The sequence below is a fragment of the Nymphaea colorata genome, chromosome 7 (assembly GCF_008831285.2).
Source record: "Nymphaea colorata isolate Beijing-Zhang1983 chromosome 7, ASM883128v2, whole genome shotgun sequence".
Lineage (NCBI taxonomy): Eukaryota > Viridiplantae > Streptophyta > Magnoliopsida > Nymphaeales > Nymphaeaceae > Nymphaea > Nymphaea colorata.
Window position 1 is genome coordinate 12,184,164 of NC_045144.1, and position 144,179 is coordinate 12,328,342.

Genomic DNA, 144,179 nt, shown 5'->3' on the forward strand with positions numbered 1-144,179 from the left:
TCTGATTTACAGTCGAGAATGGGTTTTATTGAAGAAGAAAGGCCTAGTGGATGATGGCTGCTGCCCATGCTGTGCATCAGAAATCCACACTGCCTTCAGGTGGTGGTCTGCTGCTGCTTGCCAGTCTCTCATGCCCTCTAGTGGAAATCTCCAAAGCCACCTGCTACTGCACACTTGAGGCTTGACCTGTTACTGAAGCGTTGGAGGTTGGAGATTGACGCACGCCATCTGCTCCTTTTCTGTAGCATTAGTACCTTGCCCATCAGCGGTGGTCGGCCACACCAACCATGATTCAGACCATGCCCGTCGGGAATCTCATGCTACCGCCTGCTGGTCTCCCACGAGGTGCGTTGGAATCTTCTGCCGCTGCCTGAAGCAACATTGTCGGTGGTCGGCAGCTGCCCCCCCCCCCCCCCCTCCTGTGCGTGGGAGTCGAACAGTCGACCGGTTTGGTCGACCGTTTCTCATTGCTGAACCGGTCGCTTGCCTGAATCTATGCATAGGAATTCCGATATGCAAATGATAGAGAAGGGATGTTGAATTCTATGCACAGGGGTCCTGGTCGTGAAAGATGAATGACAGAGAATGGTAATTAGGATCTAATAAGCAGATTTTGGATTTGAATCTCGCATCTAAGGTTGGGTTTTGAATTTGGATTTTGTGTATGGGTTTGGACAATGGTTTAGAAATTCATTTTGAATCAAATAGTCACAAATTTTTTATGGGTCTAAAATTTAAATCTAAATAATAAAATATAGTTTTTTTTTAAAAAATTGAGGTGACAACAGATAACAACAAAGCTCTCTTTATTTGCTTGCCTAAGAGCTTAGAAGGAAGCTGCTCAGTGTCATTTAGAAACTATTAAGACTTTGATAAAGTGGTCAATGCTTTCATTGAAAAAAATTTTGAGGTGAACCTTTCAATAGTTCCCACATTGGATACTCTCATGGATTTTCACCAAAAATTAGAAAAATCAGTTCAAGAGCACTTTCAAAGGTGGAAACAACTAGTTTGAAGCTCTGAACCCCTATGCCTGAAGTTCACGCACTCACCATGATAAGCAAAGGAATTCAAGAAGACATAAGGCAACACCGTTAGAACAATGGAAGATAGACACGTGGTGACTTTCATTCACAATAACATTCTATATAAATTCAAAATATCTCATGATATTGTGCTGGACAATGGAACACATATAAAAAATGAACACATATGAGATTTCTAAGTAAAATTTAGGATCAAATAACACTTTTCGGTAGCATATTAGCATAAGGTAATGGCCACTCAGAAGTCACGAGATCTTGGTTAGAATTTTATAACGGATGGTTGAGTCAGGCTAAGAATAGCATGAAAAGCTTCATGGGAAAAGAATTTTCAAATTTTTGGAGCTTTCTGAACAAACATATGTTTTCAAATTTGAAATTTTGAAAATGATCTCACAAGGATTTTAAGCACTAACAAGCACATCAATTTAAAACACATTTTCCAAGTACTACAGAGATTTCATGTCTCAATGTGTGAATATTGAACATTTGCACGTATAGAATTTTTGCACCCCTAAACACTCACACATGTTGCATGAATTTTTTCATGCCTTGGTGCACCTTTTTTTGCAAATTAAAATTTCCGCAAAGCATTGAACTCATATCTATGTGCATGGAGCCCCACATGGATACACATTGTTCTATGACTGTACGCATGGAGAAACATGCAGCCACAAGTGAGACTATGTTGTTGGTAGGAACCCAACCAACACATGCATCTATATCTTGTACTCATGTGCATTGAGCAACACTTGAGCACACCTCTTTCATGTTTAAGTGTATCAGAGCAACACTTAAGCACATGGAACTTGCACATTATGACTTTAACAACCTTTGCAATACACCAAACAAATACACAAAAGTTTTGGCACCAAAGGTGCACATTCCTATGCTTTTAAATACCTTATCTTTTGAAATCGTATTGCATAGGCCAAAACTCCCATTTTAGGAACCTTATGTGTTTCACACACCATAGCTTCACTTTTTCAACATGCCCCTAGAACTTGCCTACAATGAACTTATAATTTTCAGAACTAAACTTGTGTCTAGGTGCATTGGAGCATCTGTTTGACATTTAGCGACACCTCAACTTGTGCTTAGGTGCAGTAGAGCATCAAGCTCACACTTCTGCACACTAGACCTCATACATGTGTGCATACAGAGCATTGAGCTTAGACTTGGATGCAACCTTATTCAATGATTGTATGCATTGAGCAACATACAAGCACAAGAGAGAACATGTTGTTGGCATCAATGCTACACGTGAACACACCCATATTTAAGCACACATCCTTCATGCACTTTTTTTTCACGATTGTATGCATTGAACAACATACAAACACATCTCCCATTCATGTGAAACACGTGAGCACACCTATACTTAATAGCATATCCTTCATGACTGTATCCATTGAACAACATACATGCACAAAATAACTCATGTTGTTGGCAAGAACCCAACAAGCACAACTTTTTGGATCTTGTACTCTCATGCATTGAGCAAAATGTGAGTGCATCTACACTTTAGTATGCTTTTTGGTGCTTAGGCATGCACCAGCATTCAAAAAGTAAAATGTGAATTTTGAAACTGAACATCCCAAAAAGACTTGTTTATCAAATTTTATTACTATTTGAGAGGGAACAATCTCTCATTATTGGTTAAAGAAGATTCGAGAAACAAGAGTCTCAACAAAGTCGCGATATGAACAAAAGGAATAAACTTAATGATATTGAGAGAATTAAAATATAGAAAATATTATTGGTTCAAATGATCCAAAGGTACCATGGGAACCTATTGAAATTCATACAAGAATGAATATTCAAATTGTTTTGAGTCAATCAAGGATGAGCAGTATAAAATAAGTTTCGAAAGATGGGCTTACAGCTAATATTTGAGAGTACTAGGTAAGCATAAAGCCCGATTTACATCTATTATGTGAAATCACAAAGCTCATGCACTTCTATCATCGTGTCTTCCAAAGCCTTGTGAACTCAAGCAAGTAAGTCTAAAGGGTGTTTCACATTTGCCACCTTAAGCGTAACTAGTCTCAGAGCTACTATTTACATGTAAAATTTTTCAATCTTACATGCAGATTGTAATAAATTGGACTTGTTCACTTGTACTTGTGTTCGTTCATTGTGTGGAATTTTGAAAGACACGACCTGACTTATTGGTATGAGGTCTAACTATTCCTAGTACCTTTACCAAGGGTAATTAGATCAAGGACTAGACTAAATGTTCAAATTTCTAAGTTAAATATCATTCAAAACCTAAGAAATCAAATGTATGCTAATTTTGAAATCATGCATGTTTAAAATCTAAATAGATTTTAAACATAGGCTGATGAACAAAGAAAACATAACATATGTCTGTTCATGTCTAGATCAGTATAGATCAATGTAAATCGATGTCCTAAGTCCAATACGATCATGAAAACTAGGTCATATAGATCTGGAGTCTGATCTCTTCTAGGACTTAGGTATAGGACATGGACCTATTAGGGCCAAAATGGATCTAAATCCAAGAATTAAAATCGTGATCTAAAAGATTTATCTAATTCTTATTATCAATTTGAAACAGAAGATGTTATAGAAGTCTAAAATATCATGTCATATTATGGAGATTCATGATCCAAGGTTTAATGACCAAAGATCCAATAAATATTGATCTTATGTTATGATTGGGTCTGTAAAAATTCAAATTTTAAGACAATAAATCCAAGTTTGATTGTTACATGATTCAAATTTCTTGTTTGTAGTCTAATCCAAAGATTCATAATACAAAGTTCATTGTGTAAAATCTGAAATCCAAATCTAAGACCTAAAATCCAAGATCCATATTTTGAAGTTTGAAAAATGAGATCCATGATCTTATATTCATATTCTGAAATCTATAAAGAAAACTAAAACATGCATAGAGAAGAGAAAACAAAGAAAGAAAGCAGTAAGTTGTAAATAAGAAAAGAAAGTAGAAAAGGAAATTACCTGACCCTAGAGTCATGCATGAGCCTACTCCCATGACCTCTATTGAGCCTAGTTGGGTCTTGGTTGAGTGCTAATTCAGCCTGAACCAAGACTTAGACTAAGACTCTAAAAATTTAATTTATTTTGAGATAAAAACTTACGAGTACCCAGTTGAAATTTTACCAAGAATGTTGGGCTTCTCTAGGAAAGCTCATTTGTGAAGAGAGAGGAGGGGGAAGAGCACTGTTTATAGGAATGGAAAGGGTTAAACGCCTTTCTCCTCATCGATTCGTGGGTAAACTTTTCACACACTCTCTCCTCTCTCAAATCAAAACATTATGCTAAAATCATGTTTTCAATCAAATTTCATTCACTGCATTCATGTCTAGATGCTGAAATCAATTTTGCAAAATGTAACACATGCATAGCGAAGTGCAGATTGATTCAGATTTACATTGAGTGTGGATAATGAACGATGCGAGAATATAAAGAGGAGAAAATGCACATTTAAAACCATATTGTAAAACTTGATAAAAATTAGAAAAAATCTTCATTCTGACCACATACGGACACCAATTTTGATTTTGTCTATGTCAGAGTGTTCAATAAAGAAGTCTGCATGTTTCAAGTCCAATTGTGTGAATTGATATTGAAGTTGGAGTGAGAAAATTATGATGCACTTTTTAAACATAACGTGCATTAAGCTCACATGTGAGACTTGGACTAGAATTGGGATATAGTCCAGTTCAGATACAAGCAAAATTGAGAAGGTGGATCTAGATATGATATCAAAACTTGTATCAACATTTGGTATACAAGATTTGAAATGGGAATAATGGATCCAGATCTATAAGGATAGATCTCATATCAAAACTCGGATAGGAGATCCAGATATGAAAATAAGACTTGGATGTATAATATGGATGAGGAATATGAAATAGAGATCTAAAAATAGCATAGACTGGTAGTTGTTTTTTAAAATCCCTAGTTTAATGAGAAATGAAGGTCATATTAGCCCAGGCTCAAGCCTATCAGATTTATGTGAATGTAGAAAAAAGATTAACTTAGGTTCATGTGGCTTCTAAGCTTCTAAGTTAGGGTTTCTAAAAAATACATTTACAGTGGGAAATGTTCAAAATACCCTTGTTGGTGATTTTGGGTTGTAATGGGTTCAAATAAGGGGATTGGCTTGGACTAAGGTTCTAAGAATTAAAGAAAATCATAAATCAAGGTATATATGACCTATATCCTACATTCATTCAGAAGAATATGACTCGAAAGAAAATGATCATTTTTCCCTTGTCCGTATTTTTGAAATTTTGGATGAGTATTCTCGATCTCATTGAACAGCCTGTGCGCAGACTCCAAAATAAGCTCTGCTTAAAATCATATTGAATAATTCCTTCCAAGTAGCTCTAAAATAATTTTTTTTCAAGTCGTACATGTTGCCTATATAAAGAGAACTCAAGGAGGGCCATAAAAAATCAATGTTTATTAAATTTTTTGCAGGAAAAGCTGATGGTGTTACAAGCTACTTACTTGTGAGGATACGTGAAAAGATAAAAAAAATTTGACTTATTTTTGCAAAATTGAGCTCGACAATAGTTTATAGAGCGTAGCAAGAATTACGAATGAACTCCAAGGCCTTCAAAACTGAATTGGACTCCAACCAAAATGAATGAACTATAATTGAACTAAGAGAATATTGGTTTATACATGGTAAATATAATACAATCTAGGTTTTAGTTTACTCTACAGGGTTGATCTGAAAATCAACTCAAACCACTAAAAACATGATAGAGAGCTCATAACTGAATTGAACTCAGACCATGATGAATGAATTCAAATCAAACCAAGGGAAGCTCGATTTATACATGATAAACATGATCATTTTTAGCTCATTCTATCAGGTTGAGCTGAAATTCCGCTCAACCCCTGAAAGCATGACAAAAAAAGAGCTTGAAACTGAATTAAATTGAAACCATGATGAATAAACTCAATCCAAACTAAGAAAAATATGATTTATACATGATAAACATGATCCTGTCTTAGTTTAGCTTATTCTATTAGTTTGAGCTCAAATTCAGCTCAAACCCTTGAAAACAAGAGAGAAGGAACTAGGACATCTTTTTAATATAATGATAAGAACTATAAATTTTCACAGATTTCAAATTGAGTTATTTTTTATTCTCACAATGTTTGGAACAATGAAATTTCATAATTACTACCCAATATTCATATTGGGGAAACTTTATTTTTTTAAGAGGACTTCCTTACACATTTGCAAAACAGATCTCAACAACTGAGAACTTTTTCCAACACTTTTAAATTTGTTTTCAAAATTTGGTGTGTTATATATTTGTCACTAACCACGGCTTGACACCACCGGCATAGTAGCAAAGAAGAGCATCTATAGACATTCCAAATTGTTTGTTGCCAAAATGACCAATTTGCCCATTTTAATGAAAGTTTTGTGTTGATTTTCTCATGTATTTTTTCAAATACAAAGGCCAAAGGTCACACAAGTATGAATTATATAATCTAAATGTTAGGTAGGTGGGTCCACAGGACCCAGCCTGCCGCCAATCAAACAAATGATTGTTTTGCCTCTAATCACCATCAATTTGCCCAAAATTTTGTCTAATTTCATGAAATAACTATAGAATTCCAAACAATTATGTTTTACCAATCTTATTATGAAAATACTCAGTTTTGCCATCACTTGGGGCTTCCACAACCCATTCTCTAACACATATTTGGTCAAATTTGGCTTAAAATAGTCCATTTCCATTGTTTTTCAGCAATTTCTTCAAACAAGGATGTATGTCGATCTCGCCAACTTGTCTTCAATTTTTTCCAGTGTCAATAGACTATTTTCAGTGATACCCCTAATTTTCAAAGCCAAATTCCCATTATAAACCTTTCATTTCCCTTCATTTCAGCAAGAATGAGCTCATTTAGTTAGTGATTTAGAAAATTCTCAGTAATGGCACTTTGTCAATTTCCACAAAGCTCATATTAAAGTTTTTTTAATGATAAAAGAGTATTTTCAGAGTTGTTTTCTACTCACTCATCCTAAATTGAGTTTTAGGGAGATGTCCTAACATTAGTGTCACTCTCTATTCTCCATTTTGAGTCATGTAAAGTTATGTTTGTCCCCAATTCTTGTGTATTTTAGGACTTACAAACTAGGAAGATGATTGGTAGAGGCCTTGAGCAAGGGGGAGTCTAAATATTGTCCACGTCTATGAATTTTGTAGCTAATTTTATGTCTCAAAAACCTACTCCATATCAATGGCACGTGCGGTTGGGTCATCCTTCTCCATTGAAGCTGCATCATATTCTTCCTAATATTTCTGTGTCAGAGTACTTTGAGCTTGCCAACTTGGCAAACACACTCGAACTAGTTTTCCTTCCAATTTGAGTCCATCCAGTCAAAGTCTTTTTTTTATCTTCTTCATGTTGATGTGTGGGGTCCCAGTCGAGTTGCTAGTAGGTCTAAGTTTTGTTACTATCTAATTATTATTGATGATTATTTTAGAGTTAGTTAGGTGTTTTTGTTGAAAGAAAGTTTTGATGTCATATGTGTTCTCAAAAATTTTATTCTAGAAATAAAGACTCAATTTTCTTCTAATGCCAAGTGCATTCACACTAATAATGCTTTAGAATCCAAAACCTCCAATTTAATACAGTTTTACAACAATAATCATGGTCCTCGACAATAGTTTACATGTCAACACACATTTCAACAAAATAGGGTTGCTGAGAGAAAACATTACCAACTTCTAGACATGGCTTGCACCCTTATGTTGTACACTCATCTCTCTGTAGATTTTTGGGAAGATGCAATACTTACTGCTTGTTATATGATCAATTGTTTACCATCATTAGCTATTCAAAATGAAATCCCCATCCAACTAATGTTTCCAAATTGACCTTTATTTCAGATTCCTCCAAAGGTATTTGGTTGTACCTATTTTGTTCATGTTCTTGGTCCAAACAGGGATAAACTTGCTGCTCAGATAATCAAAAGTGTTTTCATTGGCTATCCTTCACATAAAAAAGGTTACAAGTATTTTGATTTTTTAACTCATAAGGAATTTATCAATGTGGATGTTTCTCTTCCTATTCCTCTCTTCCCATTGGAGTCAGTTCCTTCTCACTTTGAGTTTGTTTTTCCTTCCAATAGTTGCCTTAAGGATCCTCCATAGGTTTATATCCATCAACATAAGGATCCCACTGCCACTCCACCAATGTCTCCTGAGGAGGTAGGTTCTCATGGAAACCTGGATTATGGCACTCATGGCTCTGATGGGGCTGATGACCTTCCCATAGCTCTTTGCAAAGGAAAATAACATTGTACTTTGCATCCTATCTCACATGTAGTATGTACGGACCATGTGAGTACTAGTCTCAATCAATTCATTCATGCTATGGCTGCTCATTCTATTCATCCAAATTATCAATAGGCTTTTATGGGCCCAAAGTGGAAACAAGCGATGCAAGTAAAGATGGATGCATTGATGTCCAAAGCCACATGAGAGTTGGTGGATCTACCACCTAATTGTGATGTTGTCGGGTCCAAGTGGGTATTCACTATCAAGTATCATTTAGACGGGACTATTGAGTGGTATAAGGCATGCTTAGTTGCAAAACAGTTTACTCAAACATATGTAGTTGTCTTCTTTGAAACATTTTCTCATGTGGCTAGGGTTGGGACCATCATGCTTATCATCTCTGCAGTGTGAATGGCCTATGTATCAACTCAGTGTGACAAATGCATTTCTTTATAGAGATCTACTGAGACAGTGTATATGCAGCAACCACCTGGCTTTGAAAGTCAAGGGGAGTGTTCAAAGGTGGCAAAAGGCTACATATGGACTCAAACAGAGTCTTCGTGCTTGGTTTCATAAACTATTTGAGGTTCTATTGACATGTGGATTTCAGAGGTCTCCATTGGATCATTCACTTTTTATCAAAAAAAGGGCTTCATGTATGGTTATTCTAGTTGTGTATGTGGATGATATTATTCTTACAGGAGATAATGACCAGGATATTTCTGCTACAAAGAAGTTTCTTCAATAATACTTTGTAGCGAAAAATCTTGGTCAGTTGAGATACTTCCTAGGCATTGAGGTTGCTAAAAACAATAAAGAAATAATCCTATGTTAGAGGAAGTATATGCTCGACTTATTCTTGGAGACTAAGATGGTTGGAGCAAAAGCTGCTAATTAGCCTATGAATCCTTGCTTACACCTGCATGAAGATCAATTTGAAGTTGTAGACTCACATTGATATAGATCCATCATTGGAAACTGTTATATTCACTTGTCCAGATATAAGTTTTGTAGTGGGACATCTGAGCCAATTTATGGAGAAACTGAGGAAGGTACATTGGGAAGCTGCCATGAAGCATTCAGTGAAGTCTCTTCTTTTAGAAGTTACATATATCTTATTTGTTAACTTTTACATTTCTTGAGGACTCACATGTAATTTTTGTATTAGTTGCCCCTCCCTAATCTCTTTTAGTAAGAGATTAGGGTTAATAGTTACAAAGGTCTTGCTCTCTCTCTCTCTCTCTCTCTCTCTCTCTCTCTTCTCCATTGGTCTCACACAACATACTCGAACACGATCATGCTACTCATTGAAAATTTGAAAAATTGTATCAACCCTATGTACTTCATCAGATTCTCCCTCGGGTTTTTGATCCATTATTTATTTTAGTTGGGCCTACAATCAATTTATTATGAATGCATATTAATGCAAGAAGTAAAATTTACCATTATTTGATGAGAAAAGCCAAGAGATAATGATACTCACAATGACTTTACTTGCTTTTTCTACTATTTTTATGTGTCTTCATGAAAATGTCAGTTCTTGATGGTTCTCTTCCATTCTCAATTGCCTATTCATATATCAAAAATCAATATTTTATAAAAAAAGGATGGACAAGTACAATAGATTGAGCTACATAAAACATTACTCACCGCATCTGTAGCTATGTATGCATGCTAAGCTTTCAGTACCTGCAATGTGAGTGAAGCTTCGTCATGCACAATTTTCTACATTTTTTTTTACTTTGTTTAAGCATTTGAACATTGACTCAATTATTTACGTAATTATACATTTGTTTCCTATGTAATGTTAATAAGAAAACATATTTTAGCAATAATATCAAATAAATGTACAAAGCTCAGACTCCCAATAGTAAACTATAGCATGCCATTGGTCAGGAAGAACTCGTGGAGGGACATCCTTCATACACATATAAAGTGTCCAATGTACCTTGTAATGATCTTTTTTAATGTTACATTTCCATTTTTTCAAATAACTAGCATGTGAATCCATCGGTTATGCAACTCATCAACCTCAAAGATTTGTTACAACTACAAAAATTCCATACCAGTTATGCAACACAGAAAGCTATTCACTTTTTAACATGGACAATATCAACCTCCAATAAAATGTATGAAAATGTTTCACTTGTCTGTATTTGAGGGCACATATCATCTTTATAGGTATGATGCATCTTTTTCCAATTCATGTAAGTGATGGGTGCAGTCTTTCCATCTCATGCCAAACCTCCCAAACAAGTTTTCAAATCTTTAGTATATTTTCCTATGAGTTTCCCAGCCTATTGAACTCTAATAGTATTTTTTTATCATGTTCTCCCTGTGCTATACACAAATCTGGAGTGGGCCCTTGCCTATTCACTTTCTCTATCATTCAATTGGAATAAATTAAGTAAAAGAAATGCAACTATTTCATGGTAAATATTAAATTTTGTCTAAATACTTGATGTAAATCGCTCTGTTTGTATAGACATGATCGTGTCACTCAAACTATGAGACATCTACAAAACAATTAATTAGTGTAAGAAATTTAATGTATGAAAAAATGTTTTTCTGATTAGTATGGAAAAACTTCAAATTGAGATTTATATGGCACGAACTACCATGTTCAAGTTCATCTACTTCCTTGTAATTGTACTTGATGCATGTCAATTATTACTCTAATCATATATGTTCTATTCCAACTTGTATTATCACTATGGTCATCTAAGATATTGGTTTTGTTTGCAACATTATCCCAACATGACTCAATATCAGCAGCAACATAAATAGATTCAAACCAGTCTTACTTAATAGGATCATGCACATAAAACACTTGTTGTGCTTGACTTGCTAATATGAAAGGTTCATCTTTCATCAATGTACAGCAATAATTGACAAGTGTAATTTCATATTCATTTACTTTCAAACCTCTTTCATGTTGACTAAGAACGTCAAGAAAAACACATTTGAATAATACAAACTTGAGATCACTATAGTACATCACTTTAGTTATGTCTGTCAAAACACCAGAATATGTTATATTTGTTTCAACTGGATTTCTGTCCTTTCCCCTTGAGAAACATGATGTTATAGCATTTATTGTAACACCACTATTTTGGGTTTTTACACTTTCCTCTTTGTCCTTTGTATGAAAATGAAATCTATCTATAATGTATCATTTACACTTTCTCGCTAAGGGTTGGTGCCCTTGAGAAAGCCATTTAATTTCTTCTACTACTATTTGACCACCTTGATGTAATTATTCAACCTATAACATGAAACTTGATGGAAAATTCAATTACTATCTGTGATAGAACAGTTGATAAATTTTTTTAAAAATGCATGTGACTTACATGCTTTCTAAACAAATCTTGAAAATCTTTTTGGTGTAGACGTTTAATTTCAAGAGGAGATTTTTTATGTTGCATACTTAATATTTGAAGATGTAATATACATATTCAATTAATATATGTCACCAAAATGTAAAAATACAATAATAGTAAAATATACTTGAAAAATAAATATCTTACTGAAGATATCATGAAATAGATGGCCTATTTAACAACACATATTGATGTACTTGTTGTTAGGTATTGTCATCCAATGAAAATACTTCAATCTTCCCAAGGATTTGACCATCTTCATTCCTTCATGGACAGTTGTATCTAGTTTCAACTCCATGTAAATATTGTGAACAAAATGTAATACATTCTTCTGATAAATAAACTTTTGTAATCGAAGCTTCGGGATGACATTTATTTTGTACATATGCTTTCAGTTTGCACAAATACCTACAAAATATTGAACATGAATTAAAAAAACCACAAAACATAATAACATAGTCTCATGTTATAAGATGAAAAATGCACCTTTCAATGGGATATATCCACTTATACTAAACTGGACTGCCTAAGGCTGCTTTTTCTGCTAAATGAATAGGCAAATTCATACTAACTTCAAAGAACAATTGTGGAAAAATCATCTCCAAATGACATAGTGTTAGAATAATATTTTTTTTCTAACCTTTCAATTCTTCTTCTCGCAAAACTTTAGAACACAATTCTCTAAAGAAACCACAAAACTAAACAATTATTAGGCTGACTTTTCTTGGCAATGTTCTACATACCGCTAATGGAAGAATTTAATGCATCAAGGTATGGGAATGATGACTTTTGAGTCCAATCAATTTATTTTCTTTCATCTGAACAGATCGTGCAATGTTTGCTGCATAACCATCAGGGACCTTTACATATTTTATGACTTTACAGAAGATATGTTTCTGCTTCTTATATAACCAAAAGTATGCAGAAGGAAGACATACTTACTGGAAGAAGAGGTTGTCTTGTAGACATAGCTCGTAAATGTAGACGAGCATTTAAAATGTCCTTCTTTTTTCTATCTGTTAACATATCATGTATAGGGAACCGGGTCTGGATATAGACCCGGTCCCATGGGCACGGGTACCGAGAGTGACTCGGTACCCTAGGCGGGTCTCCCTCTTATTTAATCCCACTTATGGTGTAATTGTTGATTAAGTGGAATAACATTTTCTCTCTCCTAGGGTTGCGGTTGTGCACCTAGGTTAGAGCTTCTCCGTGGTTTTTCACCTCTCTTTGAGGTTTTCCACGTATATTGTGTGTTCCTTCTCTTTCTCTCCATCTTGGTGTGTGTTTCTACATGGTATCAGAGCCAACGCGTGAGAGATCGTTGGTGTGCTAGTCGTGTTTCCACCGTTTTCCTCCGCTGCTGTTTCCGCCGTTTTTTCGCCGCCGCCGCCGTCCAGCGCTATCGCCGTCCAGTGCGCCGCCATCCAGCGCCGTCGCTCTCTGCTGCGTTGCCGCCCTCCAGTGCCGCCGCAGTCCAGCGTCGTTGCCCTCTTCAGCACCGCCGCCGTCCAGCGCCGCCGCTGCCCACCGCCGTCCAGCGCCGCCGCTGCCCACCGCCGTCGTTCTCACCAGCACCGCCGCCGTCCAGCGCCGCCGTTGTCTAGCGCCGCTGCCTCTTGTTTGTCGTCTCTGGTGCTGGGTATTCCTTCTCCTTGGTGATTGTGATGGCCGAGGAGATGTCCCTCAAGATCGATGATGCCCTAGACTCGGGCAGCAATACCAAGAGCTAGATCTTGCCTGTTCAAGTCACCTCCATCCGGCTGAACAAGGATAACTATCTCTCTTGGTCGGCTGCCCTAGAAATTGGGATAACCAGTCGTGGTCGCCTGTCCTACATTACTGGGGAGAAGCCCGCACCTTCTAAAACCGATCCGCGATGGGCTACTTGGGCGTTGGAAGACAGTCAAGTTAAAGTATGGATTATTAGTTCTGTTTCCGCAGATATTCAGCCTTTGATCTTGCGTAAATCGACTGCCTACGACATGTGGACGGTGCTTGCACGGATGTATGGCCGTAAGAAGAGAGTATTGCGTACGTACCAAATCAAACGTAGCATATACTCTCTTAAACAGGGTGACTTGTCTGTAGCCGCTTTCTTTGCAGCCCTGAAGACTAAGTGGGAGGAACTTGACTACCATGTGAATGATGACTGGCACTGTGGTCTGATCATGCCTTGTACTGGGACAAAGAATGGATGGATCGGACGTTTATTTTCCTTGGAGGCTTACGCGATGAATTTGAATCCATTAGGAGCCAAATTCTCAATTGTGATGAGGTCCCCGGAATTGAAGAGGTGTATGCCCGTGTGGAATCTGAGGAACAGCGTCGCCAGGTGATGCATATTGACACCAGTCAGGGGAGTTCACCTTCAGCCTTTGTTAGTCGTGCTTCTGGGATTGGACAGCGTCCTGCTCGGCGGTGTAGCCATTGCAACAAATCGGGACATTCTGTTGATTTTTGTTGGGACTTTCATCCTGAGAGGCGGCTTATCCGGGGTCGTCCTCCTTCTAGCCGCCGGAGTCCTTCTGTGCCTGAGCCTAGTCAGAGTGGTCCTTCAAATGTTGCCAAATCTAAGCTTTCCTCCGATCAAATCAAAGAACTGCAAGCGTATATCAGCCGACTGTCTACTACTCAGGAGGATGCTTCCACGTCTGAGGGGGCTAAGTTAGCCCAAGCTCTCGTGGCCACTAGTGACCAAGGTAATTCCTCACATGGTGATTGGATTGTTGACAGTGGCGCTACGCATCATATGACAGGGGACCCTAAGATGTTCCAAGAATACAAATTGTCTTATGGGCAGCAACGTGTGTCTATGGCTGATGGTTCTTCTATCTCCGTGGCTGGAAAAGGGAGTTTGTCCTTGTTAAATAAATACTGTCTTCATAATGCTCTTCATGTTCCCAATATTCCTGTGAATTTATTATCTGTCAGCAGTATTACTAAAGAACTCAACTGTAATCTGATCTTTTCTGCTGATCGGTGTTTTCTGCAGGACTTGGTGACGGGGCAGAAGATTGGGATTGGTTCGGCTATTGATAGACTCTACAGACTGCCTATGCAGGTTGCGTCTGCTCTTATTTCAGCCACTAGCGGACAGTTGTCAGGCATGGAAGATAGATCTACTATTATGCGATGGCACGAGCGGCTTGGTCATCTTCCGTTTCCGTTGATTAATAAGTTGTTTCCTAGTTTGTTTCATTCTGTTTTCATGGACTCATTCACCTGTGAAGTGTGTCAGTTGGTTAAACATGTTAGGGCCTCGTACCCTATTTCATTCAATAAAACCACTCGTCCATTTGCTTTGGTTCACTCTGATGTTTGGGGTCCTTCGGGAGTACCCACTTGTCGTGGTTTTCATTACTTTATGACCCTTATTGATGATTACTCTCGTTGTACGTTCGTGTATATGTTGAGAGAACGTAGTGAAGTTCCCGTTATTGTCAAAAATTTTGTGGCCTTTGTGGAGACTCAGTTTCAGATGTCTGTCCAAGCTTTTCGCACCGATAATGCTAGAGAGTATGTCTCTCAATCCCTAGATGATTTCTTGAAGAGCAAGGGTATTGTTCATGAAACGTCCTGTAGTTACACACCTCTCCAAAACGGCGTGGCTGAACGAAAGAATCACTATTTACATGATGTTACCCGAGCTCTTCTGTTCCATCGGTAGGTTCCCAAGCGCTACTGGGGTGATGCGCTTCTCACTAGTGCCCACCTTATCAACCGTATGCCTAATCGTGTGTTGCAGGGCCATTCCCCGTACTCTATGCTTTGGCCAACTCAGAATCCCTGGCCTCTTACTCCTCGGGTGTTCGGGTGTGTCTGTTTTGTTCATGACCATAGTCTCACCCTCAAGAAACTTGATCCTCGGTCTATTAAGGCTGTCTTCATGGGGTATTCCTCCACTCAGAAGGGATACAAATGTGTTGATCCTACCACTTCTAAAGTCTATGTTTCCCGGGACGTCACCTTCCATGAACATGAGGCATACTTTCATGGGAATCCTCTTCAGGGGGAGTATCTAGGGCACAGTAGTGAAGAGTATTCCTCAAATCAGTTGATTCAGTTTATGGATTTCTTGGATTACAAGGCTAGTGACAGTGGGGCAGACACAGTCAGAGATGATAGAGATCGTCACATGGACGAGGGCCTTGTTGACAATCAGCCTACAGCCCGTGATCACTTGTTTGGCCAGGTGTACAGACGGAAGAAGACAGATGTGATTGAAAATGTTGATGTAACCAATTTCAATCCTGTGAGTTCCTCGGATGACCCAAGTCTAATCAATGAAGAGCTTCCTATAGCCTTGCGCAAGGGCACCAGGTCTTGTACTTCTCATCCAATTCAAAGATTTGTCTCTTATGCGAAATTGAGTAAGAATTACAAATGCTTTATAACATCCTTGTCTAAGTCTATTATTCCCAGGTGTGTGGAAGATGCTGGAGAGGATCTTAAATGGCTACAGGTCATGACAGAGGAGATGAATGCCTTGGCAAGGAATGACACTTGGGAAGTTGTGGATATTCCCAAAGGGACTCATTTAGTTGGTTCAAAGTGGGTGTTCAATGTGAAGTACAAACCAGATGGTACTGTGGAAAGGTATAAGGCTCGTCTTGTTGCAAAGGGGTTCAGCCAGAAATATGGTATTGATTATCTTGAAACCTTTGACCCTGTTGCCAAACTGAAAACTGTGAGGGTCATACTAGCACTTGCCGTGAAAAGGGGGTGGAGCATGGATCAACTTGATGTTAAGAACGCATTCTTGAATGGCCATCTAGAAGAAGAGGTCTACATGAGTATACCTCCTGAATATGTTCAAAGCAAAAAATGTTGTCATCTCAAGAAAGCCTTGTATGGATTAAAGTAGTCTCCTAGAGCATGGTTTGAAAGACTGAGGATAGTGATGAAGACAAATGGATACAAACAGGGAAATGGTGATCACACCCTGTTCATTAAGCAGAGAGATGGCCTGGTGAGTCTTCTTCTTGTGTATGTTGATGATATGATAGTCACAGGTGACGATAAAGAAGAAAAAAAGAAGATGAAGGAGAGGTTAGCTGTTGAATTTGATCTTAAAGATTTGGGTAAGCTAAGGTACTTTCTGGGGATAGAGATTTCTCGGTCAGAGACAGGGCTGGTTATGAGTCAAAGGAAATACACTCTGGATCTTCTAAAGGAGACAGGAAAACTTGGATGCATGCCCTTTCTAACTCCAATAGAGTCAGGTACAAAGATAAGCATCAAAACTGGCAACATCCTAGATGAGGAAGGAAAAGGGCGGTATCAGAGGCTGGTTGGTAAGCTCATCTATCTTACTCTTACTCGCCCTGATATTACTTATGCTTTAAATATGTTGAGTCAGTTTATGCATGCTCCTACTGATTGTCACTGGAAGAGTGCAGAAAGAGTGTTGGGGTACCTAAAGAATGACCCAGGAAAAGGATTACTCTATACTCAGCAAGACCAACTTAATATTGAAGGATACTCTGACGCAGATTGGGCGGGATGTACTGATACTAGGAGGTCTACCACAGGGTACTGCATCTTTCTGGGGGGTAACCTGGTTGTATGGAGAAGTAAAAGGCAGGAAGTTTGCTGTAGATCCAGTGTTGAGGCTGAATACAGGGTTGTGGCTATGGGAGTTACAGAAATGTTATGGTTAAAGATTCTCCTAGCAGATATTGGTGTTGAAACAGAAGAGAAGATGAGAATGTACTGTGACAACAAGTCTGCAATTAACCTTGCGAATAATCTCGTTCTGCATGACAGAACCAAACATGTGGAGATAGATCGCCATTTCAGACGGGAACGCATAGATTCAAAGGAATTGATCCTGCCATATATGAAGTCTGAAGATCAAGTTGCAGATGTTTTAACCAAAGCCTTATGTACATCTCAATTTGAGAAGAATGTTAGCAAGCTTGGCATGTTCGACATGTATGCCAAGCTTGAGGGGGAGTGTTAACATATCATGTATAGGGAACCGGGTCTGGATATAGACCCGGTCCCATGGGCACGGGTACCGAGAGTGACTCGGTACCTAGGCGGGTCTCCCTCTTATTTAATCCCACTTATGGTGTAATTGTTGATTAAGTGAAATAACATTTTCTCTCTCCTAGGGTTGCGGTTGTGCACCTAGGTTAGAGCTTCTCTGTGGTTTTTCACCTCTCTTTGAGGTTTTCCACGTATATTGTGTGTTCCTTCTCTTTCTCTCCATCTTGATGTGTGTTTCTACACTATCGATGTTTAATAATGTCCCAATCAAATTGTCACAAATATTCTTTCAATATACATTATGTCAAGATTATGTCTCAACAAATTATGTTGCCAATATGTCAATTCAAAGAAAATGCTCATTTTCCTCCAATTAAGTGGTAAAGGAGAAGCACTAACTTCAGAAAGCAAATCTGATCTAGAAAGCATTTAAGGAGCATCTCTAAGTTCAAGATTACCATCATAAGAAGACTTATCATGACAAAATCTATGATTCCTTGGAAAGAAAAGATGACTCGCCATATAACAAAATTTGCGATAATTTTTTAGATGAAGAGAAAATGCTTCTTTGTGATATGAAGGACAGGTCAAATAACCTTTTGTACTCCATCTAGACGAATATGCACATCCTAAAAAATCATTGATGGTCCACAATAATGCTACAAACAACTGAAATGTTTCCTTGATGTATCATATGTTTGCATCCACAATTCTTTCAATTCCTCTATAAAAGGTTGCAAGTAAACTTCCATATCTTTACTTGAGTAACCAGAAATAAGCACTGAAACCATAATGTATGGTTGTTTCATGCACATCCATGGTGGCAAGTTCTACGATACAAGAACGATTGGTCATGTGCTATGAATATCATTGTTCCAAAGGGAAGTGAATGATGGATTTCATTCATCAAAAGAGCTCCATGCTAACGAATCTCTAGAACATCCCCTTATCATGTCATCTCATTAAAGTAGTTGTTTCAAACATGTATAACCTTTGAAGCCTTGATATCAGAGGAAAATACCATAATATTTTAGCTACAACCTTCTCCTTCATTCTTTTCACTGAATCTACACCACACTGAGTTGTTTCATCTTCATTTGCTTTCCACCTTGATCTGCACAAAAAACACAAACTTATTTTTCAACTAAATCTTTTCAATATAAGATACAATTACTAGCATTGCATCAATCTTGTCATAGCTGAGACCAAGTTGTGCAATGGTTTTCTTCATCTCATAATAAAACTTTGGCAACTTTTCACCTTTAGGTAATGCTTCCTTACGCAATTCTAGTAACATATTTAATGACTTGTTGCTCCACCCATTGAGACACTTTATATGAAACAACCATACAAGAAATGGCAATTCGCTAAATTTTGTGCAACCTGTATATAATTCTAGTGCAGCGTCTTTCAACAACTTTGAAAATGACTAGAAGTTATCATTATGTCCTTCCATAGGTTCATCTTTTTCATCAGTTACATCAAAATCAACATTAGACATTTGATATACATCATGCAACAATCCATGCATGCCATCCAAAGTTTGATATAGAATGTAGTTACATGACAAACACTAACATTTGGTCTTCAAATCAATGACAACATTTTTGGCAACGACAAACTCAATGAATTCGTTTACTCCATCCACATACTCAACACCTGTCTTATTAAATGTACATAAAGTTAGTCATATATGAACCAAGACATTTGATGTTCAACTTTTCATATGTTACCTTTGCATATGAACCCAACTTTTGTCAGCCATAAATGTAACAAATGCTAATACAAGAATTTCTTTTTAAAAAAAATCAATACAAAATAATATTAGTTTAAATATAAATTTTACATAACAAGTCTAAAGCCATGACACATAAGAAATGAATTTGAAAAATTAGAAGACAAGAGGAACTGGAAAGCTTTTTGACCCTTATAGTCATCATCGTGAAGCATGTGTGGGATAGAAATGGGATCGAGGCCGCAGGTTTTAGGGTGGAGCTTCTAACCACTACACTCATTTACAACTTCTTCTTGTAATAATTCTTGAACCCCCCAAATTTTCAAGAAAAATAGGTTTGTTGTAGGATACTTGGATCCTGAGAAAAGTACAGAAACATTATAAAATGCTTCAAGAAAAATACATATTTTTTGTACTCTCTCCCATTCATCTGCATCCAGCAACCAAGTAAAACTAGCATCTTCCATAACATATCTATCAAAAACAAGTTTGTACATAAGTGCAACTTTCAACATCAAATAAGTAGAATTCCATCGAGTTGCAACATCTAGAAACAACTTCTTTTGACCACGAATTTTAAATTCATCTACTATAACTTAAAAGTTGTGAAGTCTTGATAGAGAACATTTTATATATTTGACTATCTCTCTAATATTACCAAGTTCATCTCTAATAGCAAACAACCATCTTGCACCGTTAGATTTATAATATGTGCACAATAACATACATGAAAAAATTTACCACCTTGGTATAGATTTACATCACTTTTCTCTAAAATTTCTTTCAATGTTCTTACAAGAACATCATTAGAAGAAGCATTGTCAACCGTAATGGAGATGATCTTCTTCTTTATTTCTCATTCTTGAAGATTTTTAGCAATTACATTTGCTAGATTCTTCCCAGTATGGGGTGGTTCGACTTGGTTAAAACCAATTATACGCTTCTGAAGTGTCCAAGCATGATCTATGAAGTGAGTTGTAATGGAAATATACCCAATTTGTTGGTTATACATCCACTTATCTGTTGTCAAAGCAATGGATGTAACACCTTTAAAATATTCCTTCAACTTTTTCTTTCTACCTCATATAATTTTGTGACATCTCTTTTTACTGTTGTCCTTGAAATGAGTACCCAATTTGGAAAAGCAAGCTTCATTAAAAATCTAAACCAACAATGTTCAACCATATTGAATGCATACTCATGGCAAACTACCATCTTCGCTATTATCTCTCTTATTTTTTCGGGATCAAGTTTGGCACCCTTACTCATTGATTCCTTTGTAAGGCTTGCATCTACTTTTTTTGACATCACCCATAGTCATTCCAAACTGAAGAAGTCCTTGACCTTTGTCTTTTCGTACCACTATTAAGCATTACTTCGCCAACTTTATCCATGCTTACATCCTCATTTTCAACAGACTTCGAATAAGTAGGATCTAAACTGTCATCAGCTATAGATTGTTGTGTTGAAGTTCCTACATTAGGTGGTTCTGTTGAACCTGCTCCTGAACTGCATAGTACTTGTTTGTCTTTACTTGTAGTATTTTCTTTTGGAGAAGACATTCTTCTTTTGTAGAGAAAAGGACTAATCTGTAATACAATATTTACCTCAAGTTATATAGTGCATTTTTTTAATATACAATGCTTCTTTCTTAAAAATAAATTATACAGATAAACAGGTCCACTCTACATATAAACATGCACAATAACCAACCATTCTTTATATTGATACACAAGTACGTATTTAAGAAACAAAAAGGAAAAAAGGGATAAGTATTATTAGCTACTTTGCCAAGGTAATTTCTTATTTCTCAAACTATAGCAAATAACTCAAGAATGATATGATGTAAATGACTTCAATCAAGATAACAAAGGGTTGGTGACCAGATTTTCATAAAAAAGCACTACGTTAGAGAATGAATAAATCCAATCGTAAATGTGACCAGATTTTCAACCTCTCTCTCCCTCACACACACAGAAACAATGCTCACTGCCCTGTCCCCTTCATGTAATTTACGGAGAAGGAATAGTTGGGAAGAGGAGAGGGAGATACAACCCACTCTTGACAAGCAGTATAAAAAAAACTCCAATAAATTTCAATTATCATGGCTGGTTTTAAATACAACAAGTAGTATAAAAATAATCACTTTTCAGCTGTCAGTCTTATTTTCATTTTTAATCTTAACCTCTTACCAATTGATAGGAGGTTATAGAAACTTGTGAAATGGTCATCTCTAATTGACAAGCTACAGAAGTTACAAAATCACAACTTGCTGTAGTGTTTCACATGATAAAAAAAAGATACATAGTAAAAGGGGAATAGAAGTTACAAAATCACAACTTGTTGTAATGTTACCAATTATCAATTCAGTAGAAGGCACCCTGTTCCTCAATTGTATTTGTTGTAGCACAAAACGTCCAGGCAAGTAATAGTTATGGAGTGGACTGAAAAATAAGAAGACAAATTCAATCCAATTATTGCAAGTTTTCAATAAACATGGATTAAGGAAAACCATGACGTCCAATTTAAACAATGATGGACCTTGAGTTATACAGTCTGCCATTGGAAATGGAAGACTAAACCTGACAACCTTTCACTGAACAACATAGATGATGATCATCCCACTAAACAGAAGTTACAAATAGATTGCTAACCCAACCATGCATTATGTGATCAGAATGTCACTGCCTAGGGTGAAGACCTTATCAAGTAGCATAAGTCACAAGGTGTATCAAATTTCTTGAAGGACAGATAGTGAATCCAGGTGCAACATAATAACTTACAAAATGAAAATTTTACAATGTTTAAGAGACCAAAAAGAGTAGGCAATATGGCTCAAGGGAGTGGAGAGATGACCCCATAAATTCAAAGTTTCAAACTAGAAAAATACTTCAGATGTTGTACATATTAATACTATAGTAACCATGCATTTTTTATGCATAAGTGAAATCCATAGAAAACAATAGTTGGAATAAAGATGATAAGAAAAGTTATTGGTCACTTAAAAGATTGACCTGAGAAACAGAGACACAGGGATCCAACCAAGACTTCTAATTTACATCAACAACAACGGTTCTAAAGAAGACTAAGTGTGTGAACCAGAGAAAAAGAAAAACCAACAAAGATTAGGCAAGCATTTATTTTTATCAACAAAGAAGGCAGTCTAAAATACATAAAAAAGAAAATAAACTAATCACTTGCATGACACTTTTACATTTATTGTGCATGAAAACTTAACAGTGGTGGGGAATAAGATGTGATGATGAATAGATGGAAATTCCAGATTGAAGAACCAGAAGAACTCATAAAATTGTCAAGATATCAGTCATGGTGAAGAAAAGGGAAAGCATTAAACAGTACCAAAAAAGTGGCAGAGAGAAAGGAACCACTTCAATTAATTATAGTTGGCGCTGATATTTGGAACCTACAAATTGTGGATAGCCATACAAGCATAGCTAATAACAGTAAAAATAAAACATCATTAATAACCAACAAAGCCATCAAACTAAACCAAAAAATGAAGATGGTGAATAACCAGAAAATACAACAGATCGATAAAAACCATACTGATAGATCTGTAAGAACAGATTTCTAGAAAATGCAAAAAAGAACACAAATCACTTGCCATAAATCCATACCAATAGATCTATAGAGAAGAAGAACAACAAGGAGAAGAAGAAAGGAAGCCCGAAGGGGTACCTGGCATGAAGGCGGGAGCAAGAGCTGCAGCAAGAGCGGGAAACGAGAAGGATGACGGATGCGTCTGAGACAGCAGCGTGAGAAGGGGAAAGGCGACAGATGCGTCTGAGGCAGCAGCGGCGAGAGAAGGCAGCTGTGGCGAGAGAAGGCAGCGGCAACGGAAGAGAGAGAGCAGTTGGAAGACAGCAAGAGGTCTGGTCGTCGTGGTCGACAGAAGAGGGAAGACAGCAAGATAGAGAGTAGACGAGAAGAAGGAAGAGTGAACAGAAAGAAGGAAGACTGGTGAAGACCGACAAGAGAAAAAAGTTTTTAACCTAAACCGGTGAACTGGTTCCGCAAACCGGTTTATCCAAATTAATTGATTTAATATAACAAGTCGAGTCGAGGTCTTGCAACTCAAACTCAACTCATTTATTGATTCGAGTTTAACTTTCAGCTCGAACTCGACTCATTTATAAATGAGTCGAGCTCGAGCCGAGCTTTTTTGAGCAAGTTCGAGTCGAGCCTGAGTTGGCTCGACTCGTTGTGCAGCCCTACTCTCATTGTTCTGTGTTAGCAAAGAGCAACAGAAAATGGAAGAAGAAGCAGAGGCAGAAGTCGGTGGCGGCTGAGAGAAGAAGGCAGTGCAATGTAGGTAGCCACCCTCCCTCTTCCCGTTTTCTTTTCTTTTCCTCTGCCTCTCCCTCTCTCTGTTCTGTGTTCTTATCTACACTCTCCCGCCAGCTCTCTCCCTCTTGTCTGTTTGTCTCTCACTCTCTTTGCATTCTCACGCCAGCTCTTGCCCAAGCTCCCTCATTCTCAAATTCCCACATAGGAACTCATCTCTTTGATGCTATCCTTCCATAGTCACATTCTCTCTCCCGTATGTTCCCCCCTCATTCTTACACTCTCCTTCTCGTCTATTTTTTCCTTGCCCTTTCTCTCAGTTTCTCTCTATCGTTCTCCCTCTCTCCCATGTGTTTCCCTCAACCGAGCCCTCTCTCACTAGCTCCCCCTAGTCCCCTGCACTATCTCATATCAGATTTCTCTCTTTCTCTTTTTATCCCTCTCACGCTTGTTAGCATTTTTTAGGATTGACAGTTTGGAAGAACATGGTTTTTCCCTCTTACCAGAAAATAGGAAGGTTGGTAGCAATGGCAATAGACTTTCTTGACGTTTGGTGGCTGGAGGAACACTTGAAGGCCTGCTGTGGATTGGGCTCCATAAGATGGGTGAGTACAGCTAGACAAGCTTATTTTTGCTTAAAAGTATTGATAGTTATCTTGTTAGCATGATGGATTTATTTTGAAGCATTTAGGGAGCATGGTAGATATCTCATTGCATAGGAAAGAATTGGGACTGCTCTAAAGGGGCGTTAGCCGCCTAGATTAGGCACTTAATGAATTGATAGTGTGCATACTGTTGCATTTGGGAAGATTCATTTTTAGTGACCCCAATCGTGCAACCTCAGCATTGTTTGGTGCTAGCAAGCGAAAGATATGAATTGATGTTTATAATAATCTGAAGGTATATTTGCAATCAAAGGATTGAAGAATGTTAGATTCAATTAAGAATGGGGGAAATCTAGTGCGAATGTGTGGAATGTGAGTGAAGGCACTCCATGACCTCATAATTATAGGAAAGACTTGAAGAAAGGTTCCTCATGCTGATTCAACCTATTCATACCTACTTGAGTTGATAACCTTCAACTCAATCGTCCTGTTTCTTACTTAAATAGATTATTTAAAACAAAGTGTATAGAAAACTTAATGTTTTGAATTTTCACAAATAGACCGGGTACATCAAGCAAACCCTGAGCAACAGGATCTAGAGCTCGAGTTGATTTTGAGATTAGTGTTGATGTGTGATAGGTATGGTGACATTCCACTCAAATTCCTGCTTGATGCCAAACATGGATTGAATGTTGCATCCTTAAGTGTGAGTTTTAGCATAGTTGGATCCTATAAATCTGTTTTGTCTGACTGATGCATGATATGATGTGCTTATTGACATGTGAATGTATATGTGAGATTGATTGACTATTTTTAAAATGTTGTGTGATGACATATGCATGCTACAAATTATAACTACATAGGATAGATTAGGTAGAGTATCGAGTCGAGTACCTCTTAGACCCCGATTATGCATTAGTGAGCATCCTATCATAATATTTACTTAGGAAAGCTACAAGCCAATCATGGATCAAGATTCCTCTCTATTGTTTGACTAAGTTTCATATGATGTGATTGTTATGGTTTGATTGTTGTGATTGTTATGAGTTTTTTGTCTACATTGTTGTTGAGCAGTGATTTAGTTGAATGGACTTAACAGGAAAAAATACTCATAGAGTGTGGTTTGGCTAGCCAAGGGTATCAATTGAATGTGCGACCTTATAAAAGTAGTTTAGAGTCTGGTTGTACTCATGAAGTAAACCAACATTGTTGGTTAGCAAATCTCATTATGAATATGTTTTCATAACGACAAATTAAGAAAGAATAATTGATTGGAAGCCAGTTGATTATGACAGTAATTTAGGATACATCCTACCCTCACCATTGGTCTCACCTGTTTGGAGCATAGGTGGTACATGACCCTAGGATATCGTTGTGTGATGTATTTGAAGCGTGCTCCCACCTTCCCAACATGGGTGTCTTAGGGAAGCTTGAGTAACTTTCCTTGGAACTCACACATCCTTAGTGGATTGCTCCACCGCTATAGCATATAGATATTTGTATGGTTTCAGGCCACCAAAGGTATTACCTCTCAATTGTAGGTCGTTCGTGGTGTGCACATGCCTATGCTTTGCACGCACAGAAGCTTTCAATTTACTGAATTGAATGTGAATGAAATGAATATGCATGAATTGAAATTGAATATGACTAATAAGTGTATTGATTGTGGTCATTGAGTCATTTTTACATATTGTGGAATATGCAAGGAACTATAACAACAATTTATGTGAATGCACATATGCATCATGACATCATAATGATTATGTTTCTTTGGTTTGTTGGACTCTAGATTTGAGCCCTTACCTTAGAAAGTTGCGGATTTATCTGGCTTGTTGTCATGCTATGAAGGCTCAATCTACTGTTGTTTATCTTTTTTAGGTTTTGGTGGATGGGGCAGTAGGTAGATCAGATGGCTCAGCTCACATCTTACAAGGGACATTTGGGTGTATAGTTGTGTGAGTGCATCATTTGTTGTTTTGTTGATGTTATGTTTTTGTTTAGACATCAACGTTTTGTTTTGAGGGCATTTTTGTCATGGATATCATTGATAAATGTTAAGTCATTTTGTCTGAACTGATTTTGATATAAAAATTAATTATTCACCCTACTGCTACTTAATTTGCATAGCTCCATTTTGATTGTGGTGTCGTCGCACCTTGACGTGTTATGTTGAAAAGAAAAAAGAATTGGGTGTGAAAAGTCAGGGTGTGACAATTAATGTCGTTACGCATGAATCAGCAATGTACGTTTACTTTCTAGTAAAAGTAAATCAAGAAGAAGCAGCTAGCTCAGAGCAACTATAAGCTTTTTTATGAGAAAAGCTTTTAATAGCATCTGTCACATAGGTTATTGCCTCTTATTGCAAAATTGAATAAAATTACAAGCCTCTACTGAAATTTATCTCCATGAAATCCAGAAGTTTTTGTTCCCTCTAGGTTTGCATACAACAAAGTAGAAATATGGTACCTAAAATTGGCTTTTGGTATAAGGATGACTCTTCACTGGCATAACTTATACATCAAAAAATATTTGGCAAGATATTGATATTGAAGTACCCAAACTTAGAAAACCTTAAAGGGGTGTTTGATGGGTGTAAATTCTTTGGAAAAAAAAATCTAATGTTTATGTAATGAACAGAAAAAATTTTACATAATATATATATATATATATATATATATATATATATATATATATATATGAAGGATTCAATCTTACCCAATGTAATTGAATGGTAAAAAATCAGAAATTTGTCACTAAAAATCAGTCACTACATTAGCATGAATGAAAATTCAGGCTTAGATATAAACCTGTGGAATAAATCAAGTATACATAATCTTAAAATATCTAAGCTACAACACGCTAGAAAAGAGTTAAGAAACGTCCTCATGATATAGTGCTTCATCTATCCCAACAATAACTCCAAGCAAAAACCACAAGCTTTGGACCAAAAACTGGGTTTTGCATTGAGAAATAGGAAAGGGTACCTATGGGCTTGCAAGCTACGTAATTAGCATAAAAGAGTTTTCTTCGTCATAGAGCGTGGAATTTTATAAGGAATAAGTTCTGAGAAATGTCAGCCTTGACTAAATAATACTAGTTGAAACTCCTATGGGAGATGTATTTGAAGCTAGTTTTAGCTATAAATAGTAAGTTGGAGGGGAAGGGCAAGAACAGTAAAGGAGAGAATGCTCCAGTTTGTTATAGACCAAATTTTGTTAAACAAAATTTTTGTGAATTACACAGTAGCCATGCTGCACTGAAATAAAAACTGAATAATAAATTAATGTAGCCTTGTTGTCCCAATTAGAATTAATGTAGTTCCCTAAAAAATAAAGCTATAAATGACATGAATATGTTTAAAGGGGTTTCTTAAGGAACAATTGGAACCTAGACCTTTTTTAAATACTATAGTGAAACAGGACTTTACGTTTTCTAAAATGGAGAGATGACCTGGAAAAGAAAGTCAATGCTGACAGAAATGAACATGACAATCTTAAGTTCTCTCTCTATCAAATTCAAACATTCTATAGACACATTAAACTTTATCATTTATTCTATATTTAATTCAATTTAGAGAAGGAAAAGGAGTTGAATGGGTCATACACAAAGAAAGGGGCTTCTGGGTTGTCCTTTTTCTAATGAGGCAAGCCTCAACCACCAAGCTTTACCAGAACACCACCAAGGGAAAACTGAGGCAACAAAATGGCAGAGCTCGGGGTTCTCCACTTGAGTTGCGTGGTTTCTCACGGTCATAGTTCTTAAAATCCAGTTTCTTGAGGTGAATTATTTTAGCTTGCACTATTTCATATGCATATGACCTTGATCATCTTATGCTACTGCAACCCTAACCTATTCCTCTTTGACAATAAGCTACCGCCTCCTTCTTACTTTATGTGCCACTATTTTAAAAAAAAAAACACTCTATTTCCAAAATTCCATACTCCAAATTATATCTCTCCGAGTGTATAACGGTTATGGAAAAGGCATATCACTCGTCTCAAAATGAGTCAAGATCTGTATAGGTATCTTGATGGTTCCATTTCAATTCCACCACAATTCATTCAACGAGACATTAAGAATGAGAGAGGGGAGACAATTTTCATTCAGAAAATTTATAATCCTAAATTTGTAACATGGATGAAAACGAGATCAAAGTCTTGTTGCATATATCACATCAATGCTCTCTCAAGAAGTGTTGATTTCTCTTTTTGATGATTGTACCATAGGATGGATATGGGTCAGACTTGCCGAAACCTATTCTCAGATTTGAGAGGCACGTATTCTATATTTGAAGAAGGAATTTTAGAATCTTAGTAAAGGGTCAATGTCGGTTATAGAATATTTGGGATGTGTAAAAAGAGAGCTGATTAGTTGGGAGTTGCTGGATACCTTGTTTCCAACAACAAAAAAGTCCAACAAACTCTTTGCAGTCATGGACCAGATTTTTATGCCTTCACCACTGCTTTTGAAGTTTTGCCTAACTTGCCCACCTTCAATGAACTTCAAGGAAAGCTGCTTCAACGTGAAATGAACATGAAAAAACTAATAGAAGGAACAAAACAAGGAAATGCTCACAATGTCTTAATTATTGAAGCCTGCTACAAGTCATGGAAAAGGAAGTGGGGTTCATCAAGGAGGCATGAATCATGGGCACATTGGACAAAATGGCCAAGGTATTTAGCCAACACCGGTGACAGGAAGATTTCAAACCAATACAACAAAAAAAGTGCAAACGTGTTTCTAATGTACCAATAAGGGTCACATCAAAGTAAATTGCTGGTTCAACCCACAAAACAAAGGCAATAAACTTGAAGTTCAACAAAACGTCAAACTTTCACCAGCCAATGTGCAACAAATATTAATGACTGCTATCTCCAAGATGATGATGAAACAGAATGACTAAGATGAATGGTATTTGGATTTAGGTGCTGCTACTCATGTAACTTGAAATGATGGTAAGTTACATGATCTTTTCTCTTATTCTGGCAAAAGTAATATAGTTATAGGTGACAAAAGTTTTCATCCTATCACACATGTTGGGAATACACAAATTTTCTCTTCCAACATCACCATTTTCACTATCTTTGTCAAATGTGGTCTTTGCTCTAAATATCAAAAAGAATATTATTTCTACTTTTGAACTTGTAGATGATATAAACTCATTCGTTGAATTTACTTTTGTTTCTGTGTATGTCAAGCATCTTCTAACAAAGAAAACATTCGCTAAAGGGGAAAGACAAGGAAATATGTATGTCTTCAAGGAAAGTCCTTATTTCTCACAGTCCTCTTCAAATCTAGCTCAATTGAATACTTTCCTTCTAACGCACCTTCACAAATTCCAAGCTCTAGTTGTTACCAATCAGATGTCAGTAAGCCAGATTTATGGCATGGTCATATGTGACATTGTCGTCATGGGTTTTTGAAAAAACTTGCATCAAATAATCTCATTCCAAAATCCAGTCTACTCTTTGATTCTTATGACAAAAAATGTTCTAGTTGTGAACTATGTAAGAGTCATATACTTCCTTTTCATAATATAAATAAAAGAGCTTCTGAACTTTTTATATTGTTTATTTTGATGTATGGGGATCAGCCCCTTGTCTGGCTCCTGCTATTATGTTTTGTTCATAGATTCGTATTCTCGATATACTTGGATTCACTTCAAGAAACAAAAATCAGAAGCATTTAGTGTCTTTCGAGAATTTCCTGTCCTGGTCCTAACGTAGTTTCACCTCATGTTGTGTATTTCCAATGTGATGATGGGGGAGAATATTCTTCACATGACTTTATTAACTTTTTTACAAGAAAATAGGATAACATACTGATTTCATGTCCATACACCCCACAACAAAATGGCGTAGCTGAATGGAAACATGATCACATCATAGAAAGTGGCATAAATATAATGCATGATAGTAATAGTCCAATTACTTTATGGACTGTGGGTCTTCATCCTGCTATACACATAATAAATCATCTGCCCATGATAGTTTTGGATTCAAAATTTCCTTACTTTCACTCTTTTTGGTCGAAATCCAAAGTACAATGACCATGTTCACATTAACTCGTCATTAAGAAATAAATTTCAAAGTAAAGCAGTCCAATGCAGGGCTATTGGTTATGCAGATGAATACAAAAGTTTCAGATGTTATGACCCTGCAACGAAACACATCAAAGTATTAAGAAATGTTGTGTTTGACGAGCTACTACGAATTCTCAACCCATGGAATCATATAATCCTTGGCTAAAGTGTTGAATTATTTGCAGGAAGCAGCCTAGAATCTTATCCACATGATGAGGTAAGATCTCCACACATCACGCAAACAAAAGGAAACAAAGAACTTGTTCCAGCTATAAAAGAAGGAGAAAACAATACTTCATGTCAATTTTCAGGACAGGTTTACACTCGTCAGAAAAGAGGGATAGATGGCAATCTAACCTTTTCTCATGATGAAGTCTATGATGATCGACCTGTTAGAAGATATGAGCGAGTGTGACACCCTATTCATAGATGGGTAAGTTATGATAACTTTTCCTTAAGTTTTGGGCTCTTTTTGTCTCAAGTTATAAAACAAGATGAACCTATTTCTTTTGAGGAAGCATCCAAGTCGTCACATTGAATCAAGGCAATGAATGAAGAAATAGATGCACTACATGAATGTGGGACACGAAAATTTGTTTCTAAACTCAAAGAAAAGAATGTTGCAGGATCGAAAATGGATTTATAAAGTCAAATATAAATCTGATGGCAGTGTGGAAAGATAAAGGCAAGATTTGGGGGCACAAGGCTTCACGCAGTAATATGGACAAGATTATGATGAAACATTCAGCCTTGTATCAAGATGGAAACAATCCATGTGATTATATCGTTAGTAGTTGAATATGGATGGAGACTACATAAAATAGGTGAAGAATACTTTTCTTCACGATAATTTGAGGGAGGAAGTATATTTGGAACAATCTCCAGGATATACGAAGGGAGACTCTCATGCATGAGCTTGTAAACTAAGAAAATCTATTTATGGACTCAAACATGCTTCACACTGATGGTTTGATAGTTTCTCATGCAAGATTCAAGAATGTGGTTTTCAGGGATGTCCTTTAGATCACTCCCTTTTCATTTATCGAAAAGAAAACATATTTTCTTTACTTCTTTTATATATTGATGATATTGTTTTCACAAGAAATTTTGATAAACAGATAGGAGACATTAAAGTTTTGATGATACCACTTCAAAATGAAAGAGCTTGGGGATCTAGGATTCTTTGTTGGAGTGGAGATTGATAGGCACAATAATCGTCTCACATTGACACAACAAAAACGCATTTTGGATCAACTGAAAAAGACAGGTTTCTCTAATTGTAAGCCTGTTGGAGTATGGAATTTCCCAAAAAATATACAGGTAAATGAGTATGAAGCATTAAGGAATGCGCCACATAAAAGTTGGCGATGTTATTGCTCAACTACTCCATTTTGTTGGAAGGCATGGGGACAAGTAAACTAAGGGAAAATGTCATTAGCAAAGTAAAATTTTCAAGGTAAATGCCTTGAACTCAACTGTCTTATTAGTGCAAATGCTTTTAACAAAAATACCAAATTGGGTCTTTATTTCGATTATAAGGCTGTTGAGAGTACATATGACTTCAAATCTTTCTTTCAAAAGGACAACCCAAGTGACTTAAGAATAATCGTCAATAATAATAAGGAAATAACATAATATAGACATACTAATAACTCTGCTAGGACCCCACACATCAACATGAAGAAAATCAAATAGATTCGAAGTCACTGGTACTAATAAATGAAGAAGTAAGAGACAAAGCTTGAAGATTGATGGATGACCTAAAATATGAGATGCCACTGAACGGAGTTCAGTGGGCAATGAGGAAGTCGAGAAGGCTGCAATACCCACAGAATTAGACATAATGTAAATGCCCCCCTTCTCATAACCTCCACCAATCGTCTTCCCAATTTGTAAATTATGAAATGAACCTAAACCAAAGTCAAATGTAACACGACAATGTAATTGTATCTCAGTTTACAAGATCATGAAAATAAGTAATTGCCTGCCACTAATTTCGTTTCTCTTTCTTTATCTCCCTCGGCCATTAATTTGGTCTCTCTCTCTCTCTCTCTCTCTCTCTCTCTCTCTCTCTCTATCTCAAAGAATACCTATAAACACATAAAATATAAATACAACCATAATAAATTTCCAAGTTTTGCCAACCATTTTAAGCTGATAAAGTTCTCATCTAACTACGCAGATTTTTCTTTTAAATCGTGCATTTGGTTTTAATTCCATAGGGGTCAATATTAATAGCCACCCATAGCCTTCCCAATGCAGAACAACCAAGTTGTACTCACATTCACAACGACGGAATACATCAGCCTACCACGAGAGAGAGAGAGAGGTTTAATGACGCCTACAGATGGATGGCTCCTCCAAAAAAACGTACTCATAAGGTGAAAAATAAGCGCAGGTTCTCTTAACCAAGCGGGAAACTCCTGCTCGAGTTGGGGCCATCTATGGGCAGTTGCAGTAGCTAATGTCGAGTGCCAACAAAATGATGCAAAGATTCCCAAAACGCCCCTTCCATGTATCAGCAAAAATAGGGTTTCTATCAGGTAATTGGTCTTTTGCTGATAATTTTAATAAAATAGTATGCTGAATGCAATGCTGAGAACTCTTGACTAACTTTTAAAAAGAGTTTCACCACAAGCGTCAGAGAACCCTTTGGGTGTCCTATTGTCGAGGTCTTCAACCCTAACCTAAACTCAGTTTGTGTTATTGGTGTCATCTGATTGCGTTCTCTTTGCATAAAGCAAAACTTCCCGGTATCTGAAACAACGTTTTGAGTAGAAAATGAAGAAAAAAGAGTTTAATGTGGGTATACCAGCACATGGTCATCAAAAGGCAAAGATATAGACTGCTTTATCAAATTTTAAAAGATAAAGACCAAGAGCTAGGTTGGATTTAAGCTTCAGGGATTTGATCACCTTTACGAATTTAGGACATTGAAACCCAGTAGAAAAAAGAAATTACGGTACCTCATCTGCTAATCAAGACCAATAAACCAAACATGCAAATCGTTAACCTGACCACTATACACACATGCACGTGCATACACCGATACACTCGTCCATGAAGTGGTGTACGCACCTCCTTGCGTAATATGTGTCAACCATAATTTTGACATGGCATAAGATGTTTCATCAAAAAGGGAAAAAATTACTGCTTCATATTTACAGAAAGAAGCAGAAAGAAACAAATAGAAACTTTATGCATCAGCATTGGAACATCCATATACACAAAAGAACATAGAACATTAGCATGTACAAGATAATAATAAAATTACACTTGGTGAAAATGGTAGAAGGTCAGCTTCTACAACGTCATACCATGTCAAAAGATGGGCCTAGAGGTCAGAAAGGAATTTCCCTTTCAAATCCATGCTATGTACAACTATAGATAAACATTACCTAACAAGACTAATCTTGCTCTCTCCGGTAAGAAGATAACGAGTTCAAGAATGAGGTCCATCTCTTGGTGTACCCACGTTGCTTTCACTATTGTCACGCCGCTTTTTTGCCAAGTACTTTTTGTTGAATGCTTCAGCATTTTCTGGATATTTTTCCAATACAAAATGCTCTATACATTTCAAGTAAGAGAAATCTTCACGGGTCCCATTTGCTGACACAACATGCAGGCACCGTGTCTTTTGGTGAGCACCATGCCTGTCTACCTGATTGAATGAAAAGCAAAGATAGAACTCAGATAAAGAGGCTTCATAAATTGAATCACTTGCCCACTAAGCAAGTATATTTCTTTCTTGAACCTGAACAATAGATACAATAAAATGATAAATGCAGACTATAGTCATGGCATAATATCGGCTGCTTATGGGCTTAATGCTATCAGACAAGTTCTATGCTGTATCTAAGGCATGTTGATCATTTGACTCCACAAGCAGTTCCAAGTTAGAAGATCGTCATGGAAGCATAATGCTACAGGACGTTGAAATACTTCAGCATTTTCCCAGAGGATAACAATGTTATTCTACATTTATTAAAATGTCCAACCAGGGCCATGCCCCCAGTGCACAAAACAGCAAAAGCAAGTATCTGAAAACTAAAGAATTGGACACTGAACTATTTCTAAAGAAACATTCATTTCATCTGAAAACTATAATTCAGGGTTAACCACTTGAACATTTTTCATTGGTGACATTAACTCACATATCTTCAAGCGAATTCTATCTACAGAATTCCCATATTTGTTGTGGTCATCGCCTGATGTCCAAATTTATCGGACAAAAAGTGATAGTTTTTGTTGTTCCATGCATCTCCGTGAAACAAGTGAGTCTCCTATGAAATAGAAAAGTCCAAGGTCCACTAACAATAATTAGGATTCCCCTCCCCCCAAAAGAAACAATTTGCACCAGTATATGCAATTAATTCAAGAGAAGATGATGAAAACGAAAATAATCCTCTAAAAGTATTATTTTGATATATCAGAATGATGCAACACTCATACGCACAATTACAAGAACATGTTGAAATTGGCTGAATAAGGTAAAAGCTTCAAACCAACTCTGATAAGGAGTGGGGATTTTTCAAGGGCTATCCATCAGTATCACCAATTCTCACTTTAACACCAAGAAATTAGAGAATGCCCAGGTCTTCTCATCTATAATACCTGATATTAACAATGTCAAAATACAACTTAGTTTTTGATAACATATAGCCCTGAAAAAGATGCTTTTTGCAATGTGTTCTGTTTTTCATCTGAAATTATGTTTTTATTTTTTTTTCCTTTTGACATTCTAATATCCAATTTAATTTGTAAGAAAATTGGTAAAGAAAATCATGATTTCATAATTTTTTCTATCATTCTATGTTTTTTATTTTTGAATATTCAAAATTTCAAGGTTCAACCAATCCTATCCTCAGACTCGCTTGCTCCCATTTTTTTCTCTCATTCTCTCACCTATTTTTTCTCTCTCCCTTCTCTTTTGTTTTTCTTGTTTATAGCCATCCTCCCTATCCTACAATTGACAAATTTAGGGACGGAAGGGTGTTAAACTATAAATCCTCCACCAGCACGTTGAAAGAGGAGTCTCATAGGATTCCACATCCTTGTAAAATGTGTTAAGATATTTAATGTCCTTGTAACATGTGAAGAGTCTCTTAGGATTCTATGTTGTAGTTAATATCCTTGTAATATGTGAAGTCTCCTAGGATTCTATGTTGTAGTTAATATCCATGTAATATGTGAAGTCTCATAGGATTCTATGATGTAATTAATATCCTAGGATTCTACGATTGGAGACTCTTAGAATTCTAGAAATGGGATTATAAATAGAGGCCGTGCAAACCATTTTGGCTACGGCTTATTCTCCTCAGCTTCTTTTTGTTTTCATTCTCTTTCTCTCTCTCTCTCTCTCTCTCTCTATCTATCTATCTATCTTTCTGCGTGAGTGCTATTTTCTGGTTACAGGTGCTAAATTTCTATCAAATGGAACTTAAAAGTTCCATATTGTGAGTGTGTGTATACCCACACCCAAAAGATTTTGAAATCACTTTGCACCTGTGCCTGAACCCAATGTGATACAAATGAGAGGCATGCTTTTGTTCATCTCCCATTATCCTTTTATCCAATACCAGTTGCATCATGTAACGCTGAAAAACAACTCTCAGTATTCAAAATTAGGAATCAAGAGGTATTACAGCTCCAACTCATTTCCCTCAACACGTAATGTAAGTTGCATAATGCAATAAGTTAGCAATACTTAGATTAGTCAGACATGAGTGTGCGGATTAGAACAGACATGCTCATTTACATGAAAAATCAAAGGAGATTACAGATTCACAGAACTATGTACCAGAAATCACCTAGATAATCTGGATACACCAAGATAAAGTCTTGCAAGCAATCCATGAACATTAAATGATTGGATACAGGAAATCCCCAGATAGAGAAATGTTATTCAGCACAACAGCACACGAAATGGTGAAGGTAAGTTTGAAGGCCCTGCAGCATATACCTTCATGAAACCAATTTGACCTAATTCTTCACGTTTAACTTTAAATGAAAAATATGGACCGTACTAAATCCAAACTGGCTAGGCAGACATGGTGAATAAATGAATATGACAAGTGTTTCTTAGTCAAACTCAAATGTGGACAGCCAGCTGGCTGATTTTGAGTAATAAAGTGGTTCAAGCTTTTACCGTGGTAGATAATTAATTTTATAAGTAAAGAAATATGTACCATAAAAAAGTCAAGGCTATCACTGATTTTTGATGCTTTATTTGGATGATAATGGAAAATATTTTCCAGTACAAACTTCTGATCTTCTAATGAAAGTCGGTCACCGTCCTTATAACTGTACATTAGATACAAAAATGAATATCAATTATGCACTTAAAACAATGTAAAGATATTTCAACTTAAAGGAGCACAAATATGAATGAACATGAATGGATAAAGTGAGTAAAATGTAGAATGACAAATGCTATAAAGCGTTTTCTATCACTTTCTTGCGCTGATAATACAGTGAACTGCCCAAGTTGGAAAGAGTTGGAATATACTTACAACAGCAATAAGGAAACACCGAAAGCATCTAAACAATGAGATCTTTGTTCATTTCATTAAGGATATCAGGATCCACATACAGCTTGTCTGTTTCCTAGAAAGCTATACTCTACACATTGAACTTATAATGATCTCTCTTTCTCATCCAAATGCTTGTTTTATGTTTGTCTGGTATTGTTATGACAAAAGATGATGTATAGATGTTTAACTAGAGCCTGAGTTGGACAGCGAGAAACTTTTGGGATGGGATTCACATGAATTTTCCTCCTATGTCAAGGAACTTACAATTACCTTGGTAAAGAAACAGATATTTTAGTTAAAAACTAAAAGTACTGTTTATTATTGGGTATATGAATGCCTACATGAGTACCTGGAGGAAAACATAAATTAATCATCCTTCTTGAAATAATGGGTTTTCTCCTGTTAGGTACGTGGACATGGAAGATGGAATTTTAGATATTTGACAAATTTCATAATTACTGAGAGATACTATGCTATCTTGAATTAGGAGAAACATAAAAGTACTAGATCAGGACAACTCTGTAATTGTTTCTTATCAAGTTTCTTATCAATCTGGCAACAGGTTGTCAACTACACAAAGGATTTCTCAGTTTGGATATTCGCTATCTATTTCTTTTTGTAGGTAAAAGAGGCCTAATCATAATTTTCCTATTTTAATAGTGAAGACATTTTACTAATGCTGCCCTGACAAAATATGCATTTCCTTTTTTGGAAACAAAGATACTTTCCAGAAAATTTTGGTCCAATGTTTTAAAACCCACTGACTTGGAACTCGACCCATCCAATCCTAGTTCATGACTCAGCAAGTTAACTTGGTAACTCGGGGGCCAGGTTTTGTTAAAGACTTGAATACATATATAACTTAAAAATAAGCCAACCTAACATCAAGTAATAACTAAGTTATATTTCCTCATCTGACAACAATAAATTGGACAAGTAAGCTGCTGCTCCTACTCTATAATTGCATATTTCAAAAAAATTATAAACAAGAATCAATATATCAACAAAAAACAAGTCAATAAGAAACAAACACTAAGATCAACATATTCAACATTTACAATTATATAGTAACTAACAAACTCAACATGTAGGTTAATGTTACAAAAAATTAAAAATCCAAAAGTGAGAGGCCAATGTCCTAAGAAACAAGTACACCATACATGAAGTTATGCCTAAATAGCTTTGCCTTTTCATTTGCAATATGTAAATTTAATAAATCAACAATAATTCCAAATTCTTATATCTTAACAAGATTTGTGTCATAATTAAGAAATAGCAAACCAATCACCTCATTAATTACAAAATGGAAAGTTTCTCACCAAACTAAACTAAATGAGTTTCGGCCAAGTCAAGCTGAGTCAGCCCGAGTCACAGCCGGGTCACGTTGAGTTTCAACAAAAAGAAAATGAGTCCCCCTACTAGGTTGACCCAGTAGAGGGCCGAGTCCAGCAGAATCAACCGAGTCAATGAATTAGACACGACGAGTTTTTAAACACTGTCTTGGTCATTCACTAGTGGGTAAGACAAGCATTTTATGCTTAATGCATTCAAAGGAATTGACAATGTTTTCCCAGCTTTTTCTTGGATTCACGACCAAGAGGAGAAGTGCACCTATGCCTGTGACATTAAACAAACACATGGCCATGTCATTAACAAAAAATCCCTAGTTGATATCAAGCAAGCAGTCCCTGAATTCTCTTGAAGCCATAACTGCAATTACCACAAGCAAGTATTCTATCTAAACTCAGAAACAAGAAAGAACAAGGAGTTTAAGTATCTAACCCACAATGTAGAATTAAAAAAAAAAGGGAACCTTGAACCACGAAGAATTCTTCTCATTGACAGCAACAGTGGCTCAACATCAGCAAGAATTTTGTGTTCATCCACTGTGAACATAGACATAGGCTTCCCTGTTGCTGTAAGTGGACCAACTTTGTTGACATTTTCTGGTATTTCTGTGGATGCATCAGCATGACCTGCACCTCTATGAATCTGACCATCTGATGTGCTTGTCGCATGAGAAGATGAATTGGGCATCTTTCCAGATTTAAAGGCAAACCCTGGTGGATTTGGCCGACGTGGAGTATCTTTTTCTTTGTCAGTTTCTAAAGCTTTTGTGCTCACTTTCCACTTCAAGTCTGCATCTGAAAATCCCCAACTCTGGGACGCACATGTGGCCGTGAGTTCTTGTGATGATGTGACTTTTTCAAGGAAAGGTTGGGCATTATTAGTCTGACTTTGTTGCATTTCAGTTGTGCCCCAGCATTCCCAACTCTCTGACTTGCTAGATGTAAGTTCATCCTTCTGACTCCATTCACCCCAAGACTCTGAAACAGGAGCACCAAGACTATCAGCTTTCTGGTTCTTTGGTTCCTTTGGATCCAACGAATGCAAACCATGGCTGTCCATTAGTGAACCAGAAGGTGATATTTCTGGAGTCTGCTTCTTTGCTGACCCAGAACAGATCCAACCACTTTCTCCCAGTTGTTGGTCCATCTCAGAACTATGTCCATCTTTTGATCCCCATCCACCACATAAAGAACTAGCAGTGTGTTCATCTTTATTCCAGGAACTGGAACTTGAATCAACTGAACAAGGATCATATTCATGGTTCTGCAATTCCTTCTGATCCCATGAGCCAAAACTATGTCTAACCACTACTGCATCAATTTGATGTGGATCCGTATTTTGCTTCTTTTCTGCCCCAAAACAAGGCCAACCGCTTGCCTCTACTTGCACCACCCCTTGACTGACTTGTTTGTTCTTTGATTCCTTCCCACAACTAGGCCATGAGCCTTCTTTGGTATTCCATGCTTTTGCTGTCTCGGTTTGAACATCATCACCCCAGTCTCCCCAACCGTTAGATGCCACAGCCAATGGGGACCCATTTGACCAACATGATTTGCCTAAACTTTCCATTGCAGTAACATTATCATCTTTGGAGTCCCATATATCTTCATCAAAGGAAAGTTTCTCACCATTTAATGGGCTATTTGGAGACCCACAAAAATCCATGTCAATGTCATCGACATCTGCACCAAGACACAAGCTGCTCAATTCCCTATCATTTGGCATTTTGTTCACCAAGTGTAAAAAGTTATATAAATCCGAACACTCCATCTGACATAAGAGGACAAGCAATATGTTAGAATACCAAGAGAAGTAAAAAAATTCAATATGTTATAGATGTAAAATGCAAGAGTACTAAGAACTAACTTGATTGTCGGTCCATGTGATTTCAAATGATGCTCCTGTACCCAGAGCTACGCGCTTTCCCCAAGAACATGATGCAACGACACTGCATAAAGAATCACTATGACACCTTTCTGCTGCTCTCTCAAAACATTTCATTGGTGTCTACAGACAACGCAACTAATCAATATGCTGATACAAGTTCCAAATTTGATAGATTCAGCAATATCAGATATAAATAACTTACATATAGTGTAGATTCGGTAAATGGTACGGGCACTTCAAAGGTGCGAAACAATGCCTTATATCCAGTAGTGTTGAAGCCAAGAAGGTTACCAGTGCCAGACATGCTACTACCCACCAAAATAAGGTGCTCTTTCAGCACCCCTTTTGCAACATTTTTCATTGATGATGATAACCTCTACAAGAATAGAATATGTATTCATACCACACTTAGAAGAACAATATAACATAAAGCAGCAGGTTTAGCCAAATATGAAACCAAAACACAATACTCATGCATGACAAATGTATAGAACTTCAACTTCTTTATTTGCATAACATAAAATTGTTGTAACATATAGTAAATCTGCAAAATCTTCCCATGAAATAGAAACCGAATTGCCAAAGCAGAAGATCTGAACAAGTTCAAACTTAAATTTATTTAGGCAGTTCGGGGAGCAATCTTTGCAGCTGCCCTGTCAAAAATTGCAAAACTAGTCCTGTTTGGGAGCAACTCTTTTCCAAAGTTTGTGGTAGTGAAACGGGTTTTGCCAATCCAAATCCCTCATTACTTGCTGTTTAAACTCCACTCCAAGTTATTCACTACAACAGTGATAGGTAAATCTAACACTTCAAAGAGCATAGCACAATAAGTATAGCATTTCACTGATGCTTGAAAATGACAGGATCAATATACCATAACAGCAAGATTTATTCCATTGATTTAAATACAGATCCATATGAGAAAACATGCTATTAGACCTTTCATTGTCAAGATGATAAAACCCAAGAGGAATAATGAAGAGAGGAGATCAAAAAGATTTCTTCTGCATATGCTATAAGGAATGTCATCAGGTCTACCAACGTGAGTTGGTCAAAACACCTTTTTAAAAGGTAGCAATTAGAACAGAAGATGATCTGCATTAAAACTAAATCGGACTTGAATATAATATGATTGGACCTGTATCTGTAGTTCTGTACAGATCCCAATGAGTAAATCTGAATGGCATATAGATGAATCTTATGATATAAAATTGAGAACAAGGACTAACTTTGAATCAATTTTTCCTGCAAATTTGAACCATTTGCAACCCTACTGAGTAGATGCATGACTGTCTTAAATACACCCAATCAATCAAAGGCTAGAATCGCTAGATCTAACATAATTGGTAGTGATAGAACCATAAATTTGAGTCAGAGCAGGAATCCCAAAAAGATAGTTTTGTTTGACCCATATTTTCTCTATCAAGGTCTCATGTGTAGGAGTCAACCAAAGAATTCATTGAAATGTTAAACTACTGGAAAAAAAAAAAAAAAAAAGCTTGAACAATTGGAAATGCCAGTATGCTGAAGCAGCTTTAGCCAAGACACTGAAGCCACAACACCATCCAACAACCTTGTGCAAAGGTAAAATTAGTACCCTCCCCAGCACCAACCCCCACCCAAAAAAAAAAAAACGATGAAAATGCACACAATAACCCAAACAGAAAAGGAAAATATACATGTCACATGTTCAATGCTGAAATTTTTGCTAAGGAAAAACTAAAAAGAACTCATATAGTACTTTGATTCAGAAAAATAACAACCAGATAACAGTACCTGGATTGACTGATCAAAGGCACATGAAATTCCCAGTCTTTCCTGAATTTGCTGAATACCATATGGAATACAACGTGCCTCATCAATCAGTGGCATCACAGCCAAGCAACAGTCCATGGCAATCCTCCAAGCATCACCTTTATTTTTCAAAGCACTTCTCTGAATCACAACTTCAAGAGCCAACTCACCTCTTTCTGATTTTGTGGGATTTTCAACCCAAGATGTTGCACTGGGATTCACCCATAAAATGTTAACCATGTCTATTCGTGGATCACCTACGACAGAAAATAAAAATGAGCATCAACCTATGTACAAGAAATAGTACAACCTTGTTAAATTGCATCAAGTATCTCATGACATGCAGTCAAAATAGAATATTCCAAACTTCTGCAGAGAAACAACCCATTCAAGAACAAGATCAAATAAATGGATAATTAAAAGACATCCTATCACGCATTTTCTCTTCACAAATGTTCCGCTTCATAATCAAAATGCAAACACTCTGGTCTATGTCCATTGGTTGATATTCTGGTTTATGTCACATGGTACCATTTTGTGCTTTCTCACCAAAAAGGTACTTTTTCTCCTAATGAATAAATTTGGAAAACCTTCTCCAAGTAAAAGGTTTGCAAAAGTTCTCTGTTCCCATAATTATTCAGTGTAAATTCAACGCTTCAAGTTTTATAACTGAGCCAAAAGGAAAACCAATTACGGACATAAGTCTGTCTTCCTCAATTATGTTCCAGATCATGTGTGGCAATACGATACCAATACTAGTCGAGATAATGCAACTGCTTCCTTCTCTATCTCTGTAGTACATCTAATTATATTTTAACCTTAAATCCAAGTGTTGAGATCCTTAGCCACATAACAGTCAACAAACTTGTTCTTGCATCAAGGTGTACTTTTATTTCCTTGGCCATCAGGAAGCGGGTCTGGAATATTATCGTGGCACCATAATAGCCATCAAATACATCTAATTATTGAAAATGTCCTGGAGAGCTCAGCATTTTATGGCATCCAATAATGCTGATAAAAGCCATGATATTTCAGGACATCACATGCACTAATGCCATGTTATTTTGATGATATCAAGATCGTTTTTGAGTTGAAAAAAAAAAATATTTTTTAAGCACGTTTCTAGTACAATTTTCTGAGGAAACCAACATTCAGAAAAAAAAAATTATGAAGACCCTAAATTGTAGAAAATGATGTCAATGACGATTTTTCTGCCGATCCATCATAAAAGGTCTTTAAATATACCAACAATCAATCATTTAGTTCCTTTTTACATCTAAATATGTTGTAATTTGCTTGAATCAATTAGACCATATGCCACCTATTTTTTCCTTGCTTTCAAGAATCTCTTGTGTTCTAGGAATCTGAACTTGTAGCAAATCATGAAAGCTAGAACCTAGGTGTTGTTCCCAAGGAGACACCAACACACATAGACAGGGGTATGTGTGTGCAGGGGCATGTTGTGTGTGCATATATGCATGAGAGCACAAGTATGAGACACTGCCAGCACCAAGTGTAAAGTGTAAACTTCAGTACAGTATACATATGCCTAGGCAACTTTTTTAGCAAATAAAACCATGCCAAATTGCAAGTAGTGTCCACCTCTCAAATGGATAAAAATTCAGCTTCTAAAGCATTCTCTCAACTTTCAGCAACTACAAAGAAAACAAAATGTAGAAAAGAATGCATTGGATAATTTAATTGAATAAGGGTGTCATGAACATGAGCATTATCAGTATATATGCATTACAAAGGGGAGGAAATGCTAGGGTGACACTAACACCTAACAAGGGAAATAAAATACCTTGAACCACAGTCTGCAACAAGGTTGGGCAAATAGCATTGGACAACATCTTTAAAGTCTTCTCAATGCAGCCACCATATAATGCCCCATTTTTGTCTGCATATGAGAATTGTATGCATGGTGGCCTCAAACTGTTACCACAGCCACGCAGGCCAAGCCGACAGTGCTCACTATGGAAAAAGAGGCAAAAAGAAAATTAGGAGATAGAAGACAAACAAAAAGTCAGATTGTTCTCACAAGATAGTCAGCATCAACATTGGAATATTGCCAAAAACAAATAAAATTATTACTCATATAATAGCAGCAGTATTGCCATTTCTTCTCTTCACTTCTTTGACATAGAAATTTCATTTTCCGGCATCATACAGTCATTTCCAGATAGGAGCCAAAGTAATCAATCAGAATAGCTCAAAGCAAATCTTAGACCTCTTCTCTTTGTACCAACAAAAAGTACTGTTCTCAAGTTTGTACCAATGAACTTTTTCTCTGAAGCTTCTAAATTTTGCTTTTCATAGGAAAATCTCGGAAGTTTCTAAAATGAAAAAGAATAATAGAAAAAAATGAAATTACGAATATTTAGCTAATTGCTTACAAAAATATACTAAAAAAAGTTTGTGTTTGTCTTCAGAATTTCAAGAAAAAGGAACAAATACGCACTATGTCTGTATATTTATTTCATATTGGAAGAAAGGGACAGAGACGGAATGAAAATCCACACATATTTGCATCTCCCTGCCACCCAACTCTCTCTCTCTCTCTCCTTCTCTCTCTCTCTCTCTCTCACATACACACACACACACACAAGAAAACATTGCAAGATTTTCCCATTTTTCCATTATCACAATATTATTTCCCTAATCATAGATATCAGCAAACTTTTCAAAATATTACATAATATCATCAACCCGGTTGGGAGGTCAACCCGGTTGGGAGGGACTTCTTTATGCTTGAAGCCGATGTCACATGGACGCCAGGTGCTGGTGCTAGTGCAGATGCAGGTGCCGATGCGGCACATCCCAAGACAATTGGATGCGGAGCTGCGGCGAAGGTTTATTTATATATAAATTTATTATATATATATGATTGTCTTTGAGTTTAATTCATAGTCACAAAAAGAGCATTATTTTCGAAAAGAACATGAGAAATTCATTTCTCGAAAAAAAGGGAAAAATTCACATTTCTTTGAAAAAACGGAAAAATGAAAAAGACTCGAAAAAATGCATTTAAAATGTGTTTTTCACTTTTCATCGCTTCTTTTTTTATGCATTTATTTTTTTGGGGTTCGTGGCATAACTTGTAATGTTTGAAAATTATAATGGCTTTATAAAGTAAACAAATGTAAAGAAAAAAAAGGTCGACTTCATCGATTATACCTGAACCGAGTTCAAAAGAAGGAAATGGGCATTATAGGGTTTCTAAAAAAGACGAGTTATGCCGTGGGAGTTGGAGAAAACAACTGCTCGTTCAGTTCACTGAGGTAGGCAACACATTTCATTCTTAGTTTTCTTCCTCTTTAGGTCTTACCCAAAGTTTAAATCTCTTATTAGCCATCTCTCTCTTCCCCAGTTCTCTTTCTGTCTGTTCTCCTTCTATCTCTCTCAATTTCTGTCCATTCTTTTTCCCATCTCTCAGTTTCTGCCGTTGCTCTGCTGGGTTTCCAGTTTCTACACAACTATCATCCCTCAGTGTCTCTCGCTCCTTGTTCTGGTTCTTAATTTCTCACATTATTATGCTGATGGGTTACATGTTCGTGTGGGTTAAGGGACTCTGAATGGACCATAGTCACAAATAACGTTTTGGAGTTTTAAACAGCAAGGTTTTTCTCGGGTATAATAGGGCGAGCTTACAAAAAAGGGAAAAGTACAGTAATTTTTTTTTAATCCTAAAAATTAGAGAAAATAAAATAAATAAAAACTAATAGACAATACATGTATGATTTTACAAATATGCATATTATATGATTATTAATTATTATAACATAAACACAATAACCATGCAACATGTGTTATAACAGCTGCACCCACTGCACACCCAGTGTGCACCTGATTTCTGGTGTAGCAGCAAATTTACAGTGTGGTCAGCACCCATGTGATAAACCTAGTAATCACAGTTTTTTAATGGAAACGCTTAAACACGATGTGTGCAGTCCATTCAGAGTCCCTTAACCCACACTTAATTTGTCTTTTTTATTTTCATTACATAAATAAAGAGAGGGAGATATAATAAATAAAAAGAAAAAATTTTTTAAAGGGAATAGCATAGGGTGTGGCTGGGGTGCGAGTCAGAACCGCACCTGCATCACATTGACATGGGTGATGTACTCCTTCTAAAAGTCTGTATGACATACATTGAAGCACAGCGTGACTCCATTTACTCAGCTCGATTCAACCAGAACTCGTTTGACTCAGTTTAAAACTCATTTTGTCTCGGATCAATCTGCTCATGGACTTAAACTTTTTTAACCAATGACATGAGCAGTTATTTACTATTTAATTACTTAATTTGAGATGCATTTTCTAATCTATTGGAATATAGATTCAAACCAATGAAAATGTTTTGGTTAACCCATGAAAAGCCACACCAACGTAAACCCGAAACCCATATTTGACACAATGAACTGTCGACATATTTTGAATATATCAGCAATAACTGTTACAATACTTTCTATTCATGACAACTTGTGATTCTTGCATTACAGGTAGGCTCATAAGAGTAACAAAAGATGAAGAGGAAAGTTCAGATCATGACAAGAATGGACAGCCTATATCTACACAAATTACATGGTGATCTGATTAAACATATGGCACAATTAGCTCCATTCTTGAGTACAATATAGTAAGGTTTATCAAATGAAAAGGCATCCACCATAGAACCACTAGAACATGTCATTTTCAGGTAGTTCCTTTTATCTTCAGATGTCAATCCAAATAAACTTTGGACAAAGTCTGATAAACTTAAATAGTCTACAGTCTACACTAATGAAAAGTTTGTAAACATGCATTAGTGCTTTATACAACATAATCAGGTTCCCCAATCTAGACAAAAGTGGCTAGTTGATACAATTTTGTCAACTGTGCTCCAGAACATAGAAAAGAAATAAAATCCTCTAACAACCAGTTCAATTGTTGGCTCTTAAGTCTTAAACAACACTCAGATTAATAGAATGTGCACACTTCTATCTGAATCCTATATATGGACTAAGCTAATTTCCAAAACTAGAAAAATTAACAAAAACATGTTCAACTTTTGAAATAATAGCAAACGACAACACGTTTGAATTTCTCTGATTTGACAGCCTGCCTTACATGAAAAGAGGTGCTTATATGAAAAAATTCAAACTTAACTGTGTTTTCTTATACTCCAAGAATTTGAGTAGCTTTTTGTAAAAAATTGAAAACTTATTAAAGTTATTCATGTTTAAACTGATATCAGTTAGTGTGGCCACACCTCCTATGCATGTAACAAATCTTCACAACAGCACCAAGATTTTTCTTCTCAATGTTAAATCGCTGGGAATGTGCTATTGTAGCTTGAACTACTTTTGAGTTCAGTTAGGATGCTTATGTTGCTATTTTCTACTGTTTTGTTGAGGCTGCATTTGCTATGTTTGCTTGTTTTCCTTGTGGTATTACCAGGATTTAAAAATGAAAGAAGCAGACATACATGTCACAGTTGTAATTGATTTGGACTCAGCACACACCATCAAAAGGCTCAAGCTATGAAAGTCATATTAACTAATAATGTGCAGCAAGATTTAAAAGTTTCACCTCCTCAAAGAATTGCTAACTTTTCACTTAAACTGGCCCTGAACCACAATCATATGATTTTTAACAAGAAATTCAAGAGCTTGCACTCTAACATCCTCCATCAGAAAGGAGTTTCTCAACTATGCATAGACCATCCAAGCTCACTGTAACCTGCACCACTTGTTATATTCTTGAAGAAGAAAGTCGTGTTATTCTCAGCTGTTTATATAGTTCATTTTGCACAAATTACCTTGAGAAATTCAACCATCAACGTCAGTGTGTTGGTCATCTCATATAATTAATGTTGATTAATTTGTTTTGTGGCCAAAAAATAATATTATCATTTTTGTAGAACTTTCAGTTTGGCTGCGTGGACATACAAATATAGAAGTGATGGCTCTTATCTGCGTGGTCTGCAATCAGGTTTGAGAAAAATAACAGCTTACACAACAACCCACTGTCATTGGGACCATTGTCACAAAAAACGTGTACGGGTATTATACGGCGAGGAATTTCTAAGATCTCAACAAATTATTTAAAATTTTAAAAGATTTAATAAATCTTAAAAATTATAAAAAAATCATAAAAAATATGAAAAAACGCAAAAAACACATATAATATACGTATAACACGTGTTTTTTCACATTTTTTATTTTCTGACGTTTTTTTAAAAAAGACACATTTTTCACGTTTAATACGGCTGACTCTGTTTTGGCATATTATACGTGTTTCTTTCGAATAGGACACGCTTTTGTGACACTGATTGGGACAAACATCAATGACCAAACATCCAAAGCAATCTCCAATCGGCAATGCAATACTGAAATCTAAGTAAAGGAGGCAGCTTAAGAACAGTACCAAGCATCCAAAGCAATCTTCATATTAAAGTGATGAAGAGGATGCTTTTTCTTTTCAAACTTTTTCATAACATTCTCACATTCACGTAGAATTTCATGAATCGTACAACCAATGGTATCAAATTGCATCTGCAGAAAAGGAATGTAAGCAGGGAGACTTGTTAGCTCACAGTTGTCAGAATTTTTCAACCAAATGAAACTTTGTTTGAGTACAAAGGAATCACCTTATGAAGATGGATATGCCCAACAAGTCCTGGAACAGTACCACAACAGTGAGGTAGAGTCATCTCGTTTTGAAATCTGGAATTGATAGCAAACTTAAATGCATTAACCGACTGCTTGATAATGGAGTACTTTGCAGCGAGTGCAGGCAACGGGTGATAAACAGGTCACATCCTACATTTTATCAATTCTACTTTCTACATAATTCATTTCACGCATCCAGAAATAGGTAATAGGAACATAGTTACAAATAATGTTTCAGAGTTTTAAACGGCGAGGTTTTTCTCAAGTATAATACGGCGAGCTTGAAAAAAAAAGGAAAAAACAGTAAATTTTTTAAAATTAAAAAAAAAAGCTAAAACTGAGGGAAAAATATAATAAGTGAGAAACTAATAACACAAACATCAAAAAATAAGTAAATTTGCAAACAAATAAAAAATAGAAAATGAAAAAAAATTTGGCATTAAAAAAATGAAAAAACACAAAAAAACACAAAAAATATGCAAAACAATGTGTTATTGCTTTTAACGTTTAAAAAAAAGTGTTCATTTAAGTTTTAAACGGTTGTCCTATTTATCGCTTTTTTTTCAAAAAAAAATGTTTTTTGTGCCACTGAATAGGAAGGCACAAATCCCCTGCATTTTATTTATAATTTTATTCTATTTTCTACATTGTTTGCTTCTTGCCCAGTTGCCAACAGTTAATACAACTGAGTCTTAGATTGACAGAAAAACAAACTTTTTATGCAGTTGGGGTTTCTGGTTGAACGCCATGCTATAGAGGTCAAATTAAGGTCCCGAGTAAATTTTTGTTCCAATCACCGACTTGTTTTTTGACAATTACTCAGCAAGGTTCCTCTCAACAAATTTTGGGAAGCTTTTAATGCAAAAAACTATTAAATAGCATGTTTTCTCCATATCATACAAAGTTGTAGATCAATCCTTCAAATATATAAAAAGAGCAACATTTTTTCAAAAATTTTGCAAACGAATGTTGTACATAAAGTGGCCTAGCGTGTAGTCTAATATGTTACATTAAATAAAATAACTCTGAAAAGAAAGTTACTCCTAAAACTAATTTCATGGATGTACCGATGTTTTAAAAGGCATATCATAATGCGTATCGGTCGGCCCGACCTATATGCATATCGTATTGTATCGTAAGCGAATCGTAGACGTATCGTAAATTTATTTATATTTTAAAAGAAACAGAAAAAATCTTGAAAAATCAAGAAAACGTGTTTTATATAAAAAACTCCTTACACACATAATGAACATTTGGTCATTCATCGTTCATAAGTAACATAATAAAATAAAGTATGAACCTTAAAGTATTTTACATCACATTGAAATGTATAATTTGTGGTTGTGCATTGTCAAATGAGAATTGAAATAATGTTTATGATTAAGTAAAATCATACTTATCATCAACCGATACAAGAATGATTATTGTTTTCATCTTCATCCATTCAAAATACAACTTTTCCCTTAAGACAATGAATTCTTGGCGTTTTCTTTTTAAAATGGTGAAACCACACCCTCCCAAAACTCTTAGAAACGTTGAAAATGAAACGGGAGACGAACTTTTAAAAAAAATCTCAACAAAAAGGGATCTAGGGGCATCAGACCCCTTTGTAAAAAATAGAACCACAATCAGCCAGTGTAAGATTCGCCCAAAATGGCACGACACATGCATTTTTGTATATCACACTCACATTATATAAGTTTTTCAACCTATACGATACGCATCACACAATACGGCTCTGTATCATGCGATGCGGATAACACTAGGTGTAACTACATTATATCCAGTGTAACTTATGATATATCATAGTATCATTAAGGTACGATCAATGTTGTAAAAAGTGTATCGTAAGCCGCATCGTTCCGACTTTTAGATACACCGTATCGTAAATTTTTTAAAAAAATAAAAATAAAATCAGAAAAATATAAAAAAAATCGATAAATTCATAAAAAATCAGTAAAAAACAAGAATAATATGTTCTTCATAAAAAACATGTTTTACAGAATGATAGACTTATTATTGCTATGTCATGACTCAACAATATCAATCTAGAAAGAACAACAAGTCAACAATTACATAATGAAATTGTGAAAATGTTCAATGCCAAATTGCCAATACATAAAAAATGAAAGCACCCTCGACTCTCATTCATAATCTTCATCATATTCATTTTCATCTTCATCTTCATCTTCATCTTCATGAATTTGAAGATCCTCACCAACATATCCAGCAGACTCTCCTTTATCAACAAATTCTTCTGTTGCTTCAGCTTCAAGGTTGAAGAATTGAAGATCTTCATCATCAAATATTGTAGTTGGTTCTTCCTCAATCCATGGTTCTAGATCGTCAAAGTTTTATAAGCTGATAGGATCAAACTGAGATATGTGTTTTCTTGTTGATACTTTTTGTAATTGTCTATGTTAAATAAGAGAAAACTTGTTAATAAATGATTATATATAAATATATTGTAAAACAACTGTAAATATTAAGTTATGTTACCTTTGTTTCAACCTATGTCACATAGGTAGGGGTACGGGTGTTGGTGCGGGTACCGGAGCGGGTACCGGTACTGACCATTTTCAAAAAACTTGGGTGCGGGGGTACGGCCGTATATATATATAAACAATAAGAAATACTTAGAAACTATATATCAAAATAAAGAATATACATCAACATAAACAAATAAATAACATAGAAAATATATATCAACGGCTCTTGCAGTAGTGTGTTTTAGAAACCTTACTGAAGTACCCATGTGACTTAGGTTTCAACTTTATATTATATCGAACAAAGACAAGGTCATTCAACTTTTTATATTCGAGCCTATTCCCTTTCTTGTTGTGGATATGTTGGAAAATACTTTGATTTCTTTCGCATCCACTAGCCCTACATGTCCTACTAAGGACTTTAATTGTAAAACGTGTTAGGTTTGGACAATCAATCCCAAACCTATTCCACCACAAAAATAAAACAAATCTCATGTAAAATTTAAAACTTAAAACAACATAAAGGAATCAAATGTAACGAATGCAAAGTAAATTAAAAAATTTTATGTATTTACCTAGACGCATGGTTGTCATGGCTCGAACGGCGCCAGGTTGTCCCATGTCCCCAAAACAACTATCATATAGATCTAACTCACTGTGCACAGCATCTTGTTCTCTACAATTTGTCACTAACATTGAAACTCAATTTAACAAACCATGCGTGACTTCTCTGTCCTTCTTAAATGTAGTAGAAAATCTAATTGCAAGATTTAGATAATAAGTTGTTGCATGGAGAGGTTGATGAAGCTGCCAAGTCCACTTTTTATCTATAATCTTCCATATGGGCATATATAATTTTTTTCCCCTTTCAAGTTGTCTCGAATTGCATCTTTATCTTTATCCATAGTCTCATATAAGTACCCTATGGAAGGCATATCCTCGTTGTCAGCTAGCCTGAGGACTTTAACTAATGGAACACAGACTTTCAATAGCTTCACACATAATTCCCAAAATTCGTTATTGAATATAATATCCACAACTAAAGAATAATTTCTTTTATGAGCATGTGGATATACAACCCATTCTTCACTAGAGAACATCTGCCTCAACGGAGTTATTCGTTTCACTGTACTCTGCACAGTCAATACATTTGTGGCAAATCGAGTTTGTGCAGGTCAGATTACTTCAACTCCTTTTGTAAATTTTCTCATCAAACTCAATATATATGCATGATTATAAATAAATTTTGTAACCTCTTGGCATTGGTCAATAGTTGATTTTATATCATGCATCTCACTAAGATCTTGAAGCATTAGATTAACACAATGAGTGGCACATGAACTCCAATAAAATGTTCTACACTTTTGAAATAACATATCCCATGAAGCAGGTCCAACTTCTTGTACGACATTGTCAAAAACATTGAACAAAATTTCAACAGTCTTAGGAACATCAGACAAATCAAGAGATTTTAAGAACATTGTACATTTAGGGTAATAAACAAGAAAATTCACAAGTGTTCTTGACTTAGTATCAGTCCATCCATCTGACATAATGGAGCAACTTGTTTCTTTCCAGCATAATTTCAACTGATCGCAATGATCGGATACTTTTTTCACCGTAGCTTGAAGAAATTTGCCCCTCACCTGATGATATGATGGCATTTTGAATCTGGGGCTTATAGATGCAATTGCATCTGCCATGGCTTGGAACTGAAAGGAATTAGCTGCATTAAAGGGAATACATGCATCATAAAACTATTCACATACCGTCAGTTGTGTCTGATGTAACATATCTTTAGATGTCATAGCAGCACAAATCTGTGGCTGACAACCTGGGCCAGTATATGAAGGAAAAAAGTTCCTAATAGAACCAACACTAGACCTATCACTAGGAACTCTACCACTAGGTGGTCGATGACCACGCCTAATATCTGGTGTACCTCTTCTCTTCCTTCCAGATGGGCCAAATCGACCTCCTTCATACATGATTCATTTCCCTCTACAGCCTCTACTTCTTGAGCTCTCCACATCTGTTCTTAAAATGCTATCATATTCAGCATCATCAACATTTTCATAAGTTTGTTCTTCTTCTTCAGCTTCCCACGGCTCATTATAGCCTACATCTGCCTCTTCCATTTGTTTTTGTATCTTCTTTTGATGTAAAACATTAAGCATATCTAAACATTATTGATGCATAAATGGAGGCAAAGGTTTGTTTGGTTTTCCATCGCATGGAGATGCATCTTTGGATGTCTCTACCAAATGGTGCTTCATTCTAATAATCTCTCTTGAAAAAAGTATCCTCACAAAAGCTACATTTGAGTCTTAACCGATCATTCCCCTTCACCCTTTGAAACCATTGCCATGTGGGATCGGACAATGCCATATCTTCACAAAAAAACGAAAACCAACAGTAAACTTAATGAAAAACAATCGAAATCTTTCAATATACGGTAAAAATATATGAATATATGTTAAAAACAAGAGATTTCATACCTTAGGAAGAAGAAATCAAGAAAACCCCTTTCCTCCCAACGAGAATCAGCCACCCACGTACAAATCGACGGTTGAATCGCTGATTTCACAGTGAAAACCGATGTTTTCGCAGTGAAATTTGATGATCTTCCTCCAAGGATGCACACTCCCTACGTTAGAAAATGAAGAAGGGGCAGACGTTTTAGGAAAACATCAAAAAAGAAGGTTCGGACGCCCCTTTTTTGAAATAACACGGTATCGTGCGATACGGGGCATATCGCCCTGTATCATACGATACAGGCCATGTATCGCACGATACGTGCGATACAAGGACAATACACCCCCCATTTACGATACCGGGGGCGTACCGTATTGTATTTCACGAACGATACGATATGTATCGTACAATACAGCTCCATATTGTACGATACGTACAACACTAGGTATGATACTAGGTGTAACATAATACATCTTCAAACATAAAAATGACTCAAAAAAATAATTATGTTTTTCTTGGATATTTTTTGGCATTTCTCTGAAAGATTCAGAAAAATCTCAGCAATGTTTCAAATATGAAAAAACCCCTAAGAATTAGATTAAAATAGAAGAAATGAAAACCTAATCAGTAGACATTGGAAAAACTATACAAAATGATAAAAATAATGTCTTAATGATGATAAAAATAATAGTAAATAATTTTTTATTTACATTTAAAGGTGAAACCCAGGATGTCAATTAACCTTTGAAAAGAGAAAAAAGAAAAAAAAAATGGGATAAATATATTGTTCATGCTTTTCAAAAAAGACGCATTTTTTCATGGCTTCTATTGTTTTTATCATTTTTCTCATTAACGTTGTGATGTTTTTCAAAAACATTGATTACGATATTTCGGGCGATGATTAGAACTTAAATAAGTTTCTTAAGGCTCGTGGAAGATAATCTTACACATAAGACTTAAAGGAAAACTCATACAAAACCAAAATTATGTACTTAACATCCATTTAGGTCTTGAGAATAATTTAAGTTGTCAATCTTGGACAATGTTTGCAATGAAACATGCATGTTGCAGGTTAGTATACACCAAGGGCGGAGCCAGAAATTTTCTTTCATGGGACACTAAATTATATAGTTAACAAATTTTCAATTGGCCTTGGGGCACTGGCTCAGGTCTCGTGGGGCTATCCCATATAACTGGACCCAGGTCTACCCAAGTTTTTAATATGTAAATTTAAGGTTTCAAGATTGGGTTCCATGGGTACTGTAAGATTTTGATGTATATCACCAAACCACCAGATGAAGTCTTGAGGAGATGCGATAAGACCAGAAGATGAACAAGCTGCTCGAGAAGAAAGAGAGAAGAATAAAGGCCGTAGGCTTGGCGCCTGCCCCTTGTCATTAATATATACTAATTTTTGTTACAAGTGAATACACAAAACAACAATAAAAAATACAAGTATGCCACCACTGTGGTGAAGATGGGTCGGGTCTGACTTGACCCGGATCATATCTTAACAAGTAGTCCACCTATCTATACCCCTGGCATATACTTGTTATTTGTTATGTTTACACAATTCAAGTTTTCCATAGAGAGATTTGCTTCCTATTTTTCCTAATATAATGTATTTTTTATTCTTTTTTGTTTTTAATATTAAAATAGTTGTGTTGAAATATTTAAGACATGCTCTAAGAAGTGTTGAATGTTTTTTTATTATTCATTCTATTCTCTGCCATCTTTTCTTCAGCCTATATTAGAATCAAATTTGTAGATGTTTTGCCTTGTTTTCAGTCTGCTTACAGAATTCCATCTCATGTTTTTCAGCAGAATTAAGTATCCATTGTGTCGTTAATTTCATATTTGTTTCACACGATCTTAGTTCTCTGCATGGCAGGGACTCGATAAGCCCTCTCTTTCCCAAAAAAAAAGGGCTAACGATTTTCTTTCTTGCGGCATTCTATTTGACGACATAAGAAAGTTTTCCTTCTCGTTTATTCATGGATTCTGCTTCTAATAATGGCATTTCTTCTAGTTACTTGACCCAACTTGTTTCCCAAAAAGCTTACTCATACGAATTATCTAATCTGGAAAAGACAAGTAGTTCCTTTCATAAGGAGCCATGATCTATTTGGGCATCTAGATGGAACTTCCTTTGTCCCGCCGCAGTTTATCTTTCAGGAGGTGAAGAATCAAAACCCGTTATGGAATATTTGGCTCAAATGAAGGGGATCACAGATCAGCTTGTCGTGATTGGGAACACAGTTTCAGACCGTGACAAGGTTCAATACATTCTAAGTGGGCTAGGCCGAGAGTATGATATGTTTCGTACTGCTTTAGAAGTTATTTCTAGTTTTGAAGAACTCAAGCTAAACTTCTTCAGCATGAGTTGAGTAGAAAACAAATCTCCAAGGTTAGTGATGAAGGTTCCCACAATGTGCTAGTGACTCACAGTAGTTATGGATATGGTCATGGAGGTGGGGGTTACCAAGGAGGACGACGGCGTGGTCGTTTTGGTCAGGGTGGCATAGGAATTTCACCAACTCCTCCCTCTAGGAACTAAGAATCACAGGGGAATTCCTGCCTGTTTCCTATGCAACAAGAAAGGTCATGTAAAGGCATATTTTTGGTACAACCCGCAAAATAAGGGAAAGACAGACAAACAAGAGAACAAGCAGGGAGGAATGTAGACAGCACAAGGTCAGCATAAATCTATGTCGAATGATGTGCAGCAAATACTTATGAGTTATGACAGCTCTTTCAAAGATGCATTTCAAACAAAATGATCAAGGACAATGGTACATACACTCTGGGGCTGATACAAGTCACTGGATATGCAAGTAAATTGTCTAACTTATTCCCTTATTTTGGAAGAGGATTTATTGTCACAAAAGATAGATCATATCATTCCATTACTCATACTGAAAATGCACAAATTCCTACGTCAAATTCTTTGTTATTATCCTTGTCCAATGTTATACTTTCCCCAAATATAAAGAAAAACATTGTTTTTGTGTTGAAACTTGTTGTCGATACATATTCTTTTGTTGAATTCACTCCTTCTATGTATGTGAAGAACCTTCGAATGAAGAAGACGTTCGCTAAGGGAGAGCGATAAGGGAATATGTACGTTTTCAAGGAAGCTCTGGTATCTTCGTCCATAGTCACTTCTTCGATTGGCTCAACAGTTCATTCTCCAGTCTCTAGTTCATCTTCTGAACTGCAGGTTCAGAGTCCAGATGTCTTGAATTTGTTTCAATGTAATTAGCTTGATTTATGGCATAATCATTTGGGTCATTGTAGTCAGAATTTTATTGAGAAACTTGTTGTAGATGATCTTATTCCAAAGTCTAGTTTAGAGTCTGTTTCAGAAGTCAATAAGTGTTCAGGTTGTCAACTTTGTAAGAGTCATGTACTTTCATTCCATACTTTGAATAAGAGAGCTTCTAAACCATTTGAGAGTATTCATTCTATTGTATGGGGACCTGCCCCAATTTCGTTGTCTAGCAGCCGTTACTATGTCATGTTTGTCGATTCCTTCTCACGTTATACTTGGATATATTTTATGAAGCATAAATTTGAAGTCTTCATACTTTTCCAAGACTTTCACACCCTAATTTGAAACAAATATACGTCTAATATTGTATATTTTCAGTGTGATGGTAGAGGAGAATATCTCTCCCAAGATTTTAGCGAACACCTTCGAAATAATGGGATAACTAGACAAATATCTGCCCCCATACTCCTCAGCAAAATGGGATAGCAGAGCGAAAACACCGACATATTGTAGAGACAGCTTTAAGCATAATGCATGATGTCAACGTGCCAATTAGCCTTTGGACGAAGGCTTTTCAATACTGCTGTCCACATCAAAAATCAACTGCCCACGAGTATTTTGGAAAATAAGTCTCCTTATCATGTTCTTTATGGTCAACATCTTGTGTATAATGACCTTTGTGTGTTTGGCTGCATGAATGTTATCTGTATCGTACGATACGCACGCGTATCGTATGATACGTATCGTATAGGTCGAAGAAACCTATACGATACGCGTGCGTATCGTACCCGTATCGGCTGTATCGTACGATCCGGGAGAAAACATAAAATTCTTTATTTTTTAAAAGTTTAAACACTCCTTCCTCTCTCTCTTCTTGTATTTAAAGACTCCAATAGACATAGGAGGGAGAAATTTTGCGTATTTTCATAAAAATTAACCGATGATTCATCGATTTGGGAGATATCATCATTGAATCATGAAAGATGATAACTGTATGTTTGAAGTTTGAACTTATAAAATTCTGATGTAATCTAAGTCCTAAAACTCCAAGACTGAAGACTCTAAATCCTAAAATTTTATAAAATTTTCAAGTTTAAAATTGTGATAGATGCTTATTATGTTAATTTGAATATTTGATTTCTTATTTTTGAATGTGTTGTTGATAGTATACACATGAATGTTCCTTATGTATGATGATCTTTTTTATATTTGAATACATTTTTTATTTTTCTTGATTTCTGATTTTTTGTTCATTTTTTTCAGATTTTTGAGAATTTTTGTCTATTTTTTCTGATTTTTAAATTTTTTTAAAATTAAAAAATTAATTTTACGATACGCTACGCTACGTTTACGATACGTTATGATACGACGTATAGGTCGGCCCAACCGATACGCGATACGCTACGCCTTTTATAACATTGGCTGCGTCTGTTATGTTCACATACATTCTTCTTTGAAAAATAAGTTTCAGGATAAAGCATTGAAGTGCAAGTTTGTTGGATGTGCCAGTAAGGGGTATAAATGTTATGATCCTAGCAGCAAGAGAATACGAACTTCTAAATGTTATGATCCTAGCAGCAAGAGAATACGAACTTCACGGAATGTGGTATTTGGTGAGTATGAATTTGATAACAAACGTGACCCCATTGATTCATTCTCGTTGCAGAAAGAAATCTACAACCCATGGTTGAATTCAAAACTCTTGTAGAGAGAAAGTCAGTCATGCACATCCTCTTGTCCTCTTGTAAATGAGCAGTTAGAAACGGTTCAATCCAGTGATAATTATAATTTAGATCTACCCAAGTCGAATGATGGTTCTTATGTGGAACAAGCTGCTCCTCAATGGTTTTCTGGCTTTGTCTATCATAAAAAACATCGGGACACAAGTCATGAAGGAACCAGAGAGTCTATAAGAAGATCAGAACGCATTCGTCATCCTATTGATTGTTGGGCCAGTTATAAAATTTTTTCTCTGGATTTCAATAGTTCATGGCTCAAACTACTAAACATGAAGAACTCGTTTCTTACAATCAAGCCTCCAAAACTCCTCAATGGTTAGAAGCTATGAATGAAGAGATAGAGGCACTCTATGAATGCAAAACTTGGAAAATTGTTCCAAGGCCTCAAGGGAAGAATGTAGTCAGCTCCAAGTGGGTTTATAAAGTCAAACACAAACCAGATGGAAGTATTGATAGGTATAAAGTGATGTTGGTAGCTGAAGGTTTTACACAACAATTTGGACAAGACTATGATGAGACCTGCAGTCCAATGGTGAAAATGGGCACAATTTGCGTCGTCATCTCATTAACAATTGATCATGGTTGGAAGCTTAGCCAACTGGATGTTAAAAATGCATTCTTGCACGGAGACTTGGATGTTAAAAATCCATGCTTGCATGGAAACTTGAAAGAAGAGGTATACATGGAACAACCGCCAAGGTATGTAGAGAAAGACGCTGCAAATTGGGTATGTAGGTTTCGTAAGTCCCTTTATGGTTTAAAGCAAGCTTCTTGATCATGGTTTAATAGCTTTCTCAACAAATTCAACAATGTGGTTCCCATAGAAGTACTTTTGACCATTCACTCTTTATTTATCAAAGCAAGGACATCTCTACTTGGCTTCTCATATATGTTGATATATGTTGATGATATTGTTATCACTGAAAATGTGACAGCCATATTTGTAAAGTAAAGAATTTTTTGATGAAGAGTTTAAAAATGAAAGATTTAGGAGAGTTGAGATATTTTCTTGGTGTGGAGGTTGACAAGCAACAAGATACTTTGACATTGACACAACAAAAATACACTTTGGATCTTTTGATCAAGACAGGCATGACAGATTCCAGACCTGTTAGTACTCCTAGTGTATTAAATAAAAAGTTGAGCTCAGCGGAAGGGAATCTACATCATGATCCTACAAGGTATCGCAGTATTGTTGGCATGCTACAATATCTTACCTTCAGTTGGCCAGATATTGTCTATGTCACATAGGTACGGGTACGGGTGCCGGTACGGGTACCGGTGCGGGTACGGGTACGAACCATTTTCAAAAAATTTGGGTGCGGAGGTACGGCCGTACACACACGCGGCATTTTATATATATATATATATAATTATATAATATATATCAAAAAATTTCAAACAGAATAACATATTTACACATATATATATCAAAAAATTACAAACAAAATAGCATATTCATAAATCATGATCCAAATCAACACATTTCAAAAACGAACAAAAAGTTATTGTAAACAACATAATATACAGATGCTTCAAAGAGGGAACTGACTGCAAGCGACAAACAGAAGAACCCACTCGAAAAAGAGAGTGAAATCAACACATTTCAGACAAGAACAATATAAAACGAACAACATAATATAAAGATGCTTCAAAAAGGGAACCGATTGCAGGGGACGAACAGAAAAGATGATTCAGGAAAAATAAAACGAACAAAAAAAAGGGAAAAACACTGCAGGCGACGAGCAAAACATAGGATTCAAAAAAATGGCGACGATGGAAGGCTCAACCAAGAAAAGCGTCGTCTGTCGACCACGCACGACCACCGTGTTTAAGAAACTCGACAGAAATGGAGAAAACGATGAAAAAAAAGCTAATACCGTCGCCTGCCATCACCGGACGCCGCCTGCCGTTCGCCATCGCCTGTCGTTCGTCGGGTGAAGATGGAAGTGGAACGACAGAAATGAAACGAAAAAGGTAGGGTTCGAACAATTTAACGTTAAATTCATCCTTTAAAACCCTTAAAATAGACATATTTGGACTCGGTCAACTTTGACAGTGTCCAAAAATAGACGAATACGGTCTCCGGTGCATTGACCGTACCAGGTACGGTCAATGCCTCAAATTGAAGTACCGGGTGCCGTACATGTACCCGTACCGGTGTCGTACCGGTACCGGACGGGTCCGTGTTACAGAGGATATTGTATATTCTGTGAATCAAGTGTCACAATTTATGCATGCTCCTAAAAACAGTCATATGGATGTTGTTAAACGAAGTATCTGAAAGGCACAATTGGAGATGGCCTTGTCTATTGCAAGAGTGATTCTTCTTGTAAAAGGCATGAGCTAATTACTTACATAAATGCAAACTGGGCAGGAGATCCAGATGAGAGGAGATCAGTTTCAGCCTATGTACGAGTGCGGGTGCGAGTACGGGTGAGGGTACAGACCAATTTAGAAAAACTTGGGGTGAGGGGGTACAGCCGTACACACACACACACACACACACACACACACACACAAAATAACATATTCACACACACACACACACACATATATATATATATATATCAAAAAATTACAAACAGAATAACATATTCATAAATCATGATCCAAAATTTATAGATACTATCATACTACTAAACAAAGTATGGAAGTGGAGATCGCTCGCCGGAGAAGGGCAAGCCACCACCACGGTACCACCCGATTGCAAGCAGTCCCTCTCCTTGGCCGCCGGATCGAATACAGCAACAACGACAATATACACAGTCTTATGCATTAACGGAAGTACGGAAGAATGATTAGACAAACACATACGATTATTTGTGACAAGTTGAAGTCCATGGATTAAGTCTTAGGAGTCCTGATTTGCTGTTTCTCGGGATCTTATTGCCTTCTTCGGCACAAATCTAGTTCGGATGAGTAGGATCTGAAACCAAATAGGAACGTCATCGAGGTGTTATTAATTGGATCCAACTCGTTTGGTGCTCTTATCTAAAAAATATATCTGAGATCTGGTTTTTGGTTTTTAGATAATGATGCTCGAGTTTTAGGCCAAGATTGGATCTGTTGCTAAAATCTGAAGTTGCCTTAATTTGACTTCATTTAGATAGCCTGCACTGATCTGTTCTAGGGTTTGTGAGTCCGACTCTTGCTAGATCCAGGAATCAATCCATTAGAACCTGAGTTCTGATCAATTATATCCAAAGGCCCATTTGGGAGCGGCGGGTAAAAGACCTACGCGTGAATCTCTCTTGGAAACCCTAGCTCTTCCCTTTCCCTCTTTCTTTCTTGAAGAGTAGCAGCGGCAGACCGGCGGCGGCAAGATGGGGCGAGTGAAAACGAAGACGGTGAAGAAGTCATCAAGGTAGATGATCAAGCGGTACTAGTCGAGAATGACACTCGACTTCCACACCAACAAGAAGATCCTGGAGGAAGTGGCGATCATCCCCTCGAAGCGCCTCCGCAACAAGATCGCCAGCTTCTCCACCCACTTGATGAAGCGCATCCAGCAGGTCCAGTTTGCGGCATCTCCCTCAAGCTCTAGGAAAAGGAGGGGGAGCATCGCATGGACTTTGTGCCCGACGAGTCCACCATACTCGTGCCGCGCCCAACTCCGGACCCACACCCGTACCGATGTTGTACCGGTACGGTGCGGGTACTGCTCCTTCAGAGCCGTACCCGTGTTACGTAGGTTTCAGCCTATTGTGTTTTTATTGAAAGAAATCTCGTTACTTGGACCAATCGAAAACAAAAGGCCATAGTCTGATCTAGTACGAAAGCTGAATATAGGTTTATGGTAGTAAGGACCGCCAATCCTGCATGGGAGATAAATTTACTGGGCAAATTAGGAGAGCCTATTATTCAATCATCCATAACAATCAAAGTGCCATCAACATAGATTTTAATCATATTCTTCATAGTAGGACAAAGCACATTGAGATTGATCAACACTTCATTCGTCAAAATGTTGAGGACAGGGAGGTTGAGCCATGTTACATTCACACTGATAATCAAGTTGCTAATTTGCTTAAAAGGGTTTAACTAGTCATCAATTTTGGTTTCTCAAGAGCAAGTTGTGCATGATAAAAGGAACATGCACAACTTGAGGGAGGATGTTAAAGGATGAGCATATGGGTTTGGATCTTGATCCAGACCCAAACCCGTCAGGAACATGTGTTTTATTTCTCACGTGCCTTTATGTTTCATTAATGAAATAGGAAGCAATTTTGGTGTGCCCTTTTGGTTTATTATTTTGGCCTTGTATCTAACGTGAGATAATAAAATTTTAGGGCTGAGACTGCATGCAGTTATCGTAGTCATTTCCCTTCTCTCCTTGCCTTTTTCTTCCTTATTTTCTGCAAGACTGAACTGCGGTGAATATCAATACTGACATACCAAAAATTGACAAGTCCCTGCACCCAGACTTTCTGCAATCACTAGGTACCACGCCTGCACCCACACCTATACGACATGGCTTGAAGCACGTACAACAATTTGGAGACATACACATTCCATAAAACCAGATGCTGCAAAGTTTCCACATTCATTTACTGCAAGAATAAACATAGCAAATATCCCAAATTATAGGTCACTTTCATCAGCGAGTATTATGCTTTTGTGCAGATCAAGTTAGTTTTCTGTGCAGCAATAGCTATTAGAGTCATAACATGTTGGCTAAAACCTCTCTCTGATTCAATCATTTAGTTCATAAAGATCCTATCAATTGCACAAGCATTTGTAAATTATCTCACCTCAGAAACTGGAAGAGCATTCACATCTACAAGCTTGACCCACACACAGAAAAGTAACAATATTTAACAGAAGGAGTTTCATAATTTTAGCCACTGATCTAGGTCATCTGTCTACATGACAATCACCAACAGTAATCAAACATCCTGTGTGGATTCAATGAAGACGTTTTTGCAGGTGTAGAGTACTTGCACGCACACACACACACAGAGACATAGACAGAGAGAGAGAGAGAGAGAGAGAGAGAGAGAGAGATGGTTATCAGGTTTATGGCTCATGCAATAACAACAGTAGTGTAAAAATAAGCTGCTTACAGCAACAAAAATAATAATAACCAGCAGCAGAAGCCTGGCTAAAAATGATGCGCTGGAAGCAACAAATAGAAGAATCCCTTGTTATGTATATAGATTTCCTAATTCTCAAAAACATAAAATTGAAAAAAGACCATTCCCATCAAAAGGAGGAGAAAGCAGCATGAGAAAGAAAGGAACAATAAATCAGGCCATACAACAAGGAGTGACGACCCAATAAGGTATCTTTGAAAATATACTGATGGAGTGACAGTCATGATGATCTTACTAGAAGACCTTTGATGCTTTGATTAACTAGTAAGAACAAGGTAATCTAAAAATTACAAATTTAACAGGTCACCAAATGAATAGTTTCACTCACAGACAACCTGTGCTGAATTAGCCTGAATATCAAATTTTGAGATACCGTTTAAGGTCCATGAAAAGAAATTTTGATTATGAAGCTAGAAAAGGCTGGACCTAGAACAGGTTAAAAAACTCTAAAACACTGAAACTATATATCAATATGCAAAAACTGGTCACATACTCAACAACAAATTCAGCTGCGAGATCCTTCAAGGTCTTCCTCCGCAGGTGATTCTGAACAACCACTGCTGCCTTCTCCTTGCAGTATGTTCTTCCACAGTCACAGTCTCTTAGGTAAATTATTACACGTGAGTCAACGTAATCATTTTTTGAGTTATGCTTGCAAAAGAGAATCTCCTGTTCAATAAATTAGAAAAAAAAATCAGAGAAACCAATAAGTGATGTAGCAGGTGACGTGAAATACCTTCATATTATCCCAGGAGGAGCTGTTACTGGGGGAGGACTCTAGAACAGCCTTATATGCAGGATTTGACACCGCTGTTGCTGCCAATACACCAACAGGCTCACCAGCAGAAAAGGAAGCTTCAGGAGCAGCTCCATTTCTAATGGAGTATGTGAACTGAACAATCGCATTAGTGCACATGTTCCTGACTGTCCCATCATAGCAAATTGTCACATTGCGCAGAATTGCCATCAGATTCTTAAACAGAAGACCAGGCTCTGTAAGCCCTCTTGATGACCGAACTATTCCCTCTCTTGATGCAACTGAATGTATTAAATCTTCGAAAGGGTCCAACCCATTAAACAAACAGCCACCAACCAAACCCAATGACTCGGGGGAATACTGATTTCCCTCTATGTACTTCTGTCGAGAATGGGAGATAAAGTAATCCACCAAATTGTTAGAATAGTACTTCCCCCTCGAATATAACTGCTGACCCAAAAATCCAAGCTGTTGAACCACCTTACTGACTGCCTGATCACTGCTGGTATCTATCAGTGAACCCAGTGATGATGATTTGGAAATATATTGAGTAACCGGACGCTTCACCTCTTTTAAGTAACAATCTACTTGTGATTCAACAAGCTCATTATTTGTCGACCTCATAAAGTGCAGCAAAGGTGTCAGATCCTGAAGTTGACGTCCAATATCATGCATAACATGCTGTGGAACATAGAAGTCATTTAGTCCTAAACTACAGCCATGGAAAAACAAAATCTCCATAAGCAATGGCTGCAGCACATTAAAGACTCTAACTTCTTTGGATGGACCTTTTGTTATAAGTATCAACTTAAATATTTCAGTCAGATATGTTTCAAGCTGGCCTTTTTTTATTTCAAATTCAAGAAATTCACTCTTTGTAACTTCGTATCTCTGACCATGGCAATCAAGTAATTCAGGTAAGGCTGTCTGAAGTACTTGTAAGAATGTCCAGAAAGGTCCAGCTCCATTAGCTTTAATAACTGCCGGCTCTATCAACTGTGGTGATGTCCACATAATTAACTGTTGTGTTTGGGCTCTGTCTATGAAAAAGTCCTTATAAATGAGCTTTGCAGCCAAAACAGAGTCAAGCACCAGTTGAACGTTCAACATTCCATTGTGGGAACTCTGTAACTGCTTCTCAACAGCAAAGAGTTCTTGGACTTCTGCCTTGGCCGATAAGGACTGAGGATAGTATATATGGATGCAATCACCATCGAAATCAGCACCAAGAGCACCGCAGATGAGAGGGTTGATCTTAACAACATGATCGTCATGGATATAAACAGACAGTGCTTGCAATGAGTGCTTGTGAGTACTAGGAGGCCTGTTGACAAAGACCAGATCACCATCAATGATCCTCCGATTGATAGCTTGACCAATTTCGAGAGAATGAGGCATCTTCAAACTTTCCCTCATTGTGTATCTACATAACCCATCTTTATAACCAAGGCAGAAACCTTTATCTACAAGTGCCTGTAATTTATCCCTGTTAAAAGATGTAACCCTCTCCTCAAATGTAATCTTTCGTGCAATTTCAAGTGGCAATCCTATTTCATCTATTCCAGTATATGCATCACCAGTTATCACACAGCGAGAAGAGAAACCTGAGCCTTTCCGAATAAATAATGTTCGTATCTTCTCAAGCCATGCCTTTGCACAAACATTCATTTCTCTAAGCTTTTTTTCAATAGTTTTAGGAGCCTGATTTGATGAAAGAAAAACAATACATAAACTATTTGGTTGACCATGCTTGAAATAGATACCCAGTTAAACAGGAAACATGAAACTGGTCTACCTTAGCAGCACCTCTCTGCTGCATATATTGTGCACATGCAGCCTGCAGATCACCAGATTCAATTTCATGTGACTCAAAGTTAACAACGCCATACCTTGACCTCTTGATCATATCCGCCTTGGTTAGTATTCTTCTGAGCATGGACATGGTAGGATCCTTAGAAGGAAAAAAAAAATCAGCAACATAAACAGGCATTCAGGATGATTCACATCAGTAAAAGAAACTTACAGATGACATGCTACTTATAGCATCAGGAAGGTCAGGTACACAGAGACAATTAGGAGGCACAGGCAAACATTTCAATACAAGACCAGATTGTGGAAAGCAACCCCTTCTAGCTAGTGCAGTAACGGTATCTTGAGGAAGATTTTCCAGAATCTGCAAAGCCTGAACACCATGCAGAAAATGAGGACAAGGATGATATGCAACACTTCTAGTGAATGACCTACAATATACAAAATTATTTTCAAGCTCAACATCCACCAGAAAGCAGGTTGACTAAGTGGACAAGAAAATATGAGAAATAAGAAATGACAATTGTTTAGTCATGGAAGTCCAAACACGAGCTCAAAACTCTGGTGGAAGAACCATATTTTGTCTGAAAGAAGGATGATCATAAAAGGTTGATTGACTAGGTTGCTTGATAGTCGTACAAAACTCATTGACATTATTTCACTTATTTTGTACATACATCTTATATTGCAGCCAATAACTCATACATTGCAAATAAGATACAGTTACATGTTGTAACTTCCCAGACACAGAAAGCATAAAATTGACTTCTGAATAAATAATGAGTTGCAGTTTATGGGTGTAGTCTGCCACAAAAGCTTCAATCAGTCATTTTGAGAAAAATATCAACTTTGGTAACTTTGATGACGGACTAACCCATCTGAGACTACCGTATTTTTGGTATCGCTGGTCACATACTGGTTTGTATCCATGGTCAGATCTTCGGTAGTCTACGACTCTATGCACAAAGAGGAACCTGGCCCCACTATGTGTTAGCTAATAATAGGCAACATAAATAAGTGGAAGCTAATTAACAATAAGTAAACAGCGAAATAAGAAACGATAAATCTTTTTTATCCAAAGTCCCCAAGACAAGAATATGATACAGGACCCTACAATGAGACAACCAGCTGAATAAGAATCATTATCCATGATGTGAATGAGATAAAATAAAATTTCACAAGGTTAATTAAGGATAAAAACCAACCTCATGGGGGAGTAATGGTCGACAAGGTGCAGTTGGGTAATGATATCCATATCTATCCAAGAAGCTCCAATCAGGCTCTTTCCCTTTTGGAAATTTCAGCTCTAAACATGAAGCTCCATCAATATTCTTTGCCTCTTTTATCAGTACTGGAAACATCTATAATAGAGATAAAGAACACACAGCTTTTTGAGTGTCATTATACACAAAGCTACAAAATCAATCTAATAATAATACAAGTGTCACACATGACACAACAAGCTTAAATAAATATATATGTAACAACATCATAGTTACATTTCTGAAATTTCATTATTGTAAAAATCTTTCTAACATCCATGAGACTGAGGAAAGAGTGATGCTTTGCCACCACTAAAAAATTAGCTTATAAACAGAGGGACTATAAGGCAGTGAGGAAAAACATTAAGATAGCATCACATAATAACATTAAGGTTCCAATTCTATGCAACAAACAAGTTACAATTTTGTAGAAACATTGTGTCCAGTCTAAGGAAAGGATAAATAGAATATAACTTAATGAACCTGAGAAAGTCAAACAAAGCCATTATGATGCCCTTGATAAACATAATGAGAAATAGGAAGCATGCAAGAGACGTAAAGTATGTAACTATTGGCCCATTGTTATGGTTATTCCGCTGTCTTGAAATCAAATCATCAAAAAGAGCAATTTTATATATCATACCTGACATTTGGAGCAAGGTTGATATGAAATTCCTGAAATCTTGGCTGAGCTCAGACCAGCAGTCTGTTTTTCCTAAAGATTTCAAACAGATGCTATAAATAAATCAGAGGTGCATGGATAAAGCAGAAACACAATGGAAAAGAAAATTTTATACTATCAAATAGCCTACAACTTTTTCAGGTAGCTGGAATAAACTCTACTGTCAAAAGCAGTGGTTCACAAAGAGGAGGATTTCCAATTATGGAATGCTAGAGAACCAGCACTGGAGCTAGAAATTTAGGTCAAAGGGGGTGCAAATATGTAAAATTCAAGTTAAGAGGGAAAAAAGACCATCCATCATATGTTTATATATTTTGGCAAGTCAAGAGAGGGGCACATGCCTCCCCTGGCTCAAATGCACCCCATAGAAGCCAAAATCTAATGTTCCCCAGGGCAGCAAAAATATGGAATTCTAATATATGCGTTGAAGCATGTAAAGATGGGTCTTGGGACCGGGTCTGGATCTAGACACGATAAAGCTTGTAGCCCTTGTTGGGCCTTACTTAAAGACGTGTAACCCTAATTTCTGGTGTTAATGAAGTTCTACGAGAGAGGGAGTCTGGCGGCTAGTGGGCACCAGACCTCCTCACCCGTGGTTTTTTCCCTCTCGTTGAGGGTTTTCCACGTTACATCCGTGTTCGATCTTTAATTCTCGTGTTTCTACTGTTTCTACATGGTATCAGAGCAACGTTCTAGTTTGTGAAATTTTTTGCCGGCCGTGAAGTTCCGGCCCTGACCGTTCCATTGTTCGCTGCCCTTGTTCCGCCACCGCTGCCGCCACTGTAGTCAACAGACACCATTCACATGTTCTTGAAGCACCACCAACAGCGACGAACCACCAAGATCTACAGTTTCTGATCACATCAGCATTATACAGATGTGATCAGATCTTTGACCTTACGAAGCACAGAAACGAAACCTCAGACCAGATCTGGTCTGCCAGCATGAGCATGATATATACAAGAAAGAGAGAGAGAGAGAGAGAGAGAGAGAGAGAAGAAGAAGAAGAAGAAGAAGAAGAAGAGAAGCAGGGAAGGAAGGAGAGGAACGAAGCAGCCTGGATGGCATAGAAGCTCCCAAGAACATGTAGCTCTGATACCTGGAAACCAGGCTGAGAGAAAAAGTGTAATCTGTTCCACTAAGGTGCCCTAGTCACATTTTATAGTGATTGGGACATTAAAGAGAATTTACATAATAGTCCATGGGAACAAGAAAAATAATAAGTCCCATACGACTCTTCAGTATTCATAAAACTACCTAACGACCTTTCTCAACAAAAAAGAACGATCTGATGATAATTAATAGCATTAGGTAGACATTCATGCCACAGTGGGATATTTATGCATTTCAACAAAAAGCTTGAGATGCAAATGTACATACTTATTAATAATCCTATTAAGTATGAAAAGAGTTTATGTAACACATGATATCACAAATATTGGTTTAATCAACCACAAGGCAAAGAGCAGGACTATGTGGATAAAGTCCTCTCTCTGTCCCTTCCTCACACCCCCCCCCCAAACCAACCCCCTTCTGCATTTCCATGTGGATAAAGTCCTGTGCATTTTGGTACTCTCTTAAATAGTATTTGCATGTGTTTTTGCTCATGATTGTTACATCCTCAGGTTATATGTACTTCAGATAAAATTTCCATTTTCATGAACAGGGGAGCAACATAATTGTTTGTTTCATCTAAGATAGACTAGTTGTAGACTAATCAACCAAGTAAAGTGAAGAGTCCCTGGCTTCAAGAATGGGGACTACTCACCTGACGAACTAGTCAGGCCAACTAGTCCCTGTTTTCACAATCCAGCCCCAAAGAATATTTCATGCATTCATCAAAGCAAATACAGGATCTAGCAAAAGTATGTGTACCTTCTGCTTTTTTATGCTTAAACAATTCAAGCATATCTTGCTCAAAATGCGCTTCATTTCGCTGACATGATGTGGGTGAAATATTGGCGTGGGAAACTCTATATACCCAAAGTGACCTACACAGATATTTAGAACAAAAAAAAAATTACAAGGTCTGAGATATAAATCTGACAACCAAAGAGGCAAAGAGTACTATTTCATAATCACTATTAAAAAGTTCATGCACCTTCACATTCCCCAGGTTCTGATGTCCCGCATGATTCACATTTACCAGATTCCACAGGTAAACCGAGGAATGGGTTCATTAATTGACTGGGGTAATTAATTGAGCAATCGCTAGTAGAGTACAACCGCTGAAAGAAAATAGAAAAACTGTTACCACGTTATTACCTTGAACCATGGACTGAAAAAGTCAACTATAGTGCTACGCTAGTATACCAACAATATCAGATGAATTATCATATTAAACCACCCATGAACTATGAGAGAAAGAAAGCAAACATGTTTCTAGCCAAAAGATCCAATGCAAAAGTACAAGCAAGCAAAAAATTGAGAAAGATTAATTGGAACATCAACACAACAAAGTTGTAAAACCATAAGGCAAAACCTACCAACAATATAAGATGCATTATCATACCCAATAACACTTGCACTATGACTTCTACCCAAAAGTACCAATGCTAGAATACAAGTAAATAAAAATGAGCATACTGAAACATGAACACCACAAAATTGTGAACACATAAGGTAAAGCTGCAAATTTTGACCATCAGAAAACCTTAAAGAATTTATCAAAGAGGAAGGGAACGCTAAATAAGAAAACTTCTAATATAATACAATGGTTAATTAATGGACCACTGCCAAAGCTAACTAGTTAGAAAAAAGAAGAAAAAGAAAGGAAAGAGGAAAAACCTAAGGAATTAAAAGAATGTACGGGGGACAAATACGTCAAGTCTCCTGTCCATACAAGTATGTCACTTCGACAATAAGGGCAAAAGAACTCTATCCACACTTTTCAAATGCTTAATTCTTCCAAACATATGTTCAATAATTTCACTTTAACAGACATAATTTCCCCTCAGAATCATCACACATGCAGAAGAAACCAATGCAATAAACCCCACAAGGTCTACAGAAGGAGCAGGAATTTGCTTTCAAAAGAACCTTCAGCATGCCATTTGAAAGGATGTACCGTGAGGAAGAGAAAAAAAGAGAATGGTTGGACCCCTGTAACATACATCAAGAATTCAATAAATAAAGTGTATGCCTCAATGCAAGTGCAACCTATGTCTTAGGACAACATATTCAGAAGGCACACTGAGGTGCGTTTTAATCAAACATTTTGTATGAAAATTAGAAAAACCATAATTCCATAATTTTATACTAATTTAACATTTTTTTATTTTTGAGTTTCTTTCCCCAGAAAAAACAAGTTTTCCTATTACTACCTAAGAAAGACCTTGCCAAGGAAAACTCAAGAATGACATTTGTGTTGGTGCATAGCACATTTAATGAATGAAATAAAAAATGGTTCTGTCAACTGTCTTATTTATCCACTGTTTTATGGATCTTGATTGCATGTCTTAAATCACATGCAATGAAACCTTTTTTGCTTCTAAAATTTGTCATCTTGTAGATAAAATTTCAAGTTAATCAACGAAAATTCAAGAGTTTGCACTTGAGTGGAATTCACGTTTATTGTTTTAGATTAACATGATATCCATATGTATGAGAGAGAGCATATGGATGTATGCATATCTATATGTTTTAACTTCAGAGATTAGTCATACTCTTGCAAATATGTTTGTGTCATATCTGTTCACATATTTGCCTCCAGCGACATAGCTTGCTCTCCTTGCCAACTCCAGTCCCTCCTCTTTTCACCCACTCAGGCTTCCATACTTTTTGGAAACCCAACTCTAATGCAAAAAGAAGCTTTTTGTTGTCATCATGATGTATACACGTCATCCTTAAATGCAATTCCAACTCCAGTCCCTTCTTCCTCTATTTTACCCACTCAGGCTCCCCATGATTTTTTTGCAACCCAACTCTGACGCAGAAAGAAATCTTTGCTGCCATCATGATGTATACACAACAATCCTTAAATTGAGATGCAGCCACTGATACATTCATGTTCATATACATGTCAATGAAAGTGCATTTAGAGATTTAGCAAGTAATATGTGACATCATATGATATGATACGATAAACAAATGAAGGGAAGGTAAACATCCAGTAACTATGTAAAATCATGGAGACAAATGGCCTAAACACCATATTGAGGCAAAGAAAAGTTAGAGAGAGAGAGAGAGAGCATGATTCTGGGTTGGTCAGAGGTTAACAACCCACCGGAAAAGAGGCCCAAAGGCCCCACCTTTCATACCCAAGAAAAACCTTGCCAATGAAAACTCAGGAACGACAATTGTGTTGGTGGCTTGGTGCATAGCACATTTGGTGAATGTGATAAAAAAATGGTTCTGTCAAATGCCTTTTTTTATCTGCTGTTTTATTGATCTTGATTACATGTCTTAAATCATCTGAAACATTTTGCTTCTAAAATTTGTCATCTTGTAGATAAAATTTCAAGTTAATCAATCAGAATTCAAGAGCTTGCACTTGAGTAGTATTCATGTTTATTGTTTTAGATTACGACAACATACATACATATGAGAGAGAGAGTGTATGGGTGTACGCATATATGTATGTTCTAACTTCAGAGATCAATCATATTCTTGCAAATATGTTTGTGTGACTGTGTCATATCTGTTCACATATTTGTCTCCATTGACATAGCTTGCTGCCCTTGACAACTCCAGTCCCTCCTCTTTTCACCCACTCAGGGTCCCATACTTTTTGGCAACTCAACTCTAATGCAAAATGAAGTTTTTTGTTGTCATCATGATGTATGCACATCAATCCTTAAATGCAGTTCCAACTCCAGTCGCTTCCTCCTCCTTTTTACGCACTCAGGCTTCCCATGATTTTTTTGGCAATCCAACTCTGGTGCAGAAAGAAATCTTTTTTGCCATCATGATGTATACACAGCATTGCTTAAATCTAGATGCAACCACATACATTCATGTTCGCATACATGTCAATAAAAATGCATTTAGAGCTTTATCAAGTAATATGGGACATCATATGATAAACAAATGAAGGGAAGGTAAACATTCAGTAAGCTTGTAAAACCATGGAGACAAATGGCCTAAACACCATCTTGAGGCAAAGAAAATAGAGAGAAAGAGAGAGAGAGAGTATGATTCCTGGTTAGTAAGGGGTCAACAACCTGCCGCCTAGAAAAAAGGCCCGAAGGCCCCACTATTCCCCTGCCTCAGTCCTAAGTTGCATTGGCATCAGCAATGACCACGATGCGCCATTCAACTTAGATACCATTCAACCTGCAGACATGCTCTCTCTCTCTCTCTCTCTCTCTCTCTCTCTCTCTCTTATTTTTTCAAAAGCATTTCAAAACTTATGCTTTATGCTGTCCACATATCGATGGGTGTATCCGATGCATTCTCACATACCTGTGTGACTTACCAGTTAGCAATGTTGTCGTTCTTTTTTTTTTCTTTTTTTTTTCTCCTTCTTCCTTTTTTGTTGTTTATTTGTTGGTCATTCTTCCTTTCTACTGAGTCACTTTTATGCAGCTTTCTTCCTTGTTGTTGGAGCTTCTTTGTCTTCTTCTTCTTCTTTTTGCCATGAAGGAAATTTAGAAAATTATTGGTTCCTCTTGTTTTACGAGTACAAACTTCATATATAGACTCTTAAGTAGCATTAGATACCCTTCTGTCATGGATGGACTATGTATTCTATGTTTTTACTTTATTTACTGCAATATGACATTGCCTTTTATTGCTTTTGACAATCGTGTATATATTTTATTTAAAAAATGATTTGTGTGAGTACGGGTGGACCAGCTCAGACCATTTGATTCCAAGTAGTGAAGGGTTTCTTCGACTTGTCACCAACTGACAATTTTGCCTACATAGTTTCTGACATTGACTTTTGTGTTAATACATTCTCTATTGATGTTACTTTGGAGAACTTGGACTGACTCAAAAATACTAACCAAACTATTCTTTTAAGGGCTTACCATCCGTGCCCAATGTCCAATTTTAAGTGCTCTGTGTGTGTGTGTGTGTGTGTGTAGTATCTTTGCTTTCAAGTTAGCATTCAGGACTGCAACTTTGTCTCCTTTAAAGAGATCAGGGCCCATGCAGCTCCATGTCCATGATACGCAGATTGTTCTAACTTGCTGATATCTAGAGTCAATGGCAGGTGATCTTCTGGTCAATAGTGATGAGCTTTCCAACTTCATCATTGTCCTTATAGGCAATTCACCACTGCAGCTGTACATTCATTTCAATGCTTCATTGTGGCCCAGCAACTTCCCACTGATGTAAAAAAATACTGAAACCCTTCGGGCTTAAAAGATCAATGGAAGCAAGTCCACATAAACTTGAATCTTAGCAACATCGTGCTTGAATTTTGGGCTACAAATGCGAGCTAGAGATGCCACGTTGAATAAGCTCCCAAATCGGTAAAGATTGGAATCACAAAAATATTGACAATTTTACAGATTTTGAATCTGTCTATGATCAGCATGAATTCTCCACAAGGGCAAAACAATTTTAATGATGGATCTACACGTTACAGCAACCGGAATATATCATATATTATTTCATAAGTTTCTCTTACAGCAACCAGCAAATATGGATTTGAAAAGTTTCTCTTCGTGTTGCAAATCAACATGATCATCAAGCAATGAGCACTTACAACTTCGTCAGGAGAGGACAAAGTAAAACCAACGCTAAGAAGCCTTGCTTCTGGGTAGGAGGAGGAAGACTGTGCCACGACACCCTCCATTTCCTTCAGCAGCAACGAAATCCATCAGCAGGACATCAAGAAAAATGAAAAATAAGCGCTGAAACGAAGTGCACCAATGTCTAACAAAGGAAAACTAGAACTAACAGCCAGATACTTCAGGAACCATCAAAATGAAAATAAAGAAGAAGGGAAGGGAAGAACAAGTTGTAAAGGAGTGGTAAAGATGACAAGCTGGAAACATACTTTTTGCAGTAAACAAGTGACGCCTGAATATGAAGGCTCGTTATTTATTTTAAGCAAAGGACACACCGTCATGCGAGAAAAATCAACTTGTAGCTCATGTCAACAAAAACGAAATACAAAATTGAAGGAAAAAGAAAGAGGAACACGACAATGCATATATCATTCCGATGCCTATCCGGCATCGTGATAAGCATCTCCCGTGAAAACGAAATGGATGGTCTCTGTAACAACAGGAATCATAAACGTCCACCGTCTTTTGACCTTAAAATCATCGACCTACATTTTGTTCTCCCTTTTTAACCCCAAAATGTCGCCACAACACTGTGAACAAACTAAGAAATAGAGAGAGAGAGAGAGTAGCCTACCACAGTACGGAAGGTAAATGCCAGTTATCGCTCGAAGCAGGGGGAGCGGGGAATGGCTGCGTCGTTATTCTTGTATGCTCCGGTGGGCTTCCCTCAGGCGCGCTTCTCCCTCCGTGGAACACCTGTCGGAGAAACCGACAACCCTTTTCCCGTTCCTCCACCCTCCGGCCTCCTGCCGGAACTTTCCCTCCCTATTTATAGCATCGCGCCCTCGATGTATGAATCCACGAGCAGGTGGCACATATTTCTCGTATTTGCAAATATGAGCAAAAATGTTGACATATGACAATTCGAAGCTTCTCCGTAACTCCGCTTGCGGTCAATAAAAATGTCCCGTTCAATGAATAAATGGTGCTCTCAAAGGGTAGCAGGGTCTAGAAATAAATTGTAGTAGAAACTAGGGGAGACATTGAACTCTCTAAATGAACTGAGGTATTAATAATTTTTCTTTTCAACTTGTCACTGCAAACTGCTGTATGCGCATAATGGAAGAAGGGGGTAGAAAGGAAAAGAGGGAAGAAGGGCTCGGGGCGGAGATAAAAAGTCAGAGAAGCATCTAGTAACGTGCAAAACGCGTTGGTAAAACGTTACTTAAGAACGTCGTTAAAATACTTTGATAACTTCCACCGACACAAGATGGATGTCGGTAAAATATTATTACTAACCTCCAGAACGAATGCATCGATGAAAAAGGAACTTATAGCGACGTCCGGCTTGGATGACGATGATAATGCTTTGCCGAAACATGCATGCGTTGATGCAAGGTTTAGCACATGTTGGTGAAAATTAAACTTTACTGACATCTGGCCACTGATCATCGATAAAAACCTTACTTCAGCGACTTGTATCCCGCATGCGTCAGCGAAGCAAATGTTCATCAACATCTGGAGGTAGACATCGGTAAAAGTTAATCTATGTCCTGGACGTCAGTAAAATTTGTCTTTCACCGAGGGCCATTTTCTCACCCGTTGGTGAATCTACCTTTTTTTTGGTGGACTTACGTTTTCAAACATTCATTTAACTGATCCATCAGCACTTTATTTGCATTTAAGTTCTCATCATAATATAAACATGGATTTAGATAATATAACTAACTGCACGCAGAAGTTGATGGAGTTGAATATTCCATTAGTTATTGAATAATGTTGTTCCAAATATATGTATATCTTCTTTACATAGTTCCAAGTCTCATCGCAATTTCTTCCTTTGTATGTCGATTTCTCAATGGGAAATATCATAAAAGGTTTCATATATCCATCTATTAGTTGTCCTTTTACAATACGGGTTGTGGCTTTTCGCGAAGGATTACAACAGTTCAAAATTTTTGCGATCAAGTACAATGTGAACAATTTTCTTGTTATTTAACTTTTTGTCGTGTGTGCTTGTTATAAATTTGATGAACTAACGATTACTATTTCAGGGGCGAAGCTAGTGATTTCAGGCTTAGGGGAACTAATTCAAAAAAGTTTACAGCCCTTAAAAATGATCAAGTGGCACCAAATTAAGAATAACTAAACAATTGAGGGTACTAATATATAAATAAAAAAATAGTTGGGGCCAACCAATATGTAAATATATAGATTTTTGTGGGACTGTGTGGACTTCCTGCACATACTCACATGTGACTCGGCCTCTGCGATTTTCAAACCCTTCTTGTGGCATCGAATGCAAGGAAAGTGTGTTACAACTGGAGGCACAAAAGTTCCATTTTCTTGTATGATTTTTCATCGACCCTAAAATCCATGCATTACTGAAAATGTAGTGAATCGTGTCTAAAAAAAACATGTCACCTTTCTTAGCATTTTGCCAACTACTATATAGTTGGGTGCATTCTAAGTAATAATTTGTACCATATTTTCTTCTTTAATTTCTTCACAACTAATTAAAAATTACATAAATTCGTTGTGATTTTCTCCATGTCATTACAATGTCACTAATGTAAACAAACCGTATAGAAAATTGTTCTTGATAAACTATTTACAATTAGAAATTAAATTTCTTCATTTCCTATTCGTCCAACCCTCACCAAAATATTATTATATGCCAACTTAAATTCGATCAAACTCTCTTCAACTCTATTGAGTATGCTTTACCTTTTTCTTCAATTCATAATCTATACCCTAATCCCATGAGAAGATGGTGCAAATAAATTTACGTCCTTAGTGTGCAATTGCTTCTGCATAGGTCTAAGTTATAGGTTATTGCATTTATTAAAATAAAGAGCAGTGCATATAAAAGATCTTCCCGTAACACGTGTATCCTCGTGTCATTAGTCTCGGAACCTCTACGGTGGTGCATGTTTGTGATGCTAATCCTGAATATATTTTAGCTTTTGTTGTTATTCTGACTCCTCTTTTTTCCTCAAGTTGTTGCATGTACCTCTTCAACAACTTACTTAGCTAGATTTTGAGTTGAGAAGGTTGGTGCACAACCTCACACCATAGCTTGTTTATGATGCGTTAATGATCTTGACACATGTACAGTTTTTACTTTTTAGGGTCGTTTAACATCAATAGTCATAACAGATTTATACCGTTCAGTGAATCTACCTTAAAAATTAAGATAGATTAATAGAACCCTATTGTAACATTCGGCGTTTTCAGGGTATTGGGTCTGGATCCATGTCTGTCTTCCTTATTGAACAACGATGCCCAAATATTGCCGGGAATCGGGACCTCCAATGCCATTTATCATCCTCCGGGCTTCTGCCACCATCGACATCGGCTTAGACACCATCGAAGCTGGTTGTGGTCACCAACGTGAAACACAACATCGAAAATCAGATCTGGCTTTCACTACTTCGTCTCCGAAGCACAGATGCATGGTGCATAGTGTCGGAGAAGCCCTAATTTCTGGCAATCATCAACGTGACTACATCCTCCGTCGACGGTGGTGGGCTGCTCCTCTACAATCGTCAACGGAACAAGGTATCCGGTCGTTTATCATTGCCCAACATCCACGCAGCAGGCAAAATGGCGTCGAAGACGCCCAAATCTGTTGTAGTGTAGTGTAACCACATCAGTGATCATCCAGTGCCTCCCAAGCCAAAGCAAAATTGCAAAACTAGTTCAATGTTCACAAAGTGGACTACAAGAATTTATTTCAGAAACTTTTACAATAACACTCTTACCTAATATCGTAGTCATCTCATCAGTTGATCCAATCTATGCCCTAATAGCAATTGATCCTGCTCGGTCCTCAAATTGGTCAAAATAAATTCACACTGGATCAATTGGTAATATCAAAGAAACTAACGTTCACATCTCCCTGTTCCAAATCCGAACTTTGTAGAACCCACTTCTTTTTTGGTCGTAGACTTAATGTGAAACACAAAAACTGATTTGATGAAAGACAGCTTAGACCTGGTATTGGATAAGGGAAACATGTTCAGATCTTATCTTCGATTGACAACACAAAACACAAATCCGACTTAAGTGTTGTCTCCCATAGAAAACTATTGAATGATAAAATCAAAATCATATAGACATTAATTGTTTCTTGAGAGAAAAGCTACTTGGAAAATAAAAAATAAGACAATAGTTTTAACTGAACATACAAGCAATAAAATACAATGTTGGATGGGTTTAATATATTTTTTATTGCCCATCATGCTATAAAAAAAAAATTAAGCTTAATAAAATAACACAACCCTATATATCAAACAGATAAATCCTTATATATTTTTCCTTTTTGTTTTTCTTTATTGCAGGTAGATGAAAGGTTCTTTGGTAACAATGAAGAAGACAGGTATGCGCCCCAATGTCATACACTGGTGGGCGTGAAAGTGGAATAGAAGCAGAGATTTTTTTTTTTTTTTTTTTGGGTAGGGTAGCTTTGGCAAAGCGGAAGCCATACAATTACACACATACGAGACCTATCTACTTACGTACAAACAACTTGCCACATAATTGATGCGCAGCACGACCTGCCCTAGCAGTTAATGGTTCTCATTCAAGAACACCTATGTGGGTAATAGTCAAATCTAGCTAGGTATTTATAAATTTCACAACTTCAACAAAAACACACTATTCATAAAAAAAACTTCAAACCATCTCGGAGAGCTACAGCTCTCTTAGACATTATTTCAAACAACAAAAGGGGGTGTACATATATGTATAAAGTATAAACAAACCCCTACACACACAAAATTTAAGGTTTATAAAGCATGAGTATGACATCATGGGCGACCCCCAGCATCCCCCATTCTTCATGTCACCTAATCAGCGAGCATCATCCGCTACATAATGAGGACCTCAAGAAGATGGATAATAAAAAACATCAACACAAGCACTTTGTACTATGAAAATCATGAAAAGATCGTAGATATTCCTTTACGCAAGTGTAAGGTACATACATTGTATCGATGGTTACATGTACATTGCAGCTACGGGAAAACCCTAGACGTTGATCGAGATGACTTAAAAAAATTATTCTTCTTTTCTTTCCTCCACAATTTTGCATACTATTTCTTACACTACTTGTGCAGTCTTAGTCAGAGTGAGGATCATTGAAACTTACTGACTTTTCAAGCTTGTCTTCATAATGATAAACTGAGTTATCAAAACTCCTATATTTATCAAAACTCCGATATTTCTCCAACAATTTTTCTAGGTCGTTCTGTATAGTTGGTTCAGCAATGTTGATTTCATTGGGTACTTCTAGGAGGTATGTGTCATTATGTTGGATCCATCTTCTGGTATTCTATATCACTCACATTACTGGAAACTTTAGGTGGGTAGGTTTGAGATGAAGTTGGTTTCTTGACTAAGAGTGACAGTGGATGAGTATCAGCACTAGATGCAGTCCAGTCCAACCCCAATGATAATACTTGGGTCGTAGCTCAAAAAGGTGGAGGAATAATGACATAACTATCAGAAGATGTTTTGGTGGAGGCGGGGAATGGAATCCTCTCCTTGGCCGTCCATGATCTTCAGGGGATTCAATATGGATATATGGCCGTCGTGCTCTGGATAGAGAAGATAGCACGTTCCAGTCGATCAAACTTTCGACAATGGGTCGGTTTCCCTTTTTTTCAAGCCATGAAAGCTGGTCTGCCAGTTTCTTTGGCATGCCAACAAACTAGAGGGCTCACTCTGAGGCACACAAGTAACCAAATCACATTGCTAAACAGTAACGAAAGGAACTAAATAAATGAATGAATGAATGGGCAAACAAATTATAATTTCATAAATTTTGAGGGCACACACACACGCACCTCACCTGCCCAATATTTCTTATGATGCCACCCATTTCGTTAGTGTAATTAAGGTCAACCACTGGCTAGCTTCTGTTCCCAACCACCGAGCTACTAGGAACTGACATTTTTGAGGTAACCACTACCGTGACTCCAAGTTTTATTCAGCTCAACTACGTTATTGCTGTAAGTTCATCCCATGCACTGTTGGTACAGAGGATGGACTCCTTTAAGTAGCTCGAGGAAGGAGAACTTTAATATAATAAACCTTGCATTTAGGGAATGGTCCACTATCTCGGATACTCGGGACCCTGCGCCACCGTACCTGATCCATTTTATGTTTTACAGTAGGGTTGAATTAGTTTATAGTCACAAAGTCGCTGTCTAGGAAATAAAACTATCCCTAGGCTATTGCCCACGTCAAATGATAACTCAGTTCATGAGCAAATATGACATAAAATAAATAACCGATCAACATGCTCAACCAAAATATTGCATGAATACAATTTCATATATGTGAACATTATTGACTTTTTCTATTAATTATGCTCGCCTCTGAGATATAGCTCAGACTTGTCACTTAACAATATTATTTTTGGAACTCAATTTACAAACCTGTATCTCTAACATAGCTCGAGTTCCTTGTATTAGTGTTGCAATCTTCTTCAAGGTTAATTGAATCTGAATAGCATACATGTATGCATGTATTTATGCCCAAGGAAACAAGTTGTACTCAAATAGTTTAACCAATTTGTCTAATCTTGCAGCTTAGTTTAAGCCGTTGAATCACAACTTTATCAACCTAAACAATTAGCACAACACTTGGACAGTCTAATAATGCAGAATGAATAGTGAATTCAAAATAAAACTCCGAGTGGTCATTCACCCGCCCGACCTAAAATACTCTAGGCATGGCCGGGTTACCTAGCCAGGGCTGGGTCGTAACTGACGATGGTCCAGCCATGGCCAGCACAAGCTGGCTGGGTCCCATGGCCTAGCCTACCCTCTAGACAAGGTTCATCATATAGCGAACCGGGGTGTGAACTAACATGGTTTTGACAACCTAGAAAATTAAGTCATGCGTACACCATTGGCATAATTTGTTCGTTGCTCATGCGCGCCACAGGCGCTATGGAGTGTTTCGAAGTTTCGAACAAAAATCTATCAGTATCTCATCTATTAGTTTGTTTTTTTATGATTCAAATCTGTAGGAATTGTAAATAAGGGCTGCACAACCCAACATAAGAAAAGAAATTAAAATTCCTACGATCGAAAACCTAGAAATTTACACATAATCAATGAAATTGCAATAATTTCCACCATACCTTTGATTTCTTCAAAATTTCTACTCCAGATGATTGCGGTGTACAGGCTGGTGAACTCGGCAAGGTTTCATCATCAACAAATCTTTCTCTCTCCTCCCACTGTTTATCTCACCTTTTCTCTCTTTTCCCCTCTTTTTCTTTCTCTTCTCCTTCAAGTTACTGCCCCAAAAAGGCAGCAACCTGATATATACTAAAATATTATGTTTTGTAATATTTTATGGTATTTTATCTTCTTTTATTATGAGGAGGTTGCAAGAATTAATTAAATAGTACAAGGAGGCTACAAAGGTAGTTATATTTAACTAATTCATTTCGATTCTGGTTTATCTTAGTGGCTTAATCCTAGCTTAAGAGCTTTATTTCTTCACTAATTAGGTGTTTAGGTTCTTAAACTATCATTAACTAAACTTAATCACGATTAGCATAGTTTAATCTCAGATTACCCAATTACTAATCTACCTCTGGTCATGGTTGGTAATCACAGCGCCACTGATCAAGGACAAGAATGCCCAAGTCTCGCTGGGCCTTGGGCTGTTACAGTCCCCTAGTTTGACTGTGAGTTTCATGATAGTCAGACATTCGTTTTTCTGTTCGGTTTGAAGCATGACTGGGACTAAGTCTAGTACTTTATATAAGTACTATTAATTCTCGATTCCAATACTATGTTTTAGCAATTCTCACAACAAGAACATAGTAAGATTCAAGAACTTTTGGCGCTAAAACAGTAACTTGTAATCTAATTTCAGCACTAAGGAGCTAGGTGTTACAAGCGGAATGGATATAATATAGTGAGAGAGAATTTCTTAACATCACAAAATGGCATGTTCAATGATGACTGATCCGTACAACCCAATACAACAATGGTAAAAGTAGAAAATACATCTACCGTAGGCACTAGAGGCCTGGTTAGACATAAAAAAAATTATGGTGTTGTCCCAGTCGGACAAGTTCCATTTGCTTTAAATAATGAATGATAAGTCATGGAACTGATTGTATGGTTTGGCTACCGATGGAAAATGAAGAGATTCTCCATTTAGATGGTAGCATTGTATGTATCCCTTATAGCTCATCAAGAGCCGAGGAACCAGAGAGCTCTGTCAATGCTCGACTGAGTTTAATGTTTGCGTGTTAACGTGGATATGTTCATTTACCATTAAATTCTAAAAACACCCTTTTACGCAAATGTTGGCCCATAATTGTTTCCACAAATGCCATATTGTGTCATGCCAAGGATGACTTTATGTAAGAGAACAACACTCGCATTGTTCAAACTAAAAGGCTTCTTTCCTTGGCCGAAACTCTGTAGAGGAAAGCACTGCTCTCTCCTTGAGTCCTTGGTGGGAACATGCTTCAGAAACCTCCATGAAGCATATACATCTTCGTCATTCGAGATGACACGTTGAGAACCAAAAACTATGTTACATGATGTAGAATAAATGACAAAGCAAGCCCTTACATCCTTCATCTTTGATGAAGCACATACATTTTTGTCAAAGCACATACATTTTTGTCATACCATCGTGGTAGGTAAAAAACAAAGAAAACTATTATATGATGCAAAAAATGTAACATGGAAGCTTGTGGATAGATGAAACACAACACCATTAATGAGCAAAGTTAGAAGGTAAACTATACTTTTGTTCACATTCTCTCTTCTATGAAAACAATGTAAATGCAACTGATTTTTTATAAGAGTTAGCATATATCACATAAAATCGACATAACCCCGAATATGATTTTGATAGGTCATTAAACAGATTCCTTTGATGGACGATCAGATTAGAACATTAAGTGTATATAGCCTAACATGACATAGATTTGACTATAACTCATGGCTGTTCAATAGACAAAACAGCATGATTGAGAACTCTATTCTGATCCTTATGGTACCAGAATGGGATATCACACAGATTCCCTTGATATACTTGTTGATAACAAAGTCTCTGAGTAGCAGAACAAGATACCAGTGTGATGGCAGCTCATGGTTGTTTTGATGGAGAGAATAACATGGTTTGTTCATGCCTTGACATTAGTGTGACAGATGCCATTGCTCCTTTCTAGGCAGAATCATGTGGTTTGTTAAAATATTTAGGGCATCTGCTCTTAAAACAAAATCAGATTTGACATCCAAACTAAAACAAAAATGTAGTTATATGTGTTGCTATATCCATTGTAGGTAAACAAGTTGGTAGGTGGAAGATGTCAGGCATTGCAACCAACACTATTTTGTCAACATTGGATGTGGAACTGTCACTAGTATAGATTGTAAATGTAGTTATAGATTTTGATGATGATATGGCCGAGAAAATATTAAACATGCACCAATTAATTTTTGATGCAAAACAAATGCAAATTACATATAACTTTTATGGTGCAATAGGTGACGAACATGTGGATGCACCAATTCCCTAACATAAGAGCAACCAAAATGATGCACATAAAATAGAGAAAAATATTTCAATATATTTTGCAATCAATATCATAAAAGGGTGTTTATGTCCTTGGTGTGTATGCTGCAGGCGATAGAATGAAGTTTAACAATGAAAAAGATGCATTCAACTTCTACAACAATTATGCATTACACAATAGGCATAGTGTTAGGAATAGTAATCATAATAAAGATCAAACATGAGTTGTTACAAGTAAGTCCTTTGTGTTCGTGAAAGAGGGATGAATGAAGAAAAACAATGTAAGTGAAGTTCAAAGAGGGACTTTAAGATGAGAATGCAGTGCTATGATGGTGATATAAAGGCTTTTGTGCGATATTTTTTTTGTTTAGGACATTCGTTGGTGAATACAACCACCCCATGGCTTCTCCTGCTATTACCCTTATGTTGAGGTCGCATTGAAAGGTAGCAAAGGCCCATGCCATAGTTGGATAAATAACATCTAATTTTAGTATTTGCTCCAAGCTACAAGTGTTAACTATATTGGCAAGTTGAATGGTGAGCACAAAAATTTACCTTTTACAACCTCCAACTTGAGGGACCACCTCAAACAAGAGAGACGATGTGATGTGTTTTGTCTTAGAGGTAAGAAATTTTGTGCTTGCTGCTTTCCATTTATTTTAATACAATTTCTTTTAAAATGTCCAATTAAAAGGTTTCAGTTACAACATAAATGGAATAATAGTAGATGAGTAGTGTAACTTATGGATGCTAAGCCCTTGGTTCTAGTTTTGTGATTGTGCTATCCCATTATTTAGAAATTATCATCATTATATAGATAAACTTCCCGATCAGTGGAAGACCATCCAAAGTGCCTTTGGTGTTGGTGTAAGAAAATATTCAGCCATTGCATCTATTAACAAGTGGGAATTGAATAAAATTGATGTCATTAACCATAACAACAACAAAAGCATGACAACCTTTAACAAGAAGTATAACTCATCTGTTGTATCGCTATTATCACAGCCAGTTGACAAAAATTCAAAAGATCCAGTAGCTCAGGAGTATAAGATGTAGCTGACGTATCTAAAAAGAATGTAGTTATTTTCAGAAGTTTGACCCTTGTACAATGCTAAGAGTCCAACATATCTTCTCAACTCCATAAATATTCAATAACTGGAAATATGGTTCACTTTGCTGAAATGACCACCTTTATTATAGCTTTAGAGTTGTTTCCTTGTACATTCATCTCCTTTTCCTTTATGTTCTCTCCAACTAGTAGTATAAACTTACTCCGAACTTATGAAATTTAAATACAGGTGTTGTTGCTCACATGAGATGATCCGGTCATTTTTGGGACATCCTAAGAAACATTGTCTTACGAGGTTTGTCTGGATTGGGACATATCTTCCTAATATTGATTACTTGAGAATTTGAGGGACAAAGTTTCCATTATTTATCTTCTTTATTATATGCCTTCTTACTTTAATTAGTTAAATCACCATCTCCTTATCTTCATGCTCATTGGCACCACTGGCATGTCCAACTTTAGAACATATAAAAAACTATCTTATCAATCGTTAATTTTTACAAGTGTAGTTTCTCATTGAAAACTGTTGTGGATACTCATTCAATTGATAAGATAAAGGAGTTTGTGAATCTATCAAGGCAATTGGCCAATCCTACAATTTGATAGCCATACTTTTTCTGTAAGTGGCTTCTATTTATTTATTGAAGATATAAGAAAAAGAGGACTTTTGTCTTTGTAACTTATTGGAACTCATACATATTTGAAGAATGTTTGGCCTTACTTTTTACATGATTGGTTTTGAAAAATAGTTAAAAATTGGCATGTGGTGTTCTTGAACCAGCCACTTTGGTATGCATGATTGTGTAGGATAACAAGACTCTTGTCATTACATTGATGTAAGACATGTTAAGTAAAAAGACAAGATTGGATTCTCAATAGCACTATGGTGGGAATGGAACTACTAAATAAGCTTCTGTTTTTTTTACCAAATGGGAATCTTGGCTTTTGGTTGTTCAAGCATGTCTAGATGAGTTGCTCAATGTATATGAACAAGACTTTAAGAATTATGCAGATCACATAGTACAATATATAATTTTATGCAAGATAGCATTCATAGTACAAAACAACATTTATAGCTTGTAATTGTGCCCTATCTCTTGCTAGAGCTAATGTCACCTCAACCACTTGCCTCCTAGCTTATGCTTTACTCAATTTAGCACCAGCTATTTCAAGAATTTGTTCCTTCCAATCAACATCATTACCCTTCTTAACATTTACTCATATGGTGATTTCATTATTGGTTATTCTCGTAAACCTTTGCCACCTTAATCTTAATGTGCCAAGTCAAGCTCATTCATGTATTTTGCCCCATATTTCTTTTGAACTCATGTGAGATGTTTGAGTTACTTGTTTATTTCCACATTAGTGTAAAAGCATTTAATGAATAACATCTTTTTACAATCCTATTTTATGCTTAATTCAAATAAATCTAGCTAACATGTTACAAGCACATGGTAACAATTCCTAACATTAATATAATGGATCATGAGTCTAATAAGAAATTTACGTTTTCCCTCCACTTGATTCAAGTGAACCCCACATTATAAATACTATATATTTATCCTCTGTATACAACTGAACCTATATATTTAGTATCAGTTTATCAATTTATTATTATGACATTATAATTTTATGTTTATCAGTTGAAGTGTGCTTAAAAAAAAAGTGATTGTTGAAGATGGAAGAACAAAGTTGGATACGGAAAGACATATATATTTTTACTTTATCAATTATACTTTATAACTTTTTATTTGAATATAAGATTTGTTATAAACATTTTTTTTCTAAAAGAAGCATGGAATATGTGAAAGTGTTGAAGTCTTCATCAACTCTGCCATGGCAAATAGTATAGCAGTTGATAGAAAAAATAGGTGCCCATGTAAAAAGTGCGGCAATTTTTTTTTTAGTCAACAAGAGATGTTGTGGATCATGTGATGTGTATCGGTTATGTCCAAAATTACACACGTTGCCATTACCACGGTGAACCAGTATTACTAGTTCAAAGTGGTTATGATGAAATTATAGAAAATGATGAAGATAACATAGCCAAGCTGATCAGAGATGCATTTGGAATACAACTAGAAGAAGTTAACATGAATGTGGATGATCAAGACGCAGACAACAACATGACAGATCAAGATATATATAATAATAAATATGAAAAGTTGCTAAATGATGCTAAATAAGAATTAGATTATGGATGTGAAAACTCTCCAAGTTATCTTTTATTATTTAGTTATTTCACATAAAGTGTCTACATGGATGGAGTAATAAATCATTTGATATATTGTAAGAGTTATTGCAAGAAGCATTTCATATATGTGTGCAAATACCGAAGTCATTTTATGAAATGAAGAAAATTGTTAAAGCATTGGACATGACTTGTGAAAAGATCAATGCATGTCCTTAAAATTGTATTTTTTTTGGAAAGAATCTGTTTCCAAGGATCAATGTAACATATGTGGTGCCTCTAGATGGATTGAAGATACAAAACAAGAAAATCAAAGTAGAACTCAAAAAATTCTTATCAAGTTTGTGCACCACTTTCCATTGATAACAAGACTTTAGTGAATGTATTTTTCTTCAAAAACTGCTGCGAAAAAAGGAGATGGTGTAACGAGGGATGCATTAAAGATGGTTTACTAAGACATCCAACTGATTTGTTAGTCTGGACATCCATTTTTTTCATTAGACAATCAAAACATCAGACTTGGTTTCGCAAGTGACGGTTTCGACCATTTCATGCTTTGGGTACATCATATAGTCTATGGCTTATCATCATTTTTTATATAATCTACCACCACGGATATGTATAAAACAACCATATGTCTGTTAATTTCTGGGCCAAATTCTCCAACAGAAAAGATTGATGTTTATTTGCAGCTCTTAATTGATGAACTAAAATTGTTGTGATAATTTGGTGTAGATACTTAGGATACAAACGAAAAATAGTTTTTTCGAATGCGTACAACTTTATTATGGACCATAAATGATTTTTCTATTTATGGACTTATCAGGATGAAGGTCAAAAGGAAAATTAACAGGACATATATGCCAAAAGGATACATATTCTTATCGTTTAATAAATAGTTTCAAAGAATGATACATCAGTCATCTAAGATTTTTACTTGCATATAATGCATATGTATTGGACAAACATTCTTTTGATGAGACTGAAGAACTAAGAAATGCTCCTTTTTCTCTTTCTATAATTGATATATTAGAAGAAGTTGAACATGAACAGTTGTTGTACAATTGAAAAAAGAAAAGTATATTTTTCACTTTGCTATATTGAAAACGTAATTTATTACCTTGCAACCTGAATGTAATGCATATAAAAAAAATGTTTGTGACAACATAATCGGTACATTGTTGAATTTGGAAGGAAAGACAAAAAGATCATTACAATTCTCATTTGGACTTACAGGTGATGAATATAAAACATAGACTTCGTCAACAAACATGTAATAGGACTGGTTAGATATTATTGCCAAAAGCATGTTTCAAAATGAACAAAAAAGAGAAAAAATATATTTTGCAAAGTCCTGAAGAATTTGAAAGTTCCAAATGGTTATGCTTCAACATTTCATGGTGGGTGCATTTAAAGGGGCATAAAATCTTGGGATTAAAGTTACATGACTATTAATTCTTCAATTCATTCCATTAGCCTTACAAAGTTCTTTACAAAAAAAGAGTATAATGTTGATTGAGTTGTTGTTATCACCCCAAATTTTTCAAAAGGAGGCTATGTTTTAGTATTTGAATCTAAATTTGAGACCCAAAACAATTTTGGGACTGTTAGATCTAAAATGAAAATTTAAACCCAAGTTTAGATCCAAATCAAGCATTTCAAACTCAAAATTCAAAATCGAGTTCAAAATGACAAAGTCAAGTGCTATGAGCGTCGCTTACATGCACAGACCGTCCTCTTGTTTTATGCTTCAACTGAATCCGGATTCAAAACGGGCCCACAGTAGCCCAAAATGGAGTCAACCGCCCATTTTCAACAAAAAAAACCTTTTGTTTTACATTTTATGCTTCATATTTTAAATAACATTTTTTATAACATTTTATTGATTTTATTTAATTTTATTTTCATTTTAAAAAAAAGGGAGAAGGAGCTCGTGCGTGTTCACGCTCGCACGGGTGCTCGCAAGCAAGCGCTACGCGCTCGTGTAGAGGCCAGAGCGCTCTGCATGCGACAACGTCATGCACTGCTTGTCGCACGTTGATGCACTCTACGTGTAGCAGGCACTACATTAACGCCTCCTCAATTTTTATGAATAAAACCGTGGTGGGTATTTTTGGGTGGGAAATAGACCTGCCCACACCCCAAAAGGGTGTTTTCAGGGCTAATGGTCAATCCCTCTTAGTCAAAACCTATTTTTTATAAAAAAAATTGAAAATAATTCAAATTTGTTTGAAATTCGGATGAAAATGTTGTGAAATTAAAAAAAATTCAAATTTTGAGTTTTAGCTCCAAAACTCTCTATAAAAACCCTCATTTTCCTCCCTGTAGGGCATAAGCTAGCCCTTGGAGAAGCTCTAATGCATTTTCACTTGAGGATTTAGAGCTTTAGCTCTCTTCCTCCATTTTCTTCTTCTTATGTCCTTTTCATTCTTCTTCTTCTTATCCAACTTGGAGCAAACTTCATCAAACTACAACTTTTCAAGGGAGCACGAAGATCTCTTGACCGCCTCTTCATCATCATCTTGGAGATTCATTCAAGGTGAGTCCAAGATCATTCCAAGCAAAGAGTGATCATTTTTCCTTCAAACCATTCTCTTTAGGGGGTATGTAGCTAACATCCCTCTCCATTCCTTTCATTTGTTTCTTCTCTTCTTCTTCCCATGACCATACAAGATAGCCCTAAAATCTCTATTTTAGACTCAAAAGGCTATTCTTAAGTGCACCGGAAGCATGAGAAGGTGAAGTGATATTTTATTTGATGCTTAAATCATGTTATCTCATTTCTTGAATATAGTCTTGTTTCGTTTCTCCTATTTTCTCTCTTCCTCATTTCCCCATGACCATACGAGATAGCTCTCAATTTTTATTTTGAAGTCAAGAGGTTATGCTTGAGTGCATCGAAAGCATAAAAGATGAAATAATATCTTATTTCATAGTTGAATCATACTCTCTTTCTTTCCTTGAATATTGCTTACATATTATCCATGCATAGTTATTTGATTTTTCCTATCTATATGTGAATGCACGGTGATAATAAGAATATGGTTTGAGACTTCGCTTTATTCTTATGTTTATTATTTTGAGGTTCAGACTTGTCCAACCTAAGGAAAACCCTCACGAATATGTACATGTTAATATGCATTTTCATGTCATTTGATGCTAGTTTTCTTTTTAATCACCCGATTAGAAACCCCAATGAGTGCTTCGTCATTCTCCATTTCGTGAGTACTTGTTTTTCTTTCATACCCAATGGTGAAAGATATGTATTTTCTTAAAACAAACAATATGATTTTATGTTCATATTTGAAAGCATGTTTTCCAAAAAATTTTTAAAAGCAAATACCCTCTCTAATGTGGCTTTGGAGGCTTAGGCTCTTGCATGAGTCCAAGCTTCTCTCCTGCCTACATCAAACTTGAAGTCGGTTATTCTAAGTTATTTGTTGATTTCTAATCTCATGAAGACACATATATATATACATGTTATATACATATATGTGCACGTGATGATTCCTTTCATTTTTCTCTCCATATGTTTTCACATTTTATTTTACAAATTTTCATATGCATATGAATGCGTATATACATGTGTTCTATTTCTTTTCTTTTGAATATTTTATTTCTCCTTTCAAAACAAATATCTTCCATCACAAATTTTTTTTATACATACACATATATACGTATGCATATTTCTCTTTTCCTATAAAATCTCTTTTTCTCTTCAAATCAATACCCTTCTCCATTTAAACTTTCATATATGTGTATATATGATGGTATGTACACATACATGCATGTCTTTCTCCATCTCTCTCTCTCTCTCTCTCTCTTTCTTTCTTTTTATGAGTATTTCATCTCTTCCATTCTTTTAACATTTTCTCTCATGATCATTTTATTTACCGACTTCAATATGACCAAAAATCAAGTAATGACCCAATATTGGATTCATGCTTGATGGTCTACAACCCCAATCTATTTTCAAAAACTTTTCCTTCTTATATATGATAGTTATCAAAACAAAAATCTTAGATGTATGTTGTGGTAGCAATGTTTTTAGATGAATGTTATGGTAGCAAAATGAATGATTGCATTTTCCAATAATATAGGATCAATGCGTTCATGCATCCACAATCACTTAATATCACTTATGATCACATGCACCTCTCTAAAGGAATTTAAGCAATAAGAGATAGAGTCTTAACTAGGTAGTAACCAAATTATAGCAAAATCTCAAACATACTTAAAGTCTTAAGAGAACACTAAAATGACTTCAAAATGATTTCCCAAACTTTTCAAACGATATTTATAAAGATTTTTCAATTCTTGTTTTTTACCTAAAATGTTTCACATTCTCAAGTAATTCTTCAAGAATATTTTCAAAAGTTTGAAACATCAAACTTTCAATATTTTCTTACACCATATATAGAAAGAGATGTTTAAGCCAAGATGAAATGCACCAATAATAAACGTAGCCCTTGGGTTGATTACCCCTGGTAAAGGCACCGGGAACAGTCGATACTCGTACCAACGGGCGAGTCCCTTTCTCTCATTTTCAAAATAAAAACTCATTTTTCTGGAGCACTCTTAAACCAACCAAAAATTTTGAGGATGCGAATAGTTGTGTAGTTTTTTTAAGGAATTACGTGCGAAAGGTGAAAAAGAAAATGATTTGAAGTATTTGGAGGAGCAAATTATATTGATATTGTGTCATGGAAAAATATTTCCACTTTCGTTCTTTGATATCATGGTTCGTTTGGCTATTCACTTTGATCGTGAAGTATTATTGAGTGGGCATGTTCAATACCGTTGGATCCATCTTATCAAAAGGTATTTTATGATGCTTTCAGGTCTAATAGTTTGTTTTTAATTTTTTTTATCAACTTTAAATGATTTCAGTTGAAGATGCGCAAACTCAAGTGTTATGTGCATAACATAAGTCAACTAAAAGGATCAATTGCATAAGGGTATTTGGCAAAAAAAAGCTTGAAACTTTGTTCTAGGTATTTATCTGGTGTAGAAACACATTTTAATAAATTAGAAAGAAGTTATGAAGAAGTTGAATCAACACAGATTCGTACGTTGTTGAAGAAAGGACATTTTGTGGGAGCATATATATTGTTTACTATGAACAATTTAATGCTTCAAGAAATACACACATATATTGTTTAGTCATCCTTTAGTGGCGCCTTACCTTCAATAAGTCAGTGACTTAATTTATTTTTTATTTTAAGATGCTATTAAAATTTTTAATATACTCATAAGTTGTTTTTTCATTAGACAATAGATGGACTTGTTGAAAAGACAATATTATAAAAGGCCTTATAATATTGAACGCTTGCATGAGGTCAAATTTTTGGAATGGTTTCAAGATCATGTAAACTAGTCATTTATTTGCTATAGATTTGCTAGTTACGTCAAAGAAGCACTGACCCACAACTGGATGACGAGCTTATATGACTTTCACAATATCCCCAAAAGACAATGAAGAAAAATAATGGTTTCATGATAAATAGATTTTGATTTCATACACTTGAAAGAGAAGGGAAGGGAAAAACTCAAAGCAGCGGCATTGTTGTGGCTGCACAAACTCCAAGTTGCTCGAGTATAAAAAATAGAAATCCAGTTAGTGGTGTGGTTACTCATTATGGAGTCATTATAGACATCTTTGAGGTTGAGTATGATGGAGATTAAACTTTGTTTTATTTAAGTGTAAATGGTTTGATGTTTTGAGCTCACATGTTAAAGGAAGGATGAAAGATAAGTTCAATTTTATGCTAGTGAATTCAAAATATACATGTAGAGAACCTGAACCATTTATACTTGCATCTCAAGTAGAATAGGTTTTTTATATTAAAGATCCCATTGACACAGATTGGCAAGTTGTTGTTAAAGTGAGACCTCAAGAGTTATTTGATATGCAAAGACGACAAGCTACGTTAAATAAAATATAATTGGTAGAGTGAATAATAATTTATGGGATAGTGGATCTTAAAACATTGAAATATGACAAAAACAGTTGATGATATTTCTTGGGTTAGACCAAATGTACCGGCCATGTCTATTAACATATAAATAGTTGCTATATACTTTTTTTTGTGCTTTCTTTGATTCTTTTTTAATATGTGGCAAAGTTTATTGTAAGTTATAATTTTGATGTTGAAATTTGTTATGTTTATGTTGTATCAGATATAGATGGCTGAAAGTGGATTGCTTAACCATATGTCTAGCAGGCAAGAATTCAAACAACTAAGCACAAGTATGATTCATCTATGTGTTTTAATTGAAAATATATTTACGTCTTTAAGTAGTGGTTATTTTTTTCATTTGAACCATGTATGTGTATTAAGGTCAACCACGTTAGCAAAAAAAGACAAAGGGCATTTCTCATGTATTAGATAGTGCAAGATTGGGTCCTATACAAAATGTTAAAGTAAAATCAACAAACATGATCAACCAATAGGAGAAAAATCACAAAAGCTTGGTTCATCCATTGGTATATTGACACAAAACCCTCAGCCGCTTACCTACCATATATGGAAAGATTTACCTTAGATATGCGAAGATGATGTGTAGAATTGTGTCTTGGTAATTGGATGTTCATGTTTTTCCTTCATTTAAATTTAATACAACAACACACACACACACACACACACACACATTAAACATTTTTGTCTTGCAGGAAAAATATGAAGCCCAAAAGTTTAGAGAAAGATGATAATAAAACAATATGTTAATTTTCGAGATATTGAAAATGAACTTTGAAGAAGACATATCAAAAACATAAATCGGTAGAGAATTGTATAAGACATTGCCAAGTCTCAATTCCTGAAGATCAATGGAGGAGCTTGATTCACCACTTTGAAACTAGATGATCGAAGGTTAGCATATTGTGTATGGGTGCACACACACACACACACACACACACACACACACACACACACACACACATATATATATATATATATATATATATATATATATATATATATATATATATATATTGTATCATGTAACTATTTAGTCTAATTTGTTGTATGTAATCCTTTATAGTTTCTAACTTTAAAAGTTTGTTATATAGAAGTGAAAAAAACAAAAGAAATCGAGCAATGTATGAAACTCCTTATACTACGAGCACAAAAAGTTTTGTTAGATTTTAAGCGGAACATGTATTGCCTTATTGATTATTATCATTATTCACTTGTTCATTATAAAAATTAAGTTGTGTCTATTTTATGCAGGCTAGGGAGGGTGAAGCAGAGCCTTCTCGTGCTGAGGTCTTCATTATGATGCAAACAAGTAAAAGAAGAGACTAGCAACCTAGCGATGAGTGAAAGAACTGTAAGTCATACTGCCTCATTATTATTAACAATGATTATAATTAAAATGTATTAAATATACATGTTATGGAAATGTTACACTGATTTACAATCTCAACTCAATGAAGCAATATACAAACTACATGAATGGTGCCTTGTTAAGGGTAATGGGGCCAGACAAATTTGGACAAATGCGTGCATGTGGAATAAAGGTAAAACTGTCACAATTTTTTGATGCAGCTTCTAATCAAAGTGAACTAATGGTACAAAATATGCAATTGCAGGAGGAGTTGGGTGATCTAAGCAATGAGGTGCTTGAAGTAGAAAACAACCATGCTGAACAAATGCACAAACTAAAAGCCAGACAAGCTAAAAAGATACATGACTTCGAAGCCATACATGCTAAACTAATACACGAGTTAGAAGCCCAAGTAAAAATGTTGATCACAATGTTGAAAAAGAAAAACTAATTAAATATTCAATGAAACATTATATTTTTTATTTTTATGATTAGAAGACAAATATATGATTTGTTAGAGCTAACATGACTATTCTCTTATTCTTTTTATAGGTTTGAAGATAGCTTTAAAATCACACGCATCTCGACTAAGGAATTTTTTATTTTTTTGGTGAAAAAAATTTGTTTGATGTTAACTGATTTGAACATTACATGTAAATTGTAATTTGTAAATATGTTGGTGTGAATAGCTACAGGGGAGGTGGACAAGATGTTGGTGTTCTTGGTAGAGAGAATGGTTGGTGGCATCCATAAGTATTGAATTGTTTTCTAGTCAATCGTACTTCTAAAGACACTATTGGGGGAACTCTTTCTTCCATTTTCTATTCATGATATATGTATGTCAATCCAACTAGCTTATGATCAATCAACAAGAGAGCATTCCTCTGCACCCTTCCATGTTTAAGCGACTGGCAACACTCCTAATAACCACCTCCTTAACTTGCGCATCAAGTAGAAAGCAGATCCAAGGCCTTTCAGACTTACAAAGATTAACGAGGTCTTGTTGAGCCGCCGGCCATGCAGCCCCCCTCATGTTCCAACAAGCGAGTTTCATCGGCGCATCGCCGACTTTGCTCCATCCCCCCCGTCCATAGCCTCTTCCATTCCCCCTGGCTGTTTCTCCTTGCCCTTCTCATCTAAGACACAATCTATCTCCTTAATTAAGTCATATCTTTCATTTCTTTTCTTTCATCCAACCCTGATCCATTCGTTTTCTCCTTCCCCTAGCTTAGGCTTGTCTACTGGGGGAGGTGTCAATGGGTAGCAGGCTCTATTTCTTCTATCTGTACCCATTAATGCGGGTGACTCTCACCACTTTAGCCTGGGTTCTAGTTCCTATAGTCTCGACCCCACTATGGTTCAGCCCCATCGCTGAACTTCTGGATTCAAAGGTGAAACCGGGAGGAAAAGTAAGGTCGTCCATCTTCTTATCATTTGCCAAAACATAAAAAGGGTTAGGAGATAAGGTTTTGGAAGAAGTACCTGATCCTTGAGGATTCAGCTCCATAGGTTGGTGCTTAGCTGCGCCTCCTCCATTGTTGCCTTGCTTTCCTTTCCCCTTGGTTTGCTCCTTTTGTCGAATAGCTGTTGTGCGTACCTCCTCTCGCTCCCTCGATTCATTCCTCATTGTTTCATCACCTAAACTAGTCTGTTTGGCAAAGAAGAGACCAGTCACTCGGGGGTGCCCCTTCCAAGTTTTTGTGGCCATTTTTACCCTGGCCCAGGGGTTAGCTGCGGTTGCCTCTCCCGCTGTGAGTTTCTTACATGTTGACCTCGTATGCATGAGGGCACCACACAAGTCGCAAAAAGAAATCCTTGACTCATACACCACCTCCTGAACGATCTGTCGACTGTCCCCTAGATCCAGGGAGACGCACGACACTGGCAAGAAGTTGATGGACACTTCAAGCTTCACCCTTGCAAAACCAACCTTCTCCCATTTGCCCGAGCAGCTATCTTTCTCCACATATTCTCCTCGTATGGCCCCTCGCTATGTGCTTATAGCAGTATTCATTCCATAGGTGAATCGATAGCTGGGGTAACTGAACCCATAGCATAACCGTTTCCACCGCATTAATCTTCAGCTCCTGACCAGGCTGCCATCGGCTAGCGATTAGCGTACGCCCACCCACTCTCCATGCCATTCTCTAAATTACTTCTACCAACTCTGCTTCTGTATCAACTCTAATTAGAAACCTTCCATTTCCCACTATGGAGAAACATGGGTTCTTAACCTTCCCCCACTGTTTTCTCAAGGATGAAAAAACATAACTGTAATCCGTTCCCAGTCTCCCACCACCCCCAAAAAGACCAGCGATAGCAACAAATTTGAAGGGCTCTTCCAGACGCTTGATTGCCTCCGCATTGAATCTGACAGCAGGGTTTTCCCCCTCGAAGCTGACTTGCGCTTCCTCCATTTCACCCAGGCGTGGCTTCTCCTGACTGTCCACCACCTTCTCCCAAGAGCCCTTCCATCTACTTTCCTTGCGCGCCCCATTGCCTGCGCCCATTTTCAGGTTCAGTCCTACCTCCGTCTCCTCTGTCTCACAATCCATTCCTGTTGGGATAGCATCCTCTCGTCCCCCGCCATTCTTGCTGGGATCCCCTCCACACGAGCGCACATGCCTCCCGATTTGGGTGTTTCTCTGCTTCCTCGGCCTCTCCTTCCGTCTCGCACTCCATGAGCCCTCACGCCCCAAGCCTGTCACGAGCAAGAAGGAGTTGCCTCCCTCACGCGCTACCCCACCCTCCCGCCAGTAGGGAGGGGTCGCTGGCCAACAGCAACGACACCCGAGCGAGCAGGCCTTGCCCTTTATCGACTATGAGATATGCATGCTCTGTTTTTAGGATTGAATGAAGTTTGGTTTCTCACTGATGAACACACATAGCATAAACACACATAGCATAATACAGAAAATTTCGAGTACTTCAAAACATAAGCAGAACAGAAATCTAGAACCTCATGCTTGATTCATTTCAAAACATATGCATACTTAGATCTACATGTGTATGTCTCTATATGAAATTGCAAATACATGGCTTCATGCTACAATCATAACTGAAAATCCCCATACTTTTTTCCAAAACCTAGATAACTTCCCACCAGCAACTTCTATGCCTTGGTTCTTCTCCAGCAGCCAACGACTTCAATCTTCAACTATAAAGAGGGCAAAGATGAGGACATCCCTCTCTCTCTCTCTCTCTCTCTCTCTCTCTCTCTTCCTCTCACTCAAATTCCTTGATACTGGACGTTCTCCCCCATGGCTGCGGCAAAAGGAGTGATCAACTTCTGCAAAATGGGGTTAAATAACCCTCTACAAGGCCTTCCTTATTGCCATAAGAGTTCTTTCCGTTTCTTACAAGAAAAAGGAACGGTCTTACAATTTCCTTTCCCATTTCTTCTAGATCTTTTCAATTAGTAACTCGATAATGTCTTTCCATAACTGTTCTTTTGACAGTTTTTAGCTATTCCTATTAATCTTTTAAATCTACCATTTATGATTCCTCTCCAATTTACATTTCAATTATATAAGGAAACTTAAGAAAAATCATGGGTCTTACATCCTTCCCCCCCTAAAAAGAAACTTCGTTCTCAAAATTTGAGCGTACTTTATTGAAACAATTGGGAATAACTCTTTCTCATGTCCTCTTTTGACTCCCATGTACATTCTTTGATACCATGATGCTGCCATTCCACTTGAACTAGTGGGATGGTCTTCTTCCACAACACATGCTCCTTTCGGTCTATGATCCGAAGCGGCTTTTCTTCTGTTGTCATGTCCTCTTGCAAATCAACTTCTTCATAGTCTATCACATGCGAAGGATAAGGTACATACTTCCTTAACATCAACACGTGAAATACTAGATGAACATGACTATACTGTGGTGGAAGTGCAATTCGATATGCAACCTTTCCAACTTTTTCCAGAATCTCGAATGGACCAATGTATCTTGGGCTCAATTTCTCCTTCTTTTCGAATAAAAAAACACTATTGGTGGGTGATATCTTGACAAATACATGATCTCCTGCTTCAAAAGCTAGCTCTATTCGTCGTTGGTCTGCATAACTCTTTTGTCGACTCTGAACAGCCAAAAGTTTCTTTCTAATCATATTGACCTGATCAGTGTAGTGTTGGATCACCAAAAGATCCTCAATCTTGTTGTCTCCTATCTTAGTCGAACATGATGGTGATCTACAAGGTCGGCTATAAAGAACTTCAAACGGAGTCATTCCAATGCTAGAATGATAGTTGTTGTTGTAGGCAAATTCAACAAACTTCACATGTTTATCCCATTCACCCTTCCATTGCAAAACACAAGCTCTTAACATATCTTCAAGAGTCTGGATGGTTCGCTCAGACTGTCTATTTGTCTGCGGATGAAATGTTGTACTCAGTTTCAATTTTGTTCCCAACGCTTTCTATAACATTCCCCAAAACTTGGATGTAAATCTCGGATCTCTATCAGAGATTGTTGATTTAGGGATTCCATGAAGTCTCACAATTTCATCAACATACAAATCTGCCAGACTTTCTAGTGATTGTGAAATCTTGATCAGAAGAAAATGTGCAGATTTAGTTCAGCGGTCTACCATTACCCAAATAGCATCGTATTATCGTCGTGTACGTGGTAACCCCACTACGAAGTCCATGGTGATGTCTTCCCATTTCCATTGAGGAATTTCTATCTGTTGCATCAAACCACCTGGTTTCTGATGTTCTACTTTAACTTGTTGATACACCAAGCATCGTGAGACGAACTCAACAATCTCTTTCTTCATTCATGGCCACCAAAAGTTTATCCTTAAATTTTGATACATCTTTGTGCTTCCTGAATGTATGGTGTATCTTGTTTTTTGTGTCTCTTCAAACAGCTTGTTTTTCACCTCTAGATCATTCAGAACCCACAATCTACCGTTGAACCACACAAATCTATCGTCATCCTCAGAATAAGGAGTTTCTTCCTTCTTGTGACACTCCAATTTCAACTTCGCATATTCATGGCTCTGTTTTTGTTTCTCAATAATTTCATCAAGGAAACTATCTCGAATTATTCCAGCACACTTCACCTTTCCATTATCATCTCGCAATGGATGTCATTTTTCAAAGTCTTCCACCAAATTTCATGTCTGCATTAATAATGTACTAGCTTTAGCAGGCGTCTTTCTGCTGAGTGCATCGGCTACCACATTAGCCTTTCATGGATGATACTTTATCTCAAAGTCATAATCTTTGAGATATTCCAGCCATCTTCTTTGTCTTAGATTTAATTCCTTCTGCGAGAACGAATATTTGAGGGATTTGTGGTCAGAAAATACTTCAAATTCCACACCATAGAGATAATGTCTCCATATTTTTAGTGCAAATACCACAACTCCTAATTCCAAATCATGTGTTGGATAGTTCTTCTCATGCTGTTTTAGTTGCCTAGAGGCATAAGCTACAACATTGTCCATTTGCATAAGCACCGCTCCATAATCTGTTCCCGAAGCATCGGTATATACCACAAATCCTTTCCTCTCATTTGGCAGTGTTAGAATTGGGGTACTAGTCAAACTGTCTTTCAACATCTGAAAACTCTTCTGACAATCCTCTGTCCACGTAAATTTCACTCCTTTCCGTAGCAATTTAGTCATTGGGGTTGCAATTTTCGAAAAATCCTTGATGAACTTCTTGTAGTAACCTGCCAAACCAAGAAAGCTTCTGATTTCTAACACATTAGTTGGTGCATTCCATTGTTGTACAGCTTCCACTTTGGTCGGATTAATTGCCACTCCCTCCTTAGAGATTACGTGTCCCAAGAAATTTACTTTGTCTAGCCAAAATTCACACTTGGAATACTTGGCATTCAGTTGATTTTGTCTCAATATCTTCATCACTATCTCGAGATGCACCGCATGCATTGTTTTACACTTTGAGTACACTAGCACATCGTCAATGAACACTATAACGAATCGGTCTAAGTACTCATGAAATATCCGATTCATGAGATCCATAAAAGCTGCAGGGGCATTTGTGAGTCCAAAAGGCATCACTCGAAACTCATAATGCCCATAACGTGTGCGAAATGCTGTTTTGGGAATATCTTCTTCTTTAATTCGCAATTGATGGTATCCCGACCTCAAGTCTATCTTAGAAAACACTTTTGCTTCTTTTAATTGATCGAATAAGTCTTCGATTCTAGGCAATGAGTATTTGTTCCTGATTGTAACCTGATTTAACATTCAATAGTCAATACATAACCGCATTGATCCATCTTTCTTCTTCACAAACAGGACCGGTGCTCCCCAAGGTGACACACTTGGACGGATAAATCCCTTGCAGGCTAAATCTTGGATCTGTTTCTTTAATTCTTCTAGTTCTGTTGGTGCCATTCTATATGGAGCCTTAGAAATAGGTGCGGTTCCTGGTATCAACTCGATGCCAAACTCCACCCATCTTACAGGAGGTAATCCAGGTAAATCTTCAGGGAACACGTCTGTGTAGTCCCTCACCGTACGCACCTCACTGATGGGTTTTAATTTCTGCTCGATTGCGTCCATGCTAACCAAATATGCAGTGCACCCATTTTCCATGTATTTCCTTGCCTTAACTGCTGAGACAACCAACTTTCTTTGATCTTGGGGCGTTTTTACTCTAAATTCAATCTTTTGACTATTCTCCAACTGAAACTTCAGTTTCTTCTTTCTGCAATTTATCGTCGCGTAGTGATGACATAACCAATCCATTCCTAGGATTACGTCATACCTCATCATATTTATTACCACCAACTGTGCTGGTAATAATTGTCCATGTATTTCTATTTTCACATTTTCTAGATACGTTCTGCATGTGTCTTTGTTTCCCATAGGCGTAGCAACTAACAATTCATAAGGCATATTCTTTCTTTCTAACTTTAAAGTTTCAGCAAAACTCTTAGAAACAAAAGAATGCAATGCATCAGAGTCAAACATAATATGAGCCCAATGAGATTGTACAAGAAGAGTACCTTCAATCACGTCAGTAGGTTTCAAATCTTCAACTGTGGTCGCGTAAACTCTCCCAGGTACCTTCTTCTCTGCTGGTTGGTTGGCTGCACCTTGCCTCTGCTCTGCCTCTTTCTTCTTTGGGAACTCACGAATAAAATGTCATCGCGTTCCGCAATAGAGACATACCTCGACCTCTCTATAACATGGTTTGCCCAGGTGTTGGCGATGACATGTGGGACATTCCTCATCCTGCCTGAAAGATGATGGCCTCTGCCTCTTGAATCTATCCCCTTGGTTCACCCTGTCACTACGCCTTCTCTTGAACATGTAAGGCCTCGACTTGGATCGCAGAAATTCACTCATCCTATCTGTCCCATGCGTCCTGTTCCCGTCCTCATCAAAAGGTGTGACCATATCGATAGCGTCGTCTAGATCTCTTGGACGACTAGTCATTACTTGGCTCTGCAACCCGTCTTTAAGTCCTCTGACGAACTTATTTGCTCTGTCCACATCAGCAGTATACACATGGGGGAAATATTTTTCTAAGTGTCTGAATTTGATGACGTATTCGTGCAGACTCAGTCTCCCTTATTGAAGTTCTAAGAATTCTTGCATGCGTTTCTCCCGTGCGAAGGTTGGGATGTAGGCATGTGTGAAGGCTTTCTTGAATTCTCCCCAACTCGCTTCATGATTTGCGAACTTCACTTCACGTTGCGTCTGCCACAATTCCTTAGCATCTCTCCTTTTAGCATAAAGGTTCCATACCGAACCTTTTTATTGTCAGACACTTCCAGGGTGGTAAAGATCTCCTTAGTTTCCTTTATCAACTCTTCAGCATCGTCAGCAGTGCCTTTTCCATGAAACTTCGAAGGATGCAAGCTCATAAACTGTTGGTGAGTTACTCCCCTTGCCTCACCATTTGTTGTCTCGTTCGTATTCGTACTAGTTCTCCCTGAAGAAGCATTTTGCGCCAGTCCATGCATCAACCCCGTAATCATATGTAGAGTGTTCATTATGAATGTTTGCTGTTGTTGGATGTTTCCACCAGGCGTCCTAAGCCCAGTAGGATGAGTCTCTGCGTTTCGGCTCCTGGTGTTGCGAGGAGTTCTCCCTCTTCCACTAACACTCCCTCCTCTAGTGCGTGCCATTGAAATTACACTGCATGGAGGAAACAAACACGAATACGTAAAGCAATTCATTAAAACTAACACAAAACTATGAAACTCAATATTCACAACGAAATCAAAACACTCTTCTTTAGCAGGCTTGGATGACCTTCCTCTGCTTGTGATTGACATTGGCATTGGACATGGACTCTAGACACTGTGCTCTGATACAAAAGTTGTCACGACCCAATTTTTTACACTAATTTTTTTTTTCATTTCTATAATAGCGGAAGCAACATTGAGTCATGACCAAAACATAAAGAAATCAAACATTGTTTTATTTCAATAATAAAATACTTGGACCCAAACAAAAATAACCACAAATCCCTAAAACCGACGCAGTGTCCAGAATGCCAATGCCTGTCCATCACAAGACTGAGGTCGTCACTCCAAGAACCAAAATCTAATCAAGGACTACCTGTAGAGATAGAAAGAAGGGTCAGAATTCCTCTGAGTATGGGTAAAATCCAGTCATGAATGGAACATGGCCCAACAAAATAATTTTTGATTTTGTAAACAAATGTCTTCAAATCTTAACACATATTACAATTATGACTCAATAACAAAAACAAACAAGGTGTGCACAAGCTCCAAAATTTCGTAGGCTTTTCCAACCGTGACTCTCTAACAATGTCATGGTCATCGTGCCGAGCAACAGAAAACCCCGTGGACACAACTCACGGGCAGAACAGAACAGATCGAGGGTACCTGAGTAAAGGCTCCTAAGATATTCCAGATCGCTGCTGCAGCAGCATGACCCCTCTAGGAACCCGGTTTGAGGGACCAGGAGATGCCTCTCTCCCAACACAGCAGTAGTACCCTGGGCCCTTGTGCCGCCCAATACCCTGTGGGCAGTACAGACAGAGGAGTGAGCGACAAAAGAGAACTCTCGCGCACCACCCTTCCCGGGACAAAACCAAACACTGGGCAACAACAAGAGCTCGCACTCACATAAACAATTGCACACAGTCCACGTTTCGCCTTCGAATTTCAAAAGTGAGGGTTTCTCCTTATTGGACCTTGTCTAATACCCCTCGCAGAAACCGCCCTCAGGCTCGGTTTTCCAAACAAAAGCAATAAGCCATTTTCTAATTCAATTTAATGACAACAAAGCTAAGTAGAGCAGTGATGCCATAGAGTAATGCCATAGTGCAAAACACATCACGTTCAAAATTAACACAATAATCACTATTTCAAAGTAAGAGAGTTCAACACCCTTTTCCTGAAATTTAAATAATACAAAAGGTATCACAGAGCAATAATGCATAACATTACAGTTTTTCCATCGAAATTGCAAACAAATTTATAAAAACCCTCTTTTAGCAATTTTAAGAACTCAAAGGGTACTGATTCACAATTTCGAAAGAGTTCTTTGGTTCTTATAGAAAATAACTTTTGCGGACCCCTTTTTGAAGATGTTTTTACCAAAAACGTTGCGGCATGAATGCTTAAAAATTATAACAGCTTTTTCGTAAATTTTGCTAAAGAGGTGGATCCGTTTTGTAATTTTTGAGTTTTGATATAAAAACGGATCGCACTCGTTTTTCTTCATTTCTCGCCCTCGTTTTCTCTCTCTTCGCGCGGGAGCGCCTCCCTCCTCTCGCTCGACCGATAGAGGTGCTTCCCTCTTCCTCAAAGGGAAACGAACCAGCGAGAGAGGAGCGTCTCCCTCTCACGAGCTCCAACGCTCGAGTTCCATGGCGCCGCCCACCGACCGTCCGACATTTTCCGCCATCGCCTCTTCCTCTGCCCTCATTTTTCACCAGCATGGAGAAGACAACCTACCCAAACCCGGTGCTTCAATGGCGTCGTTCTCACTGGCATTCCGCGACGTGGAGTAGAGAATGTGTAAGGGACCTCGACGGATCCTTGCTCCCACAGGTGACAGAGAGGAGGGCCATCGACCTTTCCTTTGTCCAGCGGCAGCGGTAGTAGCCACTGTCCCGACCAGCAATGGACGGCAAAACCCCTCGATTCATTCTCAGTTTTCTGTCAACACGGAAGAGTTGAGTATGGTTTCGTCGGATGCCACAATGGACTGGTCGAGGGCAACTGGTCGGCTTCCGTGGTAGAAGAAAAGGAAATCGAGAGTTGCGCTCTCCGCGGAAAAGGGGATGACTAAACAGGTGTTTCCGTCTACCCTCTCAGTATACCACCTTCACTTTTTTTTTTCTTGTTTACTGTTTTGGGGTTTACCCATAGTCGAGCAGAGCATGCCTTGCCCTCTGTCGACTATGAGATATGCATGCTCTGTTTTTAGGATTGAATGAAGTTTGGTTTCTCACCGATGAACACACATAGCATAATACAGAAAATTCGAGTATTTCAAAGCATAAGCAGAACGGAAATCTAGAACCTCATGCTTGATTCATTTCAGAACATATGCATACTTAGATCTACATGTATATGTCTCTATACGAAATCGCAAATACATGGCTTCATGCTACAATTTATAACTGAAAATCCCCATACTTTTTTCCAAATCCGAGATAACTTCCCGCCAGCAACTTCTCTGCCTTGGTTCTTTTCCAGCAGCCAACGACTTCAATCTTAAACTATAAAGAGGGCAAAGATGAGGACATCCCTCTCTCTCTCTCTCTCTCTCTTCCTCTCACTCAAATTCCTTGATACTGGACGTTCTCCTCCATGGCTGCGGCAAAAGGAGTGATCAACTTCTGCAAAATGGGGTTAAATAACCCTCTACAAGGCCTGCCTTATTGCCATACAAGTTCTTTCCGTTTCTTACAAGAACAAGGAATGGTCTTACAATTTCCTTTCCCATTTCTTCTAGATCTTTTCAATTAGTAACTCAATAATGTCTTTCCATAACTGTTCTCTTGACAGTTTTGAGCTATTCCTATTAATCTTTTAAATCTACCATTTGTGATTCCTCTCCAATTTACGTTTCAATTATATAAGGAAACTTAAGAAAAATCGTGGGTCTTACAAGAACCATATGCACTATAAAGTCTTCCGCTAACTTCAGACCTAGTGCCTATAATTTTGAAGCAAGATGAGACATTTTCATAATGTGCTCCTATATGTTTCCCTTGCTTTTATATTTCAGCGTCACAAGTTTACTCAAAAGATGACTTATTTTAGCCTTTTCATTCTTAGCAAAACACTTTTCAATCTCTTCGAGGAACGCCTTGGCACTAGCCTTTGCAGTAATTGAGCCCCTAAATTTTTTTGGGATTGATTTCTTCATGATCATTAGACACATGCTGTTTGAGTGTTCCCACCGTTCAAAGTTCCGCTTATCTTCATGAGAATTTTCATCTATTAACTGAGGTGGGCACGACTCCCTAAATGCAAGGTCTAGATCCATACAACCCAGAAGAATCATGACAGTTTCTTTCCAATCCTTAAAATTCGAACTATTTAATTCAGGAATAGTATTCAAATTTGCAGATATCATGGAAGCAGAACTCACTGTACAAAGAACAAAAAATACCAAAACATGCTCACAATCAATACATGTATATAGATGAAACAATAAATATAAATGAATTTAAATACAATGGCCTAAATCTCATCACAAGGTACCAGTGCAACATTAATATTCAATCTTTGGATTGAAATATTAACTGCAAGTGGTATTCTTGGTCGACAATAAATATAGATAATTAGCTCTGTCAAATAACGAACCCATCTTTGGATTGACTCACTATTCATATGGAAACCTGAAAATTATCACATATTCATTGCTCTGTATGTTTAAACCTGACCAAACAACAATCCTCCTTTGGGTTGATCATTACCCGCATGGTTTAAGTATATTATCATCTAATGTTCGAAATAGGCAAATTCGTACAACAGAGGTCCCTTTGGCGACATAAAGTATAAATCTACTCATTTTGAACAATAGACATAGCCAAAGAACAAATTTATAATCCAAATATTCATCTATGGTACACCTACAATTTTAATAATATGCAAAACATGATACATATATTAAAATTCACATACAAAATTGTCTTATATTGAATCCAAAACCAAATGATTTAATGAAATAGACCCAAAGGAGTCCAAAATTTTATAAACCGGTACCATAATTGTGCTTAAGTGGGTCAAGAACCACTGAATTAGCCTTAAAATGGTCCGTATTGTTCTTAAACCGCAACTAAAACACCCACATGGCCCTAAATAGTGCTGAATCGGTTTAAAAATTGGATGAACCAGTCAAAAATAGACCGAATCGGTTCCGAAACCCACTGAACCGATTAAAAATGGCTAAAATCTGTTCCAAAACTAAATGAACTGGTCTGAACAGCATGGGTGGCCGCCGGTGGGTTGCGCCAGGATGGCCGGCTGTTGCCCGCCATGACGGTTGGCTGTTGCCTGTCGTGACGGTCGGCTGTTGCCCGCCGTGACGGTCGGCTGTTGCCCGCCGTGACGGTCGGCTGTTGCCCACCGTGACGGTCGGTCGTCGCCCCTCTTTCCTTTGTGCGGCTGCAACGGAAGCGAGGAAGCCAGCGGCAGGCCACCCAACAACATGGGTGGCCGCCAGTGGGTCGCGCCAGGACGGCCGGTAACCAGCCGTCCCCCTCCCTTTCTCTTCCTCTTTTGTGGTTGCGATGGAAGCCCGATGGCTTCCATCGCCCACGCCGCCGTCTCTGCTCACCTCATGGTGGGTGCCGACGGGTCGCCTCACGATGGCCAGACATCGCCCAAACGGCCGGTCGTCCCTCGCTAAAACGGTGGAATCGACCGTCGCCCAAACATTCCTGCCTCACGGTCTCATCGACGGTGGCTTCCACCGCTTCCTCAGCAACCCAAGAAAAAGTATGAGGGGTAGAGGGAGATGCAACAAATAATGGGAAAGGGCGCGGCGTGAGCAAACACACAAATTCATCCAAAAATTGTGCGGATGCGACAACAAATAACACAAAAAATTCAACGATTCAACAATGAACACAGGCTCTGATACCAATTGAAGGGAAAAATTTCCTCATGCATACACAAAAATGAATATGCCCTAAATAGGAACATGTTCATGTTAAATCATTGCATCAAAACTTTAACTGTAGCGAAAGCATACCTGAATCCATCTGAACAACCAGACGGTGAGATCGCAGTAGGATCTTCCAGGGTCTGTGCGGAGCACGTGCGGTTTCTCTCAAATGAGGAAGAGACAACCCTAGAAAGCGATGTTTTAAGCAACCGTGCACAACCTCAGGGACCACTGCCATTTTATATTATGAGCAATTACGAATTCAACCCATCAAAGAATCCATAATTGCGTACAAGTATCTATACATTATAAAATTATCACATACCATATAAGATGACGTAATATCCCAAAACGCAATCACTTAAGCGGATATTTACATTAAGACAACCATAATGTCTGAAATTCCTCATTGACATATGTCAGCCCACCAAATGATCCTTACATAGTTGACTTAATAACTAATCAGATGCAAAGTGACAACATTTCCCCAGAACGATTAGTTGACGCTTATTTTGCTAGTACTCTCCGGTATATTTAGTTCCAAAAACAGAAGAGTGATATAATGGGGGAGAAATATGGGCCTATCAAAGTATGATTCATCGACTGGTTGTACTTTCAGGAGTTTTTTGAATTCATGTACGGCAGGATACAACACCATCAACCAGATGGTAGCAACACTAAGCCACCGTTCCAGGTCGTCCAAAGCTGTTAAAAGATTTCTTGTTGGATAGGTGCAAAAGTTGATTGGTGGCAGAAGAACAAGGAAATCTTCTGAGTTTTCAGTATAATCCTGTACATTTTCTTATGGGAAAGGTGGTAAGAGTGGCCAAGCTGTTCATTTTCAATGCTAATGTTTCATAGTGTTTTATTATGTAATTTATTCACTAAGAAATATCCTTTTAAGGGCGCCTCTAAATCTTTTACTGTAGACACTGTTGGCGTCTCAGCAGAAACTTTGGTACTGCAAGGTTACTTCAGATGGTGGCATGCAACTATCTATCCTTGTCATTTTGCAGCAACTTGTTGGACACTGTATATTTTCTTGTAAGCAGGTTCTTCTTTGCTTGTATATAACATAATATTAGACCATCATTGATTAAGAATTCCCCCGTCTCCTTCTTCACATGGTATAATTGAATCCTTTGATCATTCCTATCAACCTCTACTTTCAGGTTACATCAGTCCATAATAGCCCATAAGGCTAGTTGAAAGGCTGTTGAAACTGGGTTTGTAAAATACACAGCTTTAACACCATGCCAAGTGACACCGGTGTCAGTTGAAACTGGTTTTGTCATTCTTAAGTTTTCATCAGTTGATAGTTTTATAATGTTTCAGGAGTTTTTTTTCAAGCAATTGTAACTGTTAACATCCCATTTTTTGCCCTCTACCCTTGGGCCTTTGAGATTATAAATTGCTGCTTTTTCCTTTCGTTAGTGGCTCGAGAGGCACTTATATCAAGAAGCATGGGCTTTCAGTTTCAACATGTTGTATTGAAAACAGGGCACGCGTTTGGGATGCCGCTGTTAAAAGAAACCTTAAATAATTACTAACCCACTTTTTGCGTTGGTAATAATTACTAACGCTTCACTTTCGTTACTATGACTAAAAAATTTTGTTAGTAATAATTATAAAAACACACAACGGTTTTGTAAGGGAAAGCCCTTTAGTAACACCTTTTCTAACGCAGAGTATGGGTTAGTATATACTTTACAAACACGGTAGGTGCGTTAGAAAATGCTTCTTTTCTTGTAGATATTGACCAATTCTTGAAGCAAATACGGGAACAACTTTGGTTTATGCGTTAGGAGCGACACTTCGACAATAAACAGCTGACCATGTATCCAGATACCATATTTGTGACAAATCTAGAAAAGATCCTTGCAGCAGAACTTGAAGTGATTAAAGATGGCCTAGAACAACAGAGCCTTAACCTCTAAATGAGAAGAAAAGCAAGCTCACTAAAGTCCTCAAGCAGCAGAAAAGAATAAGCAAATTGGAAAAAATCGAAAAATTTATCGACAATCTTACAAACCTAGAACTTCATCATGGATATACTCATTATGTTAAGAAGAACCAAGTATCTCGCTAGCGAGCACCAGACGAGTAAGCAAATGAATGACAAAGCAACAAAGAGAATGATGTGATCAATGTTACAGCTCCTCCGTATGGACTGGTATGTAAATATCTTGGTCCATGAATACTATGGCAATGGACATGATTAGGGTTTTAGCCCATGGTAGGCTGATTAGGATATAGCTTACTAGGCTGTTTCATTAACCATTATGACTTTTTTAAACTTAAAAATGGTTGAGAGAAGAGAATTTCACTTACATTCTCCACGATGAACTTTCACATGAAAGCCGAAGTTTTTGCTATCCTTATTTTTTGTGCAATACGTCTGCCAGGCAGGACTTTGGCACCCGGCCCGGATTGCTGCTACGAATCCAGTAGGAATTTGCACTGACATTGATCTGCAACTATGCCAAGCCCATTGCTCAGAGAAATTACTGTATCTCCTACCAACAAGGGGTTTTATCCTTCCCTTTCACGTATCACAGTGGTAATGAGGTCATCCTCAATCCAATCTTCCTGGCCTTCACTTGCAAAATCTCCCAGAAGGATAAGGATTTCAGCCTTAAGTGAAGACAAAGGACCAGAAGTGATAACCATTCCAGACGAAGCAAGAGATGACAATCTGATTGGCTTTTCCACTATCCATTCTGATTCAGCTACCCAGGAATATCGGAAGACAATTTATCATTAAAATGCATCCGAAAACTTCTCCTTCAGATCCCCAAATCTGCCTTTGTGGAAACCTGGAACAAATTCAAAGGAATATAATAAGGGGAAGGGAAGACGAGAGAGAGAGAGAGAGAGAGAGAGAGAAGATGAACCACAGTCATGAGCGGATGCGCCGACGAAGGGAAGGACCGAGGTGAAGCGCGAAGGCGATCAGGCTGATGAATGGAGGGAGGTGATGCATCAGGAAAGAGCGTGTAGGGCCAATGAAGCGAGTTTGCCAGAAAAAATTCGATGGCGAAGGGTGAAGGCGAATACTCAGAAGGAGAAATCTGCAATTTCAAGACCGCGGGAAAGGGAGAGATAGCATGACATGCGAACAGAATGCGCCATTGAAGTGACCCAAAAGACATTTTACGACGCATGACGGGCAGAGCTGTCACCCTTCGCGCTGACGCTAACGCAATTGCCCAGCATAAGAGAATAATAACTGTATATACTCTCTTTGTCGTTATTTGCGAACTGTGAAGCAAATAAGTGGGAATTAGTAATTACAGAAGGGTAGAGCAGTGCGGGAGAAACCAAAGAGAAGTACGTTGGCAGGGCACAAAGTACCACGTCAATCTGCAACCCACACATCTGTTGGCCAATTTCGAATGATACTTGTGAAGATCAGCAAGAAACAGAGACATTAGAAGGAGAAATATTGAAAGTCTTTCTTGTTGTGTTCCAGATTTTCCACCAACTTGTGATCTTCCATTTTGGTTATACAGGAAATAAGTTATGATAGTCAACATAGAGAAGGCACCCTGATCAGATCTTTGATAACTACAAGTATGATGTTGCTTGAACATGTGTACTATACCTTGCAAGTTTCAATGATCAGGAGATCTGGAACAAAGGACGATTAATTTCCAAAAGGAGGAGGGAATTTGTGGTATGAAGGGGAATAACCTGCATGGCTTCAAGTAATTATTCAAATGCAGTAGAGACCAAGTTTTTTTGAGTAAAAAAAATTCTCGGGTTTATGCCAAAATATGTAATTAGTTCAAGAACGTCGAGGAACTTTTAGTACCCCTACAAGATAGGAAAACTTGTAAGTAAGCACTAAAATGGTACTATTTGGATACGAAATGAAAAAGACGACAGTATCAGCCGCAAGTTTCTCTACTAACTGTGAGATATATTGAACCGATAGCAGAAGCAGGTTACTGTTACAAGTAAAGATCTCTCATGCAGTATCTTCATCATACAAATAAAAGGGAAACAAGTGATCATGTAATCTTATCAATCAGTCTGAAAAGGTTGAAGATTTGAAGTCCACGGGTATACAATCTGATTGAGCTGCAGGAAAGAAATGATTGGGTGGCATTTCTAGATCTGCCGTTTCACTCTCGAACATGCTGACTATTTCTTTTATAGAAGGTCTATCGACAGGATTCCACTGTATGCACCACAAAGCTACAATGGTAATCTTTCTCATAGTTTCTTCTCCAATCCCAACAACTTCACGTCCTTTATCGTGGCAAAGGCGATCATATATACACTGCGGGAAATATGCTGCACTTGTATTGCTGCCACTGGAATTGGGTGTGCCTTTCATTCCAGCCAATGCCAATAGTAGCATTCCGAAACTATATACATCTGATTTGTGTGAGACATGCTTAAAGTTCCCGTAGAATACCTCCGGCGCTATGTAGCCGATCGTACCTTTCCCTTGTGTAATAGAAACCAGACTTTGTTCCTTACAGTGCAATTTTGCCAGCCCAAAGTCGGAAATTTTTGGTGTGAAATCTTCATCGAGTAATATATTATGTGGCTTGATGTCAAAGTGAATGATTCTCTGGTCACAACCTTGGTGTAAATACTCAATTCCCCTTGCAATGGCCACAGCTATACTCTGCAACTTCTCCAAGGCCAAGTGACAACATCCTGTGGTTTCATTCATCTGAATGTGCTTCTCCAACGAACCATTTGCCATGAATTCATATATAAGAGCTCTTCTAGATCCTTCAACACAGAAGCCCACCAGGCGAACAACATTAACATGGTGGATCCTGCCGATGGTAGCTACCTCATTAATAAACTCTTCTCCATCATTGTATGACTTCTCCATTAATTTCACAGCAACAAGATGGCCGTTAGGTAACTTTCCCTTGAAAACACTTCCATAGCCACCTTGCCCAAGCTTATGCTCAAACTTATTTGTCATTCTCTTGATCTCATTGTACGTGTATCGCGTTACTGTTAGTAATCGATAATCACTTAGAAACCTTTCAAGCTTTGCAGTTGTCAATGACTCGTACCTCCGGAAAAAGGTGCATCTTGTGCAGGAATATAATACACATGCTATGATCAGTAAGGCACAAACAGCTGCAACTCCAATACCTGTCAAACAAAAACATAGTAATGATACTAATAATAAGAAAAAGCCAAGATTTGGATGGTTATTCAGGAATTGTTTTGAGGACCATATTGACGGGACACATCATTTGCGTGGAATTAAGGCGGGGCCGAAACTGTGTATTCACTTCAAGGCTGATGGTTGTGCTTTATACAAAGCAATATCGCGAGCCTGCCTAGTATATAATCTAACCCACTGATTGGGGGTTCCTCTCTTTGAAGACTGGCATTTTAGAAGACAAATGGGGAGAGGTTAAGCAAGTAAAGAACGATGAAGCAAGTCGGAAATGTGGTTTTTTGCAAAATTAATCATATAGATGCGATCTCTGTATTTGAAAACCTAATAACGGAAGCCATGTTCTTATTATGGCTGTTAGTTGAAGGTTACAAACGTTCGGGCCCGTGTGTTTGGGCCAAAGTGCCATTTTCTTTTGGAAAGGGGAAACCCTCCTATAAGGTCAAAAATGAAAATCAGGAAGTTTCTTTTTGTATTATATTTATTTGTTCTCTAGGGAAATAATATATGTTGGTCTATCAGAATCAGATGCTACTGGCTAGTAACTGAAGATGCAATTTTCAAGCTCTTATAGAAATTCACTCGAGTGGAGTGCTTTCAAATTTTATGGTTACTAGGGAGGCTGAGCATATATGGAGAGGTCAAGTAATTTTCATGTTTCGATCATATACCTGATCATGCACATAGAGATCAATATATATGAATGTGGTGCATACCTGCTATTACTCCATTCTTTGCGCCTCCTGCAATTAACGTATAGAAGTTAAATTAAATAGCGTAGAGCTCGAACAACAACAGTAAATTTAATGTGTAAACTTTAAACTACTTGCAAATGGAATAAAAAATACGAATGTTTTTAGAGGGCTTCCTCTGCATAGGATGATGGCAATTTTTTTAGGGCTTAACAGGACGGGGCCTGAATCAAAGACCAGCTTCCCTTCAGGCCTTGACTGATCATTGCAGGTTCCGGTCAGAACACCCTACCTGGCTCTGCTGCTGCCACCAAGTCAACCAAAGCTTCGGCAGGCAGTCAAATTGCCATGGTACTGGCTTCACCCTGAGGAGATTTTTTCAAAAATTTTCGTTTGCCTTGGAGAAGAATTTTTTTACTTTTTTTCATGTTTCTTCAATTATAATAATTTTCTTAAAAAAAATTGCAAATTGCCCCTCTACTATTGAGCCAGTCACTGAAAGCTGCTTCACTTTTTGTAATGTGATATTTTTATCCCTCAACTTATCGAGACACTTGTCAGACAACCATTCCAGTTATACAGATTAACAGGTTGTGATGGCTTTTAGACTGGCGGAAGGGAAACGCAACAGGATGGGGTAGCGTTGAAAATCTGAATCAAGATTGTCATATGGAAATTCCGATAGTGAAAACACCGTTAGACAATGGTTGAAGCCATAAAATTTTGGCCAATGAAACCCAGTTATAAAATTTTAGATTTTTAAGGAGCACCAATACACAAACAGGAAAAATGATCTTGAAGTATTAATATGAAAATAAGCACTTTTTGTTGTTCTCTCTAGTCAATTGCCTATACAGCTGCCTTGCGTGAAGCACAGAGGCAGTCTGGTTTCATTGATGGCACAAGAGAGGTGCAAAAGTGGGCAAATTTGCCATTTAAAATGCCACTTAGCATTTCCTCTAGAATTTGATGGCTGAGGCAGTCTTTTAAGTGTGAGCTTCAAAATTTAGGGTTTAAAGTCTTACATTGCAAACGTTTTTCTGCTTGATAGCTCCATAGTTGAGCGGTCATTTGTATTTTTTATAGATTTCCTTACTAGGACATTCTCAAAATAATGCTTGATCTTAGCTTTTAGCCAGGTAAATCAACTCTTCGTCTCTGAGCATAACATGTTTGAAGTCAAAAGACGTTAGCAAAAAAAACTGGGAAGGATTGACGTCGATATAAATTTAACCTTTTCCTCCTTTTTCCAACACCATTGCAAAATCTGCCAATGAAAAGAAGCACCATTGGTAACAACTGATGTAATTTCTTTCGTTCTAAAAGACAAAAGAGATGGCGTGTGATCGAACAATAACACCTAAAATTCTAAACTTAGGAAGCCGCCTTTAATTTACCAACTAGAATGTGAACAGACAAATCATTGTGAAATTCTACCCACCTATCCATGCGAGAACGTTATATGGAGAGGCCATGCGAGAAGGTTATACCGTAAAGCTACCGGAAAAGAATATGGAAAAGCAACGAACGATCGAATGGACAACGAGCTCCAAAGAACTTGATGTTTTCTCTCATACTAAAGATCTTTTTTTAACCAACAGCGGAAAAGTGAGGGGTGCCCATTTGTAACATTATGTTGTTACGAAAGACGGAGAGGGAGAGTTACCGGAGTGGTTGCAGGTGGCCAGGTGAGAATCAGCCTGGCAGAAGCAAATGAAGTTGCCCGTGGAGTCAGAGCCACAACGCCCACCTGACTGAGAGCAACCGTAGCAACTGGTCGTGGTGTCGACCGTCCAATTCATGGAGAAGCTGTCGCTCAAGGTGCTTGCCAGATTGTTAGCAGTAGACGACGCCGACACCGGGAAGATCACAGACGACTGGCAGTTCATGGCAACCGTACCAGGCGAGTCGGCGCCGAAGAAGGCGTAGGAACGCGAAGCAGCGGCAGAACAAGAAGGGACCACATTGACGGTAAAATCGTAAACACCGCCATCCCCAGAGTAACCACCACTGCCGCTACCACTGGGAGGCGTCGAGCAATTGTAGAAGAAGGTCACCTGTATCGTGGCTCCGTTGGTGAAGATGAAAGGGAGGGGATCGGTTGTACCCTTTATGTCTTGAAGGGTCATGTTCTTCCGCGGATACCGGCAGTTTCCAGGACCTTCCATGTACATGGGGTCGATGGCTACATCGATGCTGCGGGCAGAGTAGTCGATGCCGCTGACGGTGAAGTTGAGGGTGGGGGTCTGGAGGAGGAGGGTCCGGTTGTTGTCAAGACAGAGGAGGTTGAGGCCAGGGTAGCCGCATCCGCTGCCTGATTGGGAAGAAAGGGAGAAGGGGTACTGGATGAGGATCCCATCGCAGGTCTGCGGGGCGCAGGCTGTGTTGTTCGGATTTGTTGCGGAAAGAACGGGGTTGAAGAAGAGATAGAAGACGAAGAAGAAGAAAGTTATTCGAGCAGATGAAACCCATCCGCCGGTCGAAATCATACCTCAGACAGAGAGAGAGGGAGAGCGAGAGCGAGAGCAAAGAAACTGCGAGACAATGGCAGAGAACCAAAAAGGCTACGCAATCAAAGTTGTGATGGAAGAGAGAGAGAGAGAGTGGTGGCGTTGGTGCAGGTCAACAGAAGGAGGAAGAAAAAAGGGGGTCAAACTACACAAGGAGGAAGAAAAAAGGGGGTCGAACCGGAGAAACAAGAGGGAGAGAGATATGGCGGCAGGCGCTGGTGAAGGTCATTCCAGTGACTCTGAAGCAACCATAATTGAATTGAATTGAATTGAAATGGAAGGCGCCGTGGGGGGGGGGGGGGGGGGTGGTTGCATGCACCTCGGGCTCTTAATTATACTTAATTATACAAAGGTACTCCCATAAACGTGGCAGTTGGGCCTCACAAGCTGAAACTTTTAGCTCTGCTCGCTGACCCCATGAAGTGATGAGACACTTTGTATTCAAAGGTTGAGGGAAAGTCTGACCTGGGATGAATAACGTTTTCAGAACAAGTTATTCAATTGCCGACCTTGGGCAATGTAGGAGGGAGGAATTTACTTTTAAGGAGCAATGCTATATACAAGTGGGCATGTTTTTTAAAATGTCAATGTAAGTGTCATTGACAACTTCGGCCCGTGCAGCGCGGCAAGAACCTAATTACCGCAAGCCTTCAAACCGCTGAACGGGGCGCAAAAGTAGTTTGAGAAAACGAGTGCATAAAAAATGCTTGTGAATAAAGAAATCTCGCAATGTTTTCGCTTGAAAAATAGGTACATCACGAGAAAGATAAGCAAGGAAAATGATCTCGACTTTACTTATATAGGATGACCGAGGCCTCTTACAGGATTCCCATGCCGACCACCCAAAACAAGAAATCCCAATACTTGACACTTAGACCGGTAGGAGGGTACTTCCTTACAAGTAAACATACATAAACAAAGGACTCAACATAAGCAAAAGAAGCACAATGCAAAACAAAGCAAAGGACTGTACAGACTCCCAAACACAGGGAAACAGGCTCCCCCCTTCAAGTCATGCGCCGTCCTCGGCGCCAGCAGTTTCATGATAGGCCTTGACCTCCAGCGAGTAGCGCTGCTTCATACAGAATGCATACTCCCAGGTGGGGTTGTGTTCGCCTATTCACTTCACTTGGTACTTCTTCGGCTCCCCCAAATAGTTTGTCTTGTGCCGAAGAATCTCTTCCATCTGACGGTCTGCCGCTCGCTTGGTCGACGGGGCTCGCTGCAGGATCGGGTCTCGTTCTGGAATGCTTCTCTTGGGGTCTTCCTCATCGACATAGAAGGGCCTCAGGTTACAAACATGGAACACTGAATGCACCTTAAAGTCTGGCGGTAAGTCTAGCTTGTAGGTTGGCTTTTCGATTCTCTTCAGCACTGTGAAGGGTCCCTCATACTTGTGGATCAATGACTTGTGTCGACCACGAAAAATGTCCGTGCGATTAGGATAGAGCTTCACGAGAACATGATCACCCACTCGGAATTCCATTGGCCTTCGATTCCGATCTGTAAACTTTTTCATCTTTTTGGCGGCCTTGTGTAAGAATGCCTTAGCCATTTCCGTCTGTTCATGCCAATCGCGAACGAACTGGTAGGCAAAAGTGAGTCTTCCCTTTTCTTGAGCTGCAAGGGTATGCGGCATCAACGGTTGTTGTCCAGTGGCTATTTCGAATGGACTATGTCCAGAAGACTCGCTCTTCTACAAATTGTAGCAAAATTGAGCTACATCTAACAATTTCACCCAATCCTTTTGATTCGCGCTGACATAGTGTCGAAGGTATTGTTCCAACAATCCATTGATTCGTTCAGTTTGGTTGTCCGTTTGAGGGTGGAAACTTGTTGAGAATAATAAATCTGAACCCAACAAACGAAATACTTCGCGCCAAAATTTCCTTGTGAAGCGAGCGTCCCGATCACTGACAATGCTTTTCGGCACGCCCCAATGCTTGACTATATGCTTCACGAACAACTCTGTCGTCTTTTCCGCGGGACATTCTTTAGAGGCTGGGATGAAGGTGGCATACTTTGAAAATCTATCCACAACCACAAGGATGGAGCTGAAGTCGTCAACTTTGGGTAAGCTGACGATGAAGTCCATGGAGAGGCATTCCCATAGACGTTCTGGAATAGGAAGAGGCTCCAGGAGACCAGCAGGCTTCTGGTTTGTTCCCTTGTCCTGTTGACGAATCAAGCATGTTTTCACATAAGCTTCAACGTCATCGCGCATCTGTGGCCAGTAGTAGCCACGTTCGAGTAGTGCCAATGTCCGCGCCTGGCCATGATAGCCAGCCCACAACGAGTCATGACACTCCTTCAGCAAGTCTCGTCGGAGATTGTCCCATCTAGGCATGAACACTCGTCCGCCTTTTGCCATCAAAAGTTCATCTTGTAGCCAGAATCGTCGCGTCTTTCCCGCCTCCGTTGTTTCGACCAAGTGTTTGGCCACTAGGTCCTGCTTCATGCCTTCTCAAATCCGCCCGAGAAGAGCACCCTCGAGTGGCGCTTCGGATGATACTGTCCGGGTAGCTACCAACTCCGCCTTCCGACTCAATGCGTCGGCTACGACGTTTGTCATCCCTGCCTTGTACTCCAAGGTGAAATCGAATTCTGCAAGGAATTCCTACCATCACGCCTGCTTCGGACTCAACTTCTTTTGAGTCTGGAAGTAGCTTGTGGCTAGATTATCAGTCTTTACCACGAACTGGGACCCCAATAAGTAATGCTTCCATGTGCGAAGACAATAAATAATGACCGTCATTTCCCTTTTGTGCACGGAGTACCGTCGCTCCGCGTCTTTCAGCTTTCGACTCTCATAGGTGACTGGATGACCTTCCTGCAACAAAACTCCGCCAATGGCAAAATCTAATGCATCCGTGTGGACTTCAAATTTCCTTGTGTGGTCGGGCAACCTGAGCACAGGCTCCTGCGTCAAGGCCCTCTTCAACTTCTCGAAGGCATCTTCTTCAAGCTCTTTCCAAGCCCAAGTTCGGTTTCTCTTTAGCAAATCAGTGAGAGGCGCAATTATCAAAGAATACCCCTCAATGAATCGTCGATAGTAATTTGCCAAACCGAGAAAAGAACGTAGTTCTGGTACATTGGTTGGCGGTTTCCAGTCTTGAATTGCCCTCACCTTTTTTTGTGTCCATTCGCAGCTAACCTTTTCCCACAATGTGACCGAGAAAACTGATTTCCGGTTGGCTGAATAGGCACTTCTCGCGCTTCACATAGAGTTCATTTTCCTCCAATACCTTGAACACTGTCCGCAAGTGTTCCACATGGTCCCTCATGGAGCTGCTGTACAGTACAATGTCATCAAGATAGGCTACCACGAACTTATCTAAGTACGGATAGAATATCTTGTTCATTAGAGTCGAAAAAGTGGTTGGGGCATTCGTCAACCCGAACGGCATTAGCAAGAATTCAAAGGCACTGTAGCGAGTGACGCAAGTGGTCTTTGGCTCATCGCCGTCAACAATCTGAACTTGCCAATATCCCTGATCTGAGGTCTAACTTGGAAAACACTTGAGCTTCGCCCAGTTGATCAAACAGATCTGCAATCAAAGGTAAGGGGTATTTATTTTTCACCGTTACCTTGTTCAACGCCCGATAATCCATACATAGCCTTTTGGAGCCGTCATGCTTCGCTTGGAATAACACTGGTGCACCAAAAGGAGCTTTGGAGGGTCTGATTATACCTCTAGCTAGCATCTCGTCCAACTGTCGCCGAAGTTCTCTTAATTCTACAAGGGCCATTCGATATGGTGCCATTGCCGGGGGTTTGGCACCAGGAAGGATTTCAATGGCATGGTCCACCTCACATCGAGGTGGTAGCCATCTAGGGAGCTCCGCAGGCATTAATCCTACGAATTCTGCTAAGACAGGCGCAAGCGCCTCTGGGACCAAACCAGGGAGTCATTAGTCACTTCCCTGATTGCCACCAAGTACGTACCTTCGTCGTACTTGAGGCCTTTCTTCAACTGAAGGGTAGATATCATTGCGGCCTTGCCCTTATTCCTCTTTATCGATGTTACTGGAACCATACAAGGGGACTTCTCGTCCATGATACTGATACTGTGTAGGTGCGACATTGAAACCATTTTCGCTGTACTGAGGAGCTCCATGCCTAGGATCATCCGGAAATCATCCATCGGGACTACAGAGAAGTTGGCCCTTCCTGACCAACTCTCAATCTTCACAACCGCATCACGGGCCACTCCGTAGATGGGTTTGGCCTCTGAGTTCACCGCCTTCATGCGTAACTCTCCCCTCTCAAGGGTTATGCCTAGTCTCCTCGCCTCCTCGACTGAGACAAAGTTATGTGTGGCTCCCGTGTCTACCATAGCCAGGGTAGACATTTCATTTACCAGGATTTCCAAGTACATGAGCTCGTTAGAAGGTGTCGCTGTCACCTTCACTTTTTCTTCCCTTGTTATGGTGTTCAGAAGTTGAAGTGCACCCATCTTTGGTCCTTCCTCTTCTCCACCTTGTGTCGCATTAGCAGATTGCCTTGAAGAGCTTGCTTGATTGTCCCTGTTTACACGCTTTGGACATTGCCTTCCTAAATGATTACCATCGCAAAACCAACATTTCAACACTCTATTCTGAGAGTTGTCGTTTCTGCGAAAGAAAGTTCTTCTTTCGACTTGGCACTGAGTTGATGGTTCATCTTCCATTCCCTTCGATCTTCTTTCTTTCCTCCATGGTCAGACTTCTTCGACGGCTTGAAGGCATTAGTGTAGCTCTTGCGCTGAGTATCAGCTAAACGTTCTGCTACCATATAAGCATCCTCCAAGGTCTCTGGATTACTCCTTTCCACTTCGGATTGTGCCCACGACTGAAGTCCCAAAATAAACCAGTTCAATTTATCTTGTTCTTGCATATCTGGCACATCTAATATCAGCCTTTAATAGGCCCTCACGTAATCTCGCAAGGATCCGGTATGTTTCAGTTCACCAACCATCCGATAGGCATGACGTGTCGCATTCGGGGGCATGAAGTAAGTTCTTAACTCTCGCTGAAAATCATCGAAAGTGTCTATTGTGCAGATCCCCTTCTGAATGTCGAGCCTTTTACTTCTCCACCATGCCAAAACATCGCCCTCTAGCAACATAGCCGCAGACTTAACTTGAAGGTAGTCCCCCATAACGCCTTGCAAGTCCAGGTAATACTCTACTTAGAATAAAAAGTTGTCGATCACTCGACTATCCCGAGTTCCGTTGTATTTAGCTGGTCTCTGAACGTCGACCCTTGCTGGCCGATCGTCACCTCCACCTACAGAGATCCGTTGCTGTAGTGTGCGGTTCTTTACCTGAAGTTCCTTGACTTTAGCCTGTAACGCGGTCACTGTGTCAGTCAATGCCCGATTCATGGCCACTAGGTCGGCCACTTGTTCCCGCAGTACCTTCATCTCGTCCTTCATTTCCCCAAAAGACTTAGCTGCATTACCCAATGCTTCTTCATGAGTAGTTACGTCAGTAGCTAGCTTGTTCACCATCTTGGTCATGTCTTCCTGACCCTGGGATGTACCCATCTCGTCAGAATGGGCTAGCCCCTTGCCCTTGGCACTTCGCAGATTGTATTGAGTCGCCAGGGCTTCTTCCTCTTCGATCAACGATCGTCGGAGGTCTCTTTCGATCAACGATCGTCGGCATGTAGTTCTACACCGACTATCCAACCGCTTCCCAGATTGAGCCGAACCTGGCTCTGATACCAGTTGTCACGGGCTGACAACTTCGGTCCGTGCGGCGTGGCAAGAACCTAATGACGGCAAGCCTTCAAACCGCTGAACGGGGCACAAAAGTAGTTTGAGAAAACGAGTGTATAAAGAATGCTTGTGAATAAAGAAATCTCACAATGTATTCGCTTGAAAAATAGGTACATCGCGAGAAAGATAAGCAAGGAGAATAATATCGACTTTACTTATATAGGATGGCCGAGGCCTCTTACAGGATTCCCATGTCGACCACCCAAAACAAGAAATTCCAATACTTGACACTTAGACCGGTGAGAGGGTACTCCGTTACAAGTAAACATGCATAAGCAAATGAATCAACATAAGCAAAGGCAGCACAATGCAAAACAAAGCAAAGGACTGTACAGACTCCCAGACACAAGGGAACAATAGGAATAAACAGATTTTGTAGGGTTGGTTTGGGCAACTGTCCACACCCGTTTACTGACGGTGGGTAAGGTAGGGGTGTCACTATGTCGATGAAAGTATTTGTATTTGAGTAGCATAGATAGAATATCTTGGACAATATCTTTCGTGTTTTAATGATAGAGCTGATCACAAGCGTATGAATTAATCCCTTTTCTCGATGATGGGCTGAAGTGCGCTAATTCAACAAATGAACACAACTTGTTTGTGGTTACGGCATGCTCTAAGCAAATTCGGGTAACTTTGCATAATTAACATATTGGGCTGTTGGTATGGGGGAAGGTAGGCATGTGGTTCCTTTGTTGATAAAAGAAGTGTACCTCGGGATTTTTTTGAGGTGAATGACCTTATCCAACTCCAAACCCCCTTTCCATCGCTTGGGTTGCCCTGATTATTTGTTGTAGTTGGCGTTGTACGTCGGGTTGTGCATAGGCAAGTAGACTGATCTAAAGCTTAAAACTTGGTGAAGTATAGACAGTTGGCTTACAAAAAGCGAGGTTTTAATGGTGTGGGACAAACGCTAGTAAAACATGGTCGATGGGTCAAGAAGTTAGCAAAGGACGTGCGCTGATGCCTTACCAATCTAATGCAAGAAGGCGTTGGTGATGATGGACATTCACTAACCCGAATATCGCATCAAAAATGAACTGGGAAAACATTAAGCAAGCTTCGTCCATAAAAGTTGAGCGCAACACTCACACATTTCATTAGCGGAGCCATACATTTTGGTTGGAGGGACAGTAATTCAAAATGCCATTTGGAGCACTTATGTATATAAACAATCAAATATTTCAAGTTAGTAATGTGAAAATAAACATATATTGTGCGACCACACACACTATATGGCATGAACGAAGGTGTCATCAGTGGTGCTACGCCTATGTTTAAGAATATGTTCACTTTCACTCGACGTTTTCCTTTGCGTCATTGAAAGTTTCCAGCAATGCATCCCATAGTAATGTTTTTCTTCCACCTTTAGTAGCTAGCGCAATGTTTTTGCTCCACTAACACACACACACACACACACATATATATATAGCACAAATTCATACACCCAAAAGTTGGGACATACAACTTGTCAAAAATATATACAAAAAATTTCATGAACTTATCATCTAATTATCCCAGCTCCAGCCCCTCTATTTTCCTTTTTCATGTCTTCTCACCTCCACATCAAAATAAAACTCATGATTAGAATGTCCACATTATACCCAAATAATTAAGTGAACCAACTTAAATATACAAGTGAACTATATAGACCATTGTTATTGTTCCAACCCATTTAATGAATAAAATTAACCTACAAATATTTAATGGAAAAGAGAAAGATAAGAAAAGGACTAAAGTTTTTGAAACGCCGATTGCGTATTATCAACTTTACTAGGATTATCAAAATTTCAAATATCTTTGTGATCATGAACCCCAAAAAAAAAATTGTAGTTTTCTACAATCTGATCAAACTACATACCTTACATGTCATACAACATTGCCGAGACAATCAAGCTTTGACTACTTAGCAGTTCTTGCACTCTGTAGGAATCTAAACATGACTTCCATGGCTAGTCATGCATCTAGATAGGAGGCTAAGAGAGAGCAGAGGGGGGCAGTGACATCTCTTAGGTGCTGTGGAATGAACCGCTCACCCTTTAAAATATAAAAAAAAAAACAAAAAGGTTTTCGTTCCAATTGGGGCAGACTCTGTTTTGAATGATTCCGACCTCGTTTTAGATCCAGATTGGGTTCAATTGATTGCCGACGCATTCTACTGAGTGGTTTAAGTTCAAAAACACATTTTTGGAGTAAGGACGAGACATAAAAAAAAACAAAAAGAAGGTTTGTGCACATGCGCATGGCGCTCGATAGCATCAAATTTTGTCGTTTTGAATTTTAAGTTTTAAATGCTTGATTTGGATCTACACTTGGATTTTGAATCTAATTTGGATATGAGAGATGGATTTTGGATTTGAATCTCACGTTTAAAGTGGGGTTATGAATTTGAATTTTGTGTTTGGGTTTAGACATTAGTTTAGAGATTCATTTTGGATCGCGCAAATTTGTTTAGAGTCTAGGATTGGGCTTAGGGCTGAAATTAAAACGAAATAATTAGGGTCTGAAATTTAAACCAAATAACTGAGAATTTCATTTGGGTGAAAATAAAACACAGTTTTTTTGAAAAAATTTGGGGTGATAACAAGTGTCTACTCGTTTGCATTACAACCTTCATAGTGGTAGGCTTGGGCAGATTCGCGTTGCCATTCTTCAACAACTTTATGAGATGCCTTGGTTCTTCTACAAGACATCCTAAGTTTTCATAAGATGCTTGTGCAAGCTCTTTTCAAGCTCCATATTCTTCATGAGATGCTGCCACCTTCACCATTGCAAAGGCTAATTCATGAGACGGCCATGGTAGGGTTTGATGCTTCATTGGAGAGGCAAATATTTCAAGCTACTCTTCAAAATCTTGGTTAGTTTTATGAAAAAGCTAAGGTCAGGTCCCAGTTTTTCGGTAATCCAATTACAACTGAGTTAATAGGCAAAACGAGGTCTTACTTAACCTACTTTGAAGCATCATCCAAAACAAGTTGTAACCCAAGTTGGTTTTTTTAGTATCAAGCTCCGTTACTGTCCCAACTGAAATGTCATCCAGACAAGGTATAAGCAGTTGATCTTACCATGTGAGACATTTCAAACGAAATGGCCCAATTTCATACCCAAGGAATTTGGCAAAGACCCTTAGAATATGAGATAAACCTTTTTTTTAACCGTATAATTGCATTTGAGAAACAATTGAGCCCGTTGAGGATTTTATCTGATTTTAAATCTTGAGATCTATATAATCAAAATATGACAATCAAGAAATAAACCTTGTTATTAACCGTATAATTGCATTTGAGAAACAATTGAGCCCTTTGAGTATTTTATCTGATTTTAAATGTTGAGATCTATATAATTAAAATATGACAATCATGAACCAAACATTTGACAATATAAAGTATCAAATTGTGTATCTTTCCTCTAATGCAAGATCCTTTGTTCTATAGATCATATAGTATTCAGATCTGTGATTTTTAAGATCATTGGCTTTCAGATGTGTATCTTTCGAATACTAACTTTGCCTTATTAAAATATGACAAATATATGATAGAAATTAAAGAGTAGTTGGCTACATTGAGACACGTTTCACACAAGTAGTTTTTCTTATTAAAGTTATAAAGGTAATTTATTGTCTGTCGTAAAAGTATTTTGGGAGTTACTTGTCCGTATAATGGGCCATAAGATGGATTTCAGACTTTGTTCGCCATGAAAACATTTTGCTTTTACCTTCCAATGCCACTCACGTCCCTACATATTTGGATGTGAGACTCAATAAAAACCAGCCTTCCACATAACTCATCACCTATTTTCTTCAATTTGATTTTATGGATTTGTAATCCAATTTCAGCAACACACTATCCATGAGCTTAGCACTATTTAATCGTGTCCTTTATACGTGCGATAATGACAGGGGTAGTTTGAGATAATGACAAGGACATGAGCATAGTTGTAAGAGGCGTATGCCTCATGCCAAAAGAATCCACTTCCAGACATTTTTTCTAAAAGACGCTTCGAAGCACAAGGGTGAAGCACAAGTGTCCATAAAGGGTACACCTCACTAAGCGTACGCTTCAACCCAAGGTACACTCTTATGTTAGGCGTACGCTCCAAGGACAAAGCCATTTTTTATTGTTTAGAATCCAAAATTAACAAAAAAAAAGCTAAAAACTGGCACTGTTACGGTGAACCAATTGGTATTATATCATTTTCCCTTTTTTCATCCATTGCGGAGCTTAGAATTGTTGTTGCTAGTAGTGGAGCCACCACATAAATAAACTCTGCCACTGCTGCTGGAAGGACCATTTTTTGATCTTCTCAATTGGTCTTGCCACTCAATCTCTCATTCTCACTCTATGTGCATGAGTGCTGCTGGCCCTCTCCCTCTCGCTCAATCTCTACAAAGTGAGGGAGAGAGGGCAACGGTCGGCCGTGGAGGAAAATGGATAGAAAGCGGCTGCCCGACCATCAAAATGTGAATTAATAGAGTGTTGATAGGAACTGTGAAGGTTAGGAAATTAATTGGAAATTGATTACATTTTTATAAAAGTTTCGCATATGCGAAAAATCCAGCCTCGTAGTTTTTTTCCACTTGTTCCATTCCTTGCATCATTTTGTTTCAATTATCAACATTGTGACCTCTGTGCATTAACAATTTGCCAACGTTTGAAATTTATACTATGCAAAGAATTGATTTTATCAATTTTAATGAAAAGGGTATATATGCTCAAGTTGGTTTATTTTTAATGTCATGAACATTACTAGCATATAATGCATATAGAATTAACAAGTAATTATTATTATCACATTTTAATTGTCATTATTGCTTTCATCAAGATTGTCTAAAGATATTTTGGGTGCTTGCATAAATACATGCCCAAATGAATGAAAAGTTAAACTTAAAACCTCTCTGGTGACACTGCGGGCCGGTCATTAGATTTTTGCATATGTGCACCTCCTCTTAGCATGTCATCCACTCGCATATGATATGATGTTGCTTAAAGTCTGTCTTTTTTTTAATATTTTTTACTATTTATTAATGAACTTTGAATAAACAAAAAAAATTTCAACGTGGTTCACAAAGCAAAAAAAATGTACTAAATTGTTCTACTTTCATATTCTTGTTATTTTACTTGTTTTTTCAATTTTCATGTTATCTTAATAAATATTATATAATTAACAAATTTGACGAAGCTTACGCTTAAATCACCGGACATGAGATCATGTTATGAAATAACACCGAAGATGTGAAATAATAGATATGAGATAATGGGTATAGGATAACGATAGGGGTATAGGATAATGGGCATGAGATAACAGTAAAGATATGAGATAATGATAGGGCATAAGATAATGGGCATGAGATAATGGTAAATATTTGAGATATTGACAGGGATATGAGATAAAGGTAGGAGTTTGAGATAATGACATGAACGAGACAAAAACAACAAAGACATTTCTTTGCTGCTGCTCATATTGATCATAATACAATCATTCGGTCTATATTTTATTGAATCCTAAAACCTTATATTTTTCAGTTTGCTTTTTTGTCTTTATTAAAAATTCTCTTTTTCTATTAACTAAGGGCATTTTTCGTTTGGCACATGAAAATTTCATGCATAGTGCGGTGCATATAACCCCCTTTGGTTACATTGTTCTCTAGAAACATAGTTATCTAAGCAAATCTATTTGGTCCTGTTAACACAAATAAGAAGATATAAAGCGCATGCATCTTTTGAACCTGATAAATTTGTTAGAAACATTATACCCATTTCACTAATTTAGCATAACAGAAATAATATTGTTAAATTTGCTAGACACATTCTACTCATTTCACCAATTTGGTAGAACAGAAATAACAAAACACCTTTTCTTGTGTTGGGTGTGCTGTCCCAGGTACTGTCAAACATCCTTAGATGTACCTTGGTAGCAAGAACAATAGCATTTCGAGAACATTGTTGTCCCTACCAACGATGGTGCCCACATCTTTGAGACGTGTGTACACAAATACATGAACTCAATGCTTTTAAGGATTCATGAAGCTCAAAAGAACATCATCTCAGTGTTCCAACCCTACCGATTTGTTGTTCATGGTTTGCCCAAGTAATACGTTGTGGTCGGTGCTGGCCTTAGCCATAAAATGGGGTATTGATTAGAACGCCGCTCTAGTTTTGCAATCAAACATTGGACACAAGAATACAATTTATGAACATGAACACTTTGTGGCAGAGGTAGGTGTGGGCTGTATGGGGCAAATGCCCCCACGGAGCGCACTCTAAAATATTGTTTTTGATGATTAGATCTGGATAGATTTGAGTCCAATTACTTCACGAGACAGGATGTCACTACTTCAAAACCAATTAACAAAATTTTTTGGCTTTGCTGCGACTAAAAATACTAATTAGTAAGCAATTGGATCAGCTAAAGGTTTGAAAACTTTATGAAGGCGGGTGATATATCTTATATATGAAAAACGGGAGCCTTATGGTGGACAGACTTAAACCCGGCAGTGCCCAGTTGGCCAAAGCAAAGTGATCAAACCTCCCGCCACGTTTTTCTTGGCGCGTGGCGTGGATCATAGACGGGAAGGCGGTGTACCTAATATTTTATCACTGGTTATTGCTGCGGGCGGTGATGCCCACCTTGGGATGAGGTGATGCGAGCGACCACGACCGGCAACTTAGTTGACAGCCACCCCTCCATCTATGGAGATGAACAGTGAGCAATTCGTATCACCCGGCGGGTGCTTCACGTATCTTAGAGGAGACTGGCATCACCTATTAAACGAATAGCTAGCCGGTCGCACCTTCTTTCGCCTTTTTTTTTGAGCCAAGATCACACACACACGCACTCTCCCTCTCTCTCTTCCCTCTGTGGTTGTGTGTGAGGATGTCTGTGAAGTCTTGGACACTCGATCTGTCGGGGATGAGAAGGCGAGTTCGCGGGGGATAGCGTGTTCCATCTTTTTACTTCTCCTCCCTCTAAGGGTTTCGTTTCGTTGCGCTTTCTTTCTCTCTCCTCTATTCCTTCTGAGTAGGGGTCTCCTCGGTTTATGGTGCGAGTTTGGAATTGGTAATTGGCTCACTGAGATATTCTCTTAGTTAAGATTGTGAACGGGTAAGGATATCTCTCTGCAATTCATTGCCATTTGGCTTAGAGATTGAAAGTTTGGGATTTTTTCTTCGTCTTTTCCCCATATTTGGGCCTCTTCAAATTTCGGAGTTCGACCGTGCAGATCGTGATCTCCTTTTCTCTCTCTCTCTCTCTAGCTAGTTCTTTGTCTTGTAATCGATCAGTGGTTGAAGTTTCTGATCTTGTGGACGTGGTGAGAGATTTGAGTTTTGAAAAGGGTTTCCTTATCTCTTCTGTATTTCCTTTTCTCGTTTCTTGTTTTCTTTAAATTGTTTTTGCTCCCCGGGAATGTCGGGAGCGGGATTACAATTCGGGCGGGGTCAGGGAGAGGACAAATTATGCAATCCGTTAAGGTTTCGCCGGAATCAGCATCTCCAGAGGGCACTGAGGAGTGCCGGGATCACGATTGCAGATCCAAAGCAGGCTGCCACGCCGCGTCAGAGCCGGGAAACAGAGAACCGGGCTACACAGGAGGAATCCTCGAAGACGGTTCCTGCATCCGTGCCCTCCCCAAGCTCGCAGCTAAGACCCCCCTACGGAAACTTTGAGCGGTTTCTCGAGTCGACAACGCCCCGCGTGCCTGCTCAATATTTGTCGAAGGTCTGTATATCGCCATTATCTTCCCTATCCGTCATTGTGCCTTTTGGTTCATGCACATTCTTCTGAACCTTTCTGCCTCCTTGGCGAAGCTTTTCCCTTGTTTATATTTTATTTCGATTTTTTTTTCTTTAGTTAAAGTCGGCTAACTGGAGGACCTTTTGTTTTAATTGTCTTCTATGGGTTCGCAGACGAGGATGAGGGGGTGGAGGACGTGTAGTATGGATTTTCAGCCTTTTTTCACACTTGGCGATTTGTGGGAATCTTTCAAAGAGTGGAGCGCTTACGGTGCAGGAGTGCCACTGGTCTTAGATGGCAATGAATCTGTAGTTCAATATTACGTGCCATACTTGTCTGCGGTCCAAATTTATGCTGATTCATCCAGGACCACAATGAGACAGGGGTAGGTGAAACTTCCTTGCACAAGCTTGAAGGTTCTATATACTGATCTTTTGTGCTGTCATTTGCAATTTCGAGTTACATTTCTTTTCCTTTTCTTCTATCGTACACTTTTTGTGCTAAAGAGATATCGAGGTTCTGCGGATTTTGGTTCTTCTGCTGTATCTTGATCGAGCATTCATGTAATTTCTTCACTGTAGGCCGTATTTATAATACATGTGCCTCAATTGTTTTCAGAATTACTGGCCACCACATATTTGTGCGCTATGTACAGTTGGTCAACTGATCTTTTGACATCATCGTGATTTGGGTTATGTTTCCTTTTCTCTTCTTCTCTGATATACCGTGTGTCAAACTTATATCGAGGTTCTGCAGCTTTTGGTTCTCCTGCTGTACCTTGATCAAGCATTCTCATAATCTGTTCATTGTGCGGTGGTTATGATGCACATGCCTTAAATTTTATGCAGAATTATGGGCCACCACATATTATGTTCAACATGTGCAATTGTTGGTTAAGAATATTGTTTGCGGATTGCTTTATACTTTATAGTCATTTCTTGCTTTATGGATGCCTTTTCTGAATTGGGAATGTTTAATAGATGACAGCCTGGTGCATGCATTCATTTCCTTAATGACCTTAGTAGAGTGTCAATTAAATGTGATGGAGGTAGTATTAAATACTGATGTTTGTCTTGGCCATATGGTATTTGACGAACTTTCTATGTTTGAATCTGCCCTTTGTTGTTGTATCTTGTTATTGCAGTTGTTCAAAGGGTTATACAGATGCTTTACTATCTTTGTTTCTCTTTTTCTGCATTGAAGGGGCATTTCAGATAGTTTTTGTTTTCTATTGAGTCCATTTGTTGGTGAGGTCTTGCTTTCAGGATCGGCTTGTCATAATAATTCACGCTTCTGTCTGTATTTTTCTTTCTTGCCTGCACTCGCCGATCAAAAAAAGTAAAAAGACTACGATTGTATGACCAGTTGTATGTGACATTTCTGATTTCTTTGTTCTCATTTGAGGATCTATGTTTTTTTATGAGGCGTATTCTTGTGGTGGTACAGGCGGCAGGGTGAAGATAGTGATGGTGACTGTTATAGGGATTCTAGTAGTGACGGAAGCAGCGATTATGAATTTGAGAGGGGTTTTACTCATTCCAAAGAGCAACAGGATCAACACCATTCTGTCATGGAGGCCACTATTAGAATGGAGAGATTATCTGCAAGGCCAAAGAATTTGGTGTTTCAGGAAGAACTTTCTAGTGATGACAGTGATGGTGGAAACTCTCAAACACCTTGCCTCATTTTTGAGTTTCTTGAACAAGATCCACCATATAGTCGTGAACCATTGGCAGACAAAGTAAGTAGTATATCTTCTCCTTTTCTTGATGCAGTCAAATGGCCTCTGTAGTTAGAGCTGCTAGTCCAGCCTAGGCAGCAAGCCCCACAGAAAGGACTAGGTGCCACTGCCACCTAATTGGCGCCTAGGCAGTCCTATTCAACAAAAAATAAGGGGGAAAAGATGCAGAAGACAGTCAAAGTGAGGTTTTGAAAAACCTTCACTAGACCAATATACTAGAAGATAAAACAAACAAAAACATCTAAATTTTATTGTTATAATGAAAAAAATTCATATTATTATTTATTGTTTTGACTGCCTATGCATTTAGCCAACTTCTTCACTTTTTGGCTTTATTTATTATATATATATATATGTTATTTGCTTATTTCCCCTAATATATGGGTGGCATAGATTGCAGACCTGACTCGTAGATTTCCTGAGCTGAAGACACTTAAAAGTTGTGATTTGCTGGCAGCAAGTTGGATTTCTGTAGCATGGTATGTCTCATTTGTTCCGAATTTTGTTAATATGAAACAGTTGAGCGGCTTGAGCCTGTTTCCACACTATTAATTTTGGTTTAACCATTTTAGGTTGAACAAATTAAAGGATGAAATTCCTGTTTGACCAGTTGAGACTAGCTTTTCAATTGTTGAAATGTATTCTGGTTTTGATGTTCCTACTGTGTATCAATTTTTTCTTAGTCGTGAGTTATGAAATGAGAGGTTAAGAACAAAGCTATGAATACAGGTCACAGGGTGCTACACTGTGACTAAGAAATCACATTTAGCTTAAAATATTTACTTGCATGAAGGATATTAATCATAATGAACACATGTTTTGGTCCTATAGCATGTAATCTAAATCACCGGACTCTTCTATTTTACTGCCGCACCCGAGTCGTATCGAGTCGGGTGCGTACCGGACATGGGTGCGGCTCCGACTCACACCCGAGCCCAGTTAGAATGTCATATTACTAAATTACTTATATAATATATGTTGTTATGATATTTTCCTATGCAATACAATTATTCAAGTATGTTATATACATTAATAACTAAATTGTAATAATAATATATATATACTTATTCTGTTATATATATAATAAATTAAAAAAAATAATAATAAAATACCTTCGCCACACCGCTGTACCTAAACTTTTTGGGATGTGCCACTCCGGCACCTGCACCCCGCACTCTGGTGACATAGCATGTAATTTTTTTATGCTTGTGCATGTAATTTCTTCTATGCCTGTGATAAAGAATTACAGGAAGCTGTGAGAGCTTGGAAGTTAGCAAGCATACATGCCCTTATTTGCCACTTCTTTTCTTTTTTGGTCATTGTTGTTTGCATAACCAATGCTAAAGGTGCTTGAAAGGTGGTTCGTGGTGCATGTTAACTGCAAAATGACACTTGCATATCTACCTTTTCTGAATACAGCTATAACTGCAAGAATATTTGTCTTAGTTAATAAAAGGATGTTGAAGGATATGATTTTAAATTTGTAATGAATTTTAATTGTTTTTTATTTTTTAATTTTCTTGAATGTCCTCCTATAGTTTTTCTTGTTTTGGCATGGAGACGATTGATGTTACATACCTTTTAAAGCTCAAATAGAAACGGTGTCAAACAATATTAGCTGAATATATTAAATGAGAATGGCCTAAATGAGCCTTTGCCAGAACGAGGTTGGCATATTGGGCCCAGAGATTTTTCTAATTTTTATAGGGTTAATTAATCATCTCATTTTAGTATCCTAAGGTAAGGTATTGTTGTCTTCTTGTTAATGTGTAAAAATAACTGGTTTTCTGTGATAAATGAAACTTTGGTGCCCTTTGAAAATTGGCAGTACTTAGACGAATTTGAGTTATGCCAAAAGGTTAGCGTGGTTTTACATAATTTTGTTAAACAAATTAAAGAAGTAATGGTACAAGTACTTGTGTTTATGTATCTATGCATTCCTTCTTGGCTAAGCTTGTTTGCTGTTTTTTGTTTCTTTTACTATTTTTAATTGTTGCCTGATTTTATGATGCCATGTAGGTATCCTATATACAGAATACCAACAGGGCCAACACTAAGGGATTTAGATGCTTGTTTCTTGACTTATCATTCACTTGCAACACCCATGACTGGTAAGATGATGTCTCATTGATTTTGTGATTCTTTCCATGTTTTTTTCTTTTCAAATTGCTTGACTGACAGCCTAACACGCTACAAGTTCATATTGACATAAATCATGGTGGGACCTCACAATGTTCTATGATTCAAAGAGGTCTGCTCTTCTTTGTTCTCATGAACTACTTGGTTGTTTGTGTTGGAAAAACATTTGAATAATTATTTATTAGTTACATTAAGGAACATGCCACAATTAAGGGCATGAGTCTATGTCACATGCAGGTGGGTTCATACAGGTACAGGTGCAGGTGTAGATCAATTTAAAAAAACTTGGGTACAGAGACATGATTTTATATATATAAATTTAAGTTTTTAATTAAACAAAAGAATGCATTCATGATACATAATTGATAAACTATGAAACATAAAGGTAATAAAAAAATTAATTAACAAACTAAAGTAACAAAAATTCTGAGCCTATTACATAAAATGTTCGTGTGGATGATCCAACAACTTTATAATCTATTTCATTATCAAAATTGGAAGGATGAGCTTTCTCCTTCCAAAGTCAAAGTGCCTCTTAATTTACATCCTAAAACTTGGATGATCCAAACTGCAATAGAATTAGAATATGATTTAACTTAATATTTAACTTGAAGCAACCAATTAAGGTTAGAGATAGAAAAGAAGAATTTATGCTAAATGAAAGTTCACTCTTTTTTCATGTCTATTGTACAGTCCAAAAACCTATCTAGTTATAGCCTTACAGAACTCGTGCAGAATAAGCAGGAGTTACCCTTTGCAGGAAGTGGAACACAAGATTCACCAAGAATACCAATTTCGAATTGAGAAGTTTACAGTCTGCGTGCTATTTTACTCTACATGCAGGCCTCATTTCTGACAAGATTTAATTAATTGTGTTAAATTTATTATTCTTTACATATCTTCACATATTGATTTCCAAACAGTTCTTTGTCACTCATGCCTCTTGGATCACAAAAAAACTGTTTCACCTCCAATCTGGTTTCCCTACTTCTCATATTTGATTTCTACTCCGCACCTATACTCTTGTGTCCATTGAGGGAGAGGTCTAGCTGTAGGTTCACATATGCACATGGCACCCTATGCAATGTTAAAAATATGATTATATTACCAAGTAAAACCTTATTGGCCAGCTCTCTATCCACTTAGTGGAGCGCATATTATAACTTTGTTCAACTCAAACTATGTCAATATCATCCACATGAACATGCCACTCAAATTTAGCTCATGAACTGGGAGGGAAGTTGAGAAAAGTCGTTGTCATCCACATGAACATCCCAGTCATTACTCATCCCACATGAACGGTACTGGAGTAGTATGAACTGATAAGAATGTTGGACCTACCAGATTAAAACAGCCCCTTATAGTCTCCTATTAATTTACTAGTTTAAATTTAGAAACATGAACCAGATCATTTTATTGGTAATTAATTGGGCCTGCTGTCTCCCTGTTTTCTTGGATCCTGTATCGTTGTTTTCCCTCATACTGGAGGCAGTGTTATTTCATCTGCGATTGGGCTTTACTGGATGCAGGTAGAGCCAGAAACCAGCCCCCAGTTGTGAATCCCTTGCACACGTTCCAGGGATCTCCCATGATCTCATTGCAAATCTTTGGCTTGGCAGCGTACAAGTTCAAGAGCTCAGTATGGATGGCAAATGCAGGGAGCGAGCGCCATCTAGCAAACTCCTTACTACAGGCTGCTGACAACTGGTTGAGGCTGGTTCAGGTCGTCCATCCCGATTTCCAATTTTTTGCTTCACATGGCATGCTGCAGAGATGAAACTTGAGCATAAAACTTTTCCTGTTCCTTTCACTCTGCAAGTGTGAGAGAACTCTGCTTGCAGAATCCGCATAAAGTTATCCAGGTGGCGTCCAGGCTCATTATCAAGCACGCTATGATAAATCATGCAGTTTGCCTAGTGGATTTGTGTTTCCTGTGTTCCCTAAAATAGGACCAGAAAAGCTAAATACATGACCAAGGAAAAGGAAAAACTGGTGACAGAAAAATGGCGATCACAGTGGAGCCAGAACAGAAGTTAAAAACATCCCGAATAAGGTTTCTGCTGCTGTCAACAGTTAATCAGAAAATCAGACCATGTTTATGAGGGTGTCGACTTGGCTTTTGATGCTTGGTTCAAGTTTCTTATTTGCTTCTGTGCTGAATGATCGACCAAAGGAAAGCTGTTCTGTCAAGTCACTGTCCTGCTGTGAGCAATGTCGGCTAATGAGAAGAAGCATTTTCACGGTTTTCATGGAAATCTAGATAATGTCTTTTATCTTTTTGGGATTGGCTATTAAGCTTATTTGTGAACGGGAAAGGGTAGAAGAATGTTGTGTCAGGGCATAGACACATCATTTGTCAAGAAAACTCCTAACATAGACCACGATATGAAAAGACCACTCAAGGGCCACAAAAATACAATCTCAATCATATGCCTTGCTTAAACATTTCATTTCAGTCATAGCATTCACATGTCGATCAGTCACATACATTCGTTCACACACATTTCATTCACATACATTCATTTTCATTAGCTTTAGCGAATTGACAGTTCCTGTGGGTGCAAATACAGGCACGTGCACACCGCGGGTGGCCCATAGCCGAGAGACAACCCTCGTGGTGGCCCAGAACAGTATGGTTCCATTCATCCACTGCAGCGGTAGAGCACTCATCCATGGATGTGTGAATTTCAAAGAGAGATACTCAGCCTTCCCTAGGACACCCAGGTTGGGAAGGCGGGAGCCCAACGCTCCAAGCACATCACACAACAGTACCCTAGGGCCTTGCACCGCCTGCGCTCTGAACAGGCGAGACCAGTGGCGAAAGCGGGACGTCTCCCAAACACATAGCCACATCCCATTGGCCTCTCATCTCTTATTCTTTCATTATTATCATTATAATAACACATTCACAAAATGACTAACTAGCTCATGAGGTTGGTACACTTCACGAGTGCCACCACACCTCCAATTGCCTCGACATGATGTCTACACATAACATTAACAGTCATAGCTGGTCGTCACACAATACGAGTACAACTACCCTTCAATTTCAATCAATTGTATTATTGCCCACGACAATACATATGCAACAAAACACAACATTCACATCTTATCAAACCCATCAATCAGATCTTTCAAAACTTGGCCAAATCCTGGAGAGTAGTCTCGATCTGTGATGGTTTGTAGCTGTCCTATGTAATTATCATTCTATGATGCCCTCTAATGCACAATCAGGGTAGAGGAGACACTCGACTCGATACCCCATCTCATCTGTCCTAAGCAGTTATCAATTCTAGCATGCATATGCAAATGCGTAACAGTTTTCAAAACAAGCTTCTAATAGCTTTCCAAAACAGAACTTGTCACATGACAAATCATTCACAATCACACACATCAATCACACCTTTCAAAACTTAGCCAAACCACTGAGAGTAGTCTCGATCCGTGATTGGCTCGTATCTGTCCTAGACAATTATCATTATAGGATGCTTTCTAATGCATAATTGGGGTTGAGGAGATACTCGACTCGATACCCCACCTCATCTGTCCTAAGCAGTTATAAATTCTAGCATGCACATGCAAATGCGTAACATTTTCAAAGCATGCTTTTCATAGCCTTTCAAAACAAATCATATCATATATCAAACAATTTGCATATCAAACAATTTGCATGCATATACACATTCATTCACAAAACAATCCATCAATCACATCACGATCCTAGGATCCCACGATTCTAGGAACACATATTCACACAATTGCCCAGGCAGGGAGTTACTTGGAATGCCGCCATACCTGTCGCGCGTCCACTAAACACCTCGAACTACGACCCACGTTGCTCAACGCCTACTTGACGTGCCCGGTGTACCTGCAAACATAACAAAATGGCAAGTTCTCTACTCGTTTCGCTTACAATCGATACAAATCTGAAAATACCGTCATCGAGGCATGTTTTCGCCTCAAATGGGTGTCGACCCACAAAACCCTCATAAAAGGGTCTCTACCCAACCCACGAGGTTGTCGCCAATGATTAGAACTCAAAACTTGTATTCGACTTATCACATGTACGATTCTCACTTATTTTCTTTAGTTGAGGTGTCTTCCCACCATAAGATTCTCAACATATAACGTATATGCACCTCAATAGAATCATATTTTCCCAAGCTCACCAAAACGATTCTAACGTTCTCCACAACAATACAATCTCTACCATGCTTCCTAATTGCTTCGAAAATCAACCCACCATGCTTAAAAGATCATTGTAGATATGAATCATCGTCCCTCCACATGAGTCTTAGACATTTTCCAAAATAGTGACATCTCTAGCATGCCTTCTAAATCATCAATTCTTAATTCTAGCATGCTTAAACAATAATTATACGTACTCCAACAGAAAATTTACAACAATCTAAGTTCGATTAGGCCTTTCTCACCTCAATCTTAGAATTCAAACTGTCGTAGTACTCCCAGCAGCCATTTCAAGAGTTTGATTGAGCTCCAACGTCAACGATTGATCACTGCCTCCACCACCAATGCTTTCACTTCACTGGTATGAGGGGAAAGTGATGTGTTCCCAACTGAAATCGAAACCAACAGCCCCAAAACAGTCAAAAGCAGCAAGAAAAACGGAAGGGGGGAAAAGGGAGAGTGTGCAGCAGAGAGGATGAGAGAGTGTGGGAGTGAGAGCTCAAGCAGAGGAGGAGAGGGAGAGAAACAACAAAAGAAAAAAACGGAAGGGGAGAGGCTGCGCAGAGGAGGCCGTGTGGAAGAGAGGGGAGATGGAAAAACAGTGGGAGAGGGAGGAGGAGAAAAAGAAGAGAGGGGAACCGGTGGCTTACCTACGCACCACCACTGCCGTCGCCCTTCACCTTCGCCGTTGCTGCCATCTCTTCCACCTCATTCTTATCTATGTTGTGTTCGTTGAAAGGAAGAGACGGAGAGGAAGAAGAGGAAGGAGAGGGAGTCGCTAAGAAAAACGAGGGAGAAGAGCCCTCGTGTCGGGCTCTCACGCGGGTAAGTTGCGGGTCTGGGTGTGGACCTGCTCCCACCCGACCTGCCAAGAAAACGAGTGTTACATCCTACCGTCCTTAAATAAAATTTTGTTCTTGAAATTTAGATCATACATCAATGCGAGAATAAGTATGAATACTTTTTTCGCATATCCTCCTCAAGTTCCCACGTGCTTTCCTTCAACCTATGGTGTTGCCATTCCACCCTTACTAAAGGAATTCTCTTCGTACGAAGCACTTGTTCTCTTTGATCTACAATTCTAATAGGCTTTTCTTCCATTGTCAAAACATCTTGCACCTGAATACCTTGAAAATCAATCACATGCGTAGGATTTGGTACGTACTTTCGAAACAGGGAAACATGGAAAACATCATGAACATGACTCAAATTAGTTGGTAGTGCCAATCTGTATGCCACCTCTCCAATCTTCTATAAGATTTCGAAAGGTCCAAAGAACTTCAGACTCAACTTTCCCTTAACACCAAATCGAAAAACACCTTTAGTAAGTGAAATCTTCAAGAACACATGATCACCAACCTCCAAAGCCAATTCTCTACGTCGAATGTCGACATAGCTTTTCTGTCTACTCTGAGCAGTCAATAACTTTTTCCTTATCAATTGCACTTGGTCGGTGTAGTGTTGTAATACTAAAGGGTTTTCAATCTTGTCATCACCCAAAACGGTCTAACAATCGGGCGATCTGCACGACCTTCCATACAAAGTCTCAAAAGGTGCCATCCCAGTACTAGGGTGGTAACTGTTATTATACGCAAATTCTATCAATTTCACATGTTTGTCTCATTCTTCTTTCCACTCTAAGACACATGCACGCAACATAGCCTCTAAGGTCTGAATGGTCCTCTAAGATTGCCCATCAATTTGGGAGTAGAACGCTGTGCTCAGCTTAAGCTTAGTACCCCATGTCCTTTGCAATTGCCCCCAAAACCTAGAGGTAAAGCGTGAATCTCAATCCGCAATGATAGACTTTGGCACTCCCTGCAATCTCACTATCTCGCCAATATATAACTCTGCGAGACTTTCTAAGGACTGACTGATTCTTATTGGTAGAAAATGAGCAGACTTCGTAAGTCGATCAACAATGACATCATGTTGTATTCTGGTGTGAGGCAAACCAACCACAAAATCCATCGTAATGTCTTCCCATTTCCACACTGAGATATGAATTCTTTGCAACAAGCCCCCTGACCGTTGATGCTCTGCTTTGACTCACTGGTAAACTAAGCACTTTGCTACATATTTTGCAATTTCATGCTTTATTCCAGGCCACCAAAAATTTCTTTTCATATCCTGAAACATCTTTGTGTTGCCAGGGTGTATAGAAAACTTAGATTTGTGAGCTTCATCAAGCAACTGGCGCTTAACCCCTTCATTTCTAGGGACCCACAATCTTCGTCGAAACCACAATGAACAATCTTCATCTTGATGCCAAAGAAAATCTACCTTCTTACATTCTTCCATGTTCTTAGCAAAATCGAAATATTCCTTTAGCTTCAATTTAAGCTCATCCAACAAAGGATGTTGTATCAAAGCCGCCATTGTTGCTTTGTCCTCACCACAAACGTAAGGCTACCATGCTATCACATCTTGCAACAATGTCCATGAATGAGTCAACATACTGCACAACGTTGCTCTGCTCAAAACATCAGCAACCACATTTGCCTTGCTTGGATGATATGATATCATTAAATCATAATCCTTTAAGTATTCAATCTATCTTCTTTGCCTCAGATTTAGATCCTTTTGGGAAAATATATACTTCAATGACTTGTGATTTGTAAACACCTCAAATGTTGCCCCATAGAGATAATGTCTCCAAATCTTAAGTGCAAACACAACCACTCCCAACTCCAAATCATGAGTGGGATAGTGTTGCTCATGTAACCTTCAACTGTTTTGATGCATAAGCCACCACACGCCCGTGTTGCATCAATACACAACCAAAACCGATTCCTGATGCATCCGTGTACACCACAAATTCAGAACGACCCGATGGAAGCGTCAGAATAGGGGCAGTAGTAAGCTTGTCCTTCAGAGTTTGAAAACTCTTCTCACACTCTTCATTCCAAACAAACTTCACTCATTTTCTTAATAGCTTAGTCATGGGCGTAGCTATTTTCGAAAAGTCTCGTATAAACCTGCAATGATATCCTACCAATTCCAAAAAGCTTCTAACCTCAGTTGCATTGCACGGCGTCTTCCAGCCTTGTACAACCGACACCTTAGCCGGATTAACGGAACTTTCATCATTCGAGATCACATGATCAAGGAGTTTACCCTCTCTAGCCAAATTTCACATTTTGAGTATTTGACATATAACTTGTGCTTGCGCAAAAAACTCAACACACTCTTCAAGTGATCTCGGTGCTCTGCCTCACTATCTGAGTACACCAAAATGTCATCCACAAAAACAATCATAAACTGATCTAGGTAGTCTTGGAAAACTCGATTCATGAGGTCCATAAACACTGCGGGAGTATTGGTCAACCCAAAAGGCATGACCCTGAATTCATAGTGCCCACATCTAGTTCGAAAAACAGTCTTAGAAACATCTTCCTCCCTTATCAAAAGTTGATAATAACCTGTCCTCAGATTGATCTTGGAGAATACCTTTGCATTCTTGACTTGATTAAACAAGTCTTCAATCCTAGGAAGCAGATACTTATTCTTGATGGTGACTTGATTCAACATGCGGTAATCGATACACAAACGCATTGTCCCATCCTTCTTCTTTACAAACAACACAGGTGCTCCTCAAGGTGACACACTAGGTCGGATGAAACCCTTGTTTAAGTGCTCTTGCAATTGCTTCTTCAATTCTTCTAACTCTACTGGTGCCATTCGGTATGGTGCCTTAGAGATAGGAGCTGTCCCTGGCGACAACTCTATCATGAATTCCACTTCTTGTGTTGGAGGCAAACTTGACAGTTCCTCAGGAAACACATCGGGGTACTCACTCACCACGGCAACATCCTGTAACCTCACCGGTTTGGTCTCATTGATCAACACATTGACCAAGAAAGCAAGACATCCATTTTCTATTAAATGTTTAGCTTCCAAAGCAGACACCATAATCTTGTCAGTTCGACTAGCTTTACGAGCATGGAATTCCACAGGTTGCATCTCATCAGTGAATAATCGTATCTGTTTCTTCCTGCAATCTATATTAGCATTATGTGCATATAACCAATGCATGCCCAAAATCACATCGAACTCACTGAGACTCATGATCACCAACTATGCAGGTAAGTGATGTTGATGGATCTCCACGTCTACATCAGGTAGATACTCGCTACACGACTCTTGAGCATGCATAGGGCTAACAACTTTTAAAACATACAGCATCTTCCTAGACGACAATTCTAGTGAAGTAGCAAATCAACTAGATATAAATGAATGAGTCGCTCCTGCATCAAACAACACTTTAGCAATATGAGAACCAATAAGTAAAGTACCTTCAACAAGGTCGTGTGCCTGAAGCTCCTCCACAGTAGTCGCATAGACACGTCCAGTCGTCTGTCGCGTGCTAGAAGGACCGGCCTCAGGCTTCTTCAATTCTTTTTCTTGTCTTATGGGACAATCTTTGATGAAGTGACCCATCCCTCCATAATGTAAACACGCCCTGGTCACCCGATAACATGGCTTTTCGGGGTGCACACGTGAGCAAGTTAGGCACCTTGGTGAAGTCGGAGTGGCCATTGACCCATGTGCGGCCTCACTGCGGGTTGGCTGGTTCCGTCTGAACGTTCTGTCATCACGCCTCTCATAAGGCCTTGCCATGCCTGCAAAGGGTTGGCGCTTGACCTGTGTTCGCCCACCGTGTGATTGCTGGCCTGCCTTCTTGTGGTGATCCTTCTGTGTTCTTGCCCAGTCATCTTCTATGCATCTTGCCATGGTGACCGCCTCGTCCAAGTCACGAGGTCTGCTTGTCAAAACTTTGCTTCGCAGTCCATCCCACACCCCGCGCACAAACGTGCCTGCTCTGGCCTCATCTGTAGTATAAAGGTGCGGGCAATACACCTCCAAGTGTTGGTATTTCGTAATATATTCTTCCAGGCTCAGTTGATTCTGCTGTAAATCAAGAAACTCTTGCATTTTCTTGTCTCTCGCATGCATTGGAAAGTAAGTGCTGAAGAAGGAATCTCTAAACTGCTTCCAAGAGATTGACAGTTGGCCCGCAAACCGGATCTCACTAGTCGATTGCCACCAATTCTCGGTATCACCCTTCAGCAGATAAGAGCCATAATTCACTTTGTCTTCTTCTGGCATCTTCAGAAGCTTAAAGATGCGTTCAACTTCCTCAATCCATTCTTTTGCTTGCCTTCTCCTGTAAAGACAGGCGGCTGCATTGCCATAAACTGTTGGTACGACACCATCGTTGCCTTCTCCTGAAGTGGCGCAGTGGTGTCTCCTGAAGGAGATGCATTGCTCCTCTGATTACTGACCATCGACTGAACAAGGGAGGTCAGTGTTTGCAACGTTCTCAACATTATGGCCTGTTGATCCACTGGTGGAGTTTTCCTTGGTGGGGTTTGAGCACCCACACCAGTCTGGGCATTATGTTGCCCTGATGTACTGCATCAGAACGGGCTGGACTTGGCTCTCTTTGTGCCTCTGTAGACGGCCCAGCTCGCTTTTTACCCATATGTTGATATTCCATGTGTACAAATAAGAACCCTTGTTCTCAAACCAAGTTTATGACCAATCTTGCAAATCCAATCACAAACGTGCATGAACACAAGTTCAAAACATCGATCACATTATGTACTTCTACTTGTAAAATCAAACTACAATAACAATTTAATCAAACAAATGCGTACCTGGGCAACACGACTTCACAGATAGGCTTTAACTCACATCCATAGTGGGGTTTGCCATAACTCTGATACCAAAGCTGTCACACCCCAACCTTTTGATCCTCAAACAATTTTTTTTTTTGTAAACATAAAGCATTAAGGTGCGACTACACAACAATTCAAAAAAAGATGGTGCTATGTCATTTGAAACCATGGGGCAAACTTTCATTTATATAACAATTTCAATTCATACAAAGTCACATCTATGTGTATGACAAAAATGCCTCAAACCACAACTTTGATGCCTAACACAAATAAGACATCAAAAAGACCAAACCATGACGCGCCGGCACTACCAAAGACCCAAAACCTCCCCAGTAAGATGTGAGAGAAACAAACTGATCAACCTGCTGCCCCGGGTCCGCCAAAACCAGAAAAAGAAACAACTGAAGGCTTAGCCTTCGCAT

At 38.1% G+C, this 144,179-nt stretch overlaps 3 protein-coding genes and 1 long non-coding RNA gene across 7 annotated transcripts; 1 reads left to right on the forward strand and 3 right to left on the reverse strand.

Moving 5' to 3' along the window:
* Window positions 1–33,625: 33,625 nt before the first annotated feature.
* On the reverse strand, window positions 33,626–75,693 carry LOC116257001 (DNA-directed RNA polymerase V subunit 1). 4 transcript variants are annotated; one of them, XM_031633574.2, is made up of 19 exons: window positions 75,554–75,693; window positions 74,895–74,987; window positions 70,341–70,467; window positions 70,115–70,230; window positions 68,201–68,272; window positions 67,501–67,656; window positions 66,510–66,668; window positions 66,282–66,437; window positions 64,466–66,187; window positions 64,223–64,398; window positions 48,641–48,716; window positions 48,418–48,545; window positions 43,814–43,983; window positions 41,992–42,266; window positions 40,418–40,591; window positions 40,195–40,335; window positions 38,792–40,098; window positions 36,634–36,748; window positions 33,626–34,106 (listed from the first exon to the last, which is right to left on the reverse strand). In XM_031633574.2, the coding sequence occupies exons 2-19, from the start codon at window positions 74,982–74,984 to the stop codon at window positions 33,888–33,890; spliced, it is 5,379 nt and encodes a 1,792-aa protein (XP_031489434.1). In that variant the 5' UTR covers window positions 74,985–74,987; window positions 75,554–75,693; the 3' UTR covers window positions 33,626–33,887. The 4 variants fall into 4 exon arrangements, with proteins under 4 accessions (XP_031489434.1, XP_049934637.1, XP_031489436.1 ...); XM_031633576.2 differs by lacking the exon at window positions 36,634–36,748 and having other exon boundaries at window positions 33,969–34,106; XM_031633575.2 differs by lacking the exon at window positions 33,626–34,106 and having other exon boundaries at window positions 38,761–40,098.
* A 26,063-nt stretch (window positions 75,694–101,756) lies between these two features.
* LOC126410274 (uncharacterized) lies at window positions 101,757–111,339 on the reverse strand. The gene is made up of 3 exons (XR_007573979.1): window positions 110,488–111,339; window positions 108,244–108,387; window positions 101,757–103,194 (listed from the first exon to the last, which is right to left on the reverse strand). It is a non-coding gene; the product is annotated as an uncharacterized LOC126410274 (long non-coding RNA).
* Window positions 111,340–112,054: 715 nt separating this feature from the next.
* LOC116258061 (rust resistance kinase Lr10-like) lies at window positions 112,055–116,755 on the reverse strand. The gene is made up of 3 exons (XM_031635139.2): window positions 115,673–116,755; window positions 114,031–114,057; window positions 112,055–113,283 (listed from the first exon to the last, which is right to left on the reverse strand). The coding sequence occupies exons 1-3, from the start codon at window positions 116,493–116,495 to the stop codon at window positions 112,187–112,189; spliced, it is 1,947 nt and encodes a 648-aa protein (XP_031490999.1). The 5' UTR covers window positions 116,496–116,755; the 3' UTR covers window positions 112,055–112,186.
* Window positions 116,756–128,912: 12,157 nt separating this feature from the next.
* LOC116257763 (uncharacterized) lies at window positions 128,913–136,316 on the forward strand. The gene is made up of 6 exons (XM_031634739.2): window positions 128,913–129,993; window positions 130,182–130,393; window positions 131,455–131,749; window positions 132,143–132,228; window positions 133,769–133,860; window positions 135,418–136,316. The coding sequence occupies exons 1-6, from the start codon at window positions 129,682–129,684 to the stop codon at window positions 135,663–135,665; spliced, it is 1,245 nt and encodes a 414-aa protein (XP_031490599.1). The 5' UTR covers window positions 128,913–129,681; the 3' UTR covers window positions 135,666–136,316.
* Window positions 136,317–144,179: the final 7,863 nt, after the last annotated feature.

Excerpts from the sequence above, each read along its gene's own strand:
- LOC116257001 (XM_031633574.2), bottom strand. The coding sequence starts at position 74,984 with ATGGAGGGTGTCGTGGCACAGTCTTCCTCCTCCTACCCAGAAGCAAGG. Across the intron at positions 48,546-48,640 it reads GGCATATCCATCTTCATAAG|ATGCAATTTGATACCATTGG; the intron begins GTGATTCCTTTG and ends CCTTTTCTGCAG. Across the intron at positions 40,336-40,417 it reads TTACCGAATCTACACTATAT|ACACCAATGAAATGTTTTGA; the intron begins GTAAGTTATTTA and ends CGTTGTCTGTAG.
- LOC116257763 (XM_031634739.2), top strand. The coding sequence starts at position 129,682 with ATGTCGGGAGCGGGATTACAATTCGGGCGGGGTCAGGGAGAGGACAAA. Across the intron at positions 130,394-131,454 it reads AGGACCACAATGAGACAGGG|GCGGCAGGGTGAAGATAGTG; the intron begins GTAGGTGAAACT and ends GTGGTGGTACAG. Across the intron at positions 133,861-135,417 it reads ACTTGCAACACCCATGACTG|GTAGAGCCAGAAACCAGCCC; the intron begins GTAAGATGATGT and ends TACTGGATGCAG.
- LOC116258061 (XM_031635139.2), bottom strand. The coding sequence starts at position 116,495 with ATGATTTCGACCGGCGGATGGGTTTCATCTGCTCGAATAACTTTCTTC. Across the intron at positions 114,058-115,672 it reads GGCCACCTGCAACCACTCCG|GAGGCGCAAAGAATGGAGTA; the intron begins GTAACTCTCCCT and ends CGTTAATTGCAG. Across the intron at positions 113,284-114,030 it reads AAAGAATGGAGTAATAGCAG|GTATTGGAGTTGCAGCTGTT; the intron begins GTATGCACCACA and ends TTTGTTTGACAG.